The 105,011-nt window shown below is 43.6% G+C and overlaps 2 protein-coding genes and 1 long non-coding RNA gene across 7 annotated transcripts; 2 read left to right on the forward strand and 1 right to left on the reverse strand.

The window, feature by feature from the left end:
* Window positions 1-20,396: 20,396 nt before the first annotated feature.
* Window positions 20,397-66,928, forward strand: gulp1a (GULP PTB domain containing engulfment adaptor 1a). 5 transcript variants are annotated; one of them, XM_084689850.1, is made up of 12 exons: window positions 20,461-20,512; window positions 39,868-39,959; window positions 51,038-51,117; window positions 58,212-58,273; window positions 60,334-60,405; window positions 61,714-61,812; window positions 61,997-62,134; window positions 62,545-62,661; window positions 63,048-63,134; window positions 64,346-64,484; window positions 64,815-64,909; window positions 66,060-66,928. In XM_084689850.1, exons 3-12 carry the CDS (start codon window positions 51,090-51,092, stop codon window positions 66,129-66,131), a joined length of 909 nt encoding a protein of 302 aa, XP_084545976.1. In that variant the 5' UTR covers window positions 20,461-20,512; window positions 39,868-39,959; window positions 51,038-51,089; the 3' UTR covers window positions 66,132-66,928. The 5 variants fall into 5 exon arrangements, with proteins under 5 accessions (XP_084545975.1, XP_084545976.1, XP_084545977.1 ...); XM_084689849.1 differs by lacking the exon at window positions 51,038-51,117 and having other exon boundaries at window positions 20,397-20,512; XM_084689851.1 differs by lacking the exons at window positions 20,461-20,512; window positions 39,868-39,959 and adding an exon at window positions 46,276-46,381.
* A 755-nt stretch (window positions 66,929-67,683) lies between these two features.
* Window positions 67,684-101,125, reverse strand: col5a2a (collagen, type V, alpha 2a). Its single transcript, XM_084688408.1, has 54 exons — window positions 100,872-101,125; window positions 84,911-85,126; window positions 84,415-84,431; window positions 84,288-84,320; window positions 84,120-84,152; window positions 83,597-83,650; window positions 82,851-82,943; window positions 82,561-82,635; window positions 82,305-82,349; window positions 82,145-82,198; window positions 81,957-82,010; window positions 81,669-81,722; window positions 81,414-81,467; window positions 81,143-81,196; window positions 80,935-80,979; window positions 80,554-80,607; window positions 80,291-80,335; window positions 80,097-80,150; window positions 79,841-79,939; window positions 79,534-79,578; window positions 79,301-79,399; window positions 78,363-78,416; window positions 78,085-78,192; window positions 77,744-77,797; window positions 77,437-77,535; window positions 77,252-77,305; window positions 77,034-77,132; window positions 76,854-76,907; window positions 76,654-76,707; window positions 76,452-76,505; window positions 76,295-76,348; window positions 76,083-76,127; window positions 75,893-75,991; window positions 75,633-75,740; window positions 75,336-75,389; window positions 74,878-74,931; window positions 74,691-74,744; window positions 74,552-74,605; window positions 73,763-73,870; window positions 73,566-73,619; window positions 73,399-73,452; window positions 73,068-73,229; window positions 72,707-72,814; window positions 72,362-72,469; window positions 72,043-72,096; window positions 71,835-71,942; window positions 71,642-71,695; window positions 71,289-71,396; window positions 71,156-71,209; window positions 70,870-70,977; window positions 70,253-70,562; window positions 69,638-69,819; window positions 69,154-69,396; window positions 67,684-68,888 (listed from the first exon to the last, which is right to left on the reverse strand). The coding sequence occupies exons 1-54, from the start codon at window positions 100,960-100,962 to the stop codon at window positions 68,742-68,744; spliced, it is 4,482 nt and encodes a 1,493-aa protein (XP_084544534.1). The 5' UTR covers window positions 100,963-101,125; the 3' UTR covers window positions 67,684-68,741.
* On the forward strand, window positions 83,649-99,455 carry LOC146233275 (uncharacterized). The gene is made up of 3 exons (XR_014741586.1): window positions 83,649-83,777; window positions 84,267-84,328; window positions 99,305-99,455. It is a non-coding gene; the product is annotated as an uncharacterized LOC146233275 (long non-coding RNA).
* Window positions 101,126-105,011: the final 3,886 nt, after the last annotated feature.

A 105,011-nucleotide genomic window follows, 5' to 3' on the forward strand; every position in this document is an offset into this window, starting at 1 on the left:
TCGTTCATTCTGTTGTTTGTTTTCAGGTCATCTGGCACACTTATGATGCATCGACACCTATAAACCGTTTAACCAATCCCACATGCCAGACTCATACCAGCATGTCAACACCAAATTGTAGCTGACCCACTGTAACAATATTTACTCTGTCATTATTGGATGTGTAAACACTAGAAATAGGATTGGTCTTCAAGTGTGTTCCGTAAGAGGGAGAACACTGATATTAAAAATGACTTCAAATGTCAATATGTTTGTTTGTGATTTTATTTTGCTTTTACTGAAGATTGTTCATATGGATTTATGTAGGAGGCAAGCTTATACAATTGTAAATGTGCTACAGTTTAAACATGGTGTTATTCACATTACTGATCTCCATGAGTGGAAGAGGGAGACCATCCTGTAAGAAGGTCTGCAGTCATTAATGTTCTTTTGTTCTCAACAAAGGTCTCAAGTACCTTAGGCTAGGAAGTAATGTGTCCAAAAGCTCTTTATACTGTGCTCCTAATCATCTTGTGATCCTCGCGTGTGTGTGTGTGTGTGTGTGTGTGTGTGTGTGTGTGTGTGTGTGTGTGTAAGTAAGAGTGGGAGAAATGAAATAATGTGTGTGTGTGTGTGTGTAAGGTGAAAGTGTGTTGACTCAGAAGACTCGTGTCTGCATCATTGCTCAGATTGTAGGAATGTGATCCAGACTGAGAGGCAGTCTGGAGAAGGGAGGGAACAAGCTCACACTCATGTGGAATTTCCTGTGACCCAATTTTCCCACGGTCCGATAACTCCTAATTCACCATTGTGTGGAATGGCATTTCATACGGTAGTATCACAATAGATCTGTTTCTCTGGTGATACATGCACCTCATTACTATTAGGCAAACAGTGAGGGACTTTCAGGAAACATTCATGAAATGTTGTCTTACATGATAAATTACTGTAGGTACAGATATTCCGCGGATTACTTTTGAATGTCACCTTATTGAAGTTCATTTCTAGTTATTTTAAGGTTCAAAGTTTTAATTGTCTTATATCTGATGTGACATTTCCCTTAATCACCCTGATCCTCACTACAGATTCCTTGTCTCTACAAACCTGATCTTGATATAAGCTTTGGGGTTTTGACAACAAGCCTAATCCTCCGCCCTCTCTAGTCTGATTGTGTCCCAAGGGGGCTAATGCCCTGTGACTCAGATGGGGAGCTTTTTCAGTCCCAGACCCACATCTCATCTCCACGACGCCTTTGATCATGCTCCAGCTGACTATTAGGCTCGCTCTTTAGCCTCATCTCAGTTCTCTGCTGACTCCATCACCCCATAATGAGAAGAAGAGATGAAGCCATTATGAAGGAGCGTCTCAGGTTCAGCGATGCAGTGAGGGATGTCTTGATGGTGTGTGTGATGACTAATGACCCGACCTCTCCTCTCCTCCTCGCCCTGGGGCGATGCAACCTTGTCGTTTGGTCAAAGGTTTGAAGGATGTGGATGAGACGAGGTGACGTGAGATGCAACAGGATCGGATTCAGTCTATTCTAGTCACCTAAGCATGTTCAAATTGACACAATCAGTAATATTATGTGTCACAACCTCTTGAGTCATTACCTCAACGTCTGGTTGTTAGGATGTGAAAACCTCCCCTTTCTTCATACAGGACCCCTGGAGCAGTTTTTAAACATTCTCTACTTTCATGGAGATTTTGAGCTTTTCTACACAGTTCTTGGGATTGAAGCAGTATATATTAAATGTTTTATCCTGACTTCAAATGGCATTAATGCATAAAATACTTTACAAAACCCCCATTGCTCTCTATAAAGGTTACTGCAATTAATTATTGTGCACTGGCAACCCCCTGGTGCTATATTTGAAATGGCCTCCTTTGGATTTGCAATCTCTGTCAAGGAGCTGAGAGCTGGATATATAACTGGGCAAAGAAACAGTTTCACCTCTGGGCAAAATATCACCAGCAGTTGCTTGGAAACCGGGGAGGAATCCCATTTTGTCAGGGATTATGAACTGTCAAGTTCCATCCAAATGTAAGCATCTGTGAACACGGACACATCCAGCTGGCCCCCAGCCCCAAAGATCAGACAGACACGCTTCACTCTTCGGATGATGCTCTTAACAGCCGTCTGAGATCAGAGAGACGCAATCCAGAGTCTGGTGCCTTCAGGGCATCACTGGTGTACTTTGTTGCTGTCTCTTGTCATATGGCTCGTCCACGGTCTCTCTACAATAATAAGAAACACGAGTGTTGAGAATTCATATAACATGTTGTTCTGACAATATGACCCTTTCCCTTTTCACTTGCAAGGTCTAGGCTAGTGAGCTATGGAACTTTAACATACTATTTCTTGCAGTATTTTTAACATGCATAGTTTATATGTGTCACGATTCTAAACAAGCTTTTGTTTAATATGAAAACATGCTTTCATATGAGATCAGAATGACAACACCATCCCAAATCTCTTTTAAACTCTTAATGTAAACTCTTATACTAAACATACACTAACATTACATGGTCTCTGATAATAATGTCATTTGAATGTGTTTGAATGTACGGTAAGTTTAGAATTATGTCGGGACAAATTATAAAATGCCACAATGGTCAACTTGCCATTAAGCATCCTGACAACAGTACATCCTGAAGCAATTAGCTTTCCACACCAAGGCAATTCCACCGAAAACAAATTGCGGAACTAAACTGTAGAGGTCCATGACTTCAGCACACACCCAGCAGACACACCCCGACACAGAGACCAGATGAGATGTCAGATCAAGTTCTCCTCTCTTGAAAATCAAAAGTGGCAGCCAGAGGCTAAACCTTTTCACCTTGTGAAGCGTGACTTCTCCAGAACTTCACCTGAATGAACAGTTGTGCAGACAAATCTCTCTGTTTCCATGCTGACAGGTATTGTAGAGATGTCTATGGAAGGAGACCATTTAAACCTTTCAGATATGACAGCATACATATAGCACAGCTAATATCTAGCAAAGACAAATGTGAGCGTAAATGCATGACACTTTGTTAATCAGTTTGAGTCTTGCATATCTGAAAATTGTTACAGGTCAAAAGGTATGATATTTATTATGTAAAATCAAGCCGTCATAAAAAATGTAAGATTGCAGGTCTTTTCGCTCTTGAGCATCAGACTAAAGTTTTGGTTTGTCAAACTTTGCATATCAAGTAGAGCTATATTTTGCCTGAAAATAAATTCACAAAAACTAATCTCATGGCGTCATTTTCCGTAGTGCACACGGGCAGAAGGTCAAGAGTGACTGTGAAAGAAACACTTGAAAAAGCTGTGTTTCTTTTTATTGGAGAAACACTCTGGGGCTTTCTGGAAGGTTTGACAATACCTTGGTAGATACCGAACCACCTTCACACTGATGTCACCTCGCTCTTTCTAATGAGGCTTGTGGTGAGGTTCTAAAGAGCTTTTGATTACATTTGTAAGTATAACAAACAAAGAATAGACACAACTATTTATCTTAAACAGAATATCACATCAAATTGACATTTGGCTATAATGAGTTATTAATATTGTTAAACTAAATTCTGTTGAAAATGTTTCCCTGGGATACTATTGTGTTTTCTCATGAGAAGTAGTCCTATAAAATATAGGAGATCAAAAGAGTTTTGAGTTTCTCTCTTGAATTCTCTTTTATACAAAAGGATTGATTTGCGTCAAACTATTTGCAGAGATTGTTGTTTTGGAATTCTATACTTCTCTATGAAACAGCATAATCATGGTCAAACACCAGCTGCACGTGCTGCAGGCCTTGAAGATTTCACACAAACACACCTCGGAATTCCATTTCTCAGTGTGTGCTAAAGGTTTGCCTTAAAAAGTCTGAAAAGTTGTTCTGACGTGGTCGATAACTCATTGCGACTAGCCTGATAAAAAGGATGATTCACAAAATGATCGATGATGAAAGACAATTATGACATCAATAACAAATCAAAGTGTATTTCTCTTTTGAGTCAGATTGGACTATGAGAACATCATTGTTGCTCAGTACTTCAGGATATTGTCACTGGATTGTGAATATGATATGTGCTTGGTCCTTTAGTTCAACTAAACAAGATATCCAATTCCAGGTTCAAGACAACAGTTCAGTCAGCTCTTTGCGTCAGCTCTTTGCAGGCAATGAGAGTGTTCAGCTCCTCAGGGACACCTTAACAAACAGGAATACAGGGTCAGGGAGATAGACAGAACCAACATGATTTAACAAGTGTAAAACCTGTGCTGTGCTCTTTCTCTCTCTGGGGGGTCAGATGGCTGAGTGGTTAGGGAGTCGGGCTATTAATCAGTGGGTTGCTGGTTTGATTCCCGGCCAGGAAAATGACCTTGTGTCCTTGGGAAAGACACTCCACCCTACTTGCCTTGGGGGGAATGTCCCTGTACTTAATTAAGTCGCTCTGGATAAGAGCGTCTGCTAAATGTAATGTAGGTTTTGAAAGTGTTCTGAGTATTTCTGTTTCAGAGTAACAGTTGAGCCCAAGGATCCTGCTCCTAGAATAAGGATGTTTACAGTGTGGGAGCTAAATGTCATCAGCTCCCACCTTCCCCTTGAAACGGTATTTTAGAGGAAGCCCGTGGGATGGGAATGACTGCTGCTTTTCCATCCCCATTTCCTACCTGTCATACTTCTGACTCCTGAAATATGACTAATGAGGTAAATAAAGGATTACTTGCACTCCCTCTCTCTTTTAGTCTCTCTCTCTGTCTCTCTCTCTTAGTCTCTCTCAATTTAGTCTCTCTCTCCCTCTGTCTCTTTCTCTCTCTGTGGGATTCAAAGTGAAAACACACGGATAGGGATGCTGATGTGGCTCCATCTCCACAGGAAAGTACATTGCAGTCAGATAAATGAATAGAAATCATATCCGAATATCCTCTCGACAGATGACTTTCCAATCTTAATCCTTCTCGATGTCATCATGGACATGCATGGCCATGAGAGCAACCACCTTGAGAAAGCCCCAAGGACTTCAATCCAGTTTGAGCATGAATAAGCCAACTCTAATTAGCTTCTACCAAAACAGACAAAATAACGGGAAACATCTATGACAATCGAGTGAATGTGCTGCCTAAGTACCTCATATCATCGCCATGCATCTTTCCCTCCTCCTTTTAAGCTAATTAAAGATAACCAGCGGCCTCGCTAACTTCTTAATGGTGTTTGCTCAGCCTCTCTTTCCATCTCCCTCTCTTCCCCTCTCTCCCTCTCTTTCTCTCTCCTCTCTCTTCCCCTCTCTCCCTCTCTTTCTCTTTCTCCCTCCTCTCTCCCTCTCTCCCTATCTTTCTCCTTCTCTCTTTCTCCCTCCTCTCTCTTTCTCTCCCTCTCTCTTTCTCTCCCTCTCTCTCTTTCTTTCCCGCATTCTCTCTCTCCCTCTACTGATGCACTGAGCTGAGGCAAATGAATTAAACCAATTAGCAGCACAGGCCTGCCGTTGGCAGTGGTCTGGCTGGATGCACTTGTGGGTGAAAAGGCTCTCAAGACAGAAGGGAGTTCACGTACGTGCATGTCTAATCTGAAGAGCATGTAACGCCAGATTTGCTCACATACACTGTAGCCCTGTACCGGTCCACATGCATCCTCCCCACAAAGAAAGTGATTTAAAAGATGTCAGGGTTTCAGAATCAGTGAACATTGTGGAAGAAATTTAGATTTCCTGTGTGCTTACATTATTCACTAATCAAGAGAACTAGTCATTGGATACTGGTTAGTATGTTCTCATGTAAGCTTGCTATTAATAAGAGTAGATTGTGTCTATGTGTCAGGGTTAATAGATGTTTAAGATCAGGAGAAAGTACTGGCTAAATGGTCCTTGTCATGACTACAAGGAGAGCTCCAACTATGTGTTGGGAGCTGTGAATCTCTTTCTCTGAGACTGTTGTAACGTCATTACTGCCTGACTGTCACTATCTATGTTTACATTCTTGTGCCCTATAAAAGATGGTCCTCTGTCCTTCAGAGCGGAGAGAGACTTGATTGAGACCTAAGCCTGGTGTTGTGTTGTCATTTATTGTCAGAGGTCTGGTTTTCTCTCCCAATCTGCAGATTGATAAATACTTATTAAAATCCAGAACTCAACTGAACTTAGTCACTCCGTTTATGAAGAGACGGACAAAACACTTTCTTCGTCAACATGAATGTTCGACTCCGGCCAAAGATGTTGACCTACAGTTCACTTCTGACACAGGCTTCACAATTTGAAGGCCAGAATGTACACAAGTGTAGTTCTCCTGGCACAGCTCGCATCCAGGCTGAGAGGTCAGAGAAGGGCTCAGATGTTGAAATCTCTGGCAGCACCCGAGACTCGTTCGTTGTGTGGAAAGGTTGGAGAGCTGTTATTGACAGACCTTTTAATGGTAGATATGACAGAAGCACGTCCAAATACTGTGTCTGATGGGGTCTGATTCCTTTATGCCCTGCGGTATTGGAGCTGTAGGAGAGAGACATACCAGTGGAGCTGAAGGAGAGACATACCAGTGGAGCTGAAGGAGAGACATACCAGTGGAGCTGAAGGAGAGACATACCAGTGGAGCTGAAGGAGAGACATACCAGTGGAGCTGAAGGAGAGACATACCAGTGGAGCTGAAGGAGAGACATACCAGTGGAGCTGAAGGAGAGAAACATACCAGTGGAGCTGAAGGAGAGACATACCAGTGTTGGTAAAGCAATCCTGTGTTGTTGTTTTTTCTGGGAACATGGAGTTTGTGCACTTTGCTCTTGTAAGCCCTAACCCATGGGAAACATTAAGTTCCCTTACTGCTCAGTACTACAGATGATCTTGGAATCCATGTGGAAATTTACTTGTGTGGGAACCTAACCTTTACAACAGAGGGTAAACTAACCTTTACAACAGAGGGTAAACTAAACTTTACAACAGAGGGTAAACTAACCTTTACAACAGAGGGTAAACTAACCTTTACAACAAAGGGTAAACTAACCTTTACAACAGAGGGTAAACTAACCTTTACAACAGAGGGTAAACTAACCTTTACAACAGAGGGTAAACTAACCTTTACAACGGAGGGTAAACTAACCTTTACATCAGAGGGTAAACTAACAAACGAGTTGTGTAACAAATGACGAAATATACATGAATTTTGACTGAACCCAAACAATTGCACTCACCTCTGTGCTTGTAGCTCAAAGCTCCTTGGTATTCAAGCCAGAATCGATGTATCCTATTAAAGCAATGTTGTCTAAAGCAACTATCAGAAAACTATTGTTGTAAACATTGTACCTTTTTTAAAGACAAACTGTTTGTTGTGTTCTTGCTTTCCCTGATAAGACATAATGCTCACCAAGACAACAGATATTTCAATGTATTGCACCAGGAATACTTGTCCATCCCCAGGAAATCCCCAGTCAGCTGGTGTAACTATGTGGATCTACCTGCCAGAGCTCTCCCCCCAGCTGAGATGAGGAGAGACAGGAAGAGAGACCAAGACAGAGACATAGACAGAGACATAGACATAGACAGAGACAGAGACAGAGACAGAGACAGAGAGACATAGATACAGAGACAGAGAGAGAGAGAGAGAGAGAGAGAGAGAGAGAGAGAGAGAGAGGGGGGGGGAGGTGCAAGGGGGAGAGGGGGATAGGGGGAGAGTGGGGGAGAGTGGGGGAGAGGGGGATAAGGGGAGATGGGAAGAGTGGAAGAGAAGGAGAGGGGGGGAGATGTATCAAAGCAGCCTCAAGGGCTATGAATGATGTGTCGTCCCGTAACTCAATTAAAGGAGGAGAAGGAGGGGGAACTGCAGCCAAGGAATGATCTTCTAATTCTTCATATTAATCTGTCCAGGCTAGAATATGCAGTGTCAGAGAGCAATGTGTCGTTACTCACTTGCAGCACCTGAGGAAAGTGACAGTAACGGTAATAAGATTCTCAGGAGTTTGGTGCTCATTAACATGCTAGATAATACAGGGGAGGCTGTGTGTTCACACCCTTAGCATGGCCCCGTCAGAGATAGCTCCTGTCAGAGACAGCCCCTGTCCTGTCAGAGACAGCCCCTGTCCTGTCAGAGACAGCCCCTGTCCTGTCAGAGACAGCTCCTTTCAGAGACGGCTCTTGTCCTGTCAGAGACAGCCCCTGTCCTGTCAGAGACAGCTCCTGTCAGAGACAGCCCCTGTCCTCTCAGAGACAGCTCCCGCAGAGACAGCCCCCGTCCTTTCAGAGACGGCTCCTTTCAGAGACGGCTCCTGTCAGAGACAGCTCCTGTCCTGTCAGAGACAGCCCCTGTCCTGTCAGAGACCGCTCCTGTCAGAGACAGCCCCCGTCCTGTCAGAGACAGCTCCTGTCAGAGACAGCCCCTGTCCTGTCAGAGACAGCCCCTGTCCTGTCAGATCTAGCCCCTGTCCTGTCAGATCCAGCCCCTGTCCTGTCAGATCTAGCCCCTGTCCTGTCAGATCCAGCCCCTGTCCTGTCAGATCTAGCCCCTGTCCTGTCAGATCCAGCCCCTGTCCTGTCAGAGACAGCCCCTGTCCTGTCAGATCCAGCCCCTGTCAGATCCAGCCCCCGTCCTGTCAGAGACAGTCCCTGTCCTGTCAGAGACAGCCCCCGTCGTGTCAGAGACAGCCCCCGTCCTGTCAGAGACAGTCCCTGTCCTGTCAGAGACAGCCCCTGTCCTGTCAGAGACAGCCCCCGTCGTGTCAGAGACAGCCCTGTCAAAGACTTAAACAGATCCAATACTGTGTTGTGAGCTGATCTATTGTGTTCAAACTGTATGTACCTTCTTTGAACTTTCAGATTCTGTGGCCATCTGTCCTTGAGATGTTGGGAGAAATTGCTTCATATGAATGCATCAAAAAACTTCCTTTCGCCTAGCATGATTCATTCATTTTTCCCAAAGACCAATCTTACTGTAATGTCTTTAGTGAAATGCCCTCCTCAATATGTTAAGCTTCTCCATGTTACTATGTCAGACAGAACCTTTGGACCTTGTCCAAGGCGATTCTTAAAGGGATTATTTGATCAACACAAGGCACTTTCACAACCCCTTCAGAGTGGTTTTGACACAAAAGCAATTTTCCCTGTAATTTAATTACGTGCTTCATTAAGTTAGGTAAACTAAGAGTTAACCACATAGTAGTTTGGTCTCGAGGCCCTTTCCAAGCAATCAAACAAAGAAGAAAAGGGTGTTGTTTCTATTTTTAATACACAGCTTTCAAAAAGGAGTTGTCTCCTAAACAACGTTTGGTATGAAACTATCCAATAACCATGAACTGGAGCTGCCTGGTCCTAGTTTCCTATCAGACTTTGACCTTAAGTTTGACCTTGGAAAAACACTACAGAAAGTAGAATGTCCATTCTGACATTCTTCCCCATTATTCTGAATGGACCAAATTATAATCGATTTCCAAAGACATTTTGACCACAAATGTTAATGTGGATATTTGAGAGGTCAGTTTTTGAATAAGATACTTTGAAGATTGGCGTTGAATCCAAACATCTGCTTGTTATCCCAGAAGATTAGTTTCCTGTTTAAACTTCACTTCTGACAAATCTCAGGTGGGAAGTGCCCTAGATTTTTTGATTAACTATTTGTAAAGTATTTTAGAAAGAAATCAAACCTCCGGATGTTTCTCATCAAGCTCACAAGCAGTTGCTCCGGCATGGTTTCCATCTCATATGACGTTTTCTGTGATTTTTTTTGTTACAACAATCTTTTTATTTTTTATTTCTTTTCTCCCTTATCTTTTTTGTATGTCATTATATACTTTATGATTTGATTTGTTAAATCGAAATGTATCAGAGAAAAGGAGGGCTAATCAATGCACTGTGGGATCAATGCAGCGGGCATATTGTCTGCAATGATTTCCTCCTGTTTCCAGGACTGTATCTTTCAATCTTTGAAGTGAAAGCTTCCTTGTTAATCTGAGGTCTTAGTTCTATCATATCAGAAAACAGGTCATCTATATTCATTAGAGGAGGAACTCAAAGGACACCGATACTGTTGTTGTTCAAGTCGTTACGGTTACGCATCCTGACACTGTGCCCCGGGAGACGCCCATTGGCTCAGCACAATTTACACTAGACCAGTCCCTCCTCATTAGCCCCGCCCCCTTCTGTCTGGACAGTTCAGGGGGCTAATCACATCTGACTCCACATGATCAGCCTAATGGCCCACACCATGCTCTGTGATGTGTGCAAATATTGTGTTTGACTGCATATTAAATCACCTACAGTTTAAAGCGATGAATGGCTCACAGAGGATTGTGTGCTCTGGGGCATTCATGGTGGTTTTGTGCCTTGTCATCTCCTTAGAGATCGTTTTGTAGAACAGGCAGACTGTACCTTTACAGACGAGACTTTGGGAAATGGGACTATTACTCACACTCTTGTGTTGTGGATGTGGAGTTAAAGGGTGCATTTAACGAGAAGTTATGCAGTGGCACAGAATCCAGTAATTAATGTCCCTGCATTGCTTGTGATCCCTAGTTTTCCACAGAAAGTAAGCTCTTAAGTCTGGCTATGAATTAAGTAATTTCTCTCACTGTGGTTCATACAGAACGTAGACAAAAAGGCTATCGTGAAACAAGTTATTTGTTTCAGTGAAGCAAGTGATTTGTTTCACTGAATAGATTGCAGTGAAATATAACCTACACAATACACACAAATTAGTAATTAAAAACTCTGGATGAACTTGTATTTATAATGTTGTGATTGGTCTGCTGATAGGAACATGACCACACCAGCAGGTTGACACCTGGTCAGCTCCAGCAGGTGGGAATGTCCAGGTCACCATAAAGGATGTCAGGGGAGCCTGTACTTGGCACGTGCATTTGGTAGTTACCACAATCCACCACACGACTGCATCAAACTGCTGTCTCAACCCGCAATCATGAAACTACTGTTATAAACCAGACAGAAAATATTCAAGTATTCGACGTGAGGTGATAAAAAAGAGAAAGGGTAAGACCAGTGACACTTGAATGGGGGTGGAAGTAGATATTATGAACCTGGGCCTGTCAGTCCTTTAGTAGATATTATGAACCTGGGCCTGTCAGTCCTTTAGTAGATATTATGAACCTGGGCCTGTCAGTCCTTTTGTAGATATTATGAACCTGGGCCTGTCAGTCCTTTTGTAAGTGTGCGACCAGATGTTGTCATTGAGGCAGAGTGATAACTTCTCAAGGATTCAATCGTAGACTTCTTTATTTCAGTTGTCTTTCCTGAGTTGTTGTGAAGAGCATCCAGAGGGAAAACAATTATTTCACAATGATTTAAATCATGTGGTATGTAAAGAAAAGGTTTTCCATGACACAACATATTTAAGGGAATTCCTCAAAAGTTCAAAATAGGTTGTGAAATAACACAAACTTGTTTGTTTAAAACACAGTCATTCCACACTGTAGACAATTTAAATACATGCAATAATAGCCCTGTATTTTCCTTCTGTGCCATTTCAATATGATCTTTGGCAGAAGAAGAAATGTTTCCCATCTGTATGTGATAGACTGTAGACTGATTCATTTAATGGTTTCCCACACAAACACATGGTCAGCAATGGAGAAAGTAAAAAACAAAATGTTCCACACCATTATGCAAATCTCTTTGGTCATGGAACATTTATGCTAGCCTTTCGAATATAGGCCAGGCTTGCATCTTAGGCGTCTGTCGTTTTAGCCCCATGTAAGGGTTCACTGCACAGCATTATATAAATATGCAGTAAAGCACAATCGTTCTTAGTTTTTTTCAAATATTGTCAAATAGGCCAAAAAACATTTTCCAAATTCAAATTCATGCACAGACAAAACTACAAGATTTACAATAAAAAATGTTATCAAGTTCTTTGTTTCATGCAGGCTTTGCCTTCATGTCTCTCTCTGGACATGGGATCAAATCAAAGAAAGATCATCAATAAACATAAAAGCATTACAGTCAATAAATAATCAAATTTGAGTACAAGAGATTAATGATTACGAGAGATGGACCGTAAATTTCACTTTGGTATGTAAATTCAGACTTTTCAGAGCGTCAGCATCAGGTAATGCCTAGTTGATATTGATTTCCCATACGTACACCACATCCAAGATCTCAGTGTTCTCCCTGGGGGATGATAAAAATGATCTCTGAGAGCACGGGGACCCGAGAGGTGCATATGTATGAGGGCAGGGCCAGCCTGCTGAAAGATGAAGTCGGATAAACCTTGAAATAGTCAACAGACGATGGTCACAATGCCAAGATGTGGCTTGTGTGCAGGTAGAGGGAACAGCACGCCACTTTAAAAGTAGTCAGAGATGAATCTGAAAGCACATTCTGTCAGCAGGCCCAGGACCCCTCGACATCAGGGCTGGTTGGAGGGCTGTCTGTCTGCTCATGGGTGCTTCATTCATGCCCCGTTGATTCCTCTAAGAATGACATTCTAACAGGCATGGCTGGATTTCAGACGCTATCTAAACAAACAGCCCATTCAGGGGAGGATCTGTGAATGTTTAGCCCTCTCTGTCTCAAATCGTGTTCTGGTGCGTTTTCATTGTGCTGATGTTTATTTATTGCTATTTTCAGTATTTTCCGATAAATGTATAGTTTCTTAAACGTGGTGTGGTCAGTATGCTGGTAGGGGATCAGGACAGCTGGAGGATTGTAAGAATCTATAACTCTGTGTGTTACTCTCTGATTAGCACAATCTGTACACAGTAGACAGATCTGTATCAGGGAACCCAGTAACGCAGACAATGACTGTGTACTATCTCAAATTGACATGGTAAGGATGTTACAGTAAATGAAAATGGACAACGTGGAAGGATATTTCATATTTGCTCTCATTTTCCAAATATACAGTCTAAATGCATTCAACATGCAACTGAGTTGTTTGTCTGTTCCCAGTGTAGATACAGCCCAGTACTGCTGTGTGGTAGATACAGCCCAGTACTGCTGTGTGGTAGATACAGTCCAGTACTGCTGTGTGGTAGATACAGCCCAGTACTGCTGTGTGGTAGATACAGCCCAGTACTGCTGTGTGGTAGATACAGCCCAGTACTGCAGTGTGGTAGATACAGTCCAGTACTGGTGTGTGGTAGATACAGCCCAGTACTGCTGTGTGGTAGATACAGCCCAGTACTGCTGTGTGGTAGAGACAGTCCAGTACTGCAGTGTGGTAGATACAGTCCAGTACTGGTGTGTGGTAGATACAGCCCAGTACTGCTGTGTGGTAGATACAGCCCAGTACTGCTGTGTGGTAGATACAGCCCAGTACTGCTGTGTGGTAGATACAGTCCAGTACTGCTGTGTGGTAGATACAGCCCAGTACTGCTGTGTGGTAGATACAGCCCAGTACTGCAGTGTGGTAGATAGTGAGGATCTGAGCTGCAGTACAAGACAGGCCTGACAGCATCACAGGACAGTTGCTAGGTGTATTTTCACAGCCGTCTCTGTGCCCAGCCCAAACGACTTCCACTTGTCTGTTGGTGCAGTAGCATAAGCATCTCAAAACTAATCAACATTAGCAACAGGAGGCGACAAATATGTCATCTTAAAAATACAACAGAGAACACTTCAAACCACCTTAAATATAAGATGATGATATTTTTCTCAAGGCTAATACAGTATTTTTATATTCTCTAGTAAGGTGTTGTGTAGCAAGTACATGTTTCTTTACATAACTGATGTGTACCACTGTGCTTCTCAATTCTGGAAAGCAATTCAAGTTAAACCTGCTACCTTTGTACCTTTCCACTAGGTCTGTACAGAGGATGGAATCATTGAAAGGCCAACATGACTATGAATGAGTGTCTTCTCTGGTATTTCTTCTCTTTCACATTCTCTCTCTCTCTCTTTCATTCTCTCTCTTGCTCACTCATTCCCTCTCTCTCTTTCTCTCTCTCTCTCTCTCTCTCTCTCTCTCTCTCTCTCTTTCTATCTTTTTCCATATCTATCTCTTTACCTCCTATCTATCATCATTTACAGTGAGTGTTTAGGGAGTCTGACCTTCCAAGTGAGGAAGAAGATGCCACAGCCTTGCTGATGAAGGTCAGAGTAAAGGACAGACTATGCATATCTGTGCAATTTCCACATCCAGAAGGTCAGAGTTGACATGTAAATCAGCATGAATGCTCTTGCATTCACTCAGGTCCTTTCAGCAATAGCAGGGAAAAACTCTGTTTATTCAGGGGTTATTCTGGGTTGATTCTGAGTTTAGTTTTCTGGGTTTATTTCTGGTTTATTCTCCCTTTGGATGGAATGGAGATGATTTCCTCCTTCATTCCCTGCCTATAAAAGTCATTTCTTCCGCACATAAAACTCTCCGTCTCCTCTTCTCATGTAATGAGGGCTTTGTCGCTGCGATAAACTTAGTGAGAGCGCTAGCTTGGTGTGTCACCTCCAGCCGTGCGGACTGATAACAGAAAGGGCTTTTCTCTGTGTGCTGCGTGAGCCAGCCGGAGGGAGGGGAGGCTCTCTGCTGTGGCCATGCTGGGAGCGCTGAGAGCTGGATTCAGCCCAGGCTAAGTTGGCCCCAAATGAGCTCCTATACAACACAGCATATTGCTCAGCATGCTGCTCATCCAGAATATGTCATGTGTGTGTGTGTGTGTGTGTGTGTGGATGTGTGTGTGTGTGTGTGTGTGTGTGTTTGGTGGAAGGGGTTAGGGGGGTCATACCTATCGGGACAGTCTCAGTTGGAAATCTGCAAGAAATCATTAAAGGAGCGATTCACAGAGAATTGTGTTGCTGTTTGGTCTTCTCCTAGCCCCCCCCCCCCCTTTCTCCCTCTCTCTCCCTGTCTCTATCCTCTCTCTCCCTCTCTCTCCCTTTCTCTATCCTCTCTCTCCCACTCTCACACAGTCTCTGTCCTCTCTCTCCCTGTCTCTAACCTCTATCTCCCTCTCTCTCCCTGTCTCTTTCCTCTCTCTCCCTTTCTCTCCCTGTCTCTGTCCTCTCTCTCCCTCTCTCCCTGTCTCTAACCTCTATCTCCCTGTGTCTCCCTGTCTCTAACCTCTCTTGCACCTCTGACTCTCTAACCTCTCCCTCTCTCTCCAAACTCTCCTTCTCTCTCCCTATGTCTCCCTCTCTCTCTACCCTCTCCCATTTATTTCCTTAACTTCTCCCTCAATCTCCCTAAACTCCCCCTCTCTCTCTTCCTCTGTCTCCCTCTCTCGCCAACCTCTCCTTCTCTCTCCTTATGTCTCCCTCTCTCTCCAACCTCTCCTTCTCTCTCCCTATGTCTCCCTCTCTCTCCAACCTCTCCTTCTCTCTCCCTAACCTCCTCCCCTGTCTCACACTCCTACCTCGTCTGGGGCATATTCCATTTGGTTTGTGATCCGAGTTTATCCGGGAGACTGTGAGAAAAAGCTGGAAATTGCCCCTGTTGATCCCATAAGTGAGGCTGGGAAAATAGATTGGTATGGTGATATATCTCCATGGTCTTGCTATAGAGTCTTAGCAGTCTCCACTTAGCAACTGCCCAGGGCAGGCCAGGTATGGACTGATCCCCTGGGGTAGCATGCTCCAGCAGCTACCTGGTAACAAAATAAAAACACTTCAGAACCTGAGGAAGGCGAGGGGAGGGAGATGAATCCTGCGAGGTCACCACCACAGTAATGCACTGAATAACAAATGGCCGCAGTGATCAAAGTCTTTTTTGCTATGTTGTTTTTTTCCCCCAACAACCAGCCATGTTTACAGTGTGATTACACCAGAGAGGAGAATCTCCTGGACCACAGTGGTGTGTCAGAGGATGTGAGGAGTGTATTTTTAGATGCTTCCCTATCTGGTGCATTGTCATCTCAGCACCCAGGGAGGATTTGCGCGGGCTAGAGTGCTAGCGTGCAGACATCGCTGCAAGTCAAACTCAACGTGGGGCCATGCCTTGATGAGCTGTCACAATGTTGTCGCTGCACTTACAGAGTTGAGGACGACTCATGCGCTTCGAGCAAAGCTCATACAGCTGGGATTATTTCCCGCGTGGTCCTCAAATGTTCTTATTTGTCAGACATCAACAACGGAGGAACTGTTTACTTTATTTACTGGTAACATTGTTCTGACAGTGAGCAGGCTGTTGTTGGAATTGTATGGAAGACATTGTAGAAGACATTGTAGTTGTGGTCAAGTGTTGCACATACTTTACATGATGCAGCATGATGCAAGCTCTGTAATGATTACATTTGGATATTTGTTTAATACTATTATTTGTATATATTACGTTACTATAGTTTATTTCGACAGACTAGTTGTTCAGCAAACAAAAAGTCCCTATTTTATCAGTTATTATATCAGGTATTTATGAAACCCTCTTGTGAAACCCATCTGTTCCACAGATTCAGACTGAAATAAAAGTAGCATGAAACTGTATTGGAGCTGGTGGTTTTGCCTAATCAGAAAAATCCACCTTTCTCATTTCTGGGGGAGATGTTTATCTCTCACTACAATATCCTTCATGGCCTCGCAGGCATGGCAATCTATCTTGAAAGCGTTCATATTTTCTCTTGCGTGTCTTCCCAGGCAGGGAAAATCAATCGTTAAACTAAGTAATGAAATCCCATTGGCCAGTGTGTCTGTGGAAGTGGCACTGCCAGCAATGTATTCTGAATACAGTCTGGGTCTCAGAACTATCTCTCCCTCCAGAAAAAAAAACAATTTAACTTCTTCACCGATGAGCCATAATTCACCTTTAAAGACTTCTCGGCCGGCAAGATACTTATCCGCATTCCAATGTCTCCCAGTTTCTGTTTCCTGGTTTAAGTTTAAACAAATTCATTTTCGTTAGGGAGTGTCAGAGGTGGTTCGATTCATGGTGCAGGCGGGAAAGAGGTTAGAAAGAGGAAGTTGTAACTGGGTTGAGGAAAACGTCTGCCTCAAAACATCCATGAAGCCCTTTAGTGCCCTTTACTGGAGAAGTTTACTTGCTCTCATTCAAGCGCTGTTTGGGTCTATGACTTTCTACCGACCTCTATAGGTTTGGACATAACGACTAAATCACCTCATCTTGTTTTGTTTGTGAACCAAACTTTTTCTAACACTAAGCAAAACAAGTACAGTTTACTTTACAGTCTGTGTAAAATAGTAAACCACTTACGGCAACATTTCTTATGCATTTCTTATCAACTGACCCATTTTAATGGGATTTTGAATTCTACCCTTTGGGAGGATTTCTGCCTTGGGGTCATTTTGTGCTGTGAACAAACTTTGTCTCCCACAGAGAGAAGATAAAATGCTTACCTCTCTCTCACACACACACACACAAACACACGCACACACACACACATGTACTGTATTGTGCATTCTTGCCACACACACAATCTTTCTTTATAAAGTTTAAGATCAAGACCATCTTTAACAAAGGGCACTAACTTGCCTCAGAAATTTGACCTTAAAGTTGTTGCATTACCTTGAATGCTGAGATTCTAATTACAGCATTCTTCTACTCAACCGTCACAATTCTTCCTTTGAACAATCTGCAAACAGCAGACTAATACACTACGATGACCTTGTTCACCATTTGCCAATTTCTCTAACCATTTAATGGTTTATTGGATTTCTTCTCATTTGAATGGGAATGGTTGAACAAGGTCACATAGATTTATTCTACAAGGAAGAGAAATGCCCTCTTTAGACTGTCTGAGAGGGTTTATTGTGGTTTGAGTATATTTGCTGTATCATATCTCAATTGTAGATCTGCTCTGGTCATAACTAACACTTTACCATGCTCTGCTTTTGTTTTCTTGGGTAAAGTAGTTTTTTTCAAATTGAACTCGATTTTCCCAAACACTTCGCCAATGTACTCATATTTAGGACACACTATGACACACTTGAATGAAGTTACTTTATATTTAGCAGAACAGTGCTAAATGCTACATATTAAATGATTTAGCATCTCGACATCCTCCTTTAAAACCCCATACACTTAAATCTTTTATTTAAGACTCACATAAAACCTAAAACACATTGCAGTTTGGTGTGCAGGGATGAGGCGGAAAACAGTAATTACAGCTACCGTGCCTAGTTTAACCCAAAATAATAATGATTTCCTCTGAAACTTTGATCTTGTGCATATTACTTCCAGTTGAAACAAAGAGATGAGTAATTAATTAATGACACAGGATATAAATAACAGTCTACTGTATCAAGTACATGTCATGTTGACCTTGTTGGCTTTCAGGTTGGAGTCTGGAGCCACACAGGTGGATGTTTCCTTGCTCTTTCTGTTTGGGTATAAATAACATAACTTAGTTGAATTGATTCTGCGGATATTTGTGAGTAAATCACATGCTAACTCCAGGCTCTACATAACCTTGATCATGGATAGCAGTGATGTGGAAACACAGATCTGTATTCCCCAGCCCTGATAATCAGTTTGTTGGCAACAGCCATGTTCACTGGGCTTATAAAATATCAGCTGTATATATTACAGTTAATATTATATATGATATTGACATTGAGGGGCTGAACTGGACTTTGGTAGTTCTAAGCACATCATAGAGTGCAATGAGCCATAATGCTTTTCTCCCTGTAGCCAATTCAATGTCTCAACATCATTAAATTGAAAAGCTGAGTTAAGAAAAAAACATGAAAAAAAACTGGATAAGTTATTTTATTTGATCTTTAATGTTTTGTTCATGGTCACCAAGCCGCGTCAACAATTAAACCTTAACGCTTCCAAACTCTGACTTCCTAAACATGAAATAAACCCGTCTGGTGATTATTCTGGTTCATTTCAGCCAGTGTTTCCTTTAGCACAGCCAACACTGGGCCTAAAACAAAACAATGGTTGAGATAAAAATTGTCCTAAACACAATATATTTTTGTCACCTTTTCAGAAAATGTCATCTACCACCTACTTATCATTGTGGGTAATAAAAACAGCCCTGCATTGCACAGTTGCCAGGATTTGATGTTGTGGATGCCACTTCAAAGCCCACACAAAGGCTTGCTATATCTGCTGTTTTCCACACAGTAGTTTTCACATCAGCTAGACTCCAGGATAGTTAGGCCTGCGTGCCAGTTCTTGCGTCCTGCTGTTTTCCATGGTTTTCGTGGGCTTGTCGCATGGAAGAACATTAAGTCTATCTGAGAATGTCTTATTTTAGCATCAAATGCCAGCTCAAAAAATCTCTCTGCTTCGATTTCTGTCAATGTTACTATTTTTATTCAACAATAACATAATGTACAGAGCATTTTATATTGTAGTCATTGGCCACAGTAAAATTGGATGTCTTGATCTGTAAGCAGTAAAAAGGGAGAACATTTTCTTCTGATTCTACTCTGATTTTTAACACCCACTCTCTAGCACTCTTGCATGCGTCATAATCTTTGTGGGGGAAGAAATCTGTATTTCATTATTAACTGAAAGCATCATAGTTGTAGTAACAGGTAGAGGAACCCAGCCCCTGAAACCCAGCCTAGATCCAGGAGTGAATATTGGCATAAAGAACTAGGGGAAGTGGGTAACAGACCACTTGTCTTTCTGATGTGAACACTTTGACCTGAACCACCCTGATCCTTGAACACTGACCCACCCCTGTGGCAATTATACGAGTCATCTTGTATTCAACCACAAAACAGTTGGTATTTTCTATACATTTTAGAGATATACAAACGCTATTTGTAATTTAAAAATTACTTTATAAATAAACATTAAGAACATATTCAAAGTGTTAAATATGTAAAATAGTGAAGACTGAAAACATCTGAAATAATGTGAAGATTTTAGTCTGAAAACTGATATTATACCTTAAGGTCTGTTTAACCTGTTTCATGAGGCTGCTTCCAAGACTCCCCACCGTCACCACCTCTGGGGAGTGACGTGTTATCTCTGGAAACTCACATCACAAAGTCAGCACAGCAAACTCTTAGCTAACGGCCTTTTCCCATCAGCCTCAGAGCCTCGACAAGCTTCAGGTGAAGTCGCCAATATTTCACAGAGATTTCAAAAGAATCTACTTTTCACTGGAGGTCTTCAGAGCAGCAGATGGATCTTTGTTTTGTTTTTTGCAACAGATGGGTCTTTCTGCACATAGGCCTAATTGCTTTCATATTAGGTACCGCACTTTATCTTGAGAACAAGTAAAAGATTAAATGAATTGGAAGTTTAATGAACTTGTGGAAAACAATAGGAAGCAGAGAACAACATCCACGTTTGAAACGTACAATACAGCTGCCTGACATAAATACATTACTCCATCATGAAACACATGCACTGTATATACTGATTTTAATTTAGGTATGAATTTGCTGAGACATCGACATCTACAGCAATCATTCAAAAAGTGATACTTTTCTCTTCACATGAAATAACCCGCCCCGCTCCGTGCACAAACAATACTTTGTAAACTAAAAAGTGAAGTTAAAATATGTTTTAACATGGATGCTTGGGAATTGCTTGTCACCACCGCTGATCTGTCGCTTTAAATGTGCAGCTGGTTGGCAATTCCAGTGGACATTTACCAAGTAGGCTAGGTTGACGTCAGCCAACTTCTCCAGCAGCTGCGGCGAGGAGAGCAGGGAGGGAGAGTTAGTTCATGTGGAGCAACGACGAGGAGCGTGCAGGACAGCGGGACTATCGTGTTTATTGGTAGGCTATGTGAAATGTTATCTTTTTGCTGGTTTGGAGTTGTCAAAACAGTGATTTAAACAGGTTAATTTGAGTCTTCTGTTAATGCATTGTTAACATTTTGTGAATTACTAAACCGTTTTAGCGTCGTCCAGTGCAACACACTAAGTTTGTTGGTGTTTTGAGTCTGCCGTATTTTTCCACGAACGTAGATTTTTTGCGTTTCTCCGTAGAATCACAGTCTATCATCGTATGTATATAATATAATAAACTTATATGAAAGTGGCAGGTTCATTCGACTAAGCAACATGGATGCGCAACTCAAATGGTAAACCAAGTTTGACATCAGTCACACCGAACGGATGTGAATGGAAAAGTGTTACAAAAAATGTGTTGTAAATCGACTGTCGGAGTCGTCCCAAAACTAACTTTCCAAATTGACTGACCGCCTATTTTAAACGAGATACCAATCAAGCCGTTGCACGCCGTAGAAATGTGTTGCTCATGGAGGTCATTTTGTGTGAACGGGATGGTCCGTGCAGGTCGTGCAAATTCTGTGCGGAAATTGTTAGTGTAATCTTGTTAACTTACCGATGAATACAATAGCAATACTGCTGTTTGTATCACTGATGTTCTTTTTAACTTTCTACCTTCGTTGTAGATTCTGCTGTTTAACATGGTCTGTTTACTGATGATAGCATGGACTCTGTCTGCCTCTGTCTGCCTCTCTCTCTATCTCTCTCTCTCTCTCTCTCTCTCTCTCTCTCTCTCTGTGTCTGTCTGTCTGTCTGTCTGTCTGTCTCTCAGCGTGGTGGTTGTGTGGTCAGGGATACAATTTACTATTGTTTATTGTTATTGTTTATTAGAAGCTGCGCTTAATAGCTGCACAGTACTTTCTCCTTGGTATCATATTTAACTTGGGTCTGTTGAGAGAGATGATACCAAGCCACGTGATTACTGATGTTTCTCCCCTCTTATTTCACATGTCAAAAGTTTTGATGGAAACTGTATATTATTCCAGTAGCTACAGTATATTGGTGTGTGAATATAATTCCTCATAAATGCTAGAGTTTGAGAGGTGTAGAGACAGATCATTAAACTGGAGCATGAGCAACCAAAAATAATGAATCAAATAGGGACAGAAGAAATGTGACCGTTTTGATATTTTAATTCTTGTACAAAGCAAGTTTTATATTTAAAATGGGGTGAATTTCCTTTTCTTAATCCTCCACCCACTTCTGGGTTTTCTTCAGACTTGTCTTTTATTTGGTCTCTTAAGCAAGACTATTTTCTGAGCATTGTTTTGAAATGAGGATTCAAAAGAGACTGGCTCAAACGCTGCTGCAATTTGCACGCAATTACCTGACAATTGCTCCAATTGAAAATGGGTCTTACAGTACGAGATATAACTTCACTCTAACCGCATGCAGTGAAAGCTATCAAAGTGACTCCAGTTTCTCCTATAATGTTCATAGGAACCATGCTCCAGTTTCCTTAATGCTTTGCTCTTCCAAGAACTTCCATGTGTGATGCCTTTGGGCTCATATTGTATGCAATGAATATCCAATCCCTTTTGCAAATCAGTGAATTAGCCTGGAGGCTCAGGGTGAAGCGTTTTCATTTCCTCAGCGAGAAGCAGAAGTGGTCATGGAAATCATAAAAAAATATTTCAAGCTCAGAGTTAAATTAAGGTCATAAGTAAGGCGAGGAAACATCTTAGTCAGCTAAAAAAGGGAAAGAATCCCAGAATGGTCATGTGTGACAGAGCACAGCCTCAGGTAAAGGACTTGCTTGAACTGGCATGTTTGTGCAGACACTGGTGAAGGCTGCTGGTTAAATTCCAGCGTTCTGGTTCAGCTAGATGGATGGTTTTGTCTGTCATAGCATTGCACTGCTGTATGTAGAGAAGTGAACAGACAGGAGGCTAGTCACTGTAGTTATGTGGGATGTTACCGTTTTGTGGATGGTGAACTAGCATTGCCAGCACTTATCGTTGCTGTGCAGTCTGATGATCTACATACATTTAGTTTCCTCATGATGAAAGCATTGGTACAGCCAAGGCTTTTTAATAAGTGATAAGTGAAGTAATTAGTGACAAGGCCTAATTTCTTACAATTTGATAGTTTGATCATTGATCCTTACTCCTTGTTTTGTACAGAGCTAGATCTTGTTGTACTGGTACCTCAGTTTGTTCATGCTCGTCCTTCCTGACCGTTCCTCACTTGGTCCAAGATCATTCTCCGAGTGACTGATAACATCATCACTATCAACCATGACTGCCCATCCCTCACTGTCACAGAACTTCATCATTGTAAGTTCATCTTCACACAGCGCTGGTTTTCTCCAAGGCATGTTAGGGCTTCTCTCTATCGATCTGAAGGTACTTTTGACCTGATGAGTATTTGAGAAATACAAGCCATGTCTGAGCCTCCACTCGTACTAGTAAAACATCACTCACAACTGAGAAGGACAGGAAACTAGGAATGTCTGAAACTTTGGACATGAGAAACTGCCATTAACCAATTATCCAAATGCTGTCAATTTGCTTCTGAGATAACATGGATGTTTGTGTCTGAACGGCTCCTTTCCAGGTACACCATGAGGGCAGCCCAGCACGTGAGCCGTACGTGCGTGAGGCCGAGGTCATTGATACTTGTGCTTTGCTTGTCTAGGCCGTTGACTTTTTAAATGTCAGAGCTGTGGATTGGTTTGGTACTGGTATTAAACCTACTATACCAAACAACTCAGTCACTCAGTCTCTTGCAAAGAGATGCATTGTGGTTATCAACATTGTCCCTTTCTCTCATATAGTGTAGTGAAAGCTCTGTCTTTATTTCTATATGGAGGCGGTTATTGTTGTTATTGAATAAAGGCTCTCCAAACTGTGATGGAGTCCTTTTGTTATTCATACTATGTGTGTCAGTTGGGAACTCTATCCTGAACTGCCTGAGCCCAAAAATCATAATAGAAAATGTAAATACAGTTCAAGTCCTAGGAACACTGGAAATTGAATCCTAGCAGTCAGTGCTTGAACATCTCAATGATTCAGTTACTTTGCATAAATTGTTTTTCTAAAGAAGCATTGTTTCAACTCAAAAAGATGCATGCATTCATGGTGTGAAGAAGGGTCTAACTGATAAAATACTATAGTGGTTAGTGGTAATGAAAATGGTGACCTCAAACCTGTATGAATGTTATAAAGAATGATGTTGATCATTTATTGTGGATTTTAGTCTCTGAAAACGCTTCACATTTCACTACATCAAAAGTGAGTACCTAAATATGGAAAGCAACCATTTCAATGGGTCAACAGAGTTTTACTAAGCATTAGACTACCAGTAGATTGAGAAAGCAGTTGTAGTTGAATTATTCTGCTCCCTGCAGTGCTGCATCTGGTCACAGCTTTTGGTGTTGTTCTCTTAGACCAACAAATTAAATAGTAAATAAATCTACCAAGTAGAAGCAAACAAAATGAGGCAAAATTGTTAATGAAACAGTTAGCATGACAAATAGGGCTTGGCTTCCTTTTGATATAATATTACTATAATATCACTTTCCCTATTGCTAAAATACTTTTAGACTTTTCTTTTTGTATTTTTCTAACTGTTAGGTGGACTTGATGTAAGTGATAGGCTCTGTTGCTAGGCTCAGGATTTGCCCTATTCCACTTGTTTCTCCAGCTAGAGGACTAAGGTGCACCACAGCTTGAATATGCAGACACAGCTTACCCAAATCATAGAATTGTTAACATAACCTCACATTACTAATGGTCCTTGTGGGAAACACTTAATGGCTTTTCCTCCTGAAAGCTGAAGGCTTGTTTTGGGCCCTGTCTTTAGCAAAGGGTAAGCCTCTTGACTGGTTGATCCTCAAGGCTGAACTGACCTTAATGTGCTGTAGTCGGCAACACAAGAAACCACTTAGCATAGAGCCAGTTGTGATGCCCTGTCTGGGGGGAAACGGCTGGAGGTATTTGATGAGTCTTGCTCTTCTATAGTATCCAGAAAAGAATGTGAAAGCCATTGTAAAGGCAGTCTTACAGCAAGTCTCTCTGACCCCTGAGCAAGTCAAGCTGAAGGACATGAGACATACCTCCATAAGGAATACATTTCATTATTTTAATGGCTTTTAGGTGCTTCCCTTCCCTTGCCTTTTTTTATTTGTTTATCTTTGTGGCCTGTGGCCCTCTCTGCCTGTATTGACCCTAGTAACAACAGTCTGGTACCATTTGTAGACACAGCACAGTTACACTGCTGTATGGTTACTGTAGTAGATGTTAATCTTCACCTGAAGGTCATGGCATTTCATGTTGAAGAGACTGACGAGTATGTAACCTCTTAAAGCCATACTGTACACGGTGTGCTCCTCGTCTTGGTCTGAGAGACGATGGTTCTCATCGGAAAGCCATCCCTTTATCTGTTTGTGCTGTTCAGCCCAGAGAACGTGACAAGCTACTTAAGCACAGCTCACGGTAACGTTCTGTGCTGCTGTTTGAACCAGACGAGACACAGTTGGCACACAAGGAAACTCAAATCTACTGAGGCTGTGTTGTTGAAGTGCCTGACCAGGTTAAGATGGGGTAGTGAAGAAAAACAACAACCTGTTAAATGATGGTGCCTGGTGTTTAAGGGGGTGGAGAGAACAGCACAGTCAGCTCAATCTTCTCCAGAGTGCAGCCAATTTGGTAATATTTTTAACCATGGTTCTGTTATTTGGGTACCAGCATAGTAAAGTTTTTAATGGTATTATTTCCCCTTCATGTCAAACATCAGAGGTATGATCTAGCTCAGAGCTTGTCCTTCTAGATGTCTTCATCTGCTCGTCTTGTTGTCCAGTGCTGACAGAGAGACTTCCTCTTGACAACGTTGCACAACAACTCTGTATTGCACAAGGTTACGGTATTCCTGTTCAATTCCACTTTTGGTGAAATGCTGTAGCAATATCCTGCAGTAATGCTGAAGCATCGGAAAATGATTTAAGGAACCCAGAAATGTAAGCTATGATATTTATTATTTCAATAGGATGTGTGAGATCTCATTGCAAAACTACTTCCAGCTTCAGGGGCTCACGCTCAACTGGGTGACTAAAACTTAGAACTGTGTAAATGGTAAATGGACTGTATTTATATAGGACCACATTGTGCTAACCCTTCCAGTAGCAGTGGGTTTAGAGTTCTAGGTAGCCTACTAGTTCTAGGTAGTAATACCATAGATTTTACAATTCGAATCGCAGAGCTGAAAAAACGTAATCGCAATAACAGATGGTATCATGTATAACTAACTGGGGTATTAATATTCAATTAACTTTTCTTGTGCACCAGATGGTGCAAGGTTTACTAGCGTTTTCGTCTACACTCCTGTTAGTGAAGGATACGGCATCGGCACTGCACTAGCTACCTGCAACAAAATACAAACATCACTGTGCTGTCACTTATTTATAGCCTTTATCAATAGCCTTGTCGACTTGCATGAGCTGATATTTGGTCCAGTAGGGCCTGCCATGCTGCCACTATGCATGATGCTTAACAGCTTCCTGGCGTTTCTACTTATTTACCGGCTAGTTTGCTACGCTGTGGACAAAAAGTGTCTAAGTTAAGCAGAAGTGTTAAAGGGGGAGCGGTGTACAGCATAACGACCATTGCATTTGATTAAACCTTTGTACTATGATAGTGGGAAAGCTAGAGACTACTAAAGGGCATCGTTTTGTTCTTATTTGGCCTTGTGGAGCCAGTTCTTAATTTCCAACCCTATTCTCTAGTTCAACTTGAGTTGGTCTTCATTGTCCGTTTAAGTTGGGGCTGGGAGAACTCATTTGTATTCATTACCAGGGTCTACCCATTGACATTTTGCAGGAATTTCCGACTGTCACTGGAATAGGTCAGACTTGTTCAGCAAATTCAGTCAGTAAAGTCTATTACAGAGTATTGTGAAGGCACTGGAGTGATCCGAAGCAACTCCAGTGCGAAGGGTAAAATTTGCAGTGGCACATTTTTCCCTTCTGTTCCTCACTCAAAATTGTCCTTCTCAACTTAAATAAATAAAAAATGACGGAAAGAAAAAGTTGCATGGTCTCTTTATTCCAGAACTGTATATTTAGTAACCAAGTTAATTAATGCCTGCATTGAGTGGTTTGCAAATTGTGTCTCTACACCCAGAGCAATCTTCCCATCTATTACTTAGAGAGCAGCCTACTTTCACAAAGTTAATCTTTAATGTTGTTGTCATGTACTGTAGTACATAAATTCAATCCCCTTAGTCACTACTTATATATTTTATTATAGATAATGACAACATGCAGGACCATAACAGCAACCAGTACAGTTTGGATATGTTATTTTGACATGTATTGAGAGTTTGAACAACTATTATAATATAATGATGACCACTCAAAACTCTAACTTTAAGACAAAACTCCTCCTCTTTGTATTATGCAGTAAGAACTTTAATCATTTTCAACACGTTTATCAGGTGCCTGTCGAAACCCTCTGTTGAGACTCAGGACAGGATGACTGTGTTTGGAGCTGGTAGATTAGCTGGACCAGGCAGTCTGGTCTGGCATTGCTATTGTTTGAGGCGATGACAAATGTATTTTGTAAGACAGTGCCTTTTGAAGTGATGACTGGCATGTTATTCCTAAATGTGCATGTCCGTCTCGTACTTAAGGTTCAAATTTAGGGAATATCCTGCAGGATGAGGGGCGAAAAAAAACGTTGCTTTTTGCACCCACTGTCTTTAACAGCGTTTTATGGCCCTTTCATTTCAAGATGGGTGCCATTCATTACACACTCATTAGTTTTAATCCTCCATTCATTTTGAGCTGCAGCCGCCCTGATACTGCAGGAGAAGGATGTTTGTCACTTCTGACAACCAGTAGTATGCTACTTGGTATAATGAATTGTCAGGAATTATCTGAATTTTATTGGTATTGTTTAGTGCCTTATGGGGAGAAATGGAGGAGTCTATTCATCTTCTGCTGGGTGGTTGAACCACTGCATATCTCATGGCAGCAGGCCTGAAATGTCTGCAGGTTGTATATATATATTTACCACCCACTCCCCCCCACCTTGCAGTATTCAGTCTGCCCCAACCCAGTCAGCCGGCATTGTATATAGTTTTCTCCCAGTTGCCCTCATAAACTTTGTTGACATTAAAATGTGTTTTGATATTTCAAATCCACCTTCTCATGCCAATAATATCTGCTGTTGTTTGATGCTGAACTGGCATGATGTCGATGAGGAACCGTTTGTTTGTTTGTTTTTGTGTGCGTGCATACAATGTTTTGAGATTATGAATCCTTCTGTGCATCTTTATTACTATTTGTTTCTAAATGTACTGATGGGGATAAAAGCTTTTGATATATTTTGTCAGTATGCATCATATTGTTTATTGAACCCTAAATGGATTTTGCAGTGTAAGCAAGCCACCTAAGATTACAGTTTTCAATAACCGTCCTGTAGTTTTTCGATATATTTTGACCGGCTTACAAATGGTCTTCTATGAAAGATTTATTAATTTTAAGGTGCAGCCAACTCCAGGAGGGTTAACGCTTCTGTGTGGGTGTGAAAGGTAAACACAAGGCCTACTTCATGATGACTTAAGGCTGTCAGGTAGCTTGTTTCTTCAGTAGCTGCTGTGGGACTTGAGAATGCCCTGCTCATTACACACACAAACAATATTTGAGTGGCATTACTATGTTGTTCTCTGGGGGGGAAATGCTTGTCACTGGCTGATGAGCTGAGAGCTTATGGGCCTGCAAGTTCCAGTCCCTCCAGGGGAGATTGAGGGAGTTCAGAAACCGACCTTGGGTTTGTTTCCTATGGAGTCACAACCTCTTCCCTGTTCTGTGCTCTCAACAAGGTATGTATGTAGTCTAACACCAAGACTGCTTCAGCACCTTTTAGGTCAAATCATATCTTTCTCGGTGCGTACAAGATTTATATTGAATATGCTGTATCTGTAGTCTACACTGCATATTAATGTTTTGGCCTCTAGCTTTTTCCATTTATTTGCAAAATTGCTGGCAGTAAAATACAGTGGATTCCCACCTAAATGTAATATGAATATTACACTACTGTTCATTTATGAATGTAGTCGGATACTTTGGAATCTATGTCAGAGACATCTAATCTATTTTGCTTCGCAAAGTGGGGTAATGAAATGGGACGTTCACATCCAGTTCCCTCTCTGTTTTTACCTTTTGACTTGATGCATGAACCAAGTAAATCATTAGGGAGTCTTCTTTGTGGGAGTGTGACTGACACATTCATAATAGAAAAATAAAAAGCAAATCCCTCTGCCTCCTGACATTTTATCAAGAACCAAAGTCTTTTGTTGGTTTTCCCTGTGCATATTTAACGTCAGACTTCAAAAGACTCGAGTTATGCATTTCATCTGTCTTTTGAAGAATGGGTTGCTTTTAGTAAGAGATGTCTCGTATTTTCTATTGGTTCTGACTTAGATTTGGCTTCATGCAAACTTATCAGAAGTCATCGTTCTAAAAAACACTTCAGTCATTGACATTTGAGTTTGGCCAGTTGCTGTAAAGGACAGCACTCAACAGTTGGCATTAAAGGGCTTCAGGGCTGACCTTGACAACCAATTTTTTCTTCAGCACTCATCAAATATCTTTCCCTCTCTGGCCAGTGAGCAGTAAAAGAGAGATTGACTCGGTGGTCCTGAGTTAGTCTACTCTTCTGGCTGTTGTCCAAATACATTATTCTCCTGGTCAGGTTGTTGCCATGGGTGACTGCTGTGGCACATCGCCTGCCTAGAGACCATTCGCTCGGCATCAGTGTGAACTTCAGACAGTCTTCAACTAAAAGTTCCCCTTCAGCGCCTCTCTTTACATACCAGGACCAGCCTGTGATCGTCCTTAACTACCTAAGCTGCTGTCTGGGTTCTACTGGGTCTGATGAGGACCACAGTCCTGGCTTTCTGCTGTCTGGGCCTGCAGTACAGTACAGTACAGTTCCCAAGCATGTTGTTAAACCTTCTCAAACTCACTGGAATGAATGAATGCTCATAGTTAATTGATAGATTTTTTTGTTTGTTTTGTGTGCTGTCATGCAAGTTGACTAAATTGTAGGGTGAGTTCAGGTAATGTGGGACATCAGGTAAAGTGGGACAGTTATGCATTTTGATGATTTAATATGTGCAAAACTGACATCCCATCACCAGAGCTGATCTTGACTCGTAAATACAACACTTCTAGTCACTATGCAGTGGTTTTTATTTGTCTGACATCATCAGAGTAGGCGTGATCTGGCTTGACAAGAGGTCTATACAGAAAAAACGCATCGAAAGTTCAGCGGCATATGACATTTCTCAATGATAAGGCTGACAAAGGAATTTAAATGAAGTTACAATGAGTACTATTGCAGCATATTGAAGGGGTTTAACCACTGATTGAAACACACAAAAACATTTGTAAAATAATGCTTTATTAGAAGAAAAAAAGCATTTAATGTGACTGTCCCACATTACCTAATCATGTCAGTTAATGTGGGACAGCATTTTTAAGGTAAAGTGGGACATCTAGTATTGCTGTGTTTATGCTATAAAAATAATTTAATTCGACAGTTGTCAAATGTTTTATACCAATGCATCATACTGCACTTAAGTTCCCAACTAAATAACAACTTACACTGTCATTGAACCAGCGCTTTCAGACTTGTAAGCGTGACCGCAAACGTTAGTCCAACAAAATGCTAACGCAGCGGGACTAGCTAGCTAGCACATAGACTGCAGATCACTAAGGCTTACATCAGTTACACTTTATGCCTATTGTATAAGTCAACCCCCACAACTAAATTAATCTTGCCACACCCTTGCACCTAGTAGTGTTGTATATAAACTAATAATTATTATATCAGCAGACTAGGACGACAGACAATGACTGTCCCACTTTACCAGACAAGCTGTCCCACATTACCTGAAAATGCTGCCTGAGTGAGAGGGGATCATGTTATGTTTGAAAGTGTGTAGCTTCTAAAATATTGTGTATTCCCATTTCATTTCAACATGAAAATGTTCCTAAGCCCTAAAACGATTTACAAAAACACCACTGGGGCAAGTTACCAGTTATTTTGTAAGTCTACTGGAGCCTCTACCAAAAAGTGTCCCACATTACCTGAAATCACCCTATAAAAATCTATATAACTTGATGCAAAAAAAAAAGAAAAAAAAGAACAAAAGTGTGCTGATTCATTAATAATTTAAAATAATTCACAAAATAAACAACCTTTGATTAGTCCGTAGGTACCTAGCGAAAAGTAGCCTCAACTTTCCTTGACCTTTAGCTACGGCACTAAGGCTGAAGGCTCGCTGATATTGCCATTGGTCTCACTAGAACGGCGTAGGTATGCATCGTTGCTGACGTTGTGACTGTGTGTGTATGTGAGAAAGACGCGTAAGTGACAGAGACAGAGGGAGAGCAGGGAAAGGAAATGCAGCTGAATGAAAACGCTGCGTGTTTTTACATAAATAGTGTTAAAAAAAAATGTTTGTACGAAACACAATATGTGGCGGCCGGTGTTGATTCTGTGGCGCACCGCCACAAATTAGTCTGTGTGGGAAACACTGGTGTAGCCTACCAGAGATTCATCCTCATCATTCAACCTACCTTCATAAGATGATTTGACATAGCGGCTCTGAACTCATTTCACTTCAGTTTCTCCCAGTTTTTCCTGTCTTACCTTTTGACCTATTGTACGGTCGTATTTATCACAATTTTCTAAACAAGTATGCAGGGCTCTCAAGTTTTGAAGACAGGCAAGAGTGACATTTTGTTGAAAGTGAAGAAGAAAGATTCATGATTGAAGCCAAAGTGTAAATTATTCAAATCTGATACTGTAGTTCTCTCTGATGGAGCCTGCTAAGTTGGAGTTTAGTTATTTTAAGTTTCCGGTGTTATTCTGTGACATTCAGGCATAATACATATCATCTTCTTCGTCAAAGAATTAGATGATTATCTCAAAGTATAATCCGATCTTGCTTTTTTTGTTCTCCTTTTGATGTAAGATTACCTCAACCGGAAAAAACTTCATATTTGTTCAAGTCAGTCTGCTTCTGTCACCCTGCCTCCATCTCCCTCCACTGGGATCTCCTTATAAAAAAAGGACATTTGGGCATGATCAGAGAATAATGGGCCTGAATGTCTGGAGTAGGTAACGGTAATGCCTGATGCTGGTTCACCATCCATCTCCCTGCACACGGCAGGGATGTCTTCACTGTCAGGGTTTGGACTGTGGTGCTGCCCTGCTAGTCTGCAGAGGTCTATTGTGCTGAATCTTAATATTTTTGTCCTTGCAAGCTAAATGCAGAGTATAAAAATATACAATATTCTCAACCGTTTTGTCACATTTATGTTGAGAATATACGTTTTGAAAGTTTCTTAAGGTTTGAAAAAGGTACATATTGGATGGACAGAGGGAGTTGGCAATGTCAATTTGACTGAGAATAGACATTCCTGATCACCTATGACCATATATGAGGGAGATGTTCCAAATTGTCTGTCAAAAAGGATTCCTGGTGAATATCTAGTGTCTTTTTGTACTAATGATGTTAGGTTCAACAAATAGAAAAAGTGTAGTCAGCACTTTTACCACTCTTTTCAAACATTAGTATCTGTAGTTCTACTTGAGTTAAAGATGTGTGTACTTTTGCCATCTCTGGCTAAATGTGATTATATAATTGTTAATGTTTATGTTGCAGATTCATAAAGGCTTTGTGTAAAGAGATGATGCTTTGTCTAAAGAGAAGTGTTTGCAATATGAAGACAATCATTCCTTTCTTAGAGCAAATTTCTGCTTGTTTTCTGTCCTTAAAGATTATGCACTGTAGCATCATCCTAACAACGATATGAATGATGTTTGATCAATGGAAATGCTTAGCAACCCCCCCCCCCCCACTAAGCTACCAAATCAATTTAAATAATGAGCTTGAGAATGCGGTTCCCCATTGACAACCATGGTGAAGAACATGGTGAGCAATTAAATATCAATGCAAAATGAGTCATGTCAGACCTCAAACAAATTGACTTTCCATCTCAGAGGACTTCTTACTGAAACTGTCGTCCTCCATTAGAATGACTCTGAATGAAGCAGTACTTTTAATCCTCAGGTCAAAGATGACTGCTGTGTATTGTGTGTGAGAGGCCGACACACCCGCCTTGATTTAGCACCGCGAGTGGAGGAAGCAAAATAAAATGTGAGGAATCATCACTTTACTCTGTGGCCTCCAGATCCAACCTGAGGAAAACACTCTCCTCAGTTGCCAGTCATTTTATTATACTATTTCCATTTTCCCAGTCCTTTTGTAGAAGGGTAATGAATAGTCTATACTCCTGAATTGACAAGTACACTTATTTTCTTAGTTTTTCTTGGTACATTGACATTCTACTTGCCCAAATGACTAGTTTATGGTGAACTGGATCATTACACTGACGACTAGCACAAGGTTAGATGGAATGTCGGCTTTGTCAGTGATAAATGTTCACTGAAATGTTACATTTTCCATTTTGTTGTAACATGGAACAAAATATAGTCTTTGCCAGGTAAAATAGTGCCTGCTCCCTCAGTCAAATTGATATTAGCTGTTCTAGTGTTAATTGGATTCCTTGACCAGTGATACCAAGCAGATAACAGTTGCCCTGTATGCTGGCTGATCTCTCATCTTTCTTTTCCTATTGTATTTCATGCTTTGTGTGAGGTTCAGTGTTGACCTTTTTTGAAGCAAAACTGCTCAATCAAGACAAGCTGAAAGAGGCTTGACGATGTGTTCACTCAGTCAGTACCACTCCAACCCTAACCCTAACCCAAGGCTGTGCTGTGTCTGAGCCTCCCTGCCTTCACTGGTTTGAGAAGGAGAACCTCTGGGAAAGTTGTTTTGGCAATCGGCCCAACTTCAACTGAACCTCAGAGTTCGGTGTAGGAGCGGTCTCTTAAATACCATCAACCAAACTCAAGCTTTTTCAGCTGTATATTACAAAGTTGTTGAAGCCGGCCTGCTCTGTCAGCACGTATGTCTGTTCTCCAACACCTGTAGACGGAGCTCAACTGTCTGACCTGAAAATGGATTGTTAAAATTAATCTATTTACTATTGATACCCATTCAATACTTTAGGGAAAAGGACCACTTGCAGTATACTTGCATGGCTTCTGGATGCCCCATGAAGGGGAACTCCTCTAAACGTGTCATAGGCCAGTCGTTTGAGACAGCTTCTCTCGCTCAAACTGAGGAGGAAGCTTCTCTAACTTACACTGAAGGAAAAATGAAACTGTCTGACAAACATCAGTCCCCTGCTGTTCCATTCTGTGACAAAGGTCAGATGGACATTGAAAAGGTCAGTTCCCCCAAATAGAATTGATGCTTGATACATTATGAATGTGATTTCACATTATGTGCTTAGTGACACTTGTACAATGCAACTGTTAAATAGTTAAATATTCTTAATGGTCCTCAATAAGAGGAGTGTAAGGAGGATAGATGTAGTTGCCTGTTGAAATCCCTTTGCTTGATTGTAATTATTCTTAATTAAGGATATGTTGTTAAATCTTTATACCCTTAGATAATACAATGACGTGCTACTCTTTTGATCTGTTAATATTAACGTTGGTCCTTTTGGAAAGTTCCTCATCCTCTCAGACCAGTGTTGGCTCTTTAGGAGTGCTCAGTGTAGTCATGTCCAAATGTAACTTTAGGAACCTTGTCTTGCGTCAAAGATGTCATACAATCAGGTAACCACTGTTGGAAAATGACTTTCAGTATCCATTGTATTTTGCTCTCCAAAAGGCTTAGAGAAGTATCTAACTATTTGCGTAGAATCTTTCAACATCTAAATGCATTTGCGTTTTTACCTGCAGTTATTTAGCATACGAGCAGTTGATTCAGATCTCTCCTGTGAAGCTGCAACATGTTGGAGGAGGACAGCAGTAGTGGTCATGACGGGAGTTTGTAACTACAGGAGTGAAAGTACAGTGATGTTCCTACTGCCTCTGTGATGTTCCTACTGCCTCTGTGATGTTCCTACTGCCTCTGTGATGTTCCTACTGCCTCTGTGATGTTCATACTGCCTCTGTGATGTTCATACTGCCTCTGATGTCGCTACTGCCTCTGATGTCGCTACTGCCTCTGTGATGTTCATACTGCCTCTGTTGATTCCAAACAAAAGAGAGCAGGTAGTGTTTAATCAATAATACAAATCCTCCCGTTGTGTCTTCCATACGCCTGCTGTCTGCTGGCAGTAGACTCAATTCCACTTTGCTCACATGAAATTAAGTTGACTGCAATTGACACAAGAAATCAATCATTGTAAGTAGGTCAGGTATTTGTGCTGTCTACCCTGTTAGAAGTAAGGCATGCAGGATGGATGCAACAGAATGGCTTCAGAAGCCCTGGGTACTGGGTACTGGGTACTGGGTACTGGGTACTTGGAACTGTTCTGTCAGATGTGTGAAATAAGCACAATGACTGGATCCTCCCTCCGGTGTATCACACACACACCACACACACACAGTGCTTTTGTCTGAGGTGGAGCAAGTAGGACATTCTAAATCAATTTAATGACCATCTTTTCCAGAAGAATGTTTTTATGAGGATTTTCTAAGTTCTTTACTGGGTACAACCATGCCTGATATCGTTTCATACAAAATAAAATTATCAAAGTAAACGCATTTCATCTTTAACTTACCATTGGTTTTACATTGGATTTTGGCCTTCAAATTATTTTAACTATGAAATTAAAAGGTTCTGTGTATATACTGTGTATACAACTCACCCATTAGATCTGGTACTGTATATCATCACAACTTAAGTCTTCTGAACTTTTCTGGCTAATGTCTTGTAGATCCTCCATAATTGGCGACATTAATACATTCCACTGTTGTTCAGAGCCTGCAGACGGCGTTCCAGTGTAGTCGGGAGGGATTGGTCTTTCCACTCTGACGTTTCCAGTACAGGGCTCTCCCCCTCAGGCACTGAGCTTGCTTAAGGAGAGCATCCTGGCAGTGTGTCTGCTTCCCTGCTTGTTATCTAGCCCTGCCAGCCAACAGCTCTGGAGCACAGGCCTGTGTGCTGCCTGAATCCTTGGGAGAGGGAGCATTATGCTGTCATCGCATCCTATACCTCCTAGAATAAACAGCACAAGAAAGGGAGAGAGAGCTGCTAGCTGTGTTGCATACTGGAAGCCAGGAGCTTTGACAGGGAGGAGGCCTTTACAGCTAGTCCACTGAATTCTTCATACAGACACGACTGGGTGATTTCACAGATGCCCTGAAACATCAACTCAGCAGAATCTACCTTTTGACATTTACTTGCATTGTCCACCTTTAGTCAAATCAAATGTATTCGTATAGCCCTTTTTACACGCAAGCATGTCACAGAGGGCTTCACATACGCCCATAGAACTGCCCCTCAACCAACCTAAACCCTCAAGGAAGACAAGGAAAAACTCCTAGAAAAACTCCCAACAGGAAAAAAAAAATGGAAGAAACCTTGGGAGGAGCAATTCAGAGAGGGATCCCCTCCTCCAGAGACGGTTGGTAAGAGAGAGGAGCAGAACACAAGCTAAACATAGTCATACAATGTCAATGGGTTTTGAAACACCAAAATCCATTGTTCGGCTTTATAGACGTTGGATGGGACCTGGAAACTCGCTCCGCCATGGAGACTGGTTTCCGGTTGACGACCTGGTCCAGTGTTGGTAGACCGACGACCAGGCAGGTCCTGACAGCTCAGACCCCCCACACCACAAGGGATGTGTGGGGGGGACAGAGAGGAAAACAGGGATTAGAGAATGCCAGGAGCAGCTAACAGTTACAGTCGTAATAGAATGAGATCCCCACCGGTCAAGTGTGGACTAGTGCAGCAATTTAACAAAGCTAAGAGGGTATTTGATGCAGCCTCACACACCAAGACAGCGACAGCCCCCCTTGGTTGGAACATGAAATCTGTTCCGGGGGAAACAACACTAAAATAGGTTATATTTATACGAATAAGGATGAAAACAACCAGTACCCCGTTTGTCTCCAACTAGTAAACTATAACAATACATTATACAGCAACGGAACTATTACAGTAACAATATACAATAACAGGTTTACTTTATTTTTAACATCTAAACGGGCAGTGTGAACATAAGCTAAAATTACAATTTAAAAGTTACATGTGAACACACATAGGCAAACGCACACCCCAGGTTTACATGGAAAGTACACACATACTTACCTTTAACAATCATAGAATTGACTAAACAAGAACGTTTTAAATGTCGAAACAGTATCAGCCTCCTTAATTGAGACAGGTAATTTGTTCCAGAGAAGAGGTGCTCTATATGAGAACGCCCTACCTCCAGCAGTTTTTTTTCTTAATTTGGGGTATTACCAGATAGCCGGCATCTTGAGATCTTAGAGTCCTTGCGGGGCAATAGGGTGCAAGGAGACCGGAGATGTACAGTGGTGCCAATCCATGTAGAGATTTGTAAGTTAGTAGTAAAACTTTGAAATCAGCTCTGGCTTGGATAGGGAGCCAGTGTAAAGAGATAAGAGTAGAGGTTATATGATCAAACTTTCTTGGTTTTGTCAATAGTCTAACAGCAGCATTTTGTACCCGCTGTACATTTTTCAAGTAGGTAATGGGAATTAGTAATGGGAATCCAATTTTTCATTCAATTTCCTTTCAATTTACTGGGTTAGTGGATTTTACGTTTGTGTCCGGTTTAGATTACAACATGCAAGCACTTGTTTTTTGAACTGTTCTGCTGTGAAAATGATGCAGCCGGCCTCAAATACGCTCGGTGGCGTAATCCTTTAATGGAATTACATCGGCTTTAAAAGGTGTTCTGACTCTGTTCAACCCCAGTACATATAGGACCCTATGGTTTCTGCTCTCACAAGATCACACCTCCTCACTGCATGCTCTCACATCACATGACACCTCCTCACTGCATGCCCTCACATCACATGACACCTCCTCAGTGAGGAGTCCTCACTGCATGCTCTCACATCACATGACACCTCCTCACTGCATGCTTTCACATCACATGACACCTCCTCACTGCATGCTCTCACATCACATGACACCTCCTCAGTGAGGAGTCCTCACTGCATGCTCTCACAGGATGGGAGCCGGTGGGGGGCAGACGTGTCTTAGGGGTGTCAGAGCCACATCTGGGTCACGGTCTCGTTGGCTTGCGGGTCGCAGGATGACTGCAGCAGGGTGGTGTAGCAGTAGCAGGGTGGTGTCATAGCAGCAGGGTGGTGTCATAGCAGCAGGGTGGTGTCGCAGTAGCAGGGTGGTGTCACTGTAGCAGGGTGGTGTAGCAGTAGCAGGGTGGTGTAGCAGCAGCAGGGTGGTGTGGCAGCAGCAGGGTGGTGTGGCAGCAGCAGGGTGGTGTAGCAGTAGCAGGGTGGTGTCATAGCAGCAGGGTGGTGTAGCAGTAGCAGGGTGGTGTCACAGTAGCAGGGTGGTGTAGCAGTAGCAGGGTGGTGTCATAGCAGCAGGGTGGTGTGGCAGTAGCAGGGTGGTGTAGCAGTAGCAGGGTGGTGTAGCAGTAGCAGGGTGGTGTCATAGCAGCAGGGTGGTGTCACTGTAGCAGGGTGGTGTCATAGCAGCAGGGTGGTGTAGCAGCAGCAGGGTGGTGTAGCAGTAGCAGGGTGGTGTCACTGTAGCAGGGTGGTGTAGCAGCAGCAGGGTGGTGTAGCAGTAGCAGGGTGGTGTCACTGTAGCAGGGTGGTGTAGCAGCAGCAGGGTGGTGTCACTGTAGCAGGGTGGTATCACTGTAGCAGGGTGGTGTCGCAGTAGCAGGGTGGTGTCACTGTAGCAGGGTGGTGTCACAGTAGCAGGGTGGTGTCGCAGTAGCAGGGTGGTGTCACAGTAGCAGGGTGGTGTCACAGTAGCAGGGTGGTGTCACTGTAGCAGGGTGGTATCATTGTAGCAGGGTGGTGTCGCAGTAGCAGGGTGGTGTCACTGTAGCAGGGTGGTGTCGCAGCAGCAGGGTGGTGTCATAGCAGCAGGGTGGTGTCATAGCAGCAGGGTGGTGTCGCAGTAGCAGGGTGGTGTCGCAGTAGCAGGGTGGTGTCGCAGTAGCAGGGTGGTGTCGCAGTAGCAGGGTGGTGTCACTGTAGCAGGGTGGTGTCGCAGCAGCAGGGTGGTGTCGCAGTAGCAGGGTGGTGTCACAGTAGCAGGGTGGTGTCGCAGTAGCAGGGTGGTGTCACAGTAGCAGGGTGGTGTCATAGCAGCAGGGTGGTGTCATAGCAGCAGGGTGGTGTCATAGCAGCAGGGTGGTGTCGCAGTAGCAGGGTGGTGTCGCAGTAGCAGGGTGGTGTCACTGTAGCAGGGTGGTGTCGCAGCAGCAGGGTGGTGTAGCAGTAGCAGGGTGGTGTCACAGTAGCAGGGTGGTGTCGCAGTAGCAGGGTGGTGTCACAGTAGCAGGGTGGTGTCATAGCAGCAGGGTGGTGTAGCAGTAGCAAGGTGGTGTGGCAGCAGCTCAGGAGGATCCTGGGTAACATCTTCACGTAGAGAGGCTGCTGTTTACATTTACTGCTTCCGGCATCTTCTCAGTCTTCTGCTCAACATCTTCCTGCTCTAATGAGACACAATTTCAGGCATTAACAAATAAATCCCTGATGAAGGAATGATGATCCCCCCTCAATCCTGGTTAGTCAGATGTTACGATGTGGAAAGGAGGGTTTGCTCTCTAATGAATCTAATGACACGTGTGGAATGGGATCACACCTACAGGTTTGCTGTGACAGGCTCCGTAAATGACCGACCTCAGAGTTTGTTAATGTTAGTTCATGCTGTAGGCTACCATTTCCCCATCCTTACTGTATAAAAACATCCTCTATATGTGAGTCTGTGGATCTCACGATAAAAAATGAACTAGTAAAAATCATGCATGTGTCACTATCTGTAGCCAGTTATTGCTATATTAAAGTTATCTTGTTGACTTTGTTTCAGCACAGATAGAAGTGACTAAAGAAACGCCTACAATTTATAATCCGTTTGAGATTAATTGTCTGTTTGTTTGAATCTTTAAAACAGGATTATATCCCCTTGCCTTGAATGTGTTAAGTAAATGCCAGGGTTTATGCAGTTTTTCCAGTTCTTTGGGCAGGCATATGTTCCTTTCCCTTCCCATGCCTGATGGGCTACTCTGGGGACTATTAACATTATAGCTCAGCGTTGACTAGAGTACGCATTAGCTATCTGCAAAGAACTCACTTTGGCCAAACTTTTTTGCAGACGCATGCTTGCACTTCTTGCTCTCATGTTAAGTGTAGGCATTGTTCTAAAGCAACATTCTTTTGAACATCCTCTTTTTCTGCGAGTCCTCTGTGCCACAGGATCGCTAAAGGTGATTCTTTCTTCTCTCCGCAGGGGACAACAGCACTCATGAGAATCCAGCGGCTGCTAAATGTGTGAAGCCACATCCAACCCAGGACCCTGTTTGTTAACAATCCACAGTATCGGTAAGGTGCCTTATCTGCCATCATGCACACCCCAGTGTGTCTGAATGGATCACAGACCTCTCCTCATCCAGCTCGGAGCTCACAGAGCAATCTGTGGATGCGCAGTGCTTGCTCAATAACTCCACTAAGTTGCTGTTTGGGATTGTCTTATGTTGAAGGCAGATCACTAACCCATATTCCTGTCATGGCCGTGTAGTGGAGTGCAAAAACACGAGATGTTTGCAGGAGAGAAGTGATTATTCCTGACACGGTCATGGTGATCTGGAGTTCTGCGGAGTGTCTTTGTTCTTGGTGTGGTGTATTGAGAAGCATCACCTCTGTGAATGTAAACTTGAGTCTTGAGTTGAGTGTTTCATAACGTATGTATTACGTTATTCAAATAGCAGTGAAAATAATTTACCACAGTGAACCACCCCTGTCTGGGTAATTTATCAAATGCACCGTGGGCATGTGGTCCCTGTTTGAAATGTCCTTGTGTACAGTGACAGCTCAGCCTGTCCTTTACATTTAAAAAAGATGCAGATGGTAAGATATGAGCGTACATAAAAGACTTGGACAGCCATTACGTCTAACTTGGGTACAGTATGCCTTATCATGCTGAAACGGTGGTGGAGATTAGAGCTACATTATTGAGGTTTATTTGGGCCATAAACGGGCCACTAGTATCCCTTATTGAAATTGATGATGGAGTGGCACCAATTAAAGCTGCTGTTTGGTTCATGTTACACTAGTCTGAAATCCTAGAGCTGTTGCAGTGCACTGGGGTAGGACTCTTCGTCATGCACTAAGGAGTTTAGTAGTGACACACTGAGGACTCAATGAAGGTTGGTCTCATTCCCCAAGGCCCAGATATCAAGGTGGATGTGCAGTGTGTTGTACTAACACAGCAGCCTGAACAAACATGTTGACAGTAGAGAAAGTTTGTATTTAGGGCAAGGCTTGGTGGATCCTGGGTATGTCTGTTAGTCTGCCACCCCGTATTAGCGCACGCACGCACGCACGCACACACACACACACAGCATAGTAATGACACAAGCCAGTCAAAGGTCCTTGCTCCAGGGCATCTCTCAGTGCACCGGGCCAATTTATTCAGACAAGCAGTAACTGATCCCAGAGGTCACCCTGCAAGCACGACACACACACACACCTCCTGCAACACACACACCTCCTGCAACACACACACACACACACCTCCTGCAACACACACACACACCACCCAGCCAATGTGACACACACACTGGAACCCCTTTCTGATACATCAGCGACGGTTAATCAGATCTTGAATGAGTACACGATCAGAAAGCTGTAATGCTAATGCACCATAAACGTGGAAACCCCAAATAGTGTGACGTTTGATAGCGGCACGCCACGGGCCGGACAGTTAATGACTCATGTTAATTGCCTCCTCCCCCGTCCGTGTGAAATGATTGCTCCAATGGCAGGACGGGATTTAGAATCTGCTGTTGATTGAAGTAGATGGAAGAAACCAAAATATTGTTTAGTTCAGGATCCTCAGGTTCATATACACACACACAAACACACGCACACACACAACATAGAAAATAAAACATTTCTGGCTTGTCTGGTGTCAACGATTGTAATTTGTTATGTTTGTGTGTGTGTATATAACACATGTTTAGTTGATTTGCCCCACAAGCCCCAGAGGGGCTCTTGTGTTTGTATTTTCCACCCAGTTAAGAGGCAGGTTTTCCCTCAACACAGCACACAGCACCGTCCACCTGAGGCAGGGCAGGGAAATAAACTGGCATGTCTCTAAGGAGAGCTGACAGAGTTTATTAGCAATGTCAGCAGAATCTACAGTAACAGGCGAGAGTAATGTCAATGTCAGTGAGTTATCAAAAGTACTGCAGAATCACTGACCTTGTTGAAAAATTGGCAGTGGTGGATTGAGTGATTTGTCATTGACGCCAGAAGTGTTCTGATGGTTCCTAAATGATAACCTCTTGACAGATTTTTTAATTTGGGCTAAATATGTTACAAAAGCTGCTTGTTCAGCTGTTTCCTCATCCCAAAGAAGACAGATGACCCTGTTAAAGAACCCAACTTTTCTTTTGTGGTTCTTATGAAGTTCCTGTATTATATTTCTGATGATCAAAATAGGAAAGATTAAATGGTCTAATTTGAGTCCGCTTATGCATATTTTCATATGCATATTCATTTGTGTTTGACTCCTTTTCAAGGTTTTACCATCCTAAGCAGTAGATTATCCTACTGTTATGTTATTGCTTTGTTGCTGTTGTGTCCTCTTGTGTACTTGCAGAACCATTTCTCTCTGTACTGTCTGATTGGAAGCTGTCTTAAAATTGTATTCATACATGGAACAGCAGTATATGGTGTACTTTGCTGTAATAACTTCTAGATGTTTCCTGTATTTTGCAAGGTATTAGGTGTATGTGAGAGCTAACTTTGGGAGGAATGCCACTGTGAAAAAGTTAAACCATATAAAAAAAATAAAAAAAAAAATTGTGAAGTGAGCATCATCCCTACTGTGGTATCATAGCTGCAACTCGGAAGATTTGATCTTATCTAAGTATTTCTTAATGATCAACATTCGTATTATGGAACAAATATGAATAGTTACAATAACATCCGAGAAAAATCTCAGTTTATTTTGAAAGTGTTTGATGTCACCTTGAACCCCGCCACTTCTGAACCACAGAACTCTTGATGCTGTACGCCGTAGTATTCCAGGAAAGAGATATATATATAAAGATTTGATTTTCCATGAGGATATATAAGAAGTTGTGCACTCTTGAAAGATTTGAAATTGTGACACCTTCTTGACACATCCTCCAGACAGCGATCTGTTTCTGAGGAATGTCTCCATCAAACGTCTCTTTGACTCCCAACCACCCGACCCCGGCTGCACCTCAGTAGGGAACTCACTGGGAACTCACTGAAGCAAAGCCCCAACAAGCTGATCTGTACAGTCATTACAGCTCTGTTGTCAGGGTGGAATGATCTGTACAGTCATTATCGTTCCTTTGTCAGGGTGGAATACCACAGGCTTACAAAGCAAGTTACACATTCCAGACAAAAAAAAATTCTGTCTCCGAGTGAACCAGGAAAGGGCTGATCAAATACATTGTAATAACACAGAATATTAGGAGAATGCTCTTGTTCTGCCTTTGGGTCACCTTCAGTGCAGGGTTCTCTGGTAAACTGCTGCTAATTGCCAATTAGGCCTGTGCCACACAGTGTTGACTGCTTCTTCAGTCTCATTAACAGTCCTTCACTGAGCAGCAATAGCGTGACCAAATATTCCCTCATCCAATGGCAGTTGATAAACACTCACATCCGACGCTCTCGCAGCCAACCCTTTTGAAATGTGTATTATGTTTTTGATAAGGGAATGTATTGTATTGGTGGTGCATTTAAATACGCATCCTGCAGTAACTATCGTTACTATAGTAACATCTACAAGGATGAAAATGCATCAACATTTGAAACTGAAAGCCCGTCTGCAGATGAACAGGAATCAGGGTGTACTTGGTTTGTCTCTAGCCCACCTTGTTTGGTTGACACGTCTTACTGGCTACAAAAGGTGCCTTGTAATTGCACCTGATTAGGAGGATAATGAAGCCAGATTTGTGGCTGTAGTAGACTGATCCTCACAATCTTTTCAAATAAATAAATTAAGGAAGGATTTTTTTTGTGGCATGACTAAAGATCAAAGTAAATACTCTAGTATGAAAATGGCCAGCAGCTGTGATGTTGATATGTATCCGCCTCCGGTGGCAAATGTTGGTCGTGTCAATAATAGAGTGAAAGGGTTTCCATATTGTGGGTGGGGGTTATAGCTGCTGTTATAACTGCTGTTATAACCTGTTTAGGACTGCTGACTGTAATGCTCTCAGCTATCTCAAACGTTTGACCTTGTTAGCAGTGGTGTGCATGTGGACACATGTCTCAGTAACTGGAACGCTGTGTTGTGGGAGATGGATACAGCAGGAAAGTTCCTGAAGCTACTTGATTATCCCAGGACACCTGCATACCTGTGCTCTCAAGTTTACGCAACTTCTCCTTGTGTTTTTTGTATTCAACCCTTTTCTTTGTACAATAACATGGCCTAAGTACATTCAGACATCAGAGTGCATTTGAGCTGTAAGCTAGCTCTACTTTTCCCAGATGTGCTTTGGTGTGACATGAAGACCGCTTCTTGCCCTGTAGCTTCTCATGGTTGGAAACACTCAACTACAAACAGCTGAGACCTTTAACTAGAAGATGCCTGCAGGTGTTATTAAAGGCAAACTCAATTTAGATGTGTTTAGAGGGTGTCTGTTATTTAATCAACGAAGTAAAGGTCTAAAAAAGGACCCCGACGTACGTAGCCTATCGTTCACGACGTCAATCATGGCGTGTCATTTTATTTTGATGAAGCGGTGGATGAGGGAGCTGTCATAGTACACAGTACATAGTAAAGGGAACGTTCTTTCTGGAAGAAGTCACGTGGCCATGTGCATTGCTTTTGCCGTGGTGGATTGTATGATCCATGTTTTACCTCTCGGGCTGCTTAAGAATAGGGTGCACGCGCAATTAGCTTGACTACTTAAATCTGACTTGAATTAGTAGGATTGCGTGAGCTGAAATTGGCCTTTATGGAACCGCTTTAGCCCCGCTTGACTAATCAAAGTCTGGTTTGGGACTTTAAGTCCAGCTTTTTTGAGCAGCCTTTATGGAACAGGCCTCCTGCCACACTTCCATAAAACACACACTTAGTCTTCCTGCAACTGTGAAAACATGTTTTTGATTTGGTACACTGGTGTAAAGTGTGATTTGGTACACTGGTGTAAAGTATGATTTGTGTCTAGGCTTGTACATCGTAGTTTATGGAAATTCAACATTCAGTGTTTCAGTTGTAGACTTCAACAGTATTATTCAATTTATTGTATTATTCCAACTTCTCTCCTCTACAACATTGACAATTAAGACCTCCTGTTGGGTCTGCCAGAACATAAGATTCAGACTTAACATTGCCTCAACCTATATTTAGTTTCAAATAGCCCACCTTTCGATGTTGGTATTTCAACGTTAGCTGCAAACGACACAAGACTAAGTTGGTTTGTTTGCCACTAATTTCATGCGGTTCCATGAGACACACTGTGGTGTTATGAGATTTCTGAAAATGTGTGTTGTTCTTCTAGTGGGTCTCCAATTACTAGTGAAAAGAGGCTGTAGGAAACTCCATTTTCAATATATTATATTTATTCCATCAATTAACTTACGAAGCTCATGACTCCAGACCGGTGCGTACACCCTAATCATTAATATGATATTACAGTCTCGTGTCTCACATTTCAGACTGAATACCTAATCATACCTTTTAAAGAGTTGGAAAATTTTTTGTACAAAACCAGAACACCCTTTCCCACCTTGTACAGCTGTCCATACGATGCTGGCAAACATGAAGAGATGCTGGCATAAACCAGAGTTTAGTGTGAACAGAACCTCCCTCCTGGAGTCCTTCCTGTTTAAAAGGCAGGAACCAGAGACCTGCGAGTTGCCTAAGACTTATTCAATCTAATCTGTTTACTCAAATCCAGATAACTGTAGGTCAAATAGGCCTATTTTTTTGTGGATCTAGAGTTTAAGCTTGTAGTTAAACAAACGTTTAGAACAAACATTTCTTGTTGAGACAGGAATTAGTTTTTGAGCTTACTTGAAGTTTCAAAACCTGTGTTTCTACAGGAAGAAAAACATTTTCTTTTTGTAGATCAGATGAAATTGTAATTTTTTATAATCTCTGCCTTTCTCCCACGCTTGCAAGCTGTCCTCAGCAGCAGTTCATCTAAGCGTTGAATGGGATGAGCAAGTGTCGGATTTCAGAGGCAGAACACAGTTCAAGCTGTCAGGTTCCAAGTATTTCTGCAGCTGTAGTGGAAACTGTTCTTTCTTACGATACTAGTTTCCCTTATTTTTTAACACTTTCACCATTTATTGTCAATTTATTAATTTGTTTTTACATGTTACTCTGCTGTGAAATGGTGGTGACAGTATTGTTCAGTGTAATTTGATCACTTAAAGAAGTCTGGTATGTGTTTTATTTAGATCCAGGCCAAGAGTTGTCGGTTCGAAATTCAACTTTTGGTATGTTGATGTTTAAAGTCTTCTGGCACGTTACCTCGGGGGAAAAAAACATTAAAAAAACCCCGTTTGTGCTGACCTGAAGTTTCCTCACACGCGTAGAAACTATTCTGAAAAATTACTTTTGGATGGTTTTTGGGTGGAGGAATTTAACTTCACATCCAGGTATCATGTGTCTTGAGCAAAGCTCTTGAGTTTGCAAACCCATCATCTTTCTTTAACCGCAGTCCTGAATGTATCACCATCTGGCCCACAGCTGAAAACTATTAGGCACCGCTGGAACTTCCTCCTCACTATTCCACCCCGTCACAAAGCTAGTAAGTCGCTATATTTTGGTACTCACTTGGTTCCTTTTGCTTATTTGTACCGATGCCGTTATAAAACGGTTCTTCTTTTGCTCCACTTGGCAGAGGCTGCGTTCCTGGTGGGGTTCTTTAATGATATTTTCTGATCATTGCTGGTAGAGCTGCTGTTTTGTGTGTGGGAGTCTGTGAACGGCAGGGCTGCGCTCTGCGCCCAGGGTCTCCGGCCGATTCGATTGTGGAATGCTGGGGCTAAATTCATAAACAGATTATTTTGTGGTGTGTAACGTGGTGAGGTTAGCAAGCTGGATTCCAGAGCTTGACGAAAAGCAAAGTTGGAGAAGAACAAAGGATCTTTGATTGCCTTTTGTCCGTAGCATGGTGTTGGAGCTGCATTCCTCTCTCCCATGTCGATAGCAGGGCTGCCTGTTTTGGCTCATATGGGTCTGATTAGTAAGTCTTCTTTTTAAGAGCATGTTTGTTACTTTTTGGAAATATTATCAGTGTCATTTTATGTAAAAAAATCGGAAGCCTGTTTGAATGTGTACTGGATTTGGGCTTTAAATAAGTTCTTCCCAGGGTCAAAGTAGGTCAACAAACAAAAAGTTTGTTTCCCAACCTAAATTCCATCTGTCTGACTCACTGAAGGCAAATTGCTAAACAGTTTTTTTTGTTCCCTCATGAAGGCAACACACTTGCTACAGTAATGGTGGATCAATTGTAAACATGAATAAAAACACCCAATGTAGTTTGATTTATTTTGATTGTGGCTTAATGAATGAATTCACCCCATGTATTCATCTTTACTACCAGTGATGTGTTACCTATTACAGCTTTCGAGTGGTGTCAAAGCAGTTTGGTCGTACCTCTTGAGCTGCTAAGTGACAGTGCATGTCCCATTGGCTTTGATAATCAGAGCCGATGGTGTTTATGTGGGACTCCAGCCCCCAGTGTTGCTGTGTCCTCAGAAGCTTCGGTCGAGCGAACATCCAGTAAACCGCATATGGTCTGGGTTGTACCAGGGGAGCCATGCCCCGCCCCCGCTGGGAAGGAGCCCAGGAACAGTCCTGGTTGTATGTGAAGTCAGGAACCCTGGTAATAGGACTGTCTTAGCTAGTGTTGATCCTCAACACTCCTCTGAGTGGACTCAAACATACCTGACTGGCCCGGTGTTTCAGACCACAGCTGGTAAACAACAGTGGGGACTTTGGGAGGTCTGTAACTTACTGCAAAGACGGCGTGTGTGTGCTTGTGTAAGTGTGTCTCTACAGGGTGGTTATTTCGTTCTTTTTGGGTGAGTCACCAGCAAGGAAGCCATTCAAATCAAGCAAACACAGTCCCTGTCAGTCAAACACAGTCCCTGTCAGTCAAACACAGTCCCTGTCAGTCAAACACAGTCCCTGTCAGTCAAACACAGTCCCTGTCAGTCAAACACAGTCCCTGTCAGTCAAACACAGTCCCTGTCAGTCAAACACAGTCCCTGTCAGTCAAACACAGTCCCTGTCAGTCAAACACAGTCCCTGTCAGTAATAATAAGTGACATCACAGCCAGATGTCAGTTTAGGCAACGCAGGATAGGACTATACCAAGCAAATTTATATTATGGCCTGCTCACCTATTTCTCTGTTGTTAATTAATGGCATTTAAAATGTTATTTTGGCTGTAAATAGCTTTGCCGTTGTCAACGGCAACTGTACTTCTCTGGAAAGTGAATGAGGACAGTATCAACAATTGGTTTGATTTTGCTCGTTGTTGTCGTGTTGGAAACAGTTTGCTGGACTGTCAGGCATCCTTATCTTGTTTAGTGAACTGTTCCTCAGGGCTATTTGTTACACTCTGCTTTGTTTTATCAACTTCAATTGCTTTGACAAATAATGCTTTGGTGGCAGTTCCCTATTGACTTCATGTTCTTTTAAAAATGAATAGACGTGTCATTATGTAGTGCTGTGTTTACGGTCATGAATAGCCTTAATTATTTAATACCCAAAGTCAGAAAGCTTCAAAGGAGGGGTTGGAAGTTGCCGCTGCTTGATGACAGTGTCAAGTGTTTTTGGTGGAGATCTCGTTCAGATAAGATGTTGGGGCAGGCAAGCTCAGCAAGGCAACTCCCTGACGCCACTGAAGGCCAGGCTGGACCTCCATGATGGTGGAACTCATCACAACGTGCAGTTTGGTGGTGCTTGTTTAAGGGTTAGGGTTAGTTTGTTTAATAGGAAAGTGATAATGTCAGATGTTTCCATCATTCTCTAAACCAGAAGTTTCTCTTGTGCTCGACCCTGAAACAGCAAACCAGTCACTTGTTCATGTGGCTGTACTACACTCTAGAACTGCATTTTTTTCGTTTGTAAGGATCAAAATCTGTCTCTTTGCTCTAGTAAAACCTTTCTGTTTTGACAGACTTAGGAATGTCCAATCCCCCACCCTGTAGTCTTATTCAGACTGCTCACGCCCTGTAAGGAAACCTACACAGGGAGAGAACATTTGAAGACATTACATGATTTAAAAAAAGCAACATTTTCAAGTTTACAAAGTTTATAGTTAAGTTTTAAATGTTTTTGCAATCGTACTTTCATCACTATCACATCTTCTCAATAATTTTAATCCCTTCATTCTTTGTCTATTTGACAGTTTCATAATACCCAAGTGGAGACAATTATATATTGAATACTGTTGCTATGTAATTTTAAATAAGTCTGATGCTGCAGTTCATGTGTTAATTATGGTAATTTGCCTCTTCGCAAAAGAGGAAGAAATTGTGGTTTTGGTAGCAACACTGCACATTCATTCAAATCTGTCAGAGGGGATTTTCCATGTGGTGTTTTTCCCAATTCCCAATACACAAGATACAATATATTGGTTTAATTCTCCATAGTTGTATGAATCATGTAGACTCTGAAGTGGCCTCCCCAATTCAAAGAAACCCTCATGTTTTAATCTAAAATTCCTGCTGGAGCTGTCAAATCATTTACGTCTTCATTTCAGACTTGGATCAGTTGTATCTTCTATTTCTTCTCCATGATGGAGGTATGATTTTCATACCTATTCAGTCATTGTATCCCACGTGGTAACGCATCTCAAAGAAGATACCTTTGGAAAGTACAGGATTTACTGATTTTTCTTAACTCAGTCATGTAATGTGTTTGTAGCAATAGCTTGTGTCTATGTAGCAATAGCTTGTGTCTATGTAGCAACAGCTTGTGTCTATGTAGCAACAGCTTGTGTCTATGTAGCAGTAGCTTGTCTATGTAGCATTAGCTTGTGTCTATGTAGCATTAGCTTGTGTCCAAAGCAACATGTGTGGGGTCAGAGAGCTTGATGTTGGGTGTGAAATATGTAACTGTATAAGAGTATACTTATTATTTAATGGAATGGAAAAGGCAACACTGCATAAAATGAATACTGTCATTGCTAACTTGACCTGTTTGTGAAAATATTCAACCAAATATTGTCAGAGCTGTGAACGGTTCCTCATCTGAAATTCTTCAGTGCAACACCAGTTTTATTGAGATTTAGGCCTGTTTGTGAGTCTGCATAGCAAGAAGCAGAACGTGTAATAAATCAACTTTAGGAGAATTGTCTCGTTGATGCCACAATCTAATTAAGTGGTGTGTAGAGCACGTTAATGGAATTCATGAAATCTTCAGTATATCACATTTCACCTAATGGTATTTTATATAGATTAATTTGTTGACTTAAATCCTTTAATTTAAAGTGGGAACATGCTGTAGGTGGATTTATTTTGTATTCATTGTGATCACCAAGTAGATTTGTCTCTTGGAGAACTCATAAAGGAAAGAAGCTCCCATTGTCGAGCGTGAGCCGTACAGTTCCTGTATCGCCTCTGATTGGCTGTTCTCTGGGGGAGAACTTGGATTTATAACTAGAAAACTGGGTTGAAAAACACTGGGCAACCTAATCAAGACATGTCAGCGTTGGCTTGCAGCGTGATCCTCACCTCTGTCTGAGTGGAACTGTCATTAGTAGTGCGGCAGTGTTGGCCTTATGCGTCTATTACAATGAATTTTGAGCTATTGTAATTAGCCCAATTATGTTAAATGGGGTATTCCAGGATACTGAACATTTCACCAGACAGAATTGACAGATTCTTCTCACTGTGATTGAGGCTGGAACATAATGTGTTGTCTTCGGTTAACTTATTCATTATTTCCCACAGAAAATATGGGAGAACTGCCTAGCATTCAACACTAATGCTCATGCATTAATGCATTCAAGTAGTTTGTCCTGTTTCATGGCACTGTCATCAGGTTGCCAGTGCTGCAGGTAGTTCTGGATGTAATACACCAGACCCCATGCTTTCCTTTTGCTAGGAGGCTAATGCTAACCTGAGTTGCTACCTGGAAAGGACCCAAAGTCCAGTAAGAAACATAAACGTCCTTGAAAGGTGAAGCTCTAATACACACTCACTCCACAAGTTCCATGTCTCACCTGCGGAAGGGAATACCAGCCATTGCTGTAGAAAGGAACAGGCTTTTGGGTGTGTTCGATGTGGGAGAAGGGGCACACCCCTGTCTCAGACTCTCAGGAGAAACGGGCTTCAAATAATGTCTTTCTGGGAGATGTCTGTTTGTTTGGCAAGACTTTCCATGTTTGGTTTAGTAACGGCTTGATGTTTTTAAGCCATCTTTAACCTCCTTGTTTGTGTTTCTTCAGGGGGAATATTGGCAAATACTCCAGAGACCACCAAGCAGCAAGGTGTTCCAGCATGAACCGGGCCTTTAACAGGAAAAAAGGTGAGCACTTGGCCGCCTCAGTGAAACTCATTTTAATTACGGTCCCCAGATGTATTAGGGCAGGGAATTCATATTTGAATACCCGAATGGGACATGATTTACTCTGTTTGAATGAAAAAGCATTCAACAGAAAATATTAAGTGTCCGTGTGACGGATTGTGACATTTTATCTACATGCAATTACACGTGTCATCAACACTGATTAAAAAGAGCTTCAGGTTGAATTCACATCCTGTAAAATAGTGAGTTAGTGGTGTGGAGATGGTTTGATCAGCTAGATTACAAAATTGTCAAATGTCAACTCTGTGACATCCAGCTGGCTTTCTACATTCTGCTTCTTGTAGATTTAATTTAAGTAGTTTGGTTTGAGATTGCTTCAGAGGCAAATTCCCTCACACTTCAAACACTAATACCTTTATCCTTGGGTGAACAAATGCACGAATGCATGAGGGCCATGTTGCAGACAAATGAAACTATGCAGACTTGACTTTCTTTTGCCTATTTAATTAAATCCGTTATCCCCCCGTGTGCTGCTGTCCAGTGCTAGCTGTGTGAAGTGCTCTGGCTAAGAAGGCAATATGCTCACCCCAACCCAGGCCCTGTGGAGACATTAGATTTTTCCATCTGCCTGCACCATTGCGATATTGAGCTATTGTACAAATGGATGCACAATTAATCGAGTGTCTAGCTAATATGAACTTGGTTGCTTTGTTAAGTACTTTTTTCCGGTCCATAAAGCACTCCTTCACAGGCTGTACTATTGCTGTTTACAGCTAACATACCAAATATGCTTTTCAGCCACTCACTTTTAAAGTTGTAGTTCTCTTAAAACCATATTTTAGCACTGTGAATTAATATTTGATGAACTGCCTTCACCAGTAAGCGCAAGCTCCGAGTCGCAAGCTCCGAGTCGCAAGCTCCGAGTCGCAAGCTCCGAGTCGCCAGGTTTCTGAAGACGAGCCAGCAGCACTCTCCCGTTCAGACATGATAGTTTAACGCTCCGCTCACGGCACTGCTCATCATTTAGGAGTGACTTCCTGCTCTCCCTTTTTTATTTAATATATTATCCACTGGACATTTACGATCACCTACTAATAAGGTGATCATTTTCACATATTATTCTCTAATAGTGCTACTATCATTCTTGGATAAAAAGAAATCTTCTTCAACATATTTTCGTTCTTTTTATAAACCTGGTGACCCGCACTATTCAAAAAAGTCAAGCTTGCTGAGCTGTAGTTTACATTTAGGTGAATTTGGCAACATATTATAAAATGACACAACCATGATAATTATTATCTGTCTCTCCAACTATGTAACACTAGTGACCCACAAATACAGTCTCCCCTGCGACTGCTCTAACCCCATCTGTCTGTCTCCCCTGCGACTGCTCTAACCCCATCTGTCTGTCTCCCCTGCGACTGCTCTAACCCCATCTGTCTGTCTCCCCTGCGACTGCTCTAACCCCATCTGTCTGTCTCCCCTGCGACTGCTCTAACCCCATCTGTCTGTCTCCCCTGCGACTGCTCTAACCCCATCTGTCTGTCTCCTCTGCGACTGCTCTAACCCCATCTGTCTGTCTCCCCTGCGACTGCTCTAACACCTGAGGAACAGGTGTGGAGGAACAGGGAGCCAGGCTCTACAGTGGGTTGGGCCCAGGTGGCCTTCGCTGTTCTAATGATATTTTGTCCGTCTCATTTCCACCTGGCTCTGTCACAAACACAGAGACGAGCTGACAACACTAATCACTGCAGTCACATCTCTTGCCTCGATTTACATTCAATTTTCCTTTCATCTGCAATATTGAAATGCAGCTCAACTCCAAGGTGCTCTACTGCTGTCATTTTCCACTCGGTCCATCCTCGCGGATTCCTATCATTACTGTCATTTTTTCTCCTGCTCAGCCAAGGACTCGAGAGGGGACATTTGTGGCAAAGAGGGAGAACAGTGAAGCTCAGCAGCTGACAGATCAAAGACCCCCAGAGGAGGAACAGTAGGGCTGTTTACCGTTCACTGTCTGGCTCTGCCCGCTCCACACTAACATGCGTGTGCACAGTCCAGTTCTGTTGGTCAGTGCGTGTGGGGGTCAGTGTGTGTGTGTGTGTGTGTGTGTGTTTGGGGAGGACTACAAAGGGAGCAGCCATCCAGCCATCTGGCAGAAAGGGGGCATTAAAGCTCTTTCACAGGGAAAGACAAAGGTCTCTCTCCCCAACTCTCCCTTGAACACGACGGACATTTCACCACAACAGAACATTGAGTTCTTTTGGTCAGAACCCTTCATTACTGTGAAACTGCTCACTTCTGCCTATGAAGAACGCTTTGTGGAAAGAACATTTAGAGGTGTCATTGAGGTAGTTTTCTAACACCGATTACCATGTCTATCTCTCAGAACAGTGCAGATGGATCTGTTTGTGATACAATGTGACACCCTTTTCAGCGTTCTACTGTAATAAACGACACAGAGAAGGCCCCAGTTCTAACACTGTGAACACCTCATACTGACTCCGCATGAGGATTGAAGTTGGTTATAGCTGTTGATCTGTGAAGCTTTCACACAGCTTGCAAAAAAGGCAATACAATTCCAATCAGATTTTACTTTTAACAAAACTTGACTTGATTTTGACAAATGGGTCTCAGTTGGGTCTAATAGTGATGCAAACAAGTGGCACAACAAACGTGTGAAACCAACTTTAATTGTAAGAATAAATATTACTGTAAAAAGACTTCCTAGCTGGCATCTTCCTGCGTCCTCTCCCTGTGCTGGTAAACGAGTGCAAAGCTAACTGGGATCCCACATTATCTGTTCCTTGCCAGTTTGTAACAAGGTTTTGCATCGAAACAATTTATACATTTATTTATTAATGTGAAATGGCTGTAATGTGGAACCAATATTGTACTCTCAGCATGCATGTGAACAGACCTCAGTGGAAATCAAAGCCTCCTGTAGAGGTGAGGGGAAAATTGCCAACAATTCAATAAGTTCTTATTACAGCCTTTATATATTTTTACTGTTTTTTGTACAAAATTAGCCTTTTCAAAATTAGAAAGTTTAAGTTGAGTGAGTAATTGTGTTCATATTAGTTCTTGGATATGTGTTTCTTATATGTTTTCATGTTGAATAATTTCCAAACTAAGGTGATTTCCAGCGGGTCATTTCCAAAGTCCTTCATTTGTGTTCCTTAATGAAAACGTGGCTCATTGCACACAGAGTTTAGTTCAATATTTTTGTGCTTCTGCTAATGAAATAATGTTACAAGTCCATTTAATTGCATATCTTTTAGGTAGGAATTTGTACCACGTGGGATTGTCTGCTCTGTACAGCAAATTAGAATAGATTCAAATCATTCTTGTAGAAATTAAGCAGTTTGGCAGTGCCATCACGCATTGAATTCCTTTTATAAACATCCGTTTTTCAATTTCACACTAAATTTGACTGCAATTATGGATAAATTGCTATAATCTGTGTGGATGTCAATGTAGACTTTCTTGTCGAGCACTGCTCATCTCATGTTTCCATGTACGTGTAGGTGGAGTTTTGTTCAAGACCTCCTACTTCCATGAAGAGCAGCCTGATAAGACTCTAGATCTAACCCTCAGCATGATATATAAAAAAAAAGATAAAAAATCCTTGATTAAAAAAATAATAATTACATCACAGAATATAAACACCCAAGATATCAGACCATATTATATTTGGCTAAAGAGACTTAAAGATTTTCTACAGCGGGAAATGCTTCCGCTAATAAAGGCAGCAGGAGGGAGTGTTGGTGGAGACGGCTGATCCTCTCCTCTGAGAGCCAGGGCTCAGGCACGATTGCTGTCTGACTGAGGAATAATCGTCCATAAAGCTCTCTCTCTCTCTCTCTCTCTCTCTCTCTCTCTCTCTTGCTGCTCTTCCTCTACAGACTTATACCACAACCAGCCACTGAACAGTGGCGTGTAGTGCTTTGGATTTGCTGTAAAGCTAAATAAAAGGAAAACATTTTTGGGGAGAACTGTGCAATGTGGTGCAAGATGTCCCTGTTTCCTATGGACCTATGTTGGCAGACTATGTCCTCTGTGATGGGAAGACCTCCACAAATGAGATACCGAACCAGAAGTGTTCAGACTCATTTTTTGGCCACAGTGATTTGTCACCTTTCTTTGTTTTGTGGACTAGCAGACGCTGCCAGGAGGGATTCGATCATTTATACCCCCAGGTTTACCACAACGCTAGAGGAGCGTCACTCTGAGTGTAAAGTGTTCTGTTCTGGGATGGTGGGAAGGGTTAAGCTGTTTTGTTGAGAGAAATGATCTGACAGACTTGTAGGGCAGAAGGGTTACAGTGAAGTGTTGGAGAGCGATGTGGAATATGATACTATTATGGTCTGTCTGATGGTCACCAACAAACCAGCGTTAAATATGTAATTCCTGATCTTAAGTAGACTTTGGAACAAGAGACTTTCAGATTGAGTATGTCTCAGTTGTAATACTGTCCAAAGACGAGACTCAATTCTTACTCTCTTTGCAGTTGCAACAGTAAGTGGTATGCGACCCAAAATCTTAATTTGCCAAACAAAGAAAATGGCTCTTGTCAATGCCTGGGCCAAGTAATGCCTGATTTTGATCTATTGACCTGCGGGGCGATGGATATGAAAAACAAAGCCATAAAATGTGAGAATCATGTTCACTGGCTGTAATGTTGTACCATGTAGCCTGTGCTTATTGTATAATGTCCTCCATTTGTCACCTAGAGATCAACAGATAAAAGCGCTCATGCGGGATGAGACGCAGAGGTGACAGAGGATTTCTCATTTCTCCGGACCACACTGACAGAACATTTCCAGATGTAACTTGGAACATCAGTGGTGCTCTACTCGGTCAGAAAGACACTCTCTTTAGATTTCGCATCACCAGTAAAAAAATAAAAAATAAAGATGGTCTAGATATATATCTCTATATATACTCTCTCTCTCGTAAACCATCTTTTGTAATCTAATCTTTAATTAAAACGAATATCTAGAGGCCTTGAATGGGAGTGGTGGTATTTAAGACTCCCAAGTCTCTGTAGACTCACTGATCGATCTGCTCGAGTTTTAAAAGAAGACACATCGCTGATTAATTAGCCATTGTTTTCCTGTAAGAGAGGCCAGAGGCAGGCTGCTGGAAGAGCAGAGGCCAGAGGCAGGCTGAGTGAGCTGCATTCTGGGAGATCACCTATGCTGCTGATTAAACTTGATGTCAGTTGAATGGGGATAATAGTCTGCAGTCTTTTGCTGTTGTTTTTGATTGCTGACATCATTTGAGCCTCTGGTAACGCGTTGATGATGGTAAATAACGTTTTACTGCTCTCCTTACTGTGAGGATTTTATTACATTTTCATTCAATTTAAAGTAGTAGTTTGTACTGTAGTAAATGAATTTGTGGGACATTTGGATGTTGTCCACTGAAGCATACAGACGGTGTAGAGTTTACGATGCCGTATTAGAGGGGCTTCCTCATCTGCGGATGGCAAGAAACACTTACATTTAGTCATTTTAACATACGCTCTTATCCAGAGCGACTTACAGTAAGTACAGGGACATTCCCCCGAGGCAAGTAGGGTGGAAAGGACACAACATCATTTTGCAAGGCCGGGAATCGAACCAACAACCTTCTGATTAGTAGCCCGACTCCCTAACCGCTCAGGCATCTGACCCCCATAAAAAAACCTCTCTCTTGGTTTATGTCTTGTAATAGGCCAAGCCTACTTCAGTAAACTGTTTATAAATATGCTGTATTTGAGGAGAAAGTTCAGACTGTATGAAGTCACAGCATGCTCTCCAGTGAGTGGCATTGAGCTTCTGTAGCCATGTCATCATTTTCCAGTCCCATCAGTCAACGTTCTTGTTTTTGACAGGGGAAGTAACTCCTGCTGTCTCCTGCTGCCAGGGGCAAATGCACACAAACTGACCTTCAAACACCCAGCTCATCCTCTCGCTCCAGCACGTTTTCCCTTCTCCCCAGTCCTATCCCAGTCCCCTTTGCTGAAACTGTACTACAGGCCTTTTATATGGTGGGCACAAGAGGTGGGACCGCCACTATTAATCAGAGCAGTGTGCTGACGCTAAGAGAAACTGCCGGGCTAGCCAGCATTCTACAGTGGCTCCTGCCCCCCTAATTCATCATAGTTAGAATTTACAGTTCCTCACTGCTGTCTGAGAGGGAGGGGCTAGGGGCATCCTCCTCCCATCAACCTCTACCACTCACAGCCAGAAGACTGACTTCATCTCAGTCATCATTTGAGAAGGTTTGAGTTTTTTTGGTCTGATTAGTCAGCTTGGCCCTTGTCTCTTGTGTAATCATAAAAAGGAAAATTGCCCGTGGAGCCTAAATATGATAATGATGCTGTTCGTTTTATGATGGAATGGCAAACTCCCAAGCAGAACAATGGCTTGCTGTTTTCCACTCTGCTGTGAAAAAAATGGAGTGAGTCTGTTGAGGGTGATTGCAATTAAGCCAATGTAGAAGATGAAGTCAGCTGTAATCAGAATAGGCTTCCTGTCAGTGGGCCACTTGGCTAGCAATTTACCAAAGAAAACAGGATCAATCAACTAGATAACTAGAAGCCATGGTAAAGATGGTTGCCAATATTGAATAGGACATTTACATAATCAACCTGTTATGTGCCGTTGGTAGCTTTTTTTTCCGGACACATGATGGACAGAAATGCTTTCCCTCATATTATTTCTGAGTGATTTTGAGAGAGAACATTTAGAGACATATCAGTTCACGCCGTGTTCCATTACTTGGCACTCATTGTTTTTGTGTGGGTTTCCACAGATGTGACACATCTCTCATTAAGTTGACTTTCACACTGACAAGTCCCCAGGAAGAGAGGTTGCTTCCATCATGCCAGTAATGATGTTGTGGGACAGTGACGAGGGTTTCTGGAAGACTGCACTGTTGATGAAACTGAGACCAAATCTGCTTACATTGTTGGCTTCCTCCAGTAGTGTTAAAATGTGTTTCCCAAAACAAGTTGAAACCTTTTGCATTTCAACGTTTTTGTTGTAGTAATTGTTTTCCTATTGAAAGCACTTCCCGTCAATCTAACCCTAACTATCTCATTTCAGATAAGTCATGGATGCACACTCCAGAGGCTCTGGCGAAGCATTACATTGGCTACAACGCCAAGGTACGTGTGAGCCCAGCATCTGCTTCTGCTTTCAACCTCAACTTCATCAGTTTATCAGATCAGAGGTGTACACAGGAAGATCATGCACTCAGTTTCTGTTCATCAGGAGCTTCACCATAATCAGAATAACATGAACACTTCTTCTTCGTTTGTATTTGAACACCCACCTGTTGTTGTTGTACACACTCCTGAAAAAGGTTCAGTACCCTAGAGTTTCTTCAGAAAGGTATCTACCTCGCACCTCAGTCAAGAAAAATAACTAAACATTCTTTGTCAGACTGGATGTCTAACAGCACAATAGGTTTGACTGAAACAACGCAGTGGATTTGTTGAGTCGTCTGGTTCAGTGAGAAGCTTTGTCAGGCCTGTTTTCTGCTCTGCTTCTCCAAAGACTCCCCTCTTATGTGGAGCAGAGTAGCTGTCTGCAGGCATCCAGCGCATCTGAGATGTATTATTGAACTGAAGCGAAAAAAGGCGAAGGCACAAGTCCAAACTGCCAGTTCTCTTGCCGCTCTGCTTCTGGTGTCGCACAGCAGAGGGAGGAATAGATTTACTCTTGATGGCTTTGCTAGATATTAAAGTTTGTCATGAGTTTTCAGACTTGGGACAAACATGGATTGAATATCAAAGGGAGAACCTTTTGACAGGTGGATCTTGGATAGGTGCTTGGATCCAGGACAGGGACGGGAAACTGTGAGTCAACAGGACGGTGCCCCATATCCTATGTGTGGGGTTTACTACCGGCGCCATAGAAACCTCCAAAAAAAACATGTTTTCTGTCTGAAAATATTTTTGTTGAGGACCATGCTCACTGGGAGATAATGGATTCAACTCTCAGAGTGGAACGGCAGGCGGTATGCTACCTGTGCCAACACACGCTCAGTGATGGATGAGCCCAGGCTGGATGAACCCAGGCTGGATGAACCCAGGCTGGATGAACCCAGGCTGGATGAGCCCAGGCTGGATGAGCCCAGGCTGGATGAGCCCAGGCTGGATGAGCCCAGGCTGGATGAGCCCAGGCTGGATGAGCCCAGGCTGGATGAGCCCAGGCTGGATGAGCCCAGCTGGTGGGTTAGGGTTAGCAGCTGGTGGAAGCATCTCTGTCCCGGTCCAGCAGGAGGCGTTGGTCAGGAACCAGCCAGTCCTCCTCGGCCACGCAGCCGTCACCACCCCATCAGTCACGTCTCGGCCTGGTTCACACGCGTCCTTGAGTATGGCCAGCGTTTGTCACTGGGCTGCGATGCGCTGACACATTTGAATCTGGGTTTCATCCATCTTGCAGTTCCATTGATGGAGACACAAAGTGGCTGTTCTGTTCTGGTGTTTTTTTCCTGACATAGTCATAGCCAACTTCATGGCAGCTCAAATTGCCTCTGTTGGGTTTCAGTCATCAGGGTCTTAGCAGGGCTGAATTCAGGTGAATGATGAATCAGTTTAATTATTCCTCCCTTGGCTGTTTTACGCCCTGCTAATAGTGAAATCTGCTACGAAGACATCACACATTTTACAGATCTATTTTGCCGTGCAAAACGGTTGCTTCGCCACATGTCGTATGAAAACGTCCTCAAGGTTGATGCTGGAGTAAACCTTCACAACCAATTGAGTGCAGTGTATTTCACCCTGCCGGTATATATTTAACCAACCTTTAACATCGTTGATCCTTGATTAGCTTATGTTCTAAACACATGGAGAGTCCTTCTCAAGCCTAAAGGTTAATGGCTCCATCTGTTGGATAGCAGCAGTAGAGCAGTGGTAGCACTGTGTGCGTTGAGGCAAAATTGATGTTTTTGTGTGCGCCACGTTTAAAAACTTCTCAGGGATGTTTAAGGTCGAGTTTGTGAAGGTCGAGTTTGTTTTAGTTTTGTGGGATGGGATGGGGGGGATAGAGTATTTGGAAATACTCTACATTTTTGCTAGACTAAGTATTTCAAGGTTGCTTTTTAAAGAGTCAACTAAGTCAAACTGAAGTTGTTTTTACTGGTTTATGTTCAGTACATGTTGTCCGTTTGTACACTGTTCCCTTTTTGTTCTTTATCAGTGACACATTTGCCCTCTTCTAGTTCCTTGGAAACACTGAAGTTGACCAACCAAAAGGAACTGAGGTTGTGAAGGATGCAGTGAGAAAGCTGAAGGTAGGATCATGAGGAGCAGGCCCCTGAAGGCTCAGACCACTAGCCAACATACTTCTCGTTTGCATTGGTTTGTAAACAGAAACTTGAACTTAAACTATACAATGTTTTTCATTACAAATGATTACATCAGCTTAACAATTTGAGTGATACTTAGAATGTTTGATTTCAGAATATCTTAGTACTGTTATGACCCCTGGCATGTTGGAACCTTTTTTCCTTTAGTTTAAAGACAGTGTGTTGATATGCATGTTGGTTGTGGTAATATAGTACTGTAGGGATATAACATGCTGCGTGCAGAGCCATGACATGGCAGTCTGGCCCGCCTCCCACTGGGCTGGATGACATCATCACATGATAGCGAGACGAGCTGGCTTCATCTGTGGGCTGAGTCTACCGACAGCCTGCGAAGAGCCTTGATGTGTTGAAACGAGGGAGTTCAAACTGCTTCACTTCTCACTGATCACATCTGCTGCTGCGTTTAGCTGCTCCTCTGTCTGCATGTTGGCCTGCTTGCTCTCTTCCTCTGCCAACCCTTGGATGGTGAGGGTGCCTCAGGGGAAACCTGTTTTCAGAGCCTGAACTCCTTTTTTGTTGCTTTAGAATTGGTTTGTTTCGTCTGGTTTGGCCGTTTGAAGAATTGGCCACATTTGTTTTCCCCAGCAACTTATCCTTAAAGTTGACGTACTTTTTACACACACAGCCAGCTGACTTGGAAAACTCAGGAAAACGTATAAAAAGGGCCTCAATCATTTTGTGTTCGCTCTGACCTTACTTACAAAGAAGACGTTTGGTGAAATGTCCTCCATGAATATTACATTTTACCTCGTTTTATTTTATTTTAAGTAAGTCTAATCCTGAAATGAAGTTAAATATCCACCAATCAAAGTACTTAGTCCAGGAATAATCATCTGTCCTGGTTTCCACCTTCACAAATCCCTCCAGAGTTCAGCGTCACATCCTCTGTGCACATGAAGAGCTCCCAGTCACACTTCTATCAGACTTCACCTCCTTTCCCTCCTTTATTCGTTCAGGGCCTGTTCTAGGTTGTTGTCCAAAAACATGCGTTTTGGTCTGTGAAGGTAGCCTAATAGTCACATTTTAATTGAGCAAAAAAAATGGTTCAGTGAAATGATTGATTTTAATGGACTGAATCCATTAAGATTTATGCAACCATTTGTGTCCGGACATATTAGTGAATGAGGACATTTGAGATTAACCAGGTGTATATAGTGGCTCTATATATTTTTATGGATAATGTGCTTCACTTGATGAAATATTGATTATTTCTTCTCCTTTCTCTACTTTCAGTTTCAAAGGCATATCAAGAAATCGGAGGGACAGAAGACTCCTAAAGTGGAACTGCAAATCTCCATATATGGAGTGAAGATATTGGACCCCAAGACAAAAGTAAGTCTCCCTGCGCGACCATCTGTCGTCCACAAACGTATCCCACATGAACCCCCTACTAGACTTCAAGAGAAACCCTCACCTGGTGTGTAACAGGAGAGCTGGACACTGGAGAACCACTAAACCCATGAACCTTCTGACTACGGTGTCTTAAAGCCATGTCCCACCCTGTGTTCTTTCTCAGGATGTGCAGTACAACTGTCAGCTGCACAGAATCTCCTTCTGCGCCGACGACAAGACGGACAAGAGAATATTCACCTTCATCTGCAAAGACTCTGAATCCAACAAACACCTCTGCTATGTGTTTGACAGTGAGAAATGTGTAAGGAATATGCAGGCTTGAAATGGGCTTTAACTAATATCCATAAGGGCAATGGGTGTGAAAGAACTTAATCTGTATTAGACCGAGGTACATCTTCACCTGCTTACTGAATTCATGAATGTAATGTCATACTGGGTTCATTTACTGTAGCTGCCTTTATTCAAAGCAATCTGCAGAATGGATTGGAACCTGCTCCTTCTTGACATGCTGTCAAATGCTACTGGGCTATACCTTCCCTTACTGTAAAATCTACCTGCATGAAATCTGGTTTGTGGTTTTGGGATAAAGTTTGTTTATAGATGCTTCCATGTCTGTGTCTACGCGGTACCCATATGTGGTCCTTCTCAGACAGCAGTGCGTTTACTGTGTCTGTGTTTACTGTGTCTGTGTTTACTGTGTCTGTGTTTCAGGCAGAGGAGATAACCCTCACTATAGGCCAGGCGTTCGACCTGGCCTACAAGAAGTTCCTGGAGTCTGGCGGCAAGGATGTGGAGACGCGGAAACAGATAGGGACCTTGCAGAAGAGGGTGAGCCTCATGTATAGATATGTGACGTCTCTGTAGTCTGTATCTGTTCTGTAGCAGGGAGTTCACACGGTCTGGTGCCCTCCAGGGGCCCAGGTCCTCTTGTCCACCAGGGGGGGGTGTTGAGCTCACTGCTGAGTTTCAGGGCTGAAGTACACAGCTCTCAGCAGATGTAGTCTAGGCTACATCGTCATTTGAGTAACTGATACAGACAGTGTGTATATACAGTATATATTATTATATATTGTGATCCTCATCATACATATTATGATCATCATCATTTGGTGCTCAAGAACTAAGGAAAATTAGCACACACCTGATTTCCTTAAGAATATGAGAACAATCTCCCATATCCACTCAGAATCCTGTGTTCATTGTTGTGGTTTCAGATTCAAGAATTGGAAACTGAGAACTCTGAGCTGAAGACGCAGCTCCAGGACCTAGAGGAGCAGCTGAAGATCTCTCCTGTTCCCCCGGTGAGACACCAGGCTGCCTGGCCAGCCCAGCGAGCCATCCTATCCTATCCTCAGGGACTACTTACTGTGGAAGGATCTCCAGCTCTCTGTTCTGTGGTTGCTATCAAGTGATTGGTTTAATTGACAGTCAGGCGATCTCTCTTGCACAGAAGATGCATCTTTTAAAATTTGATGTTGTCACACACCCACTTGGATTATCAGTCAATAACCTCCTTGATAGCACCCAGCAGTACCAGGATCAGGGGACTGTCTGTAACTACCGTCTGTCTGGACATTTTCTTTTCTTCTTTCCTTCCTTCTTTTTTCCTTTTCCCTTTTCCTCCTCTGATCTCTTCTCAGCTGCTTCACATAAACTCAACTAACGAGGCGTTCATGTTGCAAAGGCCCTCGTCTCTGTTCTGGTGCCACAACTGGACGTCCTTCTCCTGTGTGGAGATCTCCTCAGTGACTCTCACACCCATGAGCTCACCAGAGTCCAACTTGTCATCCGGGCTCCTAACCCCTCCGCCTGCTAAACCTGCTGTCCCTCCTGCCAAGCCTGCTGACGGTCGCAGCATCCCACGGCCTCGTGTAAACACACCTCTCTGTCTGTCTCCCACTCTCTTACTCTCACTCACTCTCTTACTTACTCTCACTCACTCTCTTACTCTCACTCACTCTCTTACTTACTCTCACTCACTCTCTTACTCTCACTCACTCTCTTACTTACTCTCACTCACTCTCTTACTTACTCTCACTCACTCTCTTACTCTCACTCACTCTCTTACTTACTCTCACTCACTCTCTTACTCACTCTCACTCACTCTCTTACTCACTCTCACTCACTCTCTTACTTACTGTCACTCACTCTCTTACTCACTCTCACTCTCTTACTCACTCTCACTCACTCTCTTACTTACTCTCACTCACTCTCTTACTCACTCTCACTCACTCTCTTACTTACTCTCACTCACTCTCTTACTCACTCACTCTCTTACTCACTCACTCTCTTACTCACTCACTCTCTTACTCACTCACTCATTGCCTGATTTCTGTTTGTTTCTCTCTCTGGACTGCTTTATGTCTAGAACAAATTTGTTTAACAACAGAACGATGAGCTCTGTATTGCTTTTGTGCTTCCAAAAGAACAGTTACACTGTTTGCAAAACGGGCATGAAAGCGAGCAAACGACAAAAACAACAGCTTTATTCCAGGTTGTTTGTATGAAACAGGGAGGCAGCCTCTCCATGAAACCTCAGTCTACAGACGTCTTTGACATGGTGCCCTTCTCTGCTGTTACCCCCCTGGTGCCCATACCAGCCAGCAATGGAACTCCCCCCCCTCCACCCACCACATCCCCACCAGATATAAGTGAGTATTCTGATCACAATCCTCAACCACTAATGCGGGGAAGCTTTGTGACAGGTGCAAAACTAACTTGATTTAATTGAACCATACGTGTCAGCAAAAGACATGAAGAAAGGTTGTGATTTGGCACTTTGACACGCTTCACAACACTTTCCTGACATTTCAGAGCAAAACACCACAACATTTTCATTAGTTTTCTGGCAGTGACAGCTTTACCTTGTTCTTTTATTAACTTGGCGTTATCACAACTTCTTAGTGTCTTGGTACTCCTGAATTCACAGTAAAACTCATAACTTTGACCTCAAAGTAAACCCAGAGATGCTCCTCTCTCAGGGAAAGACCTGTTTGGAGCCGAGCCCTTCGACCCCTTCACCTGCGGCTCTGCAGACTTCCCTCCAGACATCCAGTCCCAGCTGGACGAGATGCAGGTGACTGCATGTGTGAATGATCTTAGGGCCTTTATGATGGACTCATATAAGGGAGCAACAGTTGTACCACGTTTTAATACTAGTACTTGTTGTTTTGTATTAAGGTTCTGGATATAACTAAAGTCACCTGTGGTGAAAGTAAACTTGATATTTACACACAGTTGGAAATGGAAAGGTTTTTCTAACTTCACAGATTTTATTTTTACACATTTCAGTTTAATTTCAATGTTGTGCCAAAAGGAGGCAATGTTGTTCTAGCATGTTGCTTCTCCAAAACTCTTCTGTCTTCTTCCTGCTGCCTGTAGTTCTGATTTAACAATGTCCTTCCATCTCTCTTCCCCCTGCCTACAGCGCCAGCGATGGTTTGTACTTTCACTCTATTTCAAACCTCTTGGCTGTCGTCATAACAGGAACTGTGACTAAACTTGCATGCAGTGTTGCGTTTCTGTGTGGACCAGTGAGGTCTGAGTGCATCCAAAACCTTCCTCTACTCCATCTTTGCCTCACCTCCTTCCATCTCTCCCGCTCAGTCATATAACTGTGGGAGAGTGAGGACAGCGGGGAACGAGGGACTAAGGAGGTTGTTGCAGTATTGGGAAGATTTGTCCTCTGTCGCCATGTCAGCTGCTGATGAACTCAGCCAATCGAAAAAAAAGTATAAAAAAAAAAAAGGATCATATTGTCACATTTATTAAGAAGCTCAAAGCTTGCTTGAACCTTCTTAGGCTTTGTATACCCTTTCGTTCAACCATCAGATGGTCCACCTGCATGTTTGTGTATTGGTGACATGTTCTGATCCAGACTAATATAATCTCTTAACTGGACGTTTCTCTGCTACCCTCCAGGAGTAGGTTTCAGCAGTGGGAATACTTCAGATGATTTAAGCGTTTTTTTTTTTTTTTTTTTTTTTTTTTTGCATCGTCTGTCACCACAGTGCAGGTCACCCACAGTGCAGGTCACCCACAGTGCAGGTCACCCACAGTGCAGGTCACCCACAGTGCAGGTCACCCACAGTGCAGGTCACCCCAGTGCAGGTCACCCACAGTGCAGGTCACCCACAGTGCAGGTCACCCACAGTGCAGGTCACCCACAGTGCAGGTCACCCACAGTGCAGGTTGGTGCTTGACAGCCTGCTGTGCTTGTGTTTTAGGAGGGGTTCACAATGGGACTGACCCTGGAGGGGACGGTCTTCTCCCTGGACCCGCTGGGGAGCCGCTGCTGAGGCCAAGACACTCTCTCTTACTTCACTTTTAAATTGTTTTTACGAAGAAAAAAAAAAGTGCCAAAATTTGGTCTAATCAGTCAAGATGCCAATGTTCCTATCTTGAGGTTTTTATGCATTTGAATTTGGTTTTGGAAACAAATCTGAGGTATATTAAAATCTGATATAGAAAAAGCACTATTTTTGTAAGAACTCAAACTGAAGGATTAGTTTGTAGACCCTTTGCTTGTACTAGCATTGAAGGATGTAAATAGTACAGTATGTCCCATGGTACAGTTTGTGGCTGAATTTTCATATGGTACAGTTTAATGTGTAGATATGCACCACTTTAGATTCAGAGGTCAATATCATCTACTTGTATGTGCGACATGATTCCCTAACATAACCTCACAAGACATTATACATGTAGTTGGTCTTGTTTTAACACTTATATGCCAAACTGAGCTGGATGTTTTAACATATCATCTTTTAACTCTTTTTACACGTGTATTTAGTTGAATTGTAATGAATTTGTATGGACTGTTTTGACTGTACATTAAACAGTTTCACTTGTCTGGCTAAAGGTCTTAACAGGTGAAGAGCCCTCTCAGTATGTCTGAGCATATCTTTACTTTCATATGATATCATCCTTTCATATGATATCATCCTTTCATATGACCTCATCACATGACATCATCCTTGCACCAGAAAGCACTTTTGAAATATTGTCCATATCCAGTACTATATACTACTTTTATTTTGTTTGCAAATATGACTTTGCTGTTTTGGTTATTAAAGAAAACATACTGCATACTAGATACCATGTCAGAGATTCTTTGTTGTCCCTCATCTTGTCACCGCTGCTGATGTGTGTAGTGACTGCAGGTGACAGTGAGGTGGGTGCACCATCGAAAGTGATCTATGGCAGATGGCCTCCAATGAAACTGATTAGGATGAGCTGATAACTAAAGGTAAATATTTGGAAATAATGGCCGGGTTTCCCAGATTCGTTAAGAAGCTCTTAACGCTAAGAGCTTCTTAGGAGAGTTCTAGAGCGTTCTTAGATCGCTCCTAAGAAGCTATTAGCGTTAAGAGCTTAACAAATCTGGGAAACCCGGCCAATGACAGTGAGAAATGTTTTTTCATGTATATTTTGTATTGTTATTTTTCTTTTATTGTAGATTTTAGAACTTTATATTTGGAAAGGGCTTCGGCAAGAAAAATATTTGATTTTTTAAATAAATGTGTAATACTATTTTTAAAATAACAATTCTTGTAGAATATAATTTAAGTATTTCAAGCAAGTAAAACAAATGAGACTGATACCAATTCTTAATTATTTTAGAGAACTTGAATTGGAAAAGACAACCAAAGTGACATCAATTTAACAGTATTCAAAAACTGAGCCATTTTGTTTCATTTGACATCTTTATGTATTTTCAAAGCACCCACGAGAACCTTCACTTGACTTACTGTGCAAATTATATACTCAGAGGATGTGTGATCTCAATGACAGGCCTTAAGCTAAATTAATACCCTGGCTTTTCCTTAATCAATTTGACAAAAACGTCCGGAGATGAACAAGCGTTTGTTTAATGTGTTGCATAGCAAAGATACATGAAGCACACAAGATGTGTAAATGCTGTTTATAGGAATTGGGACAGGATGAGCCGGGCCTGACATGCACAGGAGCAGAGCACACGCTGTGACCCATCAGAAAAGAAAAGTCATCATAACCAACAGAAACGATCAAAAAGACAATTGCCACACGTGGTTGACGTGACACTGACTTCAGGAGTCCATCAGTGACAAACATCTTTATTGACATCCCCAGACCCCTGGTCCCTGGCTGTGTGCAGTGCACTTACAAAACAGCACCTGTGGAGGATTCACATGATCATCGGATCCGAGTTTTGGAAGCGAACACTACAGACACAGCTGATGGAGCTTTAATCTTCTGATTCAACAGAGTCAGTACAGAGTCGGGATAAGTGAATACAGGAATCGGTCGTATCAAAATGATCAGGATAAGAATTATAATTATGCCATTAAAAACATTTTCAATTCTTGACCACACTAGCACCATAACTTGTATTTTTATATTTAAAACACTTTGTATACAAAGAAAAGCAAACAATGTAAGAAGTAAAATACGCTATTGTAAAATTCTCGTGGAATGATGTCATCTTACAAACAGCAGTTAATGACTAACATTTTTTTAAGTATTCGTACACTCAAACCATTTGGCAGTAATTGTCCTAATCAAAGCCTACATCAGTGGATCAGGTTGTATTGTACCTAACCATGGGGTGTCTTGCTTGCCTGCTTAGTGGTAGTGTGGCATGCTTCTCTATCAAGAGTGCAAGCAAAGGAATGTTGTTGATTTCTTCTTTTTAAAATGTCAAACTTTGTTGCCACCAAACATTCATCTTACTTCCACTGGGGGTAACAACAAACCAGGTAGGAGGTCTTGAACATGATTGGAAAGGCACAATAAATATCTGGCCACGGGCCTGAACTCCGCAGGGATTTATGTACAAGGGGGCTGATGGGATCAGCTGTCAGTTCAAGAGTCTCAGGATCCTCTTCCACTCATCACTGGGATTTACTCTTTTTCTTTCGTTGTTGCATTTATACGAAGCACACTGGAGCGATATCGATGCCAAACTCCTGATCTGAGCCACCAATGTCCACAGGGGCAATATCCACTATGGGAAGTCTTGCTGTTTTCTGTGTCCTGTACTCAAACACCGTCTTGCCCCATTTGTTGTTGGATTGCTGTGAAGACAAATACAATAGTTAAGATAAAGAAATATCCAACCCAAACACCAACCCTGACCAGATGACAGCCCTGACCAGATGACAGCCCTGACCAGATGACAGCCCTGACCAGATGACAGCCCTGACCAGATGACAGCCCTGACCAGATGACAGCCCTGACCAGACGACAGTCCTGACCAGATGACAGCCCTGACCATATGACAGCCCTGACCATATGACAGCCCTGACCAGATGACAGCCCTGACCAGATGACAGCCCTTACCGAGCAGCCGTCCTCCAGCACCGTGTATCTGAAGCGGTTGTTTCCCTCGGCCCTGAGCTCCAGGTCGTTCGAGGCTTTGAGGACGATGGCCTTCTTGAGGTCGGTGGTCTTGTCGTCCCTGTAGGCCACCGTGTTCCTGCAGTGGTACGTGATGGTCTGCGACGCTTCCTTGGACAACAGCCGGATGAATGTCATCTGGACCGAGACGGAGTTGGCAGGCTGGTCTTTGTTCCCATAGGTGAACTGGAAGGTAAAAGTTCACATGACCGTCAATAGATGTTACCACTCATCTGCACCTAAGACCTATGGAGGGGCACGTGACTAGTTACAACGTTAAAAACTGCTCCTGAATCCATATGCTCCTGCAAAGGTCTGGTATTCTGCCCTCCTACGATTCCATTTAATGTAAAGACGGGTTTATCCGTGCCCCCCCGACCCCCAGTATAATTAGACTAGACTGTTTGCTTCATCTGAATGTTCTTACTTGTGTCCCGCGGTTGATGTCGGCTCCAAACCACACAGGCTTGTTCTTGGAGGCGCTCCACCAGACCTTGCGAGGGACACTGTCAGGGTTGGCAGAGATGCAAGTCTCTCCAGTCTCCATGTTGCAGGTCACTTTGATGGCGTCCTCAGCGCTGCCCTGGTTGGGGTCCACCCAGTACTCACCTTCAAACACAACGCTCAAGGATTAGACGTGAAAGATCGTGAACCTCCCACACTTTTGAAAGAATTTGAAACTTTAGTCTTGTGTTTTAAAAAGAAACACAAGGTGAAAATATGTTTTCAACGTTTCAAACCCAGTTTTTCGAAACCTTTTCAAAAACGGTTTTTTTCACACACATAGTGAAAGGAATAGTGACCAAATCTACACCCTTGCAACTTCTGACAGATCTGATGCCTTAGTAGGAGTGTGAGGAGAGGGCCTGAGTGCCAGCAGCAACTTAGGAATGCTACACAAGGAATGCTAATCCCATGTTTCAGATGCTCCTACGAACCTGTCCACCAGTGTCCATTAACTCAATCAACAATCACCAAATGGCACAGCCAGGTCCTTCAGTAGAGTGAGGGTGTGAGGAGAGGGCTCGTCAGGCTGGCTCACCGCTTTTCTTCAGGGGGTAGCACTGCTTCAGGTCAGCACAGGTCCTGGCCGGGTGCTTCCTGCTGCCGTCAGGGCTCCGCATGCTGTCGATCTGGCTGCTCAGGGCCTTGAGCGTGGCCTGGACCCCTGGGTCGGCCTGGAGCGCGTCCGAAGAGTTGCTGTTGGGCAGGGCCTCGTCCTCGCTGAACTCGGGAGGGGGAGGGGGACCCATGTCGTAATCCTGGGGGCCCCCGAACAGGTCGTCCATGGCGGCGGTGGGGGGGCCGGGGGAACCAGGGGGGCCAGGGGGGCCTGACTCTCCAGGGGGACCCTGGGAGCACAGCAAGCAGAAACATTAGTTTTGTTACTGTTACAGAACAAGTTTATGGGTAATGCAACAGTTCACTTTTTATTTGTATTTGAGTGTTGTTGTCTGTCAGATGATAATCTCAGTTTTCATCTCTCACAGCACATTTCAAAGTGTTAGGGTTAGATTGGTTCATCTTGTGAGTACAAACGAATAATTTAACACCTGGAGGGTTCTTTTTAATACTTAGGAACTAACTGTGCACCACTCCCCAGGGTGGGTTTGCTCTGTATGGTTCAGTTAAGTGGCAGTATCGGTGGTATGCTCGTACCTCTGGCCCGATGTCTCCACTGATCCCTCGTGTGCCTGGAGGCCCCATGGGGCCTGGCTGGCCAATGTACCCTTCCTTTCCTGGGGGGCCCACTGGTCCTGGGGGGCCCTAGATCAGCACAACACCGTTTCAGAGGGACAGCTTGTCAGGTTGAGCCACGAATATTAGTACAAAAATCGTATTTAGTTGTAACTGTTTTTACCATTGAACAACATACAGTATATCTGCTCCTTATTTTACTATTGGAAGTTTAAAGCATGAAATATGATTTGAGCAGCAGACGTACTCTCTGGCCACTCGGTCCGATGATCCCGGAGGCTCCTTGTTCCCCCGTGGTGCCCTGAGAGAGATGGAGGTGTTAGCATGACGAGCAGCGTGTGCCAGCTGACAGTGGGACAGTCTTGGTGTATCAGACTTACTGGAGGTCCTGGAAGGCCCTGCAGGCCTGTGAACCCCCGGTGACCCTTCTGCCCTCTCTCTCCGTGGTCTCCTAGATCTCCTTTATCCCCTCTGGGGCCTTGTGGTCCCTGCAGGTAAACGGCAAACATCACTTCAGGGGACGTCCGACAGAGTAAGGAAGCCATGATGGGTATGTGTTTGTCAAACGAGCCAGCAAAGTCTCAGACATAGCAGGTCTGCAGTTATGGCCACAGCGTTGTCAGAAGTGGGGATAGAGTCATGATTGAAAGTGGTTTGAGGCTGTTGCAGTGTGTGGTGACTTCCTATGGGCCGTTGTGGTGAGGTTAGTGATGTGTGGTGCTCATGTCGTTACCGTTAGACCTCTCTTGCCCGCGGACCCTGGTGGACCCAGTGGTCCTCTGGAACCCTGAACACACAGGAGGAGGAGTCAGACTGGACCTTCTGCTACAGAACCACTCAGTACAGGACCCCATTACGAAAAACAAACATGCATGGATAAACAGTGAAAATGCAGCATTTGATCATGTGATATTTGATATACGTACAGCATCTCCTCTCTTCCCAGAGCCTCCTTGAGCACCGACTGGGCCCGGGGAGCCGGGGGGTCCTGATGTGCCCACCAGACCCTCAGGGCCGGAGTCCCCTCGCTCTCCCTGTAGCACGCACAATCCATCAGCCCACAGTGTTTACTGGGATCAGTGGTCAAGGTTAAGAGATAGTGTCTACTTGTGGAAGATGATCTTGTGCTCTTACCCTGATGCCTATGACTCCATCCTTGCCCGGTGGTCCGTCTGATCCAGCTGGGCCCTGATGGAACACATGTTTACTGATCCCCTCAACTGATATATTCTGCATTTAAGTCTGAAATCAATATTTTGTGAGCTGTAACTTTGTTCCAAAAGTGGGCACCGTCTTCTAATCAGAGCAAGTGCTAGTTCAAATGTAACATATTACTAACAGTTGATATTTCTGTCAGTCCTTAACGTGTACTATAGTGATTCTCTCTGGAGACATGGCATTCACTGCATGTTTTGGTGATTTGAACTAAAAGCTCAGGTGTGAGAGGACGTACGTTAGGACCGGGGTCTCCTCGGGGGCCATTGGCTCCTGGAGAGCCCAGCGGACCAGGGGGGCCCTTGTCTCCCTGGGGACCAGACGACCCCTGCTTCCCTGGAGGACCCTGGGAGGACGCCAACTCAGTGACTTACAGTATACTGACGCTTCATATGAATGTTGTTTCATATCGACGTGTAATTATATCTGAGTTATGAACAAGAATATTAAATCTTAACAGCAAACTATTTTGGGTTAGAGGCAGGCCTGCTACTGTACACATTTGATAGTTGCGTACAGCTGTTCACAGTACATTTAACTTGATTTGTCCTATAAAGAATGTGCTGGTTTCATTTCTCCATACCGCTGGTCCTGGAAGTCCCAGCATGCCCCGCTCCCCCCTCTGGCCAGGCAGGCCCACGATGCCTCTCTGACCTGTGGTTCCTGCGGGACCTGGGGGGCCGTCCGGGCCCTGTGGAACAAACAGCATCTCACCAGAGAGCACTGGAACATTCACCCAGGTGATGCCAGGGTTTGTTCAGTTCTCCTTTCAAGATTAGGGTTAGGACTTTGTAGACTAGGGTCTACAAAAGCTTTTATTTCAGGGTCATTTTGTGTTTGAACTGTTCTTTCAATTTGGATCAGCATCCATAAAACCACTTGTTCTGATCAAACTGAAGTATTGAGATGCTTGAGGACGTCTGTTTCCAGGCTGGTGATCTTACCGTGGGTCCATCCTCCCCTGAATCTCCTTTGTCTCCCAGGCTTCCAGTAGGACCTGGGGGGCCTCTCTCTCCCTGTCGGCCCGGGGGACCATTGTCTCCACGGAGACCAGCCGGGCCCTCCTTCCCTGGGAGACCAAGTGGTCCCGGCTCCCCCACAGGCCCCTGGCAGAGACGCACAGGTTAACCTCTGACCCCAACTCTGTATGTGGGGTCCTCACAGTCAAACACAGGCATATCTAGGCTCCTGGGGTGTTTTAGATGTGAAATATGAGATCCTGTGGACTCTGCTCAGTGGTTCTTCTGATTGTCTCGATAGAGGGGGCATGTTTACCGTGGAGCCTGGTGGGCCAACTCTGCCTGCAGATCCAGGGAAACCAGTAGGGCCCTAGCAGGAGAGGAATGACAAGATACACCATTTAGAGCCTGGACTCATCCAACTAAGTAAGTGCATTGACTTGCTCGTCAGATCAAATATTTTCAAGTCACAAAAATACTTACTGACGCTCCCTGAGTCCCTCTGCCGCCCTTCAGCCCTGCCACACCAACAGGCCCCTGTGGAACACATAACATGTATTATAAAGTAACTATTTAGTTTATCCAATCAGTTCTCCCTCCCCCCAATGGATGTGTAGTTGTAGTTATATGCAGATGTTCAACATGTTTTGTGCAGATGTTTAATGATATCTGTGACTCACGAGAGGCCCCTGAGAGCCAGCCAAGCCCTGTGGTCCAGGAGACCCTGCGTCCCCTTTCTGACCGGGCTCTCCCGGTGGGCCCTTCACTCCAGGCTGCCCGTCAGGACCCTAGATGGGGCAACATATACACCCAGCATGAAGGCTAGCACTACATATACACCTAGCATGAATGCTAGCACTACATGTACACCTAGCATGAAGGCTAGCACTACATGTACACCTAGCATGAAGGCTAGCACTGCATATACACCTAGCATGAAGGCTAGCACTACATATAAACCTAGCATTAAGGCTACCACTACATATAAACCTAGCATGAAGGATAGCACTGCATATACACCTAGCATGAAGGCTAGCACTGCATATACACCTAGCATGAAGGCTAGCACTGCATATCAACCTAACATGAAGGCTACCACTACATATAAACCTAGCATGAAGGATAGCACTACATATACACCTAGCATGAAGGCTAGCACTACATATACACCTAGCATGAAGGCTAGCACTGCATATCAACCTAACATGAAGGCTAGCACTACATATAAACCTAGCATGAAGGCTAGCACTACATATACACCTAGCATGAAGGCTAGCACTACATATACACCTAGCATGAAGGCTAGCACTACATATAAACCTAGCATGAATGCTAGCACTGCATATACACCTAGCATGAATTCTTTTTATGAACAAGAATTTCCCAAGACAATGAGGGTCAGCTGATGTCTAACTTGACAGCGGGACAAATATGCCATTAAATAACTCATGGCTCGCGACAGAACTTACAGGTGCTCCAGAAAATCCAACAGCTCCAATGGGTCCAGGGTCCCCTCTCCCTCCCTAGAGGAACATCAGATTCTCTGTGTAAACTTGACCAAAGTAATACATCATGTTGAGTTGAAATGAAACATCTGAGTGGACCTACTGGAACTCCTCTAGATCCAGCAGGCCCAGATGGACCTTTAGGTCCAGGTTCTCCCTGCAGGGGAAGAAACATCGACAACGTTGTGTCACAGCAAGCAATGTCTTACACCTACTTTTCATCACGTCCTGTATGATAAATGACACCTAGCTTCTGTAACTAGGTATCCTCCAAAACTGTATATCTTAACCTTTTCTCCGCTGGGTCCACTGGGTCCTGGAGGGCCTAGGGGCCCTGGAAGACCCTGTTGCAGGAAAAAGCCTGGATTAGGAAACACATTTATCACTGTGGCCTGGTGCCATGAATACAGCAGACAATGCGTTTGTCTGATAGGACATGCTTTATACAAACCTTTCTCGCACCATAACTGATCCCTAGCTCTACAGTCCCACAATGCAGAGCCTCACTTGTGTACAACATGTTCCATATGAAAAACAAATACATGGTTTCCAAAGACTGAATAGCTTAAGAATAGTTCCTTCTGTATGTTGTTTTGGAAAAACATTTTTGTGCTCATGCTCTTATTTGGTTGATGGTTTAACACGGTGAAAAGTATTCTGCTCATTTGTGATTTACTGCTGTATATGTCTGTCACAGAGCTTGTGTATTCATTTTAATTTATATATTCAGTATATGAATTCCACGCACCCTTGCACCATCGTTTCCAGGTGTTCCTTCAGATCCTTTCTCACCAATCGCCCCCTGGGAGTTTAGAAATGTTAGTTAACAGTAGTTCAACAAGACAAAGCAAACTCCTACAACATAATCTCCTGTTCAAAATGGTGTTAGGCCTAGTATAGACCAAAATCATGACAGTATAATGACAATAAATACACAAAGATGAAGTTCTTTCATGTCATAATAATATTCTTGTCACTAAGGTAAGTTTTGAGGAAGCCACTATTTGAGGAAGTGCTGAATGAGGAGGGGAACCCTAACACCTACCCTGTCCCCCTTGGGCCCTGGAGGCCCAGAGATGCCCCTCTCTCCAGGCATGCCTTGCAGCCCAGGGGGCCCCAGGTCTCCCACAGCTCCAGAAGGACCTGGGCTGCCCTTCACAGGGAAAACAACCAAACAAATTGAAATTAAACATAATTTTTTTTACTTAAAAATGCAAAAGATTAAGAAAAATATACAACTATAAAAGACATGTACAGGGTGAGGTCTGGCAGATCTTCCACAAGTGACGAGGTGATTGATCGTACCTTTGGCCCATCAGGACCAGGTGCTCCTGGGATCCCCTTCGGACCTTGCAGGCCGGTGGGTCCCAGTTCACCCCTCTCCCCTGGAATACCACGCTCACCCTGCACTCAACGCAACATGCCGTCAGTCACACACTGGAAATATAACTGTGTAAACCACATATCTAAATCTTTGTCAATCAGACCAACTTACTCTTGGTCCGATTTGACCGACGGCACCACCCTCTCCTGGAATCCCCTGAGAGGAAACAGGAAGAGTTTCATATCAGTACTGAAAAGCAGAATTCACTGCAGACACATAATGCAGACTAATACAGCTCTGTTCCAATCACATTTGCTGTTACTTCACATGGCGTCAAGGAAAGCCATAACTGTAGACACACACATCATGTCCTCCAAACTCACCAGATCACCTGGTTTCCCCGGCTCTCCAGGAGGTCCTGGTTGTCCAGGTAAACCCTGAAAAAACAAACAGCACAGATCAGAATTACTCAAGATTAAGTTTGAATGTTTCTTCTTTGTCCTCTCATTTTTGGAAACAATGTCTCCGTGTGATCCACACCTGGAACCCGTTCACTCCAGGAGGTCCCTGTTCTCCTCTCTCCCCAGCAACACCCTTTGAATAGGAGAAGAAAAAACAAAGTTCGTTTTTTTTGTTTGTATATGTGTTAAAAAAAAACGATATTAATTTTCAATCAGTTGTAATGTATCATAGTAATGAACTACGTTGCAGTAACATCTTAAACAAAGTGGGAGGGACTTACTGCAGGGCCAGCGGGGCCAGCAGGGCCAACTTCCCCGTCTTTCCCAGGAGGACCCTGGGAAATGAAGGCATCATTACTCATCAGCACAGCCCAAACCACAAGCCTGTCATGCAGTGTCCGCGTTTACAAGTTTGTTCCCCCACCGAGTGTCCCAGGAGAGCTGAACCTGGCGTTCAGTCCTCCCTGTCGAGCCCACTCACCCTCTGACCTGCTACTCCTGCTGACCCTTGCTCTCCTGCCTTGCCAGGGTCTCCCTGCAGGGTTTCACAAACACAAAATAGAGGAGTGACATTTGATTAAATTATATAAAATTGTATTAGGTTGCCGTGCAAAAATTGTAAACAGCAAAGACTGAGAGTTTTATAACGAAGTGGTCTCACGTTGAAGCCCTTTGGCCCTGGCACTCCCATGGTCCCTGCTGGCCCCCGGCCCCCGATGGACCCAGCTGGCCCTGGCCGTCCGTCCTCCCCAGGAGCCCCCTGCCCAAGACACACACAGACACCAGGCTCACCACTGAACTTCCCACCGTGATCTCACCTTCATGGGCTATTCGATGGAAAGGACATGGACGATCATGATGTTTTACAACCCGACCTACCAGAGGTCCTGGCTTCCCCTCAGCCCCCTGGACTCCGGGAGTTCCGGTCAGGCCCTGGAATGAAATAAACAGGAAGTCACTGAGGGAACTCGCATGAGCTGGCATGTTGACCAAAGTCATGTGATTCTGGAAGTGAATGTTTTGGAGATAACGAGAGTCTGAAAGCAAATCTCTGTCTCTGTTACCCTTGCTCCAGGAAGACCTGGTTCTCCGGTTCGGCCGGGGTCTCCTCCAGAACCTTTGGGACCAGGTAGGCCAGATGTTCCACGATCTCCTACAGCACCCTTCAAGCAAACATGCAGCTTGTTAGACAACAGTACAATCTGGCTATGTGAGAACCCTCAAAGACTGAAAATACTGTCAAAACTGTGCACTTCTGATCCTTGAATTATTTTTGGGTGATTTCTACATACACTATTAATGTACTGCTTTGGATAAAACCTTTTGTTCATTTAATTAAATGTTGTATTAATGAAAAACTGTCAGATGTACCTTGGGACCAGGCAATCCATCAGCACCAGGGAATCCTCTATTCCCAGGTGCCCCCTGTAACACACAACACACTTAAAACACTGCATGGAAAGTGGTGAGGGAAATAACCATTAAGTACACACATCATACTGTTTGAAATGCACTGTGCATAGGGATATGTCCCATGCATAGGTTATCATATCCCATTTAGCTCAATCACTCAAACTCAATAATCAAGCAAAACAAATGATCGGAACATCCTAATCCCTATAACTATTTATTACATGTTGGATGGATTCCAAAGACAACATTTACTGACTACAGTTGAGATGGACCAGGATCCACACAGCCCTGTGACTCACCCGCTCTCCAACTGGACCCAAGGGCCCGATGGAGCCAGAGTCTCCACGAGGACCTCGCTTCCCCTCCTCGCCCTGGGGCCCGATCACACCCTGTGAACCAGGAGGCCCCTAGGAGAACCACAATCACCACCAGACAGGGTTAGAGAACCACACATTCAGACAGACACAGGCCTTCTGAATTGCAACGTGGTTAATATATGTAGCTACAACAATATACTCCAACATTCAGATTCAAACACAGAAAGGACCATAGGTTTTCTCTTGTCATGTGTGCTTACTGGTTCGCCTTTGGGTCCAAAATCTCCTTTGAACCCTGGGATTCCCACGTCTCCCTGGATAAGACACAGGTAGAAACAGATAAAAGACCCTGCCAAACAGAAACACTGTCCTTTGGCATGAATACAACCTAACATGCAGAAACAGTTTTAAGCAGATACTGTAGTTTGCTTTGATCGTTCATCTAATCTTGTACTGCAGATCAATGACATTGGCATCTAAACTACACTTTATTCAGTGTGTGTGTGTGTGTGTGTGTGTGTGTGTGCTTGGGCCTCACATTTTAAACATAGTAAGTTAAAGGGCTCTGACGCGTTCGCTAACCCTAACCCAACAATTTCTCTCGCACTCAAGCAACACCATGTGTTTCTCAAGCTGAGAAGTAACGCCGCGATCACTTGCCCTAGAGGAACTGAGCGAGGAGAAGAGCGTGGCAGACACATCATTTGTATTTTATGGGAATTACATTTACATAAGCACGTGTGGAACACGTTTATATATGTACACCATTACGAAGTGTACTGAAAGATCAAATAGAGTTACATTGTTAGAGTGTGGGTAGATTAATTCATTTAGGTAACCAGTTAGCGAGCGTCGTAGTATGGCGCACTTACCGGCGTTGTGAAAATGAGCTAGCTCTTGTTTGTTTACCGGCACGGATGGCAGAACGCTCAAATGTGAGTTAGTGTTAGTTATTTATTACTGTTGACTGTGAATTGCCCGTGTGTGATAGAAAGTAGTATTGACATCAGCTAATTATTAGTAGTGAAGATACCTGATCGGCTAGTTGGTGGCTAGCAACTTGATAGTGTTGTAGTATCGTATAGTATTTTATTTGTTCAGAAAACCCTCCCGTTTAAATATTTGTACCCTGCGTCTGTCCTGATTCTTGTGTGCAACAGTTACATGGGTGTCCTACAGGAAGAGAGAGCTACGTTACCAGTTGTCCTTTGATACCCGGCTGTCCGGTGCTGCCCTGGGGTCCTGGAGGACCTGCCGGGCCAAGATGGCCGCCCAGTCCCTGGGGGCCAACGTTTCCCTGCAGACAACATTCAGCGTCCAGTTCATGGTTCGTATTCACCATTGTTGTAAATACCACATTAAGGCTGTTTCCATCCTAGCATCCTGTGGTAGTAAAATACTTAATTACAGGTGGATTAATCTTTCACGTACCACTGGCCCTTTGCTGCCTGTACCTCCATCTGTTCCTGTGGGTCCCTGCAATGTAAATGGCCCAATATTAGACACAAGTCATCATGTTTGTGAGTGCGACCTGCATGCTCTGTGTTTGAGTATGGCATCAGCACTCCCGATAAATGAACAGTATCAGACAGGAAGCACTATGTAGATCAAGGATGAGTAGAGTAGAGATAGAGTATGTACGTACACGCTGTGTGTGTGTGTGTGTGGACAAGTGAGTTTGGTGTTAAGTGAATACTGTGCGGGTGTGTTAGTTTGGTATCAAGACATTAACACTCACTCTCATCCCAACTGGTCCGGATTTGCCCAGGTGCCCTGTCTCCCCCCTCTGCCCCTGGGGCCCCTCCGGACCCCTGACCCCAGTGGGGCCTGCCTGACCCTGGGGATGGGACAGAACACACACAGTCTCAGTATCTCAATCCTCTGGTCCCTGTTCTAACTAGGATGTTTGCCTGGTGCCACTCCACTTCATAGCTGGAGGGCTGTATAACAGGGACAGTAATCAGGTCATGGCTGGAGGCACTGGATTGACTTGCCTTCATTCCTGGACTTCCTGGATAACCTGGAGGCCCGTTGATGCCCAGAGGACCCTGCATGTGTTGGACAATGAGGTCCGCCGTTAGTGATTGGATTTTGTAAACATGACTAACTGCATAATTTCCTGGATTTAGTATTCTGCATGGAGTGCATAGGATTCTAGCTGTCGTGAAAGCTGCTCTGGTTGTCTCACCATTGGACCTGGTTTACCAATGTTGCCAGATGAACCTCGCATGCCCTGGAACACAGAGACAAGTAAGTACTCAAGTTTAGGTTTTATTGAAAAAGAGCGTTGGACATTATAATTCAGTCATAATTATGATTATTATTCAACCTCTAAATACTTTGATATGACACAGTACCATCATCATTGAACATTACAAACGCCCCCAAAAACGTGATACTATTATTTGCTTATTCACTGCTAATGTGAGCTGGATGGTTCCTGGTGCTTACCGGGGCTCCACTGGGCCCAGAGCGCCCCCTCTCCCCAGACATCCCGGTGGGGCCCTGCGGTGGAGAACACATCAGCACTACCACAACACCAGCACACATGCACAGGAACAAGTCAAGTGTGGAGGATTGAAAGTTGATGTCCAAATTGACAAACAGAAGGTAATGGAAGTCTAAATCCTTTATATTCATATTTATTAATAAACAGTGGAAAAATGGAAATCCAGATCTTCTGACGGCTTTCTGATAAGATACTGTCGCTTATATTGTTGTAAAACTACAATTAAGGCCTTTAATGCAGTCTGTCGTGCATGTAAATGTAAAGTTAACCATGTAAATCTTCCATTGTATCTGTACATGTTACAAGCGTGACTTGTCTCTCACCATAGGGCCTGGTGCTCCCATAGGACCTGTTGGGCCTGTAGCGCCCTGAGGAGCACACACACACACACACACAACCTCAGTCTTTTGTATAAGCTGCACCAATTTATATACATTCTGTCATAAAAAATGAAGGTATTCTTGTTTACATACATATATAAAAATATGGAGGCTAAGATGTAGTTATTTCTGTTGTTGATTTCTGTTTTACCTTTGATCCAACCACTCCAGTTTCACCTTTCAGACCGATGGGACCTAAATGACCCTGAAGAAGAAGACACAGTCCTGATCCATACTATCATAAGAGGCTGCATGAAATGTTACGGTCATCTGAAAAATGGCCAATTCTGATGGCATTTGAGTAGTCTGAAGAACACTTCATTCAGTTGCCACATGTTAGGGTTCAGGACAGACAGATATAGACATGACCCTTCAGACCCACTGTTGCCTGGTGTTGCCCAGCTGTCTGGAGGGTTACTTACCCTGTGACCTTTCAACCCTGGAGGCCCAGGGGTGCCTGGGAACCCTCGAGCGCCCTGAAATCCACCACAAAGAGTTGATCAGATTATAGAAGCTGTACACAGAATCTGTGCAATCATACCATTTTACACGGTAAAACACAACTGTGTCCTGTACACAAGAAGCAGTTGATAGGTTCATAACACCATGCCTCAGATGTGATCATGTTACATCATTCAACAGAATCTGTTCAGAGATGTTCACGTGCTTCTCCTTACCGCTGACCCTGGGAATCCCATCTCTCCTGCATTTCCTGGTTTTCCTGGTTCTCCCTAGATAGAAGCACATGGAGCACAATGAGACAAGGACTCATGAACACGTCCTCCAGGGCCCAGCAGCTCCAAGCAGCTCCAAGCAGCTCCAAGCAGCTCCAAGCAGCTCCAAGCAGCTCCAGGTATGACCGTCAATACAGTCGCTTCTTGCCTCCCTGAGGGCTGTACTCAGACATCACACAAGTCAGTTAGATTGTTTCGTTTAGGTTGAAAACAGGATCACATGCGACTCACATCTTCTCCTGGTTTCCCTGGCGGGCCCTCAATTCCTCGCGGCCCAGCCGAACCCTGCAGTACACAACACGATGACGAGTCAAATCAGAACACTCACACCACAATCACCTGAACAGCTTTCAGCATGTCACCTCCCACACATGTGACTAGTGCGGCTGGGTGTGTTTGGCAGTGGCAGGGGGGTGTACCATTTGTCCAGGATCCCCAACTTCTCCATGTGGGCCTTGTGGTCCAGGGTGACCCTGTGTTAGAGGGAGGAAACATTGATGAGAGACTGATGCTTGCTACAATAGATTATGACATAATCACAAGCTGACTGGAAGTCAGTGTTGATGGGTTTCTACTTACAGCCGGCCCGTTAGGCCCCACAGGGCCTCTGGGACCTGCTTCTCCCTGAAACAAAGTTTATGATCAACAGCAAAGTTCACCAGAGTACTCAATAAACCTCTATCAAACATTCCAACATTTCCACATTTCCATTTTTGCCCAAAAATATTTCAATAAAAGTGAGGTAACGACAAGCCTTGATTGAGCTCTAAACAGGTAAACAAACTGCTGTCTCACCCTACCATACTGCAGGATAGACATCCGCTGCCTAACTTACCCTGGTTCCTGGCACCATGGCCATTTGGCCAGCTGATTTTTCATCGAAGCCTCCTGCCATCTGAGCACCCAGACCCTGGTGGAAACAGAAAAGCCTCACATCAAAACAGACCTTCATGTGCCCCATGATGGGACGTGACCTGACAAATTAAAACGAATGAGGCAAAGGCAACACGAGAACATTTTGAATTGCATATTGAAGATCACTGATCCCGGTGGACTGGTCTCAGCCCACTTGTGAGATTAAGATCCACCAAAGGAACTAAATGAAGGAGAGCTTGGTGTGCTCACCCCGGGGTGTGTCTGGTGTCCTGGAGGGCCTGGCTCCCCTGGGTTCCCCGGCACCCCGGGCTCTCCATCGTACCCTGGGGGCCCTCGCAGACCCTGGGGGAGACACGGGGAGGCAGCATGTTACCCTGAGCAAGGGAAGAGGCCCCATGCACCGTGCTCATCCTGATCCTGGATGCTGCGGTGTGGAGGCTAGTGCCATCAGTCACGACAACAGCTGAACCATTATTACAAATATATACACAACATAGCTTTGTTTTTCTTACTATGAGAAGTGATTTCATCAGAGTGGATTTGCTCATTTCAATGATTAGCTGAACAGGAAACGCTTCATTGAATTAATGTTGTGAGTAATGTATGTATGAGATGAACCAGGTACGTATGGCAAAATGCATCATGTAGGAAAGTGCTACTTTTGTCCCTGGAAATAAGTCCCCTAATGGATCCCACAGCTTAGTCACACATGCATGTTTATTTATGAACTTGCCTGCGGATTTCAAGATACAAGCATGCAAAATTATTCAATTTCAGGGTTCGCTGTATGATGTGCAGATCTGTCTCCCTTCAATTTAAAACATAATCTGTTGTTTAACATTATGGTAAAAACGTTATTATAAAAAACACGTCAAAATGGATAATATTCAGCACATAATACAATTTAAATGTGATATATAATACATACATCATATAAGTATTATTTAATACTACTTATACTGGAGGGGTTAGGGACAGATGTATGATGAACTCACAGGTCTTCCTTTGTGTCCTCGATCTCCTCTGTATCCTGAAGAGCCAGGAGGACCCTGGGAGACACAACAACACGACCAGCTCACAAGGCAGAACTGTTGCATTTGTCAGAAACCTATCAGGGATGTTCCTGCAGGTGCTGTGGAGAGTATTCAGTGTTGCATCCATGAGGTGAACCGACAGGTAACTGTGCCATCTAGTGTCCACATGCATTATACACTACTGCACAGCTCAGATATCACACAGCAATGGACACAAAACATGCATGTGTAGTCAGATGGCTGAGCGGTGAGGGAGTCGGGCTAGTAATCAGAAGGTTGCTGGATCAATCGATTCCTGGCTGTGCCAAATGACGTTCGTGTCCTTGTGCAAGGCACTTCACCCTACTTGCCTCGGGGGGAATGTCCCTGTACTTACTGTAAGTCGCTCTGGATAAGCGCGTCTGCTAAATGACTAAATGTAAATGTAAATGTGTAGTTGTCTTTGCACACTTAAAGTGTGAAATATTCTACTCCACAATCTTACCATTGGTCCAGGACGACCTCTTATTCCAGTCACCTGTGAACACATTTAGATTGGGGATTAGTCCTTGCTAAATAGATGACACTTTGAAAGTAAATTGTAAATTGTTCAGAATCAAGTTTTTAATTTAATGTTTATATTAATATTCAGCAGGACCCAGGGGATACGTACTATTGGAACATCTCCAGGCTCTCCCTTCTGACCCTGGAAAGGTAAGTTGAAGGAAATGAGTCCCTAAAACCCAAACTCTTTCCTCTAACACAGAACTGCTGAATAAGCAGGGTTAAGGCACACTTACCTTGTAAACTTTGCCATCTGAAAGCAAAACAACAAACCAAAGATGTGTGAATAAGTAAATGCTTCACTTTGCATCTTCTGCAGTACTTCCTGACAAAAGCTGGGATATTAAGTTGATACCAAATCTTTAAGACACATTCCTCAAGTTGAGTTAATGCTGGTAGACCAGGGGCATACATTTCATTGTACTTTTTGAAAACAGCAAATCTGCCCCCCTCCCCCACACACCCTACATAGAGAAAATTAACTATGACAACTGAAAAAAGTCCCCCCCCCCCTGCATTAGAGTGGTCTTCTCCAGCCCCCCCCTGCATTAGAGTGGTCTTCTCCAGCCCCCCCTGCATTAGAGTGGTCTTCTCCAGCCCCCCCCTGCATTAGAGTGGTCTTCTCCAGCCCCCCCTGCATTAGAGTGGTCTTCTCCAGCCCCCCCTGCATTAGAGTGGTCTTCTCCAGCCCCCCCTGCATTAGAGTGGTCTCCTCCAGGGCCAGAGACTCACCAGGCCGGCCGATGTCGGGCGATCCTCCGCTCTGGCACACAGGACAGCACTCCCCCTCAGGGATGGTCACCTGCTCACAGGTGAACAGCTCGTCACACTGGACCTCGTCACACAGCACCGTGCCACTGTCACACACGCAGATCTTGCATGGCTCCGGCTTCCAGATGTCCCTGTTGGTGTACACCTGGCCGTCCATGTTGCAGCTCAGGTCATCTCCTGACGAAGGATGGAGGGACATGTCAGACACGGCACACTCTGGCACTGGGGAAGCACTGGCTGAAGGCGGTTCTATGCTCTCCTACTGGTAGAGGAAACGGATGGGAACGTTGTGATTTTGAAGTTGAGACACACAGCAAGACACATGAAACACAGTCCAGGACATTCTCTAAGTTTTAACATGAGCGTGAATCAATAACAGGGAAACGTGACGGGACATGTTACTGGATAATGTGAACCACATGCCCATGATTTTCTGGAGAAAATCTATTTAACAACAGGGGAAAAGGGATTGTGGAAAAGGTGAAACTTGGTTGCTGTAAAGTCCCCCGCTGATAGACATGAGCTCATTTCCTGCAGACATGACACCTTAAAACCCTTACTCAACTGAAGAAACAGAATTAAAGAAGAAAAAAACATCCACCAACAAACAAAATATTTTACATAGAAGACAGAACCAAAAAAATATGAGTATAAATTCAGATTTTTTAGAGGTCTCTGATGCATGCCTCATTTGTTTCGCTTCTCCACCAAAAACTCTACTTAAAACTCTAATTAATCTAATTAATGCACTATAAGGCACCTTTTAACAAAACCACAAAAAATCGACCAAGTTCATTAAAAAGAAAGAGTGATTTTACAGTACCGGGAGATTTTTTACAGAATTGTTTCTATAAAGGGGGGTGTAGTTCCTTAATCTCCACGGCGAGGTTATTCAGAGGGCTTCACCTGTTCTTCTTGTAAACACCAGGTGGCACTCATGAGCTTCACAGGTAGGCATTAAACCTGTGCTGGGACAGGCACCCTTTCAGTCCTCATCCTAGAGAATTGTATTAATTTCAGGATTCGCAAAGTGAAAACAAAAGACAAACTTCTCAGTACTGTCCAATCAGTGTAGAGATGATAGTGTGTGCTAGCAGTCCTCTCTTTCTGGGACATGGATCAAACAGATCAAACTAATCGGAATCCATCCAGATAAGCATGAGGCCAGGGGCAGGATGTTCCTGAGATCATAAATCATGTATTAGCAGGTCTTAACAGGAGGAACTGGCCACGCACATGAGGGTTAGCAGAAGCACCAGGCTGGGCAGCAGGATGATTGAGGCTGGCTATTCAGAGGATAGTGGATAATAACATGTGTGTTCACAGTGCAGGTATCTCCCCAAAGTGTTGTTAACTGTCTGTGTTCCTGAGTCATGGCACACACACACACCTGTATTGTACAGTACACACACACACTCAATTCTTCTTAATGATCACATATGCATGGATTGTACGTGCGCTCACGCACACTGAAGACAGGAGACCTGCCTACTCTCTGTGTTTGTCGGCTGTGAGGAGACCAATGACAGATGACCTCATGATGACCTCATGACCCCCAGCAGGCTTCCCAACAGCCTTCAGCATTCTTTATCTCTGGACCTCCATGGTCGCAGCAGCTGGGTTGGCTGTGTGTGTGTGTGTGTGTGTGTGTCTCAGGGGGAGACAGAGAGAGGGAGAGTGTGTGTTTTACAATCCAGTGGAGATACACCCTGAACTAAGAAAGCTTTGTCATTGTTCTATTGAGCGTTAAAATATTTGATAACCCAAAACACCAGTCCAAGGTTACTGAAAGGATAGCTACTCAGTCTCTCTGCAGGCTGGCATTCATATCTCAAACACGGCAATGTTTACATTTTTCGGACGTTTTCATCCAAGACAGAAAAGGCTCTGACAGTGTTTACTATGCTACAGTGAGAATGTACATTTGGTACCATTTAATCTTTACAACATTGTTTACAGGCAGAGCAAACATAGAGCCACACATGTCTTTCATAGGACAAACACGTTTTTGCAGTACCCATGAACCACGCAACTACTAATAAGGACTGAACAAGGCCCAGATAGGATGTGACTGCAGTCCTCATCGTATCTCTAATGGATAGATCCCAGCATCTGCAAGGCCCAGTCCTGCTGGGTCAGCTCATCAGAGGATGGGAGCATCAGTCAGACAGACCTTTTCCTCTCGAGGGTTTGAGGGTGAAAGAGAGAAGTGTGGTTGGTTGGCTGGGCAGTCTTAAGAGAGCACTCAGGGGAGGGGTGAAGAGGAGGTTCCTCCCCCTCTCAGCTTGATGAATCACAGGCTCCTCCCCCTCTCAGCTTGATGCGTCACAGGCTCCTCCCCCTCTCAGCTTGATGCATCACAGGCTCCTCCCCCTCTCAGCTTGATGCGTCACAGGCTCCTCCCCCTCTCAGCTTGATGCATCACAGGCTCCTCCCCCTCTCAGCTTGATGCATCACAGGCTCCTCCCCCTCTCAGCTTGATGCGTCACAGGCTCCTCCCCCTCTCAGCTTGATGCATCACAGGTTATGTACTGGCAGACGCTCCTTGCCCACTTGTACTGCTTAGTCTAACGATGAAAAAGCAGGCAGCCTTTGAGGAGTCCAGCTGATGTTCATTTTCCACTCATCCTCCCAGTCTGCCAGTCCGAGGGCAGACGGTTTCCCTTTCCTGCTCTAGAACATGGTTTCTGATGACTCAACATGAGAGAATGTCTGGGAGACTTTGTCTTCGCACTCCAGGCTTGGAGGATGAGAGATAGCAGGGATCAGCAGCGTCCGCAATGGAACCATGCCTCACGTGTAGGCCTCAGTCCTTGTGAACATACTGGAGGAAAATACTGAATGATCTCAAATATAATGTATCTGGCAGATGTAGACAAGGGGGGCGAGGGCTTAAAAAACAAAAAAACTTTATAGATTTTCCCTGGCTAATGTGGAAATACTCAGATCGCGCTGTGTTGGGGAGCAAGGCAATGCAGCCAGAAGTCTAGAGGTTAGAAATGACCTCATGGAAACAATGAGTCACTTAAACAGAACTTTCTTCTGCAACTCTCCCTCCCCCCCTCCTCTCTCTCTCTCTCTCTCTCTCTCTCTCTCTCTCTCTCTCTCTCTCTCTCTCTCTCTCTCTCTCTCTCTCTCTCTCTCTCTCTCTCTCTCTCTCTCTCTCTCTCTCTCTCTCTCTCTCTCTCTCTCTCTCTCTCTCTCTCTCTCTCTCTCTCTCTCTCCTATGCAGCTTCCCTCTCACGTTCTTTTCCTCTTCCTAAGCTACAACAGTCCCTGCCAAATCAAATCCACAACTGAAAGCCATGAACTGATTTGGAGAACATTTGTTCTAAAGTAAGAATGGAACGTCCTCGAGACCACTGTCATAGGTCCAGCGCTAGAACTTTCTGTTTGTGCCCTCGTTTCCTTAAAGAGCCGTTCCAGCACAGACACCACAGGGTCCTGAAGGCCTGGGTGGGTCCCACAAGGGACCAAGTCTTTTTGGTAGGAAGGTGTTTGGTAGGAAGGTGTTTGGTAGGAAGATGTAGAGTAGGAAGGTGTTTGGTAGAAAGGTGTGCGGTAGGAAGGTGTTTGATAGGAAGGTGTGCGGTAAGAAGGTGTTTGGTAGGAAGGTGTTTGATAGGAAGGTGTTTGGTAGGAAGGTGTTTGATAGGAAGGTGTTTGGTAGGAAGGTGTTTGGTAGGAAGGTGTTTGGTAGGAATGTGTTAGGTAGGAAGGTGTTTGGTAGGAAGGTGTTTGGTAGGAAGGTGTTTGGTAGGAAGGTGTTTGGTAGGAAGGTGTTTGATAGGAAGGTGTTTGGTAGGAAGGTGTTTGATAGGAAGGTGTTTGATAGGAAGGTGTTTGATAGGAAGGTGTTTGATAGGAAGGTGTTTGGTAGGAAGGTGTTTGGTAGGAAGGTGTTTGATAGGAAGGTGTTTGATAGGAAGGTGTTTGGTAGGAAGGTGTTTGGTAGGAAGATGTGAAGGTCATGAAGAAGACTTCCAGCTGCTGGGTGGGAGTTGGGAGCAGATGTGTGTTTCTGCTTCCTCTGGTGTCAGACCAGACATACATTTACAGACACCAACTGACACATGACCCTTCTTGTAGTTTAAATGATGAAGCTATCTGGGATTCACTGTTACTCACAAACAACCGACACTGTATTTTTGGTGTCATCCTTGAAAGGAGTCAAACACGTCTTTATTGGTAATTTGACCACGGAGTGTTGAAAACATCAAAGTGTGTTTACACCCTCTGATTATCTCTCTGCCCTCTGTGACCATACAAGCTTCTCCTCTTAAAGAAAAGCTTATAAACATTTTATTTTACTTTCCAAAAGCACCCTTTCATATTCCAGAGCTGTGATAAATTGCATTAGGGATCTCAGTCAAACTGAGGTGCAACAACTAACTTTCCCCCCGGGGGCGTTCCCACCATGCTTGTTGGGACTCGCTCCTCTCCTCTGCCTCCACAAACAGCTCTGCATCTCCAGGGTGTGGAAGGAAGCTGGACAGCAGAGGTCACATGTGGAAGGAGCTTCCAGATGAATTGTCTTGGCTTCTGCTTCAAGAGCTTGTCTACCATGGGGCTTCCTTTAAAGACAAATGACCCGCCTGAGTTCCTCCCACCCAGTTTAGCCTGGATGAAGGACTGTGGTCTACTGGAATTACCCAGAATCCTGCTCTTCTCTGCTGACGGACCCCTGGTTTTCCACTGCCTTCATTCTGCCAGACTGGCCTCTGGTCACCAGCTGTGGAGACCAGCAATCCCCAGGGTCACTTCAATTCTGGTTCTACTACTAAAAAACTTTTGCTTTATTCAGTTTGTTTATTTATACATTCAGAAGTGTACAGGTAACTGCAGGTCAAGAAACCAACTTGTGCTAGATAAACTGAGACTGATGATAAAATATGAGAGTTGTAGTAATCAAGCAGGGCTTGCAGTGTATTACCGAGGAAGATATTTTCCAGCTCTTGTCATACTTGAGAATTAAAAATTGCATCTCACAGAATGCTGCCACGTGAAATGTCCCAGTCTGGCAACAGTGTGTGTCTGGATTGTAAATATGATCTATTCAATATTGTAAATCCTTACTTGAGCATGATAGACTAAAGCAGCCTGTTTAGTGAAGCAACACAGTCTACACATGTGTCTTAACTCACCCTGTGTAAAACATGCTGATCCAGTTAGGCTTGAGTCATTTAAAGCTGGTCTTTATGAAAAACACTTCAAAGTTGGGCCTGCAGTTTCCCCGACTCTCTAACGTCAAGAGGCCTAGAGCAGGACATGGAGCATCACAGTGTCTCCTGTCACAAACACTAATGTGCAGCAATGTTTGAGACACTTTCCTTTTTCCAATTTTTTTCTCCATCTCGATATTCTAGTAGAGATGACAGTAAGAACCTTCTTCTCATTTGGTAGTGCCGTGTCCATTGAGGATGCGGTCTCTCTTGCGGAGGCACCTGGGTTGCCCAACAGCTTCACATGGTTTGTGTTTTCTACGCTTTTTCACTTTTAGATAAATTACAGTCTTTACACCACAAAGCCATAGCCATGTTTAACCTATAATATATCATTTTCTCAGCCATAACACACTTGGTACATAAACACTAGCACAATGAAGACAAGATCAAAGCGGATCCGCTTATCCCTTAAACCTGTGTGTTTTATGACTATAATCAATTCTCATTTAATCACAAAGTGATATTAATGACATCTTACACGCTGGTGCTTCTCGCCATGAGAAAGGTGAGACTCTCACCATGAGAGTGTACAGGTCACCTGTGGTCACAGGTTAGCTCACTCAGAGACATGGTGCGGGGAGTAAGAATAGAAAGTATTAAACATAAGATTATTTCCTTATCTCTGGCGTGAACATAACCATGAGTACCCAAGATAGTATAGAGGTAAAGAAAAGCTTGCAATATTTAGGTTTCCTTGGTGGACCTGTTAGATTTGCAACCCTAACTTACAGTGTCCTGGCCAGCCGTCAAACATGTGGCTTTCATATCCTCTCAGGTTGTGTCCACAGCGCTTGGATCAAACCAAGCTAAACATGGAGACACGCTCAGCGCCTGGGAGCATTCTGTAATGCTGCATGTCTCGTTCCTCTGAACACCCCCAGGCCTCACCGTTCAGACCCCCGCATGCTCCTCTTCTGTGGATCCTCAGGTGAGGAAATGGAAGATAAAAATGGATACCGTGCACGAACTGTTCTTGTATTTTGTGTCTGCGGCACAACTTTTTGATACTGAGACAAAAACACATCTTCATCCTATTAAAACACCTCGTCATCTGGTCATGATGTGTGATATAAAGCCAGATGTACTACCATCAAAACACAGACAAATCAAAAGACAGCAGGACTCCTTCACATCGCTATATTCAACACACTCTGTGCCATACAATCTACACTGTCTCGAACACCAGCACCTTTCGCAGCCTAAACAGTCAATACTTGTCTTTCTTTCGTAACTTGAATTTGTCTTAGTAACTATTTACAGCGCAATTTCTTTTTATGTGAAGCGAGACCAGGTATCCTGCCATGTCTGAATCGCAGGAAACGTTCACGTTGAAGTTAAACATTCCAGTTGAGCAGAACTGCCCTTTCAACATATACAACAGGTCACGGCGCCCTGCTGTTTCACATCAGCTAAGTGCATATCCAGATGTGTGAAGATAAACTGTGTTCCTGCCGGCCGAGAACCCTGGACCAAACTCTCACCCACAACATGCGTTGATGATGTCACTTAACCACGCAGGGAAGAAACGCAATGGAGTGTATTGATTTAACCCATAACTTGGGTTTACTATATTCCATATAGAAAATGTTATAACATTTACATTTAGCAGATGCTCTTATCCAGAGCGACTTACAGTAAGTACAGGGACATTCCCCCGAGGAAAGTAGGGTGAAGGGCCTTGCCCAAGGACACAACGTCATTTTTGAAAGGCCGTGAATCAAACCGGCAACCTTCTGATTAATAGCCCGATTCCCTAACCACTCAGCCATCTGACTCCCTTATAGCCGATGTCTGGTATTGTATGTTCTAATGATGAGGTGAAGCAATATCCACATGGAACAAGAAAAACAAGCTGAGGTCAAGTCTGAACAAAGATACCTAAAGGAGGAAAGATATTTCTCATTATACCATGTAGGAAGAAACTCATTCCTCACTTGCATTCTACCAAAGCCAAAGGAGTACTCTGGTTTTACAAATCTTTGTGACTCCAATATAAATACATAATCATTCTTTAAGGGGGAAACTAGGAGTTTTTTTATGAGGTATCCTATTGATGTTATCCAGAACATTCCCAGGATAGTCGAATATACTGCCACCACATTCTACTTGAACCCATGACCCAGTAGAAACCAGTCTGAACCAGTTTGACCATTTGACCTTCACCTCTTTGTCATTCCTTTAGAGTAATGTTACATGCTCCATCCAACACACTTGATTCTAATAAATCTCCGTTATCAGGCTGAACATCAGAATGAGCCGTTCATTAGAATCAGGTGTGTTAGAGCATGGAAACGTCTAAAACACGCAGGACAGTGGAGAAACACTGCTTTAGAGTATGTGCATCCTCTCTTTCTGTCTCTCTCTCTGTGTCTCTCTCTTTCTCTCTGTCTCTCTCTCTCTCGCCTATACCTTGATGAGGTGCTGCAGCTGTCTGTCTGTGCTTCCTGCAGTGCAGCCCGGAGTGGCAGCAGAACAGCCAGGGTACGGGACATAACGATTGTCACATTGTGTAGAGTCCTGTGCTTGCTGCTTTGAACATGTTCATCTCTTACTCTTGAACACAAAACAAAAGGTAAAAAGTCATAAAAATATCTAGTTTTGTATTTGAGGCTCAATCATACTACATGTGTAGAGTATAAGTTTAAAGATGTAGATCTTTAGATTGACATGCATCGATCTTGTTGAGGTCCAGGCTATGGTTGTTTTGCTATACAATAGGCATTGATAGTGAATTCAGGGCTTTGATAACATTACACTTTGTGAGAAGTTAAACTAATATCAACAAATATTTAGCTAACCTTCTGCTAACCCTAAATCCAACCCAGTGTGTGATCGTTGGACTGTGTGTCTAACATACACACATTACAAGGCCCCCTCTGGCTCAAGGTGACATCATTCTAAAAGCATCAAGGACTGACAACGATTTATCACTTTCTTTTTATTACAGAATGGGCCCCTTGGAAGTTTAGTGAGTCCTATATCTCTGTCAAACCAAGACAGACAGAAATGGCGATCAAAAGGCCATGTCCAACATGCATGACTTGAATAATGATTAAATAATGCTTCTTAAAATGCAGAGGATTCATGCTCAAATTGCAGCTTTTCATGTGTTAACAAGTAACCTCATCGAGAGCAAGGATGTAAAATAGAGAATCTGACAACGGCGCAGGTTTATGTGCAGAATGGACAATACTGAATACTATTTTAATCGACTTGGGGAAGGACTGAATGCCAAATGAAGGGACTCATTCTTGGCAGCTTTGCTGCAGTTTGTTTACCCCGGCCACGCCCAGCAGCATATTTTCTGTTCATGTCATCAGCAGCTGTAAGAGCTTCGACACGGAGGTCTACTGGGAGCCCTTCTGAAAACAGGCAGGGATTCTTTTTCCGATCAGGACAAAAACGGTATCATTACTTTTAAAGACAGCTTCAACTTAATAGGAAACTTGACCAGTTTGGAGACATCAGAGATGTTTCTGACCGCAGCAGACGACACTATGATTCAAGTCTGAATGATAACGTCTTTGATTAAAAATGATATATTTATATATTTGTTTTATTTACTCATGGAAATGTTTTAACCATATGATGACATGTTACTTTTGCACATATTTAACAGAGAGATGTGGCCTGTCCAATTTCCAACATAGATAGACCCCTTCTACTACACGAGTGCACCTTTTAAAGGAGCTGCAGTATAAATCCAAACTAAATGTTTCCTGTGTCTCCTGAAGGCTTCACTAGAAACCAGTGATGTTCACAGCCCAGAGCCCAAACACAGGCTTGTCCAGAAGACATTCCATCATGACAGTGTTTCCTGTGCCGGGTAGGGTCCATGAGAGAGCCTGCTCTTCATGACATATGCTGCACAGAGACACCCTCGTCTACATCTCCCTCCTCCCACCCCTTCTCAACTTTCCTCCTGTACTCTTACTTCTTCTTCCTGTTCGTCCATCTCTTCCCCCTCCCCTCCTAACCTCCCTAACCTAATTTCTGCGTGACAGAATCTGGAGGGGAAAACACTGAACACATTCACCCTACTGCATGCATCCATATTTACTGCTTACTGCCTTCGTTTAGTCTGAGTAAATACAGATCTGAATGAGACTAAATCAACTATGCACAGCCGAGTGATTAATATCCAAACGTGAGATGTTTGTTACAGCACATCATGCATGGTACATTAAGAAAAGCATCAGTGAAAAAGGCCAACTGTTTGTTTCTTTTCAAAGGTCATTTAGCCCACTGTAGCATTGTTTCACCAAGACAACACATGTGGGCCTACTTTATGCCTTTAACATATGTTTACACCACAAAAGCCAACATTTTATTTCAGGCAGTTGTCAGAGGCAACCCAAATCTAAACAATTCCTAATGCTTGCCAGATAACGTAAGATTAATCTTTTTGCCACACTATTTGTTTCACAAATTTTCCTTCAAATACAGAGGATAGCTTTGACTCAACCTCAGTGATAACCCTGAACTGAATCTATGAAGGAGTGGGACCACAACATCAACTAGGGATGGCCCCTGTAGGCATGGCCCCTCTAGGCATGGCCCCTGTAGGCATGGCCCCTGTAGGCATGGCCCCTGTAGGCATGGCCCCTGTAGGCATGGCCCCTCTAGGCATGGCCCCTGTAGGCATGGCCCCTGTAGGCATGGCCCCTGTAGGCATGGCCCCTCTAGGCATGGCCCCTGTAGGCATGGCCCCTGTAGGCATGGCCCCTGTAGACATGGCCCCTGTAGGCATGGCCCCTGTAGGCATGGCCCCTGTATGCATGGCCCCTGTAGGCATGGCCCCTGTAGGCATGGCCCCTGTAGGCATGGCCCCTGTAGGCATGGCCCCTGTATGCATGGCCCCTGTAGGCATGGCCCCTGTAGGCATGGCCCCTGTAGGCATGGCCCCTCTATACATGGCCCCTGTAGACATGGCCCCTGTAGACATCACAGACGTTGAGCGTAAAAAGTTGTAGCTCATTGAGAGATCCTCCCCCACCAGTCTACATCCATCCCATCACAGGATACTGCAGCAATGGCTCCATTTGGTCAAATTATCCAATTCAGTTGGTTGCCATGACTCACTGCAAGAATTAGCAAATATTTCCACATCCCCTTGGTCATGTGTGATGTGGATGGTGTTTGGGCGGGAAGGCGACCATGAAAACAGGCCAACTTTGTGCTGAAAGAATGCCCTCCTCTGTCTGAATCTTTATTTTGACTCTGGCCTTCTTTTTTCAGGCAACCACATTTGTCATTGTAATATGCTGAACATTTTTAGGGATGTAGTCGGAATCTATTCCAGTCAATTGAATGTTGTAAGCACATGCATTTCCTAATGCATCTTCATAAGGTTAGGGTCACATTTTTGGAAGAAAAAAATTCAACCTTTTGAAACTTTGTTGTTGTTTTGTCTGCCTGGCTTTAAAATGTACGAAGCAGAAAGTACATGTACTAAGGTGTAAACATGTAAAAAGTGAAAGTAATAGTTCTAATCAATGGTTAAGTAAAGTACTGATACCAACAAATCTAGCTAAGTAGAGTAACAAAGTATTTGTACTTTGTGACTTCCCATCTCTGCTGCTAGAACAGTATTGGACTTCAGTGAGTCTCAACAATATTCATCTGAGGACGTGAAAGGTGTGTCTGTGCTATGGAAGAACAATATAATGAATGTTTAGTTTTTCTGTTCAGCAGGGGTGCTGTGTTCTGTCATGTGGGCTGCAGAGACGCCTTAAACAGACCCCAGACACCAAAGAGCAGGAAACCAAGTATTGACAGTACTCCAGGGAATTCCTGAATGCTCTGAATATATTCTAATCTACTTAAGAGGAACATCCGATAAGGCCAACACATGGCAGAAGAGGAGTATGGGGAGCCTTGCCGTAGTCACACAGACACACAGCAGCACAGTAACACATTCCCACATCATCATCCTGCGGCTGGACCAGTTATTATAACATGCTGCATCTGCACCTTCCAGAGGGGATTCAGAGTTTCATCTAAAATGCCGGGGTTCCTTTTAATTCATTTTCAGAATCAAGTTTATTTGCAAGTAAGTGTACTCAAACAATTTGCTTTGGTGGACAGGTGCATACAATAAACATAAAAGTGGCAGCAGTCTTTAAATATAACATGTACAATTCTAACAATTCCGAATCATTCTGTACACTATAAAATAGGAGAGTGCAGTTTTGTTTAGCCCTGTCACACTAGAGAAGAGCCACCTCTACAAAAACACCTATAGCCATGTAGGTCATCACAGGAACGCCAACGTGCAGTCAATCAGCTGTCCAATAAACTGCCAAGAACCTAAACATAACTAAGGCCTCATTGTGGCATGTTGTCACCCACTAAAGTCTGAACAGAAAGCAACCATAACCTTAACTACTGAGCCAAGCATAGAATTTGGGTTTGTCCTGGCCACAAGATGTCAAGACAGCCTTCCTTTGGCTCACAGGCGGCACAGACCAGACAAGCACTTACCAAGTAGATATAAATGATCAGTTTTCACACTTAAATTCATATAATAAGCCTTTGAAAAGCTACACGTTTTTTGTAGCTAAAATGTAAAATGACCCTTTAATGGTATACCAAGCTTCAGGAGTAGTCTTTAAGATACAGTATACTGGCTTAAAGAAATCATTCTACAGTAGTTCAACTTCAATCTTACAGCATATGCTGATGAGCATTGGTATAGCTTCCCTGACTCATCCTTTTGGCTGAAGCCATGAGTCTAAGAGAGCTTCCTTAACAGGACATAACTTCTCCTGAAACTGACATCCAGTATTTAAAGCACTTACTCCAGTCTATAAAATGGTCACTAAGGGACGGGCGGAAAACAGTGTCAGAGAGAGAGCTCAGTATATTAAAACCTGCCAACCGACTGTGAATTAACTGTAGAGGGCAAAAGTACTTCAAATCTCAATTGCAAAAAAACAAAACAAAAATGCAACCAGCTGTGTAAATATTCAAAGAAACAATAAAGGCAACTTGGGACGAAAAGAGTGTTGGCCAGGAGCCGGCCGTACGTGTCGGTGAAGGAGGCATGTGTTTCTGGATGCATCCTGTCATCTGAGGCTGTGGCCCCGGACAGGCTGACTGGATCACAGAGCACATTCAGGGAAGTGCCACTCAAGACAGGGAAACACACAGACGCTTTAATTGTACGCTTTCAAAATAGACGGTTAGTTTACCTTCTGACAGAAGAGGCACAGGGGACATTGGATTTCCCACAGACCACAACACTGTTACCTAGAAAACCCACAAGACTCACACATTACCAGCACAGCTGTACATGCTGAGTGTCACCCTCCCCTTACTCTTTTGAGGCCAAACCTTGTTTTAATATTTTCCAAATCCAGCCAAAGCAACTATTTCAACATCTGGAAGTCATCCCCCTACCCCTTCCCCCATTTGCTGACTGCCATCATTTGGTTTATAAGTAGTTCCCATGGAGCAGACTTCATGACTGTGAGCCATGTTTAACAATCCATCAGCTCCATCATCTGTGCGCTTCAGTCACAGAGGCGAGCCACAGTACTTTACCACTTTAGGACAACTGATAACATAACTGAATACTCCCACTTCTGAAACGTAATGGAGAATTTTCTGGGAGTCGTAACTTCAGATAGATTCACTGAAAACTGTCAAATTGTGCTGGTCTTTTTTTCCTAGTTGGGAAGAAAGGAGGCATGTAATCAAGTCATAGAGCAACAATGCTGCATGTGGTTTGAATCAGACCTGGTTGGATTCACATGCTTGGTCATTTTAGGTTTGGTAGAAAACAGCCATTTTGTTGCAATGTTAGTGATGTGGCAACAACAACTGGAACCAATTTGCGAGTTAAAATGACCTCACGTAGGTTTGTTGATTTGGAATAGCAGCTCTTTCATGAAAAGGAGATGTTTGATGTGAGGGAGCAGGAGGTGTCTTAAAAAACAGAATCTCTGGATATGAACTATGAGTATGTGTGCATAAAACAACATCTTACTGTAAAAAGGGTACCAAAGGAATGAACATTCAGTCCCTTTCTTGTAGCCATAGTGCTAAGTGACGTCTTTGAAGATGTTTTACCGTTGTGTCTATATGCTGGGGTGTGTCCTAACACACACAGCCAACTTAAACCAACACACTCTCTCTCACACACATGCAACCGACACCATTTAACACAGATTCTCGCTGCAAATGTCCTATGCACAAACTCTTGGCTACTCTTACTGGAGCCTGTGATCTGGTTCCAGTCTTTCCTTCATGTTAAACCCCAAGCCTTCCTCCAAATGATCCACACATGTCGCTAGTCCCTGTGTCAGTGAGAGGTTCCCTGTTCATTTAGCTCTAAATGATTTTTTGTATAAGTACACGTCCAGAGTGCACGCCACAGACCACTCATCTGATCTGTCATCCTGAGACACAGCAAAGGATCAAGCAAAACCCCTCTACCAGAAAACTTTTCACACATGTTCATACATGTGATATTCATCAGGTTCTGCACAATTCTAGTTAACATTTAGATTTCTAATATTTCCTCAAAACATGATTCAACCCATCAAAGATTCACTCTGGACTTTACCACAGATATTTGCCCAAAGCTTGCCCCTCAGACATGTGGGCAGTATGAGAGAGAATGAACGTCAACAGGCCACAGTTTCTTGCCACAGCAATGTCTTTTTTTCCCTTTTAGACGAGATAAATATTACAGTTATGTTCCAACATCTTTGAGACAAAACGTCTGTTTGCAATTACCCAACTTTCATCAACATTCAACCACACTCAATTTGAAGTCACCATTTTCCATATAAAAATCTCAATTAAATGCAGTAACACTGGTAATTGTAGATGTGGGCATATACTGTGCTTACACTGCTGAAAACCAAGCTTGGGTATTCTGACCGTAAGTACAATTCTCAGAAAAAGAATCCTCAGGAAATTAAACTAAGGCACTGTGTCCCTGGGTCCATCTATAGTTTTATTGGTAATTCCATTACCCTTAATGATACATTAAATGGCACAAACACTCATTTAACAGCTAGTTTAATTGAGTTATTCACAGTAAAGATTCAATGTTCTGCTCTGGAGTTAATCTAAATGTTGAGTGGGAACATGAGTTCAGATCCCCTGTGCTTCATTTCAGATGGATGGATGTTGAACCCTGGTCTTCACCAAGCGACAGAGGAAGCCAACCACTGACCCAGCAGGGATGGACATCTGTTCAAATTTGAGGCCAAGAACTTTCTCTTCTGAGGAAAAGTGGAAGTTACAAAAGTCTGAGCTAGTTTAAGAAGGCGGGTGAAAGTAGGTCTACATGTTTGTGTTTCAAAGATATTAAGGATGATGTTTCAATAGTCTTCATAGGCTGTCTTATTTCAGAAAGGTTAGAAGTCTACAGCAGTGCCACTCTTTAACCCCATTTTTCAGATTAGATAGCTAATATAGGCATTCAAAAAGCAATTAAAACATATATTTAAATTTCATTATCAGGTGGAAGTCTCGCACAAAACAAGCCTTACAAAATCTCCAGTACACATTCAGAACCAGTAGGTGGCGGCATCTCCGATCATGCTGATAACAGGTACTGGGTCTTATTACCGGTAAATCTAATATTCATCAGTCATCCAAGAATAATTTCCTCCATGCAGGAGATAGTCTCCCATCTGGGAACAAACCGACTCAATCAACCAAAGGGAACTTTCCAGACAGTTTGAATAACCAGCTTCAGGCTCTGGGCTTATGACATCATATTTAAAACATGTGACATCAGAGCTGCTAAAACAACACAGCCTGGAATAATGAGACTCAGGTGTTCCGGCTCCACGCAGACACGTTCTCCATTTGCTCAGAGGTCTTTAAAGCCCAGGACTTCATGACTACGTGAATACACCCCCCCCCCCCCTCACTCCACATCTGCCTGGCATTAACATGCAAGCTGTGCTTCCTCAAAGACGCGTGAGCGCTGGTGTTGAAACCAGCTAGTGGAGAATGCAGTGAAGAATACTAAAATGTTGGCAACACTTGTTGATGCTGAGGTAAGGAATAAGGATATTACTTTACAATGCCCCCCCCTTCTCCCCCTCACCCCCGGACTGGATTGTGGCTGGTACCTCTAAACTCTCAACAACCAACAGATGTTCACATCCTTCTACTCTTACTTAAATATCTAGATTTCCAATTTAAGATAATCCACACTTGAGTTCCTCTCATCTACTCTCAATCTCCACAAAGCCTGTACGACTCTCAGACTGTTCCTGTCTAGTCCAATCAGACTATAAACAACTCCAGCCAACATATTCCATGTCATAATTGTGCTTTCAGCTGCTATCAATTCCAGTGTAGAAGGCACAAGATAATAGTTAATAGATCATGTTATCAAACAGTATGTACCAGTATTTACTTCAATCCCAACACACATTCAAAGTCCTCAGGAAGCAAACAGCTGGTTCTCTGTTATCTTGCTAAATGTACTGTAGAACTCAACTACACCTCCGTTAAGAAGGAATTGTCACCCCAAATTGGTCCAACCACCTGGACCAAATTAAGTTCCACTGTACTGCAGCATGTCAAAACTGAACCCCAAACCAATTAAAGCAACTTAACTATCCAACAAGCTCATGTTAATGTTCAACACAGCATGTTCCCAGCACCCACACGCTTCAAACATCGGCAATTAAGTGTGAAAATCAACAGCAAATGAGGATACTCACCACTGGGATTGTCCTGACATTTGACAAACAAAAGCTGAGCCACTGAGACCACCAGGAGAAGGAAAGTCCTTGAATGTACAAATCTCATCATGTCTATAAGAAAGACATGAGCCTTCCTTGTGTGCAAAGCAGGGGAAAAAAGGGATAAAAAATGATCAGGTTATCACTGCTATACCATGAAGACAGAAAGACTCTCCTGAAAGCAGCAAGCAGACCCAGCCCACTCCGTGCGAGTGCTTTTTTGTGTAGTTACAGCTTTAAATGAGAAGAATGCTGGCAACCCTAATTTTCCTCCCCCTTTTGTCAGCCCTCTCTCATAACCATCCACTCACAGGCGTCTGTGTCTGAATGAGAACTACACCCATGTTCACAAGTTCTATTCTCTAGCTGTTCTCAAGTACTTTCGACCGGGAACTAAAAGGTCCAGAAGTAGAGTTAGGATGAACATGTAGAAATAAGAACATCTTTGTTTGTTCTAAATTAACACTGTTTTCCCCCCTCCCAGAAGTGGTTGCTAAGCAATACCATAAACGAGCTGTTTTATTACCATCTTCAGGGCACCAAACTTAGCAGGAGCTGAAAGGCACTTTTTATTAGATAATTAAGGACAAGAATAGGTTTTCTAACTGCTTGTCTTTGGTTCTGTGTGATGAGAGCTGAACTGTGTGGCTTGACAGCAGAAGCAAAGAAATAGTTCCAGTTCTTAGACCTTTGTTGATAATCTGATTGATGTTTCAATGATATTAAACGGTTCCTGTACCAAGACCATCTGTCTTTGAGTTGCCAGGTAGAGAGAGAAACAATTTTAAACAGCCCCAATAAAATTTAGAGTGGACTGGAAGTTAATATACCTTCTCACATGGGAATAATGATGACCATATTGCTATCAAAATTGCTTTAAGCACTGATATACTCACACTGTTCATATCATAAGTACTTAACAACAGTTAACTAAATAGTCACTAACCAGTCCCTTTTCTTCAGCTGTTATTAAGATTGTGCCCCATAAGCTATAAACACATCACTTCCTGTTCCCTTGCTGCTCCTGTCATCTTGAATACATCACTTCCTGTCACTCCACTGGGCCTAGCCTGATGTCTTGTGCAGGAGTGCATTCTTTCTTCATTGACTAACTACCCTACAGTATATAAATACAGTGTTAAATATTGGTGAAGGTGCAGAGCAGAGGAAGAAGGGTTCTCCACACCCACCTTGCGTTGCTCCTCCTCCTCCTCAGTGGTGGAAGGATCTGCTCCTCGTCACTACCGTCTCCATCCTCCACCTAGACTAGTTCCTTACCACTTGTCCTGAGCACCCCCTATGCTGCAATTACCTGGACATTACAGCTTGTGGTACTTGTGAAACTTTTTTTCTGCATGATAAATGTAAAATCCTGTGAAATCTGTGTGAGACAGTGGCTCTGTCCCCCTGCTAGTCTCTGGACCATGTGAGACAGTCTCTGTCCCCTCCTAGTCTCTGGACCATATGAGACAGTCTCTGTCCCCTGCTAGTCTCTGGACCATGTGAGACAGTCTCTGTCCCCTCCTAGTCTCTGGACCATGTGAGACAGTCTCTGTCCCCTGCTAGTCTCTGGACCATGTGAGACAGTCTCTGTCCCCTGCTAGTCTCTGGACCATGTGAGACAGTCTCTGTCCCCTGCTAGTCTCTGGACCATGTGAGACAGTCTCTGTCCCCTGCTAGTCTCTGGACCATGTGAGACAATCTCTGTCCCTCTGCGAGTCTCTGGACCATGTGAGCCAGTGGCTCTGTCCCCTGCTAGTCTCTGGACCATGTGAGACAATCTCTGTCCCCTGCTAGTCTCTGGACCATGTGAGACAGTCTCTGTCCCCTGCTAGTCTCTGAACCATGTGAGACAGTCTCTGTCCCCTGCTAGTCTCTGGACCATGTGAGACAATCTCTGTCCCCTGCTTGTCTCTGGACCATATGAGCCAGTGGCTCTGTCCCCTGATAGTCTCTGGACCATGTGAGACAATCTCTGTCCCTCTGCGAGTCTCTGGACCATGTGAGCCAGTGGCTCTGTCCCCTGCTAGTCTCTGGACCATGTGAGACAATCTCTGTCCCCTGCTAGTCTCTGGACCATGTGAGACAGTCTCTGTCCCCTGCTAGTCTCTGGACCATGTGAGACAGTCTCTGTCCCCTGCTAGTCTCTGGACCATGTGAGACAATCTCTGTCCCTCTGTGAGTCTATGGACCATGTGAGCCAGTGGCTCTGTCCCCTGCTAGTCTCTGGACCATGTGAGACAGTCTCTGTCCCCTGCTAGTCTCTGGACCATGTGAGACAGTCTCTGTCCCCTGCTAGTCTCTGGACCATGTGAGCCAGTGGCTCTGTCCCCTGATAGTCTCTGGACCATGTGAGACAGTCTCTGTCCCCTGCTAGTCTCTGGACCATGTGAGACAGTCTCTGTCCCCTGCTAGTCTCTGAACCATGTGAGACAGTCTCTGTCCCCTGCTAGTCTCTGGACCATGTGAGACAGTCTCTGTCCCCTGCTAGTCTCTGGACCATGTGAGACAATCTCTGTCCCTCTGCGAGTCTCTGGACCATGTGAGCCAGTGGCTCTGTCCCCTGCTAGTCTCTGGACCATGTGAGACAGTCTCTGTCCCCTGCTAGTCTCTGGACCATGTGAGACAATCTCTGTCCCCTGCTAGTCTCTGGACCATTTGAGACAATCTCTGTCCCCTGCTTGTGTCTGGACCATGTGAGACAGTCTCTGTCCCCTGCTAGTCTCTGGACCATGTGAGACAGAGTGGCTAACGACAGGAACCAGCTGTGCACCATGTTCTCGAGGTGCTAAAAGCATCAGGTGATTTAGTTTCCATGGGGCCTGGAAGTGGGGCAGCCAGTGGGACTGCAGCAGGAGGAGAAACACAGCTGTTCCCCTGCAGCCTGTCCATACATGGAGGGCCTTCAGCCAATCCAGACCCTCCACAAGGACGCCAGCTAGCATCCGTTTGATTTTCCCTGCGTGGAGGGAGAGAGGGAGATGGCATGTGTTTGCAAAGCTGCTTAGCAGATGGCAGGCTGTGGATTGGGTCATCAGACAGTGTTGCCAGAAGGAGCAGGATAGGTGTGCTGGGAGCAGGAGGGATGAAGCAGGCTTGTTCTCTGCTGGGCTACTAGGGCTGCCTTGGCCTTGTTGAAGTGAATCATGTTCCCTGAGTGTGGACAGCCCAAAGCACACTGTGTGTGTGTCACACTAACACTGCCAAGGTGATGACCCCCCCCTTAGATTATGGGCACATCATAGAATTAGTTTACATTTACATTTAGTCATTTAGCAGACGCTCTTATCCAGAGCGACTTACAGTAAGTACAGGGACATTCCCCCGAGGCAAGTTGGGTGAAGTGCCTTGCCCAAGGACACAACGTTGGGAATCGATCTGGCAACCTTCTGATTACTAGCCGGATTCCCTTACCGCTCAGCCCCCTGACTATTTAAACTCTAGTTTGAATAGATGAAGAATATGTTGATGTACAATTAATTGGTTTGACGCTGAGTTCTTTATTTTGTTGTTGTTATTGCTGCCATATACATTCATTTAGATTATTTAGGATGTGTATCAGACTGCCCTCTGTCTTGGTGTTTTGACATTCTCAGTGAGACAGCCTTTTCTGCATCAATGGCATAACAGAAACCCTGCTGAAACCTTGCGGGGGGAAAAGTACACCAGATCTAATATATCCTTGAAGCCTGACAGCTTTTTCAAAACCCACCGTTTTAGAATACTTGCGATGAAAGCAGCTGTGAAAGAGACCGTACCATCGGCAAATACCAAGCAGTGGTTTGAGATAGAGATGAATGTTGAACTCTTCATTGCATCGTCCACTAAAATACAATGACTTGTTTATCCCATGGAATGTTCTGCCTGGACTATTGCCAGCTTGTATCAAGCTCGGACTGGCCCATGGACTTTTCCTCAGTTTACAAGGTACTAACCTAAACAAAGACTACAATTCTGGAATGACAGACAAGCTGTAGGTTTGATCTCATCACTGTAAAAGAGGTGTTGATTAGGGCTGCAACATGGGTGGACGAGGCATGTGTCTACTAACACCCCCATCCAAAGAAGTGCACATCAGAGGCTGAATAGCAAGAGTAGAGATACAAATACATTTGCCAA

Source organism: Hypomesus nipponensis, chromosome 23 (genome assembly GCF_054491055.1).
Source record: "Hypomesus nipponensis isolate SF chromosome 23, ASM5449105v1, whole genome shotgun sequence".
Taxonomy (NCBI): Eukaryota; Metazoa; Chordata; class Actinopteri; order Osmeriformes; family Osmeridae; genus Hypomesus; species Hypomesus nipponensis.

Excerpts from the sequence above, each read along its gene's own strand:
- gulp1a (XM_084689853.1), top strand. The coding sequence starts at position 51,090 with ATGAACCGGGCCTTTAACAGGAAAAAAG. Across the intron at positions 62,135-62,544 it reads TGTTTGACAGTGAGAAATGT|GCAGAGGAGATAACCCTCAC; the intron begins GTAAGGAATATG and ends TCTGTGTTTCAG. Across the intron at positions 62,662-63,047 it reads TAGGGACCTTGCAGAAGAGG|ATTCAAGAATTGGAAACTGA; the intron begins GTGAGCCTCATG and ends TTGTGGTTTCAG.
- col5a2a (XM_084688408.1), bottom strand. The coding sequence starts at position 100,962 with ATGATGAGATTTGTACATTCAAGGACTTTCCTTCTCCTGGTGGTCTCA. Across the intron at positions 76,908-77,033 it reads CAGGGCCAAAGGGCTTCAAC|GGAGACCCTGGCAAGGCAGG; the intron begins GTGAGACCACTT and ends GAAACCCTGCAG. Across the intron at positions 71,397-71,641 it reads CGGGCAAGAGAGGTCTAACG|GGACCACAAGGCCCCAGAGG; the intron begins GTAACGACATGA and ends GTTTACCTGCAG.